The 144179-nt window shown below is 45.3% G+C and overlaps 7 protein-coding genes, 1 long non-coding RNA gene and 1 pseudogene across 11 annotated transcripts; 7 read left to right on the forward strand and 2 right to left on the reverse strand.

The window, feature by feature from the left end:
* Nucleotides 1-3336: 3336 nt before the first annotated feature.
* On the reverse strand, nucleotides 3337-5652 carry LOC120974715 (uncharacterized). Its single transcript, XM_045233818.2, has 2 exons — nucleotides 5536-5652; nucleotides 3337-5272 (listed from the first exon to the last, which is right to left on the reverse strand). The coding sequence occupies exon 2, from the start codon at nucleotides 5261-5263 to the stop codon at nucleotides 4058-4060; it is 1206 nt and encodes a 401-aa protein (XP_045089753.1). The 5' UTR covers nucleotides 5264-5272; nucleotides 5536-5652; the 3' UTR covers nucleotides 3337-4057.
* Nucleotides 5653-9149: 3497 nt separating this feature from the next.
* LOC109752206 (uncharacterized) lies at nucleotides 9150-13818 on the forward strand. Of its 3 annotated transcripts, none has more exons than XM_073509106.1 (3): nucleotides 9150-10748; nucleotides 11168-11252; nucleotides 13706-13818. In XM_073509106.1, the coding sequence occupies exons 1-2, from the start codon at nucleotides 9382-9384 to the stop codon at nucleotides 11235-11237; spliced, it is 1437 nt and encodes a 478-aa protein (XP_073365207.1). In that variant the 5' UTR covers nucleotides 9150-9381; the 3' UTR covers nucleotides 11238-11252; nucleotides 13706-13818. The 3 variants fall into 3 exon arrangements, with proteins under 3 accessions (XP_073365207.1, XP_040255874.1, XP_020166698.1); XM_040399940.3 differs by lacking the exon at nucleotides 13706-13818 and adding an exon at nucleotides 11341-13693; XM_020311109.4 differs by lacking the exon at nucleotides 13706-13818 and having other exon boundaries at nucleotides 9151-10748; nucleotides 11168-11253.
* Nucleotides 13819-14515: 697 nt separating this feature from the next.
* On the forward strand, nucleotides 14516-16339 carry LOC141041801 (uncharacterized). Its single transcript, XM_073509108.1, has 6 exons — nucleotides 14516-15102; nucleotides 15194-15367; nucleotides 15456-15566; nucleotides 15650-15716; nucleotides 15831-15932; nucleotides 16034-16339. The coding sequence occupies exons 1-6, from the start codon at nucleotides 14516-14518 to the stop codon at nucleotides 16172-16174; spliced, it is 1182 nt and encodes a 393-aa protein (XP_073365209.1). The 3' UTR covers nucleotides 16175-16339.
* Nucleotides 16340-24060: 7721 nt separating this feature from the next.
* LOC123497166 (uncharacterized) lies at nucleotides 24061-30086 on the forward strand. Its single transcript, XR_012203920.1, has 3 exons — nucleotides 24061-24270; nucleotides 25069-25125; nucleotides 28444-30086. It is a non-coding gene; the product is annotated as an uncharacterized lncRNA (long non-coding RNA).
* A 38957-nt stretch (nucleotides 30087-69043) lies between these two features.
* Nucleotides 69044-83513, reverse strand: LOC109752205 (uncharacterized; annotated as a pseudogene).
* Nucleotides 83514-86182: 2669 nt separating this feature from the next.
* Nucleotides 86183-90771, forward strand: LOC109752204 (pentatricopeptide repeat-containing protein At3g62890). 2 transcript variants are annotated; one of them, XM_040399942.3, is made up of 5 exons: nucleotides 86183-88439; nucleotides 88534-88852; nucleotides 88972-89051; nucleotides 89255-89732; nucleotides 90420-90771. In XM_040399942.3, exon 1 carries the CDS (start codon nucleotides 86255-86257, stop codon nucleotides 88166-88168), a length of 1914 nt encoding a protein of 637 aa, XP_040255876.2. In that variant the 5' UTR covers nucleotides 86183-86254; the 3' UTR covers nucleotides 88169-88439; nucleotides 88534-88852; nucleotides 88972-89051; nucleotides 89255-89732; nucleotides 90420-90771. The 2 variants fall into 2 exon arrangements, with proteins under 2 accessions (XP_040255876.2, XP_020166696.3); XM_020311107.4 differs by having other exon boundaries at nucleotides 86187-88852.
* An 818-nt stretch (nucleotides 90772-91589) lies between these two features.
* LOC109752216 (uncharacterized) lies at nucleotides 91590-94715 on the forward strand. The gene is made up of 6 exons (XM_020311122.4): nucleotides 91590-91802; nucleotides 92213-92429; nucleotides 92573-92674; nucleotides 93559-93666; nucleotides 94276-94330; nucleotides 94417-94715. Exons 2-6 carry the CDS (start codon nucleotides 92290-92292, stop codon nucleotides 94459-94461), a joined length of 450 nt encoding a protein of 149 aa, XP_020166711.1. The 5' UTR covers nucleotides 91590-91802; nucleotides 92213-92289; the 3' UTR covers nucleotides 94462-94715.
* Nucleotides 94716-95668: 953 nt separating this feature from the next.
* On the forward strand, nucleotides 95669-98003 carry LOC109752215 (transmembrane 9 superfamily member 11-like). Its single transcript, XM_020311121.4, has one exon. It carries the CDS (start codon nucleotides 95860-95862, stop codon nucleotides 97861-97863), a length of 2004 nt encoding a protein of 667 aa, XP_020166710.1. The 5' UTR covers nucleotides 95669-95859; the 3' UTR covers nucleotides 97864-98003.
* A 3096-nt stretch (nucleotides 98004-101099) lies between these two features.
* Nucleotides 101100-108481, forward strand: LOC109752218 (noroxomaritidine/norcraugsodine reductase). Its single transcript, XM_020311125.4, has 5 exons — nucleotides 101100-101252; nucleotides 101357-101564; nucleotides 104021-104246; nucleotides 106205-106311; nucleotides 108042-108481. The coding sequence occupies exons 1-5, from the start codon at nucleotides 101167-101169 to the stop codon at nucleotides 108204-108206; spliced, it is 792 nt and encodes a 263-aa protein (XP_020166714.1). The 5' UTR covers nucleotides 101100-101166; the 3' UTR covers nucleotides 108207-108481.
* Nucleotides 108482-144179: the final 35698 nt, after the last annotated feature.

Here is a 144179-nt window from a genome sequence, read left to right on the forward strand (position 1 = left end):
ATTAAACAATTATGTTAAATTCATGTATATAGGTTGTGGCGTAAAGTCTATGAATGTATTTGGTTTTTCTAAAAATATGTTCATTTACACCCCGTAAAAAAAAAGATCTTTGCAACTTGTGCAAATTAAAAATGAAGTAACATGTTCACTTTTGCTCCTCACATAGATCACAAACTATCATATTTTGTTAAAACTTTACAAGAAAACACTCGATGGCATAACCTATATGTTTGATTTGTTTTTGATTTTTGCAAATCTTCTACGCAAATTTGTTGCTCTAGAAAGGGGCTAAAGTGCTTTGAGATATGATAGTTGATGGGGGCAAAGTAAACCAAAATGAGAAAGAAAAAAACTGAGGAGGGAGATGATGGTTTTTCCTTCTTTATTTTGAAGTGATTTATAAACTTATCTCATTATCTATAGTTTGGCAAATCACGGTTTCTAGTTAGGCCGAGCAAAGGCGCCCCAAACGGATCTTTTTTCTTCCAGTACAGGTTGCTTTTCGTTGGTACCAGTGATGTTGATATGATTTATTCTATACGTTGCATGAATAAAGGTTCGTATGATTCAGGCATGCTTTGTTCTCTATAGAAAGAAAATCTGCAACATGTCACACTCTTTATGAAATAAGGGCAAGTGAGCATCAGAAGATCTTGTAAGCGAAAGACCGAGTGTCTTGGAGGACGTTGCCTCCAAATACTAGTTTCAAGGAAATGGCGGGACTGCCTCCAAGCTACAACATTGGATGCTCTAGACAATGTCCTTTCAAAACTATCAACATGTGCTCGGAAGCACGTGATCCCTTATCAAAAAATGATTCTGCACACATCCTTTAAATAAAAGAAAACTAATATTTCATGCTATTGAATCAACTAAAGAAATTTGAAGTTTATTGTAAATCTCAATTCATTTTCCGACAGATGACTCGCTCTAATATCCACACTTTTTTTTGACTTTTTGAAACTCGTCAACTTAGTATTGAAATTCGTAATGCACTGACCAGGAAATCCACACCCCAATCATTGGCTTCTTACAATATTATCCTACTATCATAGACTCCATAAAATACAAAGTCGATCTCTATAACTCAAGAACCGAGACGCCATCAACATTTGCAGCTCTGGCGGCCGCTTAGCCGCCCTCAGGACCGAGACGCCATCAACATCATCATTGCTGATCTTCGCGCGGTGGCTTTCCGCTTGGTGCCGCCGCTTCGTCCACCACCTCCCGAGCAGGATTAGCCTCTTTGAGGCCCATGCTACCGCCCTTGTTTTCATTTTTTTTCCTTACGGGCTTATTGAGTTGTGTCGTCAGCAGAACCCTCTCGTAATTTATTGTGTGCTACCTTTGCATGTGTGTGTGGCATAAACATTGTGGGTTCTTGTGGCTTTGGTGGTTTGATTTATATATAAGGAGGGGTGAAAGCCTTTTTCGGCATAACTCGGAAAAACAAAAACACAAGTGATCAGCACTATACCATGCATGCTATCCCGTACTCTCTTCAGCCCAGATTAAATAATCCAGTTAATAAAGAATACGAGAAACTGATAGATAAAAATCTTGGTATATTCAACGTGTCGCTTGTCAAATTTGTGCCACCACGAAAGAGCTCTCCAAAAGCACCAGCGGAAGCCTGCTGTTAGAAAATTGAATCCAACCGGACCTCTTAATGGCGGTGGTGCTTTCCAACCTATCCTCGAGCTTCTTCTGCACCATTTCCATGGATGATCCTTTTCGGCACTTCATGCTTCACATCCTCCTACTTTGCCCAGCCTCAATCTACGGCTCCTTAAGTCGTGGTGGCGACGGCAAGCCCTTCTCGATATTAGTCGCTCAACCAGAAGATTGATATGTGGGAGAATATCTAGTGCTCCCAACACTTAGGTGCACATGTCCCCGTGTCTAAAAAGTCAATTTCAAATGTTTTGGAAAAATGGTTTGTTTTGTGAATGTTCACGAGATATGTGTCCATAAGACCATAACCTCTAAAAACATTCAGATCCAAATTTAAAATACACAATGAGAAACAAAAAAGACAGATTGAACACGAATAGTGTCACACAAAAAAGCTAGAATGGTACTATTCACTTCTGGATTTATCTTTTAGTTCTTCAATGTATATTTTGAGTTTGGGTGTGAAACTGTAGCGGTTGTTGACAGATGTCTTATGAACATTCACAAAAAAAAATCAGATTTTTTTGAAACGTTTAAAATTGACCTTTTAGACATGGGAACACTTAAATGTCGGCACTGGATATTTCCCCATCAAAATGTACTCATCGATCTCTTGAGGATGATGGTGCTATCCCTTCATCCCGCAACTGCTCTCTCTTGAGCTCGCTGTCGCTCAATTATGTGCAATCACCCATCACTAATGGTCGAACCGCTTGCTCCATTCTTTCTCCCAAGAGCGAGGTGATTCAGGAAAGGGACTCCGCTAGCTCCTCCCAGTATCCACCGATGTGTTAGTTGGTTCCCTCCCCTTCCGCTTGTCGCTCTGGTGATAGAAGGGAGGGGACTCTAGTCCTCCACTTTGGCGTTGTAGTCATGGCCAGGATCAGTGTATGTAGAGGCAGCGCCGTAAAGAATAAGTCTTCCCTAACTCTAGCGGCAACCGTGGCTCGGTGGCTATGAAGAGCTTATGGGTGTGTTCTTCTGCCGTTCCTTTGTGCGATGGATCTAGAATTTCCTGGTGTTGTCGATGAGACAACGCCAACAACAACGATTTATGTTTCCTTTCGGCTTCGACTTTGTTGCTATGACAAACCCTCTATCATCGTGGTGGAGTTCATGAAGATCATTTTAGGAGCATGGACGCGGATGTCGTCATTGTTAACAATTCAATTCTACTACCTCCGTCCCATAATATAAGAGCGTTTTTAACACTACACTAGTGTCAAAAACGTTCTTATATTATGGGACAGAGGGAGTATCTCTTACTAGGTCGGATCTACTAGGCGAGTGGTTGTTGAAGGATAGATCAAAACAATCTCTTCATTTTTTTGGCATGAACTCCACAACAACGGTAGACTCTGTCTTTTTTAGCCAACTAGCTAATTGCCCGTGCGTTGTAACGGGAGAATAAACAGTCATGTATGCATGGGTGATATATTTAGGTCATGCTCCCAAAGATAAATCAACCAAGAGCTCTTTACCCCCTATCGTTACAATATAAAACATGTGCAATACATGTATTAGTTGAAATAGACATATATAGAATATTGTATATAGTTAAATGCACATGCATTGCTATGGAGAAAAAAATATATCATCACCAAAATGCAACCACGGTAATTATTGAACTCCTTGCGCATATCTGAGTCAAAAGATGAAACCACGGTAATTATTCAATTCAAGGTGAAGTAGATACATAATTTAGTACACCGCATAATTGCATGACAAGAATAGTCATGGTCAAACTGTACAAAACATTGCAATGCTGCTTCTGCAACTGTGCCCACTATGATATTTTCTCTAACAAAAGAAAAAATGAATAGCAACTTTTCAGGAAAGTCTATGAAGGAGCAACATGCACTTTCGAAGGTCACTGCTGAACACAGTATATTCCCTTGGCTTCCTTTCATGTTCACGTACACAGCTCATCAACTTCATGTTTTTCTCTGCATAGCTTACACAAAGAATTAGTTTAGCAATATTCTGACTTCGGTCAATAGCACCACTTTTCCCTCTTTGCTGAAAATTTGAGAACGGAAAAAGAACATTGAGAATAAGTTATTTTCAATTACCAAAGAAAACGAGATATGGTGTGTGACTTGATCTGTGACTAAGAGGCATTCAAAAGCATTTTTTGCATGCTCAATGCGGCCATTGGAATGTTCAGCAAACCTATGGTCATATATCAGTGAGCTTTGCCATGACAAGCTTTTTAGCCCTTTTGCACTTTGAGAGATTCACATCAGCCAGCAAATCCTCAAGTACTGCCTCTTGCATTTTCTCCACCCTCCAAGTAGGATTGTCCCTAATCTGCCTGAAATATTTTTTTGCAATAACTGTGCTAGTAACCAGCTTGTTGTCCCTCCTAGGAATGCATGTGTGCTCATTGTTGCAGCCAATCAGACTTGCTGCTAATTGAGCCATAGATGCTCCAAGGACATCCAGGCCAAGAGCACTGTGCACTGACCCTCTTCTTCTCATCTTTAGGGAATCTTAGGTGGTGGAAATTAACTAGCCCATATTTAACCAAAGCCTGCTTGAATTTCCTGCTGTCAGTGAATGCCATTCCAACAGCAAATTCAGGTTTCTCACTAGTGCCACCAAACACTCTATGTGTTGTCTTCCTCCTCCTCACTTCAGTGACCTCTCCATCACTGCCCTCATCATATGACAAATCATCATCACTATCAAAATGGGGTGTGCCTTCTCCATCTGAATCATCTAGCCTACCTGTTTCAGGCACAACAAAATCATCAGGCACTTTGCAAGATTTCCCCTCATCTTCTCTCAGCATCTTCTTTTTCACTTTCTGCTTCAACTCTTTTGCATATTTTCTCAACTCCAACACTTCATCATCAGATGCTGAACTATTACTCTCTGCTGGAGGGACAACATAGTCACTATCAGATGTTGAACTATCAATACCACTATCCTCATTTTGAACTGATTTTCCTCTGTCATGATTTTGTATGGGACCTCTGTTAACTGGTAACTTAAGATTACTGGCTGACTGATAGAAATTGTTTGACCACTGCCAATCTGGTTGGTGTTCTTGCTCCTCTAAATTATCTGCCATTTGATGCATCTCCTGTCTTTCCTGTTGTCCATTATCCTCTGAAACTTGTTGCTGCTCCTGTTCTGGCACTTGATGATGCATCTCCTCCTCCCCTGAATCAACATCACAATTACCTTCCCCTATATCTGCTGCATATTCTTCCTCCCAGTCACTAGCTTCTTGTGCTACAAAATCATCAGGAATGCTAGCATAAATGTCCATGACCCCTGCATCAGTGACATGTTTGGCCATCTCCAGAACAGATTTTTTATCATGCAACATCACCAGGGCACTATTCATTTGGCCATCTCTAATCATCCCAGGGAACTTCCAATGTAAATTTGTTTCCTGCAGTTGCTTATCTGAACAAGGCACATGCTCTACAAGTTTGTTCTTCAGCTCTTCAAGGCTAATTTTGTGGTGCTGGACTGTTGAAAGGCCTTGACTTCCATTCACATACTGCCACTCTGTTCCATCATGTTCAAACTGTCCTCTGAAATGAAACCGGATGCAGACATAGTCCAGCGGATCCATGGCTCAAACCTATTAAAAAAATAACTCTGAATCAAAATCCCCCCTTTCAGTTCAGTTCAAACGGAACCAGCCATAAATCAACGAACCCTAAACCATGGCTATCCACCACGACCGCACTAACCACATGGACCGCTGAATGCATGAAAACAACAAGAAGACGACCATCTGGGTTGATTTTGAAATCCCCAAAAAACCCCAAAACCCTAACTAGAACAGAGAAATCGAGCACATGGTGGTTCACTTCTCAGACAGAATCAGATGCAGTTACGAACCTGCACCTTTCGCCGGCTCGCGACGCTCAGTTCATGTCGCCGATCGTCGTCCCTCCTGCCGCCGTCGTCGTCGGGGAGAGAGAACTGAGGGGGCGGCGAAGACGAAGAGGCTGGGTGGGTCGAAGCAGAGGAAGGAGCTGGCTGGGTCGAACCGGTTCGGGGCGCAGGGGGGATTTAGACCGCACCCAGCCCTCCCAGATCCTACCTGGCATCCCGGTCCCGCGCGTCAGGCGCCACGTTGGCAAAAACGCCCTCTGAAACCACTAAAATGGGCCGCAGGGGGTGTTTTGACTTGTTTGTGAAAGTTCAGGGGATTAAGATCCCGGTTTTAGACGGCGGGGGGGGGGGGGGGGGGGGGTAATGTGGCCCAAAATTGATAGTTGTGGGGGTTATATGAACTTTTTTCATTATAAAAAGGAGCAGCATGTTCATGTTATTTCCAATATAACAAGAATTAGCATGATCAATGACGGATTGAATTAGCTAAACAGAGAGCCCCCATCTTTTCGAATCAAGAAAGGTTGCACGGCGGGGAACGAAGTGCTCATGGAACCAGCCGAAATTCGCACCATCAGACAAATCTCACCTTGGCCTATGGAAAATAACCTCTACCAACGGTGGCTGGGATGAGGCCGGGCGATTCGTCCCGACGAGATTCCGCCGCAACTGCGGCTGGATCGTAGGAGGTCGTCCTCGTTGGTGTCGGATCACGCGAGGGTAGGGGGGAGGGGGAGAAGATATGGGCATCTCCATCTCGGCGTATGTAGAATAGCTCTTCTAGCGGCGGCTGGGACGAGACCTATCGGAGTCCCCAAGCGAGATTTCGGGCGACCGTGGCTGGATCGTCGGACGGTCCTCCTACTTGGATCGCGTGGCGGTAGGGGAGGAGGTGGGTGATGTGGTGGTGGCGGCGGGCGAGGGTAGCGCTAGCTGCTAGGGAATTCTCACGTCGCATGGGGTGGGGGGAAGATTGGGCCAGGACGGGAGAGTAAAGTGGGCTGACATGCGCTCGTTGTTTCGGATTTTTTTAGCGAGAAAATTCGAGAAACCAGCGCTCGCGTCGGGAGGGGATCGATGAAAGGTGGGACGACGTAAGAGCAACTCTAGCAGACCCCGCAAAACGCGTTTGCAGTTCGCGCAAAACCGCTTTTGCGGGCCGGCGAGGGCTAGCACAGATGCAGACCCCCAAACGGACCCGTAAAAAAGTATATTCGCCGAATATGCTTTTTTTACGGGTCGGCTATGCGGGTTTTGCTCGGGCAACAGCGCAACGACCCGCAAAACAGAAAAACTGCAAATCTGAAATTTGTCATAGAGTTTCACATACAAGTTCAAATTCAAATGACATAAACAGTTTGCGCGCAAATAAAAGTGAAGTTCATTACGCAAAAGAGGGCATGCAAAGGTATGCGCCCATGTCCGGCATCATCTTGGGGGTCGATCTTCACTCCGCTCCATGGAGTCCATCTTGAAGTTCATCGGCGCCACCGTAGCCACCTCCGTTGCTTGTTCCAACTCCCGCACCGAAATCATCCACATTGCCACCATATGGAGCAGAGAAAACATCACCGGAACTGGCGGACAGACCAGCCGAGGCGACCATTCTCCTCTTCAAGATCTCTCTCCTTGCCATATCATGCCATGTTTTGGTGACGTCGTCCATGTCATTGCGGTTCATTGACATGATCTTGTTCTCTTCGGCGAGCAACAATGTCAGCGATTTGTTTTCAGAGGCGCGTGCTTTTCTCTCCTCAATGGCAGCTCTCCGCAGCCCCTCTTCCTTGAGCATTTGCCATTTTTCTTGCTTCTCTTTTGCCTTCTTTTCGGCCAACTCTTTCTTGATCTCCAACGACTTCAACAACATCAACTCGTTTGATTGCACCATGGCATCAATCTTCTCCCTCAAGCTCGATGCTTCTTGCTCTCTCTTTATCTTCTCTCTAGTCTTCTTGTCGCCATCAGGCTTGTTCAAATTTCTTGGGCCATCATCATCCTCATCTTCATCCATGTTTGTATGTGAGCCTCTCTTTGATGGGGACTCTTTGTCGATCAACTTCCACTTGTCGCACTTTTGGAGCAACTCCCAACAATGCTCTAATTTGAAGAATCTGCCTTCCGAAGCTTCCATGTCCTTGTATCTATGTTGAGCAATCTTGTTCTACACAATGTGAACAAAGTGATGCAATCATTTTTCATGATACATTATGATGATGCACAACTTGAACAAAGGCAAAGCAAACTCACATAGTCGGACTCCACGGTGCCACTTGCAGGTGCATTGCGTACTTGCTCCAAGCAAGCTGCCCAACGGCTGTACATAGGCTTGATGTTCTCCCAACGACCTTGAAGAGACCGAAATGTGCGTGGAGTCTTATTGGGGTAGTCTTTCATAATGCGGAAGTATTGATCTTCAATCCTTTGCCAATATCTCTTGGAGGTTTGATTAGTACCCGTGCATGCATCAAGAGACACCGCCCCTCCATGCTTTGATCAAAGCTTGATCTTCCAAGATAGTGTAGTTCTTCGATCTTTGGCTTTTCCCAGTTTTTGCTTGTGAATTCTCAAACGCTCCCGCTTCGATCTCCGCCAACTCGTCCGCACAACCATGATCGTCCACGCCGCCCTCCGTTTCATTGTAGTCAAAAGGTTCGAAAGGTGCTTGATCAATGTCAACCGCGTTCGTGTCCAACAAGTTCACGAACTCGGTTGTTGCATTGTTCGAACCACCGGTATAGCAAACGATAACAAGTCACGAGCTATCGAAAACAATGGCGAAAATGAAAGAGAACCACCGAAGTCCGAAGAGATATACCTTTCGGCCATTTCGTCGAACACCTCGCTCGCGGGGGGAGCGGCACCGTTGAACGGCATCGCCGGAGCACCTCCTTGCGGGGGGGATGGAGTGAGAGGTTGAAGAAGATGGCTTCCTTGAAGTCGGAACCTTCCTCCGCTTTTGCGCCCGTGGCCTTGCCGGCCTTCTCCGCCGCCGTCCGGGATCGCACAGCGGCATTGGCGCCCGGAGCGCGGGCCATCGCGGCGGGGGCAGCCGGATTCCCGCCCTGCACAACCACGTTGCCCTGCCGCTTGCGGGCAGGCGCGGCGTGTGCTTGGGCGACGCCGGCGGGGCCAACATGGCCGGCGACGAGATCCGCCCGAGGGGAAGGGGCGTGCGCGACCTCGACGGTGACGGGGGACAGCATGGGGTCGTCCATGGCGGCGAGGGACGGCCGGGGAGGAGCAGCCGGAGCTTTCGGAGGGGGGAGGGGGCAATGGTGGCGGAGGGTGCGGGGAGCAGGAAAGGGCGCGCGGAAATGTCCCTCCCATCAAATCTCGCGCCGGATTGGGGTTGAGCTCGGGTCGGCCTCCCAGCCCGTGAAGATAGAGGTTGGGGGAGAAGATTTGCCGCGCCCTGCAAAAATTTTTGCGGGCCGGTGCCGGATGCGGGGTCTGGTCGTGCAGATTTTTTGGCCCCGACCCGCAATTTGACGTTATTTTGCAGGCCGGGGCGTTTTGCGGGGTCCGCTAGAGTTGCTCTAAGAGGGGAAACGGAACCTTACAATTTTTTTAGGTGGGTTAGAGAAAATGTCTTTTCTTTTTCTTTTGAGAGAAATAGCCGCTCAGTTCTCTCAATCGTGATAAGTAGGCACCGAACAAGCATCTGGCCCAGTCGATTGAGCGGAACTGCACGGGCCCAACAAAGACAAGGGGAGCCCGAGAAACAGAGGCAGGAGAGGGTCGATCCTTCCCATCCCCAAAGGAACCCTAATCTCGATCTCAAATTTCGTCGGCGGCGGAACTCCGTCGCGACTAGCCGGAGCAGAGGGGGAGGAGGCTGAGTCCTTGGACATGGGTGTCAAGCTACCGGAGGAGGGGAAGAAGGCGCTATCCCTCGCCTATCGGAGCGGGCTAAATGCCGTCGAAAGGGGGAAGGCCGTATCCCTCGCCGTCCACGGCGGGCTCAAAGCCGAGGTCGCCGTCTACGTCGCCGTCCGGAGCGGGCTCGAGGCCGAGCAAGTGAGGAAGCTGGTCGACAACGCCGTCCAGCGCGGCGGACTGGAGGCCGATGAGGCGGAGAAGATCCTCCACCTCGCCGTCCGGAGCGGGCTCGACGCCGAGGAGACCCTCTCCGCCGCCATCCGCACGGGCCTGAAGACCGAGGAGGAGATACACGCCTGCCTGCTCCAGCAGCTGCTCGCGTCCTTCGACAAGCGAAACAGGAACGACCCCGAGCTGGACAAGTGGATACGCCCCGTCGACAGGAGCAGAAATGCCCCCAAGTTCCCCTTCTTCCTCTTCAAGATGAAGGCGTTCGCTGAGAAAGCGCAGGTATCATGGTGGATGAAGAAGTACGATATATTCCCTCCCGAGCGGCCGGGGTACACCTGCGCCTTGCGGGTCGCGCGCCTGGTGATCGGACCGGATGGATTCCGTCTGGAGCAGGCAGGGGAGGGTGGGCAGCCGGGTGCGATATCCTACCATACCGACACGAGTTACAAGAAGTGGCTACGTCCCAAAGAAGGCATCTTCAAGGAGGGCTCCTCTCCGCCTCTCAGGGAGGTCGCCGTGATCCAGAGGCTGCCCCGCGGCGAGGGGATTTCCATCATGTCTCATGTGAAAGGGCTTGGTGTCAAGCTTGGTGATGTCCTCTTTGTGTTGCACGGTTGGTCTTTAACCGTAGCCCTGACCTTCACCGAACGGGAGTTCTATGTCTCTTCCAAGTTCACAAAGGAGTCCTTGTATGCTAGCGCTGATCTTGATTTCATAGACATTACGGTCCCTGTTGAGAATCTCACCAAGAAGCTTTACCAGATGTATAAGCTGGAGGGACAAGATAAAAGGAAAGTGCAGCAGAAACAAGATAATCAGCAGACAGCGAAGCTGATGTGCCAGCAGGAGGAACGGATGCGCCAGCTCGAGGACCAGAAAAAGGAGAAACTGGAAGTCCGGCAGAGGAGAAGGGCTGAGAGGAAGAAATATGATGGCCTGCGTATGGAAATGAAGAATGTGGTTCGACAGATGAAGCAAGGAGCAAGTGCTGAAGGAATACAAGGGCAACTTGAAGAATTTGAGGACACTTGCTATTGCACCCCAATGCGTTTTCTTTTCGGAAAACCTGAACTTGATTTGGCGAAACCATCGGAAGAGGAGCTATGCCAAAGTGATGAGATGTGCAAGGAGTGTCTAGAGGAGTCTATGAAGCTTGCAGTACAGATGTAAGTGCACTATTTTTGCTATCTTCTGTCTTCATTTTAGCTCACTTGTTGGTAGGTAATTTGTCTGAAGTTATGTGGATTACACTAAAGTCCTAGTAGCCTAAAATGCATACTATTAGCACTTGGTTTCTTATGTATTTTGTGGCCTGCTTTGTTATTCACAAACTAAATTAGGAAAATATAATATGGTGATCTGCAGATGTAGGATTCTGGATTATACTAAAATCTTAGGTCTGAAATGTATGAGTGTTGTACAATTTTCAGTTTTGTATGCTGTAGCTGTAACATGCGACTGCGTCACTGTTTATCGGAAGAAAATTCCAGTTTGTAGCCTCTGCAGTTACATGTGGATTTTTCTTCTGAGAATCGCTACCTCTGGGGTTCACTATGTGATCCAAATGTATTTGATGCTGTTGCAGCGGTCAGCTTAATCTTGGTGGTGGTGGAGCTGGGGCAGGTAAGGGAATAGAGAAACCATCGCCAGCATGACGAACGACCATGAAGGTTCCATCCTATTTCTTTTGTTACTGTAGTTATGTTGTTAAATTTGATCCTTAATTCTCATAAAAGTATTGCCTAACTCCTAACCCAGGAAAAATAGTACGGGAGAGGATACAGGGTCGACCCATTCAGGGAGCTCCCTCCCTAAGAAAAGTTAACATTATAATTTGAGGAAACTTCAATGGTTATAATCAAAAAGAGCCTAGCTACTGTCAAGATTCAGATAATGCAACTGATGCATGAAATAAGTAGAATAAATATTTTGTAACCCTGGGTTTCAATTCATTTTTACCATCCATTTTCTGAAACCATTAGTAGAAAACAGGGCTTAGGTCACAAGATAGTTTTCACATTAGTCTCGGTTCAGTCAAGAACCGGGACTAATGTGAGCATTGGTCCCGGTTCGTGCGGCTAGGGGCCTGCCGGGCCTTGTGGGGGCATTGGTCCCGGTTCGTCCGGACCCTTTGGTCCCGGTTGGTGGGACAAACCGGGACCAATGGGCCACGCTCCTGGCCCACCACCCTTTAGTCCTGGTTCCTACCACAAACCGGGACTAAAGGCCTGGTCCTAGTTGTGGCTAGTGTTTAGTCCCACCTCGCCAACCGAAGGGCGCTCACATCAGTTTATAAGGCCGTCCCTCTCTGCCTTGTTGAGCTCTCTTAAAGTGAAAATAGATGCCCTTATACAGGGAATTTGACCTAAATTCACAGTAAATTTCATAAAAATTTATTATGAATTTATGTTTAATTTTCTCTATAAGCGCATCTATGTTCATTTTTATATATTTTTAAGTAAATAAACCTTAATAAAATAAATAAAACTAAATAAACCTTAATAAAATAAAATAAAATAAACTATAGTAACTACAATAAATAAACCTTAATAAATTAAGTAAAAATAGCAGCAGTAAAATAAATAAAAATAGCAGCAGTAAAATAAATAAAAATAAAATAATTAAAGTAAAATACATAAGTAATTAGAAATAAAATAAATAAGTTTTTTGTTGTAAGTAGAAACAAAACAAAACAAATAAAGCAAAAGAGAAAAAAACAGAGGAAAAAAATTATGCCACCTACTTGGCCACCACGGTCTGAATACGACTAGAAACCCATCCATGGGCCAGGATTCAGGCCTGCAGAAGGCCCAGTAGGCCCCACAGGCAAAGAGAACAGTTAGGCCCGAAAGCCTGCAGTTAAGAGGAGTTCGAGAGGGTGGGCGCAGCAGCGCTTATAAACCACTCTCGAGCTCTCTCAACTAGCGAGGTGGGACTAAACTTTTGACGCGGGGCAGCACAAGGCCTTTGGTCCCGGTTGGTGCCACCATTGGTCCCGGTTCGTGGCACCAACCGGGACTAAAGGGGGCATTGGTCCTGGTTCGTGGCACCAACCGGGACCAAAGGCCTTTAGTCCCGGTTGGTGCCACCAACCGGGACCAATGAGTTCCCTATATATACCCCATCGCCACAGCAGAGCACTCCAGAGTGCTCTGTTTTTTCTGGCCGGCGAGGGGAGGGCATTTGGGTGCTCTAGCTCACCTCCTATGCACATGAGGTGTTCGATGAAATGTCTGAGCCACACTAGTTAATCTTTGTCCTCTCGAAACTCGACCTCCGAGCTCCATTTTCCCCGAGATTTGTCTAGGTTTAGCGGTCCGTCACGTCCCGTCCCCGTCTTCACCGCCGTCGATCGCCCGCGCTGATCTCGTCGCCAGCACCACCGTGGTGAGCCTCTTGTTCTTATCTTCTTTCTGAAAGGAAAAAATTCTTCCTTTACATAGTTACTTGTCTAATTTTGTTACTTTTATTATTCCTTCTTACTACATAGTGCGATGGTTTTGGTATCCGCCCCCGTCGGCCCTCGTCCTGTCTATGATTCGGATGTGGTATATATTATCATTTTATAACTATTTGGTTCATTTATTGTTTATGACAAATATACCGACCAACGTGACATAGATTTTATTTATCTAGGAGGTGGTTGAACCGGAAATTCTAACCGACCCTATTGTCGAGAGGTTAAATTTAGTTGAAGAAGAAAACAATTACTTGAAGGAAAAAATAAAAAAAATTAAGGAGAAGATGATATTGGAGTTGCATGTTGCGGATGTCGTCGATGATCACAAGATCAAGATGGATGCAATGCGCTTGAATATTAGAAAGATTAGAAAATATGCCATTCATACCGAGGCTTGGTATCATTATGCCGTTGGATCAATTGTTACCTTGGTTGCGATTATGATCGTATTTGTTTTCGTATTGAAATGTTTTACATAGTTTCAATGTATGGTTTAATTAATTAGATGCTCTGAAGAGCTATATATATGTTGTTAGATGAGAACTATGTATGTACTTTGGTTCTAATGTGATGATGAACTTCTATTAATTTGGTCACTTAATTATCTATTCATGATGTTCTGTAATGGTTTTTGACACACTTAATTATATATAATGCACGCAGATGAACCGGCAATGGATGTACGGTGACAGACACACCTCCGAGTATATTAAGGGCGTGCATGATTTTCTCGAAGTGGCTGAGGCAAACAAGCAGAATGGTTTTATGTGTTGTCCATGCCCTAAATGTGGGAATACGAAGTCTTACTCTGACCGGAAAATCCTTCACACCCACCTGCTTTACAAGGGTTTCATGCCACACTATAATGTTTGGACGAGGCACGGAGAAATAGGGGTTATGATGGAAGACGGTGAAGAAGAAGAGGACGATGACAACTATGTGCCCCCTGAATACGGTGATGCTGCAACGGGGGAAGCTGCTGAAGATTAAGAGGAACCAGACGATGTGCCCAATGATGCTGCAAGGGGGGGAAGCTGCTGAAGATCAAGAGGAACCAGTGCCCGATGATGATGATCTCCGCCGGGTCATAGTCGATGCAAGGACGCAATGCGAAAGTCAGAAATAGAAGCTGAAGTTCGATCGCATGTTAGAGTATCACAAAAAAGGGTTGTACCCCAATTGCGAAGATGGCAACACAAAGGTCGGTACCGTACTGGAATTGCTGCAGTGGAAGGCAGAGAATGATGTGCCTGACAAAGGATTTGAGAAGTTATTGAAATATTGAAGAAAAGCTTCCAAAGGATAACGAATTGCCCGACAGTACATACGCAGCAAAGAAGGTCGTATGCCCTCTAGGATTGGAGGTGCAGAAGATACATGCATGCCCTAATGACTGCATCCTCTACCGCGGTGCGTACAAGGATCTGAACGCATGCCAGGTATGCAGTGCATTGCGGTATAAGATCAGACGAGATGACCCGGGAGGAGAAGGTAGATCCGGTGAAAGCAAAGCGCACTCTGGCTGCCCTGACAAAACCACCAAAGTCTCCGTCGAGAGGCAACTATGAGCGCATTCTTGCAAAGACATATGCCGAAGCGGAGCGATCGGGAAGTATTGTCAGTGATCGAAGGTTAAAAGAACGACGAGCTGGGAAAAAAATTGCCCAGCTCGGCGAACAAGCGAACCAATCGTGCCCCCCGCTCAAGGTGTCAAAAGACATCGTCGCTAATGATCCGAGTATGGTGCCCGGTTATAGCAATCTTGGAGATTACCTGCCCGACGATGTACATTATGAAATCATGGAGGTGGACGAACACAAATACCATTACGGGAAGCCTCTCGTCAAAGATGAAAGATCTCTAACAACGATGATGCGAAGACTACATGATTGGTACATGAAAACCTGCAGAGAGTCTGATGGGATGGATACTTTGACGCTGAGAGTTAAATCGGAGCATGACCTCGTTGGAATTGATCTGCTGAATGTTTCATTTGAGGATTTCTTCCAGTTTTACAATCAAAAGGCCCTTGATAAAACAACGATCACTTGCTACTGTCTGTAAGTAGTACTACTTATGTCATTAAGTCTCTCTATATAGGTCAGCTTTTTCATTATATGTATTTATAATTATCCTCACTATATTATGCAGATTAAAGATCGCCGAATTGAAGAAAAGACAAATCGGTGATATTGGGTTCATTAACACAAATCTCATAGATGCATATACGGTTGAAAAACATCCCAAAGAAGCCGAGGCCAACTTGCTACAATCGTTGGTATTAAATCAAAACAAAGATATAATACTCTTTCCTTACAACTTCAAGTGAGTGTTACTGTCTTGTGCATATTCGGTTTCCCTTATTAGTCCAGGTTATGGTAATATAATTGATGACTTATGCATGCATGCGCAGCTTCCACTATATTCTCCTAGAGATTAAGCTTGAGCAGGGAGTAGTAACCGTCTTAGACTCGAGACGAAATGATCCCCAGGACTATGCGAACATGACTCAAATGCTCGAGAAGTAAGTTAAATCGATCATTATCCACCATATCAGCAACTTTGTTCATTTCCTGATATCAAGTAATTGTTTTCTTTGTCTGGCAGGGTTTGGAGAAAATTCACCTCAAAAGCTCCGGGACTGCCGAAGAAGCTGCAATTTAATCACCCGAAAGTAAGTACTATAGTAGCATGTTCCGCGCATCTCCTAGTGATTCAAGCGCTAGTTTCATCAATACCATTTAGCATGCTTGCTTATCAGTTTGATTGAGCTCTATTTCTTGTAAAGTGGTTGTGGCAGGAACCCGGGAATAATTACTGTGGATACTACGTTTGCGAGTCCATCCGCTATACGACCTGTGAGCGGGGCTACACTGAAGAACAATATGAAGTGCGTAAGCAATAATATTCACAATTTTATTTTATTACCATCATTTGTGTTGAGTTTCATTTATTCATATATATATGTATTGACCCCCTTCTTCAAATTAGATGTTTTGGAAGCGGGATGAACTCCTAGCACCAGATCGTATGCGAGGAATTCAAGAGGAATTGGCGGCATTCTTCCTTGACCACGTGATCGCTGAAAACGGAGAATACTATGTGGACCCTATGTTCCTACAATTTAATTAGGAGATTGTATTGTAAGAGATAATTATTGTATATATGTAGCCGGTAGTGTCGGATAGATATACGAGAACTTGTTGTTCGACCAATATCTCGGAGAAGGAGAGGGGGTCGATATCACTTCTCTCTGTATGCATATGTTCATGACGATCTTCTGTTTCCTTCATTTGATTACTAGCTAGCGTGTCTACTCCTCTCCATACGTATATAGTACGTAGCGTCGACCAAGTACGGAGATAAGAGAGGACACTTCTCTCTATTAATTAGCTAGCTAACACAATATATGAAACACCTAAATTAACCCCTCAAAACCCCTAAACCACCCCCTTAAAAAAAACAAAACCTCAGCTCCTGCCAGCTGCTGACGCGTGGATGCCTATTGGTCCTGGTTGGTGGCACCAACCGGGACAAAAGGCCCTGCCTATTGGTCCCGGTTGGTGGCACCAACCGGGACCAAAGGCCCCCCTGCCTGGGCTGGCAGCAGCGGCCACGTGGAGGACCTTCTGTCCCGGCTCGTGTAAGAACCGAGACTAAAGGGTTAGGGCATTAGTAACGACCCTTTAGTCCCGATTCAAAAACCGGGACAAAAGGCCCTTACCAACCGGGGTAAAAGCCCCTTTTCTTACTAGTGAACTGTACTATTTTGCTGTAACACCTTTTGGTTATTACTGATGATCATGCTTACTTACTAGTAATCTTGTACATGCAATGCACGTGAATATCACACAATGTATTAATTGCATCCTAAATTAATATTTGGCAAGGTATTAATCACACGTTGATATTAGGTTGGCCATAGTTAATTGGTTAGCAGTGATATTAGGCTTGCTATTAATTAGGGAAGGGTGCTAAACACATTTAGCGTTAAACACCGGAGCGACATTGACCCTGGATAGATGTGGTTGAACGGGTAAGATGTGTTGGATCTCCGCAACTCGATCTTTTTATATTAGTATATACTAGCAAACATGCCCGCGCGTTGCAACTGGAAATAGAAATAGAAACCCCTTAGTCTAATAAGCATGCTCAAAGACCCTCCACAGGTCTGCGTCCTATATTTCAATATGTCAAACAATGTACTGATTGAGGGTAGAGTCTTTCAGGACACCGATTTGGGGCATGAGATGTGGTCCCGGGTCAATTGATCCGGATGAGCAACGCCAAGCTCAAATTATTAGTTCATTCTGAAATTTAAAGGTAAATTTGGAGAAAAAACATAATATCATTAAAAGATTTGGACACCCCCCCCTCTGCCTTTCAATCATCTCCTGATGCCGCAAGCTAAAATTTATAAGTAAAATTGAAATAAATAATACTACCAACAAATTTAAAGCAACAAATCATTAAACAGATTAACCTGGAGTAAAAACAGCAGCAAGCAGAACCTGCTTGTTTGTGTCCGGTGAGATCAGGATTGGTATCTTGCCAAGACCCCTTCCCTTCCAATTGTTGCCTGATGTCGCACAAACTCCAAACCCTATCTCCCTTGACCCTTGACTCGAACATTGCTCCTTCCAGCTTAAATCATTGCAGCCGGCCGTCAACTACTCGTGCACAATGTCACATTGGTGGGTGCGCATGAGTGGAATGGCAACGGCCGTCGCATTGTACACAACAACGTCTAAGCATCACCACGGTGTGGGCGACCGGTTGTGTTTGCATTATGCCACAATTGCACTTCGCCCCACTTTGATAGGGCGTAGTTTTCACCAGTTCCTTTTGGACAACAGATAAGTAGACATGCTTCACAGGGCGTGTCGGTCCTAGTCCATTCCCCACTTTGATCTCAAATTGATTCCACATGTATATATAGAGCACTCGGCTATGGACAACATTTGGTTTCCATGGATGGAAGAAATCTTTATTTTCCACGGAACTGGTTCTGAGTTTTTTTTTGTGAAACTAACTGGTGTTGTGGTACGTTTTAATTTTCTATCTTTTGATGTGAACACGTGACGCCAGTTGGTTTTATCTTGCTCAAAGTGTGCATGACATTTTCGTGTCCTTGCCTCAACTTTCGGCGGACGTTATTTTGCTTCTTTTTTTAGCAACGGCGGACGTTATTTTGCTGCTTCGCTGCGCTGTTGACGTCCTCTTTCCTGGCATACAACTAAGCTAGCTAGCCTAGTTAACCAATCCAATACAAAGATGGTCTATTAAAACAAAAAAACACATTTAATATGATGATAAACCTAGTTCAGTTGGCCAGAGCGTTACGACTGGACGGTAGGGTCCTGTGTTCAATCCTAACTCGGCCAACTATTTTTGCCATGTCTGCCGGGATAGTTGGGCCACTGTGCGGCTGTGGGCGATGGATGGGCTAAGGCCCAGGTGGGGGCGACCAGCCAATGCGAATCGGGATAGGCTGCTCGCGACGTATGAAGAATTTACTAAATGAATCTTTTTCTTACTCCGGATGGCATCGGGGGCATTGGTGGGTAATTTTTTCTTACTTACGGGGACAATTAAGATGACGAAGGATGGGCATTGGCAATCCTTACTTTATTAGTAGGTATATAGATATAGATGCTGATGAAACACTTTCGTTTTTGTGTGAACAATGTTGCAAGTTCCCAGCCCCGTAGGCCCTTGCACAAATTAGAATGTGCTTTGATATTCACTTTGTTTGCATATTGTGTATCCCTCTTATCAGTTTTTTGAGTGAATTAGATAATTTTATTGCACATATGTCGATAAAATGATATGCCTTGGTGCTTGATTTATCCATTTGTTGATCTATACTTGTGCATACACAGTGACTACTTCACCAATCTTTAGGCAGGCTATTTTCTTATGTACTTCTGCTATTATATAGTACACCAACCTATATTGTTGAGCATTTTAGTCCCCTGCTGTATATGAAGTCATGAATTGAGCTTACTAGTTTACAGTTGTTGCCTTCCTAATTGTTCGCATTACAGATTGTGTTTCCTGTTATTGGCAGGTCATTGCTCCCACTCACCTTAGTATGTTTTTCTGTCTCCCCATAAGGCCAGAAGTGTCATCAAAATGAAAAAGAGAAGTTCCGAAGTAATCGAAGTCTACAGATCTGTCATGTGCTGAGCTACGTTTTGTGAAGTCGTCACTTAGATTTTACTTCGTCTTCTGCTAAGATGGACCATGGTATGCAAAGCCTACGCTGGACAGGCTGGTTGCTGAAGTTGGTTGTTAACTCTTTTGGGGTTCATGAGGTGGAATTTATATGCTATGCTATGTTGCTGATATATGCTATCCTAGAAGCTGGAAGCAACTGTTGTCTGTGTGGAAGCAAAGTTAATGTATGTAGTCGCTAGATGGCTCATTGCATATTTACTGCAAACTATATGGCTCTTAATCGTAATAGTTCTATGCTGGTGATGTGATCCTGTTTTACTTTTTGAAGAGCAAATGGGCCACGGATGCAGCCCTAGATTTTCCATGAGTAGGAGCGAGCACGATCGTTAGAAGAGTTGCATCTTGAATTTTATAAAAAAGTGACGTACACATATGCAAGGCAGTTTTATCAAAATATATGACCATTTTTATCAAAATATATGGCATGGTGGAGTCATTAGAGTGAATCGTGTCAAGCTCGGTGAACAACTCTACCCTTGCCCTGTACCCTATGCTTAGTCGATGGAGGCCATGGTTGCAAGATGGATCAGCGTGGATGGCGGCAAGCGCAACATCGTTAGCTCTCTGCTGCCATGACAATTGTGCCGATATGGTCGACTTCCCCCATAGCATGGCGAGCTTGATTCGAGCGGTGACTAGAATTTAGGAGGAGTTGGGCGGAGGAGACCACCCCGTGCTTTTCATAGGGGGAGGGGATGCAACAGGAGGGCGACAGACGAGGCGAATTGGTCGGGTGCTCATAGTTGGGCCATGAATACTCTTTACTCTTTGTTTAGGGAACGCCATCATGGCTACTTTATTGAAACTTGACCAACACTTACATAATTCACTAGGAATTCAAGCAGGAAATCAAAGGGTTCATCAACCCAATTACAAGAAATTTTACCAAGGGAACTATGTTTAGCCAATTCATGTTTCATTTGCCTTTTCTAAAGCAATGTCTGAATTGGACATTTCCAATCTCAGTAATTAGATCCATGCAATCCGCATAAATTGCCGCTCCTTCATTCCACCATTTTATAGACCCTGAGCATGCACTAAGCACTTCTGTAGAATTGGACTCAGCAGTAACATATTTTTCGTTGTTTGAGAACTTTTAAGTTTTTGTGTCGTCAAAGTTGAAAATTTATTCGCAAATAGATATCTTATCATATAACCATGATATACCATAATATTTTGTAGTCATGTTAATTGAACATATTTATAGGTTTGCATGTCTTTTTTCTATGGTTCAAGATGTTATATGTTTCGGCATACACCCGCTTCCATGTCGTGTTCACCCAGTGTTCATTTCTGACCATATCTGTTTTCGTATTAGTCTTATGGGACTTTTGATTAAAAATATAAAAACAATTGTAATATCACCCACTTTAGAGCATCTACAACAATATGACACCCCCCCCTCCCCCACAAGTGTCCATGGATGTATACAATGCATCACACGACATGAGCCTGTCACCCATCACTTGTCCACCATTGTGAGCCTTTCATTTCATCATACATACTCTCATGAAACAAAAACAATCAACATCCGAAATGGGGGCGGCCAGGGTTTACCTTCGCCGTCTCGCTTAAATAGACGGATTTGGCTCCTTAGGCATGTCGAAGCGGCGATATGAATGCATCTCACCAAACCAATAACCTCCCTAACGGACCGATGGAGTTTTTTATGGGTCCCGCCCGTCTGTCTGACGTGGCGGGCGCGTCTGGACAACCCATACTGAAATCCACACATGAGATGGATATGAGGAGTATCGAAGAATCTGCATGTTTTGCTTGAGGTTAAAGGGTTCGGTTGAATGAGTTGGTTGTCCGGATGTTTCGGTGCAAAAGGGGTCCGTAGATACTCTTAAGAGCATCTTTAGCAGATCCGCTAAAATCCAGTATTGCAAAATCGGTTTAGAGTTCCCCCGAAAACGATTTTGCGGGAAGTGAAGGCTCCGCGGAACAAATCCCATAAATCTCGTACTGCAAATTTAAACATGAGTTCGCACTAGAAAATAGTTCATCACAACCATAGTTCATACATAGAAAATACAAAATCCGTGCTACAAATTAAACCTAAATCGACGGTATCACTCGTCGACGCCGAGGTAGAACTTAGCGGCGAACTTGTGGAGCGCGTTGGCAAGGACATGCTCCTCCTTGGTGACGGTAAAACAGTCAGCGATGCCCTCTTCTCCGGTAGCCACAGCGCGCGCCGCAGCGACGAGCTCCACATTGGCCCGCTGGCACCTCTGGAAGTGTGGAAAGAGGTTGGCGTCAAACTCGTGGAAGCTAGCTCAAGGGCTCCTCCCGCCGGTGTGGGAGAGCTAGCCGCAGTTGCACGCTTGCTTCAAGCGCCATGGCTCGACGACAGGCCAACTAGAGCTGTCGGCTTCCGCGTCTTGCCGTGCGAGCTTGCATGGCAGCGACCCGCCACGGCCGCGAGCACCACCGACCATCGAGAAGAGGAAAAAATGGAGTAGAAACGTCAAGATTTGTCACCAGAGTTGGGGAGGGCTAGAGGTGGGGCGAGCGGATTACGATGAAGGGGATAGAGTTTGCTAACCCTAAAACCCGGACGTATAGCGCCGGAGGGATGGATATGCGGTTGACCCTAAAAAAATTGGACACGTCTAGCCAACACTCGGCCGCTCGTGATGGTTAGCAAGCGGCCGACCATTTTATGATATTTCTTATCCCTCCTCTTAATTAGGAAAAATTACTCCTCTAATCTCTTTTTCCATGACGTATTAAATGCCAGTACAGCCATATCCTTCGTTGCATGCATTTTTCTATCTTGTGCATTTAACTTGTGGTTTCAAATTTTTAAAAAGGTATAACTTTCAATCCGCGAGTCGGAATTACGATTCATTTTTACCGTTGGAACCCTTGCGACGTGCTCTTCGAAACTAGATGTTGTATGGGTATGTTCGACGAATTTTTTGTGTGCAACTTAATCCCTGTTTGATGCAACTATCCAGAGTCAATGTGCAACTACATGACTGTCGATGTGCAACTTTTTCCTACTAGTGAACGTTCACTTTTCACTCATGCGAACAGATAACTTTTGAGTCTAACATCAGAACTAAGATCCGCTTTCACCGTTGGACCCCGCGCGGTGTGCTCTTCGACTAGATCCCGCATGAGTATATTGCGACAGATTTTATTGTGTGCAATTTAATCCCCGTTAGGTGCAACTGCCTAGTAGTCAATGTGCAACTTTCTCCCTAGCCATGGACGTGCAGTTTCACTGATGGCACGTCCACCCCAACCTACCCCCTAACAATGAGATGTGCAACTTCGTCAGTTGCCCAGGCCAACTGCTTAGTAGTTGATGTGCAACTTTTCCCTGCCCGTGGATGCGTGGATTTCACTATTTGCTGCCTCGGCCAACTGCCTAATAGTGGATGTGCAACTTCAGATGCTTCCTCGGCCAACTATCTAACAGTGATGTGCAATTTTCCCTCATACCCTATGGAAGTCTAGTTTTCCCAGCTAGTACCCTGTCTGAACCACCCCTACTAGTGAGATGGACCACTTTAGCACCCCGTCTCTATGCATCTTTTCAGTACCGCCTGGATGTTCAGTTTTCACCATCCAACTATTCCTGCCAGTGAGATGTGCGACTTCGTCTGTTGCCCCGGCCAACTACCTAGCAGACTATGTGCAAGTCCACATGTTACCCCTGCCAACTCAAAGTACACAAGAAGTTGCACATCGACAACTAGAAAGTTAGCTGGAACAATAGACTAAGTTGCACATATTGCTGGTAAGGTGGGTGGGGCGGGGTGTGCATGAAAAATTACACACAAGTAGTGAAGGGGTGCACATCGACTACAAGGTAGTTGGCAGGGCCAGTAGACTACTTGCATGTCAAAAAAGGTTGGTTGCCATGGTTGCTAGGTTACAACCTCAGTTGGATCATGTAGCTCAAAAAATTGGTTTTGAAAAAAAAATGCACCAAGCAGTACTAAAGTTGCACAATGTACTAATGGAGTTGCACCATATGGAATTACAGTTGGCATAAAAAAATTCGTCGAAATATACCATGTAGGATCTAGTTTCAAAGATATCGTCGTAAGGATTCCAAAGGTGAAAACAGATCTGAATTCGAACATACGGTGCAAAAGATATGACTTTTTGAAAAATTGAAAACCCGAATAAATCAAGCATATCTGTTTTTTTCAAAGCAATGTGACCCGTGTGAACATATTTAATGCCACCGACAAAAGTTTTTGCACATGTATGCTTGTAAGGCCAGCCGCTCGTTTCAGCGCGATCGAGCGCACGCACGATTAGGTAATTACGAAAAAAATACGGGTCAAGATCTCTTCAGTACTCCCTCCGTCCTTAAAAGAGTGTACTATCAATTTTGTTGGAAAGTCAAACTTTTTTATGTTTGACCGTATTTATACAATACTAGACCAACATTTATGCCATAAAATTAGTAGCATTAGATTCGTAATAAAATATATTTTCATCATATACCTATTTGGTTTCACAAGCATTGACATATTTTCGCATAAATTCGGTTAAACTTTGAGATAGTTTGACTCTTCAATAAAGTTAGAAATACACTTTTTTAAGAACGGAGGAAGTACGAAACAAAGCGGGATCCAGTAAAACGGCCAGAATTTTATGGGACTAGACTTTATTATTAATTCGTTTTCGCTCCTACAATTCGCCCGCCCGGTGCAGCGAGAGCAAAGACACCAGCCATCCCGATACAAAAGGCCACCATTCCATTGAGTGTCGACGAGCCCGGCTACAGGAGCAGGGACAGATTAGTCATTCCCCGAGTTGTTCCCGTGGCACCGTCTCATCCTTCTCCTATCTGGCGGCGAGTAAACCCTAGAGCGCCGCCACTACTCCGTCGCCGGCCATCCCGTCCTCCCGCAGGCCACCCCCTCCGCCCTCCGCTCCCTTCCCCTCGTCCACCTCTTCTCCATCTCCGACAGTGGCGCTAGGGTGAGCTTCTCACGCCGGCTTTATCCGTCACCGAGGTGAGCGCCCGGCTCTCCCTTTCCTTCTCCCAAATCCCCCCCTCTCTCTCTCAACCATCGGCAGCTGCCATGTTGTTGATTTTGAAATAGCTGGATGACTCTGGATCTGTCTGGTGATGTCCTTATTTCATCAATATTTTGCAATGCCGATGAGTAATATCGTGGATCTGCAGGTTGCCGAGTTTGCCCGTATTATGCTTTCTCATGCTTGTATTATCGATTTGGATCCTTTCCCAATAACAATAGGATATTCCGAGTTCCCGAAATATGAATCATCCATCCGGACATCTTATTTCAAAATTGAAAATGCTTGGTGTTAAGAGTTGGTCATCATTTCTCGCCATGCTTCATTGCATGATTATTGCTCGATACATCTTTTGTAAACATAGAATTTGGAAACCGGAAGAGACCATCTTATCTTTTTCCCCCCTTATCTGGTTGATTGATTTCTCACTTTCTCTGTTCTCATTCAAAAGGTGTTTGGACTCATACCTTCTTCAGTTAGTGACAACTTGAGTAAAGTTTATAAATCCAATCCTTTGGAATAGTTTTCCATTTGATTCATATATTGAGAATTTTTGGTTAATTATTTTGCTTTTCATCAGTGTGAAGGTTGAAATGTATTGTTTCACAAACTCAATACTGCTTAATACATCTGGTGTAAACATAGAATTTTGTAAACCAGAAGAGACCATTTTATCTTTCTTTTTTTCCTTTCTATTGTAGATATTATATTGTTGATTGATTTCTCACTTGCTCAGTTCTCACACAAAAGGTGCTTGTTTTTCATGCCTTCAGGTTCTCTGGTACCTTTGTACACTACCCCGGATTCAATCAGTGACAGCTTGAGCTAAGGTACATAAGTCCAACCCTTGAAATAAATTTTCCCTTCGATTCATATATTAAGATTTTAATTTGTTTGCTTTTTATTAATATGAAGGTTGGAATGTATTTGAGCCATAAACTCAATTTTTGCAAGACTTTGGAACAAAAGTTTGACAATGTATGAGAATGGAACTCTCATTGTTGGACTTTATTTCAAGAAAGATATTGAGAATTTTTGGGATAGCTTTGAGAATGGGGATGCAATTAATCAAGAATGATTGGGATAGGCTATGGTATGGAACACCAGAAATCGAGAATCGTTGGGAAGTGCTATGCCAATGGGACAGTTAATTTCGGGCAAGTAATCAAGAATCGTTGGTCTAGGCCATGAGAAACTTTAGTCGTCATTCTCATTCCAAGCAACCAAGAATTGTTGGATAGCATCTAATCCCAAGCATGCAACTAATCAAGAACTTTTGGTATCGGCTTTGAGAATGGAGAATGGAAGTTTCATTGCCAAACCTTTTATGACAAGCAAAAGCAAGTATGAAGAATGGTTGGGGGTTGTGTTATTTGAACAATGAATGGTAAACCACAAGAATGCAACTATGGTTTGAAGGCAATCTTTGGAAGCTAATACACAAGAGTTTTGGAGGAAATTTGGATGAGGAGCAAAAAATAAGGCTCCTCGCTACATTGGTTACCCGTTTTGTGCTGATATGAAGCAAAATCTCCAAACGAGTTTTAAGCTTTCAATTAGGTGGTAGTTTCAGTTTGGAAACTGAGAATTTTGCGCTGATTATGTTGGAAATATTTTAATTCCCATATGAACGCGGAAAATTCGTGTATTCCAAACAGGGCTAGGATGGAGTACTATGCTTGTAAATAATTTTTTATCTTTATCTTATTTTTAGCTTTTAATGTCAATTTATATCTTTATAAATTTGATCTATAATGAGATCTACTTCAACGAAGATATTTAGATTTTGTGGTGTTTCTCATCTGTTTCTTGTTCCATCACATCATGTTAGGCCCGTGCAATACAAATCAAATATAATGCCATTTCTGAGTTAGTTATGGGAAACATGCAAGTGAAGTGGATAGATGAAACCAAAAATGGGTGCATAAAGTCATGGTAAACAAAAATTACAATGGACCTGCACCTAAGAGCAGTTTGGCAATGTTAAAATGATTTTGCTGTTTTTTGTCGAATGCAAATTTTGAAGCTCTTAACAACTGCCCATTATTTGAATATATGCAATCTAGTCATATGGCAGAGCAATTTTTCATCATGTAGATTGTACGTAGAATGGTGACATGCACTGAAGAGCAGTTTGGGCTACCATAGAATGGCTCGGCTTTAGCCTGGTCCGTGGACCCCAAATAGCACTGAATATTCATTAAAAGTTAGTAGAAAATCAAGCAAGTTAATGAAAAATCTTATAAGCCGCACCTATGTGTGTTAAGGCGGCTCTATGCACCCCCAATGCGCATGTGCCTGACTCATTTAGCAACGGAGAGAACTGGTCGATCCGGTGTTAGAGATGACGCAATTGGTCTGCTGACGATGGTGGGGACGAAGTGAGGAGGCGTATTGACCTTGAGCTGACGCTGATGTGCACTGTAGGTGAGAGGAAGTGACTAAGTTGTTGCTCGGACAAGATCATGTAGGCTAGGGATGGGTTGTAGCGGGGCTAGACGGTGCCGGAGGAGGCTGCGGGTGCTGGCAGACAACGGTGGGGGGCCAAAGTCGGTGGGCGGGTCTTCATAACGTGGCGGTGACGGTGGCCGCAGGGGTGGACAACGGTGGTGGACTCGACCTACCTCCGCTCGCTGTAGGTAATGGTGCTCCTATTGCACGCTAAGAGTGGCAAATAGGAGACCCTAAGTTAGTACTCCTGTTGGGGTTTATTGGACCTCCTCATATTAGGTACTTTGACCATCAATTTAATCAATAAAATATGAACTATATGCTACAAAAGTTATATTGTGGGAACCTTATTTTGAATGCAAATTCATAATATACTGTTTGCCCCATATACATCTTATTTTGTTTGTCATATAGATGACAAAACTTTGACCTTAAATTGGAGAAAATTGCTTAAAGCGCATGGTAGCTTAAAATATGCACGTGCCAGCCCGATGCACCTAACTATTTCTATGTCCGTCATCAAGATTGGTTGAATGCTGATCTAATTAAAGTATAGAAATGTGGCGATATTTCAGATGATGTTTATCCAACTTCTGTGATACATGATAAAATGCAAGACTGTAAAAATGCAAGATTGTAGTATTTCCAAGTGATACATGATTCTCAAAATGCAAGACTGTAAAAACATACAAAGATGATCTAAAGGCAAGAGGGTTGAAAAACACTGATATTTTGTTTGTTTGATCCATAGCATTGTACAAAGAGATTTTGAGGTGTCCTTTTATCTTTTGACTACCGGTGGGCGTATATGATACTTAGATTGCTAGGTAGGATAATGCTCTAGTATTTCTTAGAAATTTGATCGAATGAGTACTACAAGCCAAATTACCTCTTTAGAGAAGGTTCTAAGGATTGCAATCCTCCCAGAAATTCTTTAAATCTAACTGAACGCAAGAAGATGGATTTACTTGCAGAGGTTTACCTCTTTTTTTTCTGTAGTATGAGTTGATTGCCAATTTGGAATTTCAAATCTTTGCAGGATATGGTACATTCAATTTTTATTTAGAGTTAATGTTAATTTTGAGAGTCAAATTAGATAGTCAGTTGAATAATTATTAGATTCCCCGAATAAAAGAAGAAACCTATTAGATTGTATGTATAGTTTGTGCCTCGCTTGTTACAAGGTTCGAAAGGAAAGCAAGCTTGCTTAATTTCTTTCCATCTCATTCTTCTGTACTACTTATTTAATGTTTTGCAAAATTAAATTCTTTCCATCCAATTATTTTATCTTGCTTGTTTAATTCTCTGCAAAATCAATTTCTATGCATCTTCTATGTGTTTATTTTTTATTTTTCTTCCTGTCTCAGCCCCCACAAATATAGTCTGTAAAACAACCTATAATCACAACTTGCACGCATAGATTCATTATTGTAAGTGTGGTAATCGTTGGCTCATAGATTCTCTTTTGCAAATTTGTTTTTTCGAGCGGACACTTACTGTTATCAAGTACAAAATCTATGTTTTGTTTTAAGTTTACACATTGTTATACTTTGTAGTACAAGTTTAATAGGTTGGCATTTTGTGTTCTTTTCTACATTTATCAAGGTTTTGACATATTTGTAGAAGGTTTTAACATTTTTTAATGCATAAAATAAGGTCACCCCTTATTTTAACTCTGTTATTCATAATGCTTACAGACAATGAATGCACAACAACCACAAAATCAACCTCCCCTGCTCACGCCGGAGGCATTTATGAACCAAGTTGGTGAACCCCTGGTCACAATCAACCTGTCCAAGCCGTTGCCAGCTTTCGTGCTCCAAAAGCATTACAAGAGGTTCACAAAGAGGGTTTCGGAAAGATGTGATTCATTCATCGGCAAAGCCTACGCGAGGCCCAAGCTCCCTTCCATACCAGTTTTTGCCTCCATTGCCTTTGTGATGGACCACGCCGTCGATCCAACACGAGTTTGCTTCCAGCTACGCGATATGTACTGCATGGGAGTTCTGAGCGATGATGATATCCTTTATCAGGTCGGGAGGGCGAACAATACCAGAAGGATTACCGACAATGCGATTTTTCTTGGCATAGGGGAGACTTACGGTCAGCTACTGGCCCTGGGAGCCGCACCGGCACCACCACCGGTTCAAGTGAACAAACAGGCCTTCATTGACGCATACTACCGGTTTCGTGAGCTTGGAACCCCTGCACAGGACAACGCCAGGGTAGCATTTGGCATCGGGATAACCGCCTTGGGCTTCATGGAGCCGTGCCGGCAGGCTGCGTTGGTGGGCATGCCAGGCAGGCATCACGGCTCAGAGGCGTACGCCGGTGTGGTCCGTGGAGGCCCCGTGTGGCAGGTCCTGCAGAGCTGGGAGGACAACTCGCTGTCAGCCGAGGGAATGAGAGAGGCGCAGAATGGGAACCTGGCCTGGACCGAAGACAAAAGTGAGCTTCTTCGCGCACAGAAGGAGGTTTTGATTATCAAATCAAATCCTCGTGTCCCTGCTGGCCCTCGGCCCAACCATATGCGAGATACGGACTACTCGGCAGACGATTAGTTGACTCAAATTTTGCACAGTAAGATTCTCAGTGTCGTAGTTGCGCTTGTAAATCACGAGGTGATCAGCTATCATGGTCAAACTGAAGGTTTGAAGAGCTTCGCGCACAGGGTGCCTAACATGCATGCCCTTTCTAGTTTCTATGGCTTTTATTTCGCTTTCATACCGGTTCCTGATTGTGGGATATCCTACAGTTATACCTTCTGATCATGGGTACCCGCTCTTGAGCTGATATCAGATTGTTATATGCCTAGTTCAGCATGCTTGATATCAGATTGTTATATGTGCACCTAGTTCAACATGCACAGTCAGGGTACTGTTTAAGATTCTTGCAGAAACAAATATGTCTACTGGAGCGTCATATCAAGCGAGAGGTCAAATGTGCTTACATGATTTTGATGTGTTATTAATTAATACTACTTTTAAGAACTTGCTTCTATGTACTGAAATTTCGTAGCTCCTGCATCTGCACGTATATTACAGTTCTCGCCTAATGAATCCCAAATGTATATTTTGGGATTTGGATAAAAATTGCAGTTCAATGGGCTATCTATTTGTCCAGAATATCCACGGACAGCTCAATTCTTCCCCCCACCCCAAAAGTTTGCAGGTCCATTTCTGCCTCTACCTTGACCTCATTCGCTCGACCTCCATGTCTACTCCTATGCCGTGGAATGACACAGTGAATCTGAGCAGTTCCGCGAACGAGGTTGGACTGTTGGTTTGATCTGACGGCTCAACAGGTCATTAGATCTGATAGCCTAACAGAAAAAAAAGAGATAAAAAATAACGTTAAGGGGCCCATGCATCAACGTGCATATGCCTCGATCTAACTAACACGTCCTGATCGGGGGCGTCCAAAACCAACTCAAGTTTGAGTCCCCTGTCGCCAGTGCTACATATAAGGGAAGGGGAGCTTCGGCCTCGTGCGACCTGACTAGTTCACGTACGATCTCTAGCTCCCCAAAATTCTATCACCCTAATCTGATCGGGATAGTGTTGCTGTGATGGGAAGGCTTAGCATAGTTGTGGCCATGCCAGGCCAGTGCCGGTGGCGAACTGAGGGGATCAAGACGTCAAGGAGATCGACTACGTCCTCTAAATCATCCATCAATCTCGCCTGCAACGAGCAGACATTATGACGACCTCTATGACCTGTTATGATCCCTAAACCTTCTCTGCTCATGTCAGTTGGGTGCTCTAGATGCAATCAAATTATGTGTATGGTATCCTAGTGATGCATTAGTTCCAACAACGGTATCAGTCGCCTACATGATTGTACTAGAACCCTAATTTGATCAGTAGATCAATCTCATGATTAGGGATTCATGTCTAAGAATAGTTCATTATGCTCTGGCCACCGTGCGAGATCATGCTGCTTGCCCTCTATTAATGATCATGTTTTATTCTAATTGACTCAATAAGCACTGCTTACTCATGTAAATCAATTTTTAAATAACCCCTGTTAATGTTTAATGCTCACAATCATGTTCTGGTTAATTGTATTTGATCCATAACCCTGATGTTAACAATTGGAACAAAGGGGGCATCTAAATGCATGATCAGAAACCCTAGATCGAAGAAATCCCCAATTTGGTAGAACCCTAATTTTTTGCAATTACGCCCCCCTTAAATCAAGCACTGATGCACACGAATTAGGGGAAGATTGAGCAGAAATGCTCACCTTGATGCGCCGCGTAGTCGCCTTTTCCCCTCAGGGCCCGTGCAACGCCCACCGTTGAGTGAGGGCGAAGACGTCGTGACGCCGCCGTCCCCAGGAAGACGCATATAACGTAGTTGAGCCGCCGCCGCGATCGCTCTAATGGACCCACCCTTGTTTTGGCCGACGCCGAGCAGGTCGACGTAGTTCATCATACCGCGGTGGCCGGCGCCCTCCTCCCTGAAACGCCATGTGCGCGGACGCCGGAGCCACGCTTGACGGGGAAGCGTGCGCAATTCAATCCGCTGCACGCTCCTCCAGCGAGCGTAGCTGGCGCGCCGCCATGGGCGGCGCGCCTCGGGCCGCTGTCGAATTTTGTCGCCGCTCTCTGTACGAGCGTGAAATGCAGAGGTGTCGGAGGAGAAATGGCCTAGGGTTTTCAGCCGGTGGTTGTTTTGTTCCGACCGCGATTGACGCGGACCGTCCAATGGGCAGCGACGCTCTCTGCGCGGGCCTGGGCACTTAAGGGCCGTTTTCTCGACCGTGCTTCAGCCCATGTTGTTTTTAGTCAAGCGAGAAGTTTTCTTAATGCTACTAGACTAGGCGCATTTCAGGTAACCGTGGGTATTTTGGGCCAAAATTAGTTTCACGAGTTTCTGTGTTTTTCAGTGCATTGTAAGTTAATACTTATTGTGTTTTTGCACTATTTCAGCCAGAAATTGCATGATATAATGATGAATCAATATATGCTATTATTCTGAGTAATTTTTGAAAGTGCTAGTTATCGACTAGAAGGCGGGGGGGGGGGGGGGGGGTGAATAGGCGATTTTTATGAAAGTATTCAAAACACGAGGTCTTTAAGACAAACAGTAGAAATGAACCTATTGATATGCAGCGGAAGATAGACTACATTAGACAAGCCATAGTCAAGTAAGCAATGTAGTGAAAGCACGAAGACTATCAGCAGCTAGGTAGTATGGATCAGGATGGAAGACAGTATGATGTCAAACAGTAAATAGTTTTCACTCAGTGAAGTCAATCAGATCAGACAAGTAGGCAATGATTTCATGAAGACAAACTGTAAAGTAAAGGGAAGTGAAGGATAGAACCAGTTGCTTGGTGAAGACAAGGATTTGCTACACCAGTTCCAGTTGTTGTGACAACTGTACGTCTGGTTAGGGAGGTTGAGATTTAACTCAGAAGACCGCATGCATCTTCACCTTATTTCCCTTGAGCTAAGAACACCCAGTCCTCGCCCAATCACTCTGGTAAGTCTTTAAGGTAGACTTCCAAATCTTCACAGACTTCGTTCACCGGCGATCCACAATGACTCTTGGATGCTCAGAACGTGCTGCCTAACCGGCTGGAGGATTCACAGTCCTCAAGTGTAACATGTCTTCAGGCCACGTGGACAGAAAGACTTCAGTGATGCCTAACACTCTTTGGCTCTGAGTGTTTTGGGCTTTGTCGACCGTCGCAAGGATCTCTCTCTCAAATGCTTCGAAGGTGGGTTGCTCTCAAACGACAAAAGTCGGGCACTAACTCTGAGCAGCCACCAATTTATGGTGTAGGGGATGGGCTATTTATAGCCAGGAGGCAACCCGACCGGATTTGTCCGAAATGACCCTGGGTCACTAAGGAACCGATACGTGTCCAACTGTCGGATTTGAAACACACGCGACAGCTTTACTTGGGCTACAAGCCAAGCTGACTCATCCAGCTCTGGATAAGATTTGCTCTCATTGTCTTCGTTAGAAGACATAGGATTTTGGTTGAGCATCACATTAGTCACTCTGACTTTGTTCACTTGGACCCCACTTAACAGTACGGTGGTTCCTATGACTCAACAAAGAAGAAAAGGAAACTACAAAACAACTATGTCTTCGCACTCCATAGTCTTCGAGTGAATGTCTTCACATGTCATAATCTTCATCGTGAATGTCTTCACATACCACCATTGTCTTCAATGTCTTTACACATTTTTAGGGTTCATCTTTGATAGGTAAACCGAATCAATAAGGGACTACTATATGTGTTATCCTGCAATTCTCACAAACACATTAGTCCTCAACCAAATTTGTCGTCAATACTCCAAAACCAACTAGGGGTGGCACTATATGCACTTACAGTTTTGAACCAACGAGATCTTTTATTTGGAATTTATGATTGAATATCATTTTAAACGTCATATAATGACAAATCCTTAATGATTAAATTTGATGTTTAAATTGAGGAAATATGACTCTAATTTTAATTCAGACCAACGTTGTTTTAATATTATGAGTCACCCCTTATGATGTTTTACTTCCATGTTTTTTCTACCCAAAGGTGATTTAACATGTAGTTGAAATTAAATCCTTGGCATGTTTGTTTATTTACCAACATAAATTTATAATCATGCAAGTCTATTTATGATAATTGCAGCTTCCGCTCCATTCCGGTCCGACACGATCGAACCACTTACGGGGAGTAACTTCCCGCATTGGAAGTCCCAATTCGAATTATGTTTGGGTTGTAATGAGTTTAGTTATGCCTTGACGGAAGAAAAGCCTATAGCACCCGTGCAAAGTGCTACAGGGTATGCAAACCTCAAAAAGGACTATGATGTTAAGATGGAAAAATAGAATAAGTCCAACCATATTGCGCTTCTTATCATGAATGCGACAATATCACCCGAAATTGCCAAGGCACTCCCTAAAAAAGACACTGCTAAAACATTCCTCACTGAAATGGGGGAGCAATTTAAAGGCTCCGACAAACCGTACACTCATGAGCTTTGGACCCCTGAGAGCTTCATCTTGTAGCTCCCGAGCACTGTCTCCACAAGCAATCCCACCAAGCAGGAGTAGGGTTTTACACCGCACGGTGACCCAAACCTAGGTAGCCCTTTGTGCCCCTATCATGCCTTGTGTGTGTGTGCTCGCCGTAGTTCGCCAGAGTCCTCGTCTAGTTGCTAGGTAGCAAGCAAAGTCCTCGGTGTTCGGATTAGGGTTTTTGGAGAGTGTCTCATAGACGCAAATCACTTCTCCGATAACATAACTGCGCATAAGCATGCACTTTGGTCAGAAAAGCGCAAGGTGGTGGCAAAACGCACAATTAACGCCTAGCGCTTTTTTAAACCATGTTTTTTATTATGATTTCGATGGAACAAGTGGGGCGTGAGCGGTCCTGAACAAGCCCGTGTGAACTAAAAGTTACAAAGTGGCAACTACCCTTTGCTCGAACCAGGCTTGTGGATTAACACCTCTAGTGTGAGCCATTATGCTCATTCGTGTAAAAAACTTGCGAAAGTATAGGAGCAGACCTCTAGTATAAACAACAAAGGGATAAATCGAGCACTATGGCATACACACACGTGCAATAAAATTGCCTAATTCATTAAGAAAAACTGATAACAGGGATACACAATATGTGCACGAAGTGAACATCCAATGCACATTCTAATTTGTGCAAGGAACTATGGGGTTGGGACCTTGGAACAATGTTAACACAACCAAGAAAAAGTGTCATCACTGAAGCACATAGTAAATGTGATTATCAGTAATAACCAAAAGGTGTTACAGCAAAACAGTAGTGTTTCAAGAAATGGACGGCATAAATGAATTGAAAACCCAAGGTTGCAAAATATTTGTTCTTCTAATTTCATGCATCACTTGCCTATTATTTGAATCTAGACAGTAGCTAGCTAGGCTTATTCTTTTGTTTTGGACCAAAAAAGGCTCTTTTTAATTAATCCTCTTAAGTTTCTTCAAAGTATGATGTTAACTTTTCTTAGGGAGGGAGCTCCCTGAATTGGTCGACCCTGTATCCTCTACTGTTTTTTCCTGGGTTAGGAGTTCAATACAGGCAATCCTTTTATGAGAATTGGACGTTAAACTTAAATCCAACAACATAACTACAGGAACAAAAGAAACATGATCGTACCTTCATGGTCATTCGTCACGTTGGTGATGGTTCCTCTGTTCCTTTACCTGCCCTGGCTCCGCGACCACCAAGATTAAGCCGGCCACTGCAACAACATCAAATGCAATAGCATCACATGGTGAGCCCTCGAGGTCGAAAATTCCACAATAATGTAACTGCAGAGGCTATAAAGTATAAACTGGAATTTTTCTTCCGATAAACAGTGACCCTATAGGTCACATGTTACAGCTACAGGATACAAAACTGAAAAATGAATACACTTCGGACCTATGATTTTAGTACAATCCACAACCCTATATCTGTAGATCACTCTATGATATTTTTCTAATTTAGTTTGTGATATCATGTAACGTTACAAAGCCTAATGTACACAAGTAAACCAGGTGCTAATAGTGTTGAATTGTAACGTTACATGTACTTGTATTGTGTGTGATAGTTGTTGTAACTAGGTCCTAGTCTCACGCCCGTAACTCCCCCTCACGCCATCCACTCCCTGCATGTAGGGATCGGCTTTCGTCTAAAAAAATGTAGGGATCGGCTACGTGCCTCCGTGTATATGTAACAGTTCTGTTGTATGGAATAGATGAGCTGAGTCATTCCACTAATCTTCTTGGTAATGAGAGCTTTGGCTTCTCTCTCTCCCATGTCGACCAGTCCACCTCCCTCTCCCATCGACGGCGGCCATGGCGGCACCCCCTCCGCCGACGAACTCGCCGCCGCTGCAGCTGCCGCAGAGCGTCCTCGCGCAGCGCCCACCCCCGATCCCACCCTCTCCGGCGGCTTGCCCCTCACTACAGCACCACCCAACCCCATTCCCCCGATCCCTCTTTCTGTGCGCCACTGCCCCTCCCGGCGGCCTTCCTCCGAGCATCACGGGGTCGTCGACTTCAAGTCGGCCCTGGACGGGACCAACTTTACCCGCTGACGCAACTACCTGAACCTCCTCTTCGCGTGGTACCACGCGGAGACGCACGTCCAGCCCGGGGCAGTAGCGCGCCTCTCCGGTCCCCAGTGGCGCGACGATGACAATATCATTCGCCTCTGGTTCTTCTCCACCATCAAAGGCGATCTTCTCGATCTCGTCAATCCGCCCGACTCCACCGCCTACACAATCTGGCAGCGACTCCATGAGTACTTCCTCGCCAACGAGGCAGAGCACGCGATGCATCTTGGCCAGGAGTTCAGGGCGTGTGTGCGCGGCGACCTCACCAACAATGAGTACTGCCGCCGACTCCAAGGTATCACCGCCGCCCTCGCCGACGTTCGGGAACCGGTCACCAACCGAACCCTAACTTTGCAGATGCTCGATGGCGTTGGCAAGAACTTCGAGCTGCCGGCCGCCATCATTCAATCTACCGTGCCGCTCCCTTCGTTCGCCCAGGAGCGGTCGCGTTTGGTCCTCGCCGAGCTCGCCATCGACAAACACACGAGCACCGAGGGTATGCAGGTGTTGGATGTCCGCAACGATGGGCGTGGCGGCGGCGGTGCAGATCGCGGCGACCGCGCTTCCCCTGGCGGCAGCGATCGCGCTCCCAATGGCGGGCGTGGCGGCCATCTTAGCTGTGGCAACCACAACGCCGGCCGTGGCGGGCGTGTCCGAGGGCGCGGTGATCCCGCCGGAGGTAGCCGAGGGCCTCAGCCGTGGGTGGGCTACTTTGCCCCGATGGGCATGCCCTTCCCGCTGCCGCGCTCTCCCTAGGTTCCACCCAACTCCGTGGGCGTCCTCGGCCCGCGTCCAGGGGCGCCTCATCATACCTACTCCACGGTCTACGCTCCTGCTCCAACCCTGCCTCCACCACCTGCGTACTCTGCACCGCCCTACTCGTGGGATGCGGCCTCGATGTACCACGCCGCTCCGAGTCAGGGACACACCTACCCACCTCACGCCGATTGGATCATGGACACCGCGTCCTCGCACGTCACCGGGGACCCATGTACCTTGCTTGAGTTTCATTCCGTTTTAGCGCATAATACTCGTCATATCATAGTCGGTAATGGGGCTCATCTTCCTATCATCGCCATCGGTAATACTCGCCTTTCCCCTCGCCCTTTCTACCTCACTCATATCTTGTTATCCCCAAATATTGTGCAAAATCTCATTTCTGTGCGGAAGTTTACACACGATAACCTTGTTTCCGTGGAATTTGATCCCGTTGGCTTTTCCGTGAAGGACACCAAGGAGGTGCTTCTGAGGTCCAATGTGGCGATGACCTCTACCACTTCTCCGGCGATCATGGCGGCACCCCACCGACGGCTTACACGCTTTCCACTTCATACCTTTGGCATAAACGGCTCGGATATCCGGGCACCTCTTCATCAGCTCATTTTCCCTTTGATATTTCATCCAAATGTAATAAAGCTCCCAAGTCTCCACTATGTACTGCTTGCCAATTGGGCAAGCACACCCGTCTTCCTTTCTCCACCTTGACAAACTACACCACTGCACCATTTCAACTTTTACATTGTGACTTGTGGACCTCTCCAATTGTTAGTTTTCTGGCTACAAATATTATCTTGTTATTTTGGATGATTATACTCACTACTCTTGGACCTCTCCTCTCCGTGCCAAATCCGACACATGTGCCACCTTGCAATGTTTCTTTGCTTTTATTCTTACCCAATTTCGTTTACTTGTGCAATGTTTGCAGTGTGACAACAGCGGTGAATTTCTTACCACTAGCCTTTGTGAGTTCTTCTCCACTAACAGCATCGCTTTCCGTCTAACGTGCCCGCACACGTCGCCGCAAAACGGCAAGGAGGAACGGTCATCCGTACCACCAATGATGTCATCCGCACGCTCTTATTTCAAGCGCACCTCCCACTGCCCTTTTGGGTGGAAGCTCTCCATACCGCCACCACCCTACTCAACATTCGCCCCTCTCACGCCGTCCATTACTTTACACCACATTTCCTTCTATACGGCATCCACCCCACCTATGGTCACCTCTGGACATCCGGCTGCTTATGTTTCCCGAGCATCTCCGCCACCGTCGCGCACATGCTCTCACCCTGTTCCACTAGATGTGTTCTCATCGGCTACCCACACGAGCAGAAAGGTTATCGATGCTTTGATTTGTCATCCCGCAAGGTTATTACATCTTGCCACATTGTTTTTGATGAAAATTGTTTCCCTTATGTCTCTGCTGCAGAAACAACCGTGGCCGTAGAAGGTCCCAATCCTCCTGCCGCACCTGCCACAATTCCCCTCGAGCCGCTCACCTCGGACCGGGCCACACGCGCACACCAGCCACCAGCCGCTCCGAAGTCGCCATGTCCCCCATCCGCTCACGTCGCGCCGCACCAACCACACCAACCCTCGTCCCCACGCCCAATGGCGTTGCCTCCGCCCAGCCCTGCAGGCCCCGCCACCCATGCAACCCCATGCACCCCATGTTCCCTTCCCGCATGCACGCCTCGGCATGTGGGATCCTTCCTGGGATCGTCGCCTGCCCGCTCACACTCGAGATCGCCCGGGAGCAGCTCTCCCTCGGGATTGCCACCCGCTTCCTCGGTTCCACCCCCTCTTCCTCACAGCGAAAGATTCCCCTACATGCCATTCCAGTCACCCTGCAAGCCAATCCACACCAAATGATCACACAGACCGCTAAAGGGGCTTTGCCATGCCTAAGCAACACTTGGACTTATCCATCACCACCACACCTTTCCCCCTTCCCTCTTCTTACCGTACAACCCTCAAAGACCCCCATTGGCGTGACGCTATGCTAGACGAGTTTAATGCACTAATTCAAAATGACACTTGGTCTTTGGTGCCATGTCCTGGGGGTGTTAACATGGTGACGGGCAAGTGGATTTTTCGGCACAAACTACATCCCGGTGGCTCCCTGGCACGATACAAGGCACGGTAGGTGGTCCGTGGCTTCACGCAGCAGCCGGGTGTTGATTATGGGGAGACCTTCAACCCCGTTGTCAAACCCGCCACGATACATGTGGTCCTCAGTATCGCCACGGCAAGTGATTGGCCCATTCGGCAAATGGACGTCAAGAATGCCTTTCTCCATGGTGATCTCGCTGAGACTGTCTACTGCCAGCAGCCCTCTGGTTTTGTCGATTCCACTCACCCCACACACGTCTGTCGCCTCAACAAATCTTTGTATGGTCTTAAGTAGGCTCCGCAGACATGGTTCCTCTGCTTCACACGCCACCTCCACTCGCTAGGCTTTGTCTCCTCCAAGTGTGACACTTCTCTTTTTATTATTCGTCGTGGGGGAACCATGGCATACTTGCTCTTCTACGTTGATGATATCATCCTGACAGCTAGCTCCACCTCTCTACTCACATCCCTTGTCGAGTCTCTCGCCAAGGAGTTTTCTATGAGTGACCTTGGAGACCTTCACCACTTTCTTGGCATCACTGTGCACCGCACCACTGCTGGACTCTTTCTGTCTCAGGAACAGTATGCTCTCAAAATCTTAGACCGTGCCAACATGTTGAACTGTCACTCCATCTCTACACCCATTGACACTAGTTCCAAACTCTCCATGTCCGGTGGTACACCCTATTCCGATCCCTCCAAATACCGTAGTCTTGCCGGAGCTCTTCAGTACCTTACACTCACTCGTCCATATATCACCTATATGCTGCCCAGTAGATTTGCCTCTTCATGCACGCCCCTCTAGACACACATGTCCAGTTGATCAAACATGTGTTATGTTATCTTCGTGGTACTGTTCACTTCGGCCTACAACTCCGTCACGCCTCTCAGCACGAGCTTATCTCTTATAGTGATCTTGACTGGGCCGGGTGTCCTGACCCTCGGAAATCTATGTCCGGTTTTTGTGTTTTCTTGGGATCCAACTAGATCTCCTGGTCGTTCAAATGACAACATATGGTGTCTCGATCTAGCGCGGAGGCCGAGTATCGCGCCGTCCAACTGTGTTGCCGAGTCTTGTTGGTTACGACAGCTTCTCACTGAGCTCCGGCGACCCCTCACACGCGCCACTGTCGTCTACTATGACAACGTCAGTGCGGTGTATGTATCTCTCGTCTAACCCCGTGCAGCACCAACGGACGAAACATGTGGAGATTGATCTGCACTTTGTTCGAGATCGTGTGGCTCTCGGTGAGGCCAAGGTGCTTCACGTCCTGACCACGCCGCAGTTCGCGGATATCTTCACCAAGGGACTGCCCTCGCCGACCGTAACTCCCACTCACGCCATCCAGTCCCTGCATGTAGGGATCGGCTACGTGCCTCCGTGTATATGTAACAGTTCTGTTGTATGGAATAGATGAGCTGAGTCATTCCACTGATCTTCTAATAGCCTGCATCTTCAGGCTACCAAGACTATTGCAAACTTCAATGAAATTACCTATTAACAAGTAAGCAAAAATGACGACAAAGTGTAGTAAAAATAGCACACTTACGTCTGTACTATTAAGCTTCATAGCCTCCTCTAGAGATTCCTTGCACATCTCCTCACTTTGGCATAGCTCGTCTTCAGATGGTTTGGCCAAATCAGGTTCAGGTTCTCGGAAAAGCGAACGCATTGGGGTAGAAAAGCAAATGTCTTCAAATTCTTCATGTTGCCCCGGTATTCCTTCAACGCTTGCTCCTTGCTTCATCTGTTGAACCATACTCTTCATCTCCTTACGCAGGCCATCATATTTCTTCCTCTCAGCCCTTCTCCTCTGTCGGACTTCCAGTTTCTTCCTTTTCTGAACCTCATGATCACCTTGATTCTCCTGCATTTTCTGTTTATCTCGCTCCTCCAGCTCATACATCTGGTAAAGTTTCTTGATCAGATTCTCAACAGGGACCGCAATGTCAATGAAATCAAGATCGGCGCTGGCGTACAATGACTCCTCCGTGAACTTGGAAGAGACATAGAACTCCCGCTCGGTGAAGCTCAGGGCGACGGTCACGGACGAGCAGTGCAGCACAAAGAGAATGTCACCAAGCTTGACACCGAGCCCCACCACGTGAGACATGATGGAGATCCCCTCGCCGCCGGGCAGCCTCTGGATCACGGCGACCTCCCGGAGGCCCTCTTTGAAGACGCCTTCTATGGGACGTGAAAACTCCTTGTAACTCGTGTCGGTGTGGTAGGACAGAGCACCCGGCTGCCCGCCCTCCCCCGCCTGCTCCAGCCGGAACCCGCCGTCCGGTGCGATCACCAGGCGCGCGACCCGCGACGCGTAGGTGTACCCCGGCCGCTCCGGAGGGAACATGTCGTACTTCTTCATCCACCATGACACACGCGCTTTCTTGGCGGACGCCTTCATCTTGAAGAGGAAGAAGGGTTGCTTGAGCTTGAGGGCCTTCCTGCTCCGGTCGCGAGGGCGTATCCACTGGTCCAGCTCGGGGTCGTTCCTGTTCCGCTTGTCGAAGGACGCGAGCAGCTGCTGGAGCAGGCAGGCGTGTATCGCCAACTCGGTCTTCAGCCCCCTGCGGATCGCGGCCGAGAGGGTCTCCTCGGCGTCGAGGCCGCTCCGGACGGCGAGGTGGAGGATCTTCTCCGCCTCATCGGCCTCCAGCCCGCCGCGCTGGACGGCGTTGTCGACAAGCTTCTTCACTTGATCAGCGTCGATCCCGCTCCGGACGGCGACTTAGACGGCCACCTCCTCTTTGAGCCCGCCCCGGACGGCGAGGGATACGGCCATCTCCGTTTCCACGGCGTTTAGCCCGCTCTGACAGGCAAGGGAGAGGGCCTTCCTCCCCTCCTCGGTCTTGACATCTGATCCCTCTCCCTCGGCCGGTAGCCTGCCACCAATAGTGTATGCACTCATGTCCAGGGAATCGCCCCTTCTCCGGCTCTAGTCGCGCCGGAGTTTCGCCACCGCCGCCGCCGCCAAATTGATACATCCATTTCTACGATAACTAATTCCGAACGGAGGGAGTATGTCGCACAGAGCGACGACCAATTGGACCGGCCCATGTAGCTAACCCTACTGTAGCGAGCGCTCCTCATGATTTTTTATATTCTTATTTCTGTTTTCTTCTGTGTTTTTTACTTTTAATTTTGGGTTTCTAGAACAAGAGAAAAAGTAATTTACTTGTTTAAAAAAAACTTTAAAAATTTACCGACTATTTTTTAAACAATGAACAATATTTAAACATGAATATTTTTTAGGCGCAATTTTTTTGAACCTTTTTAGAAATTCCAAAAAAGATTCCCTATTTGAAAAAATATCCATTTTAAAAATCAAATATTTTAAAAAATTGAAATACAATAAATAAGAAAAAATCAAAGCAAAACCTTTTAGAGGTCCCAAAACTGGGATGCAATAGTACATGCCCCAACTAAATGGGTCGACCAAGTTCAGTCACTAGCTTCCTCCCACTGTGATTTGGGCAACATTTGGTCAGAGTGAGCGACAAATAGGATTCACCCATGATTACCCAGGGGCGGGCCCAGAAATAGGCTTGAGCCCTAGGCTATGCCTTATGTGTGGCCTTTGGGTTCTTACTTTCTATAGTTTTCTTTCTATATTTTAAAGAGCATTTAGGGAAGTTTTGGGGGCTAAGAACCGGGCTAAAGCCCGGGTTACCTTGGGTGTAGGTCCCCCCTAAGATTATGGTTCATTTGCGGATGGACCCTCCTACCTTTGTCTCTAAGGCTTCCCTTATATTATTATTAAGTAAACAGTTTGAGTTTACTGATTAACTAAGTAGAATACCTCGGATCGAGAAAACTTTAGACACACATAACATCAAAGTTTCTTGATAAACTTATATTGAAGATATTCAAAGTCTATCACGCTTTCTAACTGCACCTTTTGCATCTTGATGGTCGTTGGAAACTCGGACATCCTTTCAAACCTCAAAGGTTTGAAGAGGTGCATGAGGCGGCCACCCCAACAGGTGAGAACTTATGATCGTTGACTGGGTTGCCAATGGGACATGCGCTTTTCAAGACATGTTGCCAAAAGGCTGATTCATCCTCGTTTTGTCGAGGAAGAACTCATGAGCATAAAAGAACGAAGCACAAGGATTACTCAGAATACCAACTAGCCACCACAAGATCGAGTGTTGGCATTCTGTTGAGGCAAAACACTATGGGCACTAGTGTCAACCGCATCGTCCAAGGCAGCCACACCAGGACGGGGATAGAGTTGTGGGACTTTTATATGTGTGTGCGACATCATCTCCACCGTGAAACATGTGGTGACCATTGACACATAAGGGTAGCATCAAAGAAAAAATTGCACGGTGGATGTTGTACGATCGAGAGTATATCGACCAAAGGAGGGTCTATGGCAGATCTAAAATTTCTTTTGAAACTTGAAATATCTCGGTATAACACAACGAAAAGTAAGCCTAGCAAGAACACAAAAACAAACTAGAAACCGTCAAGTGAAGATAAATTGGATGAACCTGATAGATTAAGCAAAGCTTTCAATGAAAGCGATGATAATCTCGCTGGTATAGTGGTACAATACGTTCAGGATAACTATGGTGACACATAATGGAATCGGCACAACTAACATGGATATAATATGGTGGACAAAACAATACACGAAACACACGGATTACTGGGATATGTTCATCAGAGTAGGACTCAGCTGAACAACTAGATAGCACAAGATAAACAACATACGAGCATAAAGGCAAACAACTTTAAGAACAAGGAACATGAATATGCTACCCAACATAGTCACAGTACTGAAATAGAGCTTGAATTGACCTGGGAGATATCTATCAGCGCCGAAAATAAATTACTGATGGAATTGCAATAGTAAAGGAATGACCACTGATGCTCGATGGTGACAGATGATTTGGTAGACCAGTCCACTCTTCTGCGAAAGAGTTGCATCTGATTGGAGGGACTTGTGATTGAACACGGGAGCAAACATCTCACTGTCCTATTCTCCTCAACGTGAAGTTGATCAGACTTCAGTTGGATTTGAATTGTTGTAGAAATCCTCGACGGACTAGAAGTTAACACACAAATCCTTGTAGGTTAGCGATGAATAGAATAGAAGTACCCACAGCTATTCCATACTTATGTTATTTTTTCATTGTGTGGTAGAAGGTGTTAGCATCTTTCTTGAGGTTATGGCTTCCACCGATGACGCAACTTCTTCTACGGTCAACTCCATGGTCGAGGAGTTGGGTGCCAGTGAGGACCCCTTGACGGCTCTCATTAAGGCGAACCTACAGCTCATCCTAATAAAGTTTTTTTCTTGGATCTGTCCAAGAAGCAAGCACCACCTAAGGAGAGAGTCGACCCTGTGCCACTGAGTCCGCTGACCGCCATTCCTGACGATGCTTGCTCCTCCACTGTGGGGGAGATCCCCACCTCCTCCGATTCCACGATCACCGGCTTCACAAACTACCAGTCTAAGTAGATCTTCATTCTAAGAGTAGCCTTAGTTAGATAGTTTGATGCTGATGTACTGAATGTAGCTGGTGATGTCGACTCGGAGTATAACTTGAGTAGAACTTGTGATAGTGCTTTTGGGTATATGTGTCATTAATGCTTATGTTCGTTATGTTACTTGTGTTCTTCTAAACTTCTGTTGCTTCTCTTGTTTTGCTTGTTCAAATCTTGTTCTTCTCTTGGTAGATGAGGTGGTATGCAGTGTGTAGAGGGAGGTCTCTAGGAGTGTACGATTCATGGGAGGCATGTAGTGAACAAGTGAACAGTTACAACAATAGCTCCTAAAAGGGTTTCCAGCTAGGTAGCAGGCAGAGGATCATTACTCCAAGTTTGTGCTCAGAGCGAAGCGCGATGATGGAGTAGGCAAGGGTGTAGGTCATATCGGGTTTGGTGGGCCGAACAACTTAATAATCTTCGTCCAGTTCGTCGTCATTTTGGTGTTAATGATATCTTGACCATAGTTAGTACACATTGGGGCAAATGTTACTTCTTTTCTATGATTGTTATATTTCTTATTCTTTTTCTATAAGTGACGAAATATCTTTTGTGATTATTTTTCAGATGCTGTAACAAAATATGAACGCTAAGGCGAAGCAAGCTTAGTTGTGAACTTGCGCTTTGTATATGTGAACTAAGATCTCAAGCTTCTTTGTGAACTTTGTATGGCTGTTTATTTACCAACTTGAAACCCAAGCTTGAAACTATGTATCATGCTGAAGATTTGCATCTAAATTTGCTTCCACAAGTTTGATGCAATAAATATGTAAGCTGTTGTTCTTGTTGGATATGTATGTATGGTGCACTTGTTAATTTGTTGGATATATATGCTTTTTTTTTGCGAGATGAATTTGTTGGATATATATGTATGATGAACTTGTTGCAGTATGTATATATATATGTGTGTGTTCCAAATGCAGGGTTGATCCGAATAGCTAAACCAAAAAAAAAGCAGTTTGGCACATACGTCGAGTGTAACACACGGCTTACATCATATAAGCCGTGTCGCCCAGGCGGAAACACTCGGCTTATCTAGTGTAAGCCGGATCACCCAGCAGAAATTATTGTTCGACTTAGTGGGTATAAGCCAAGTGTATGCCCGCATACACACGGCAGCGTAGCCACATGGCAGGCCACAAGCATAAGAAAAACACATGGCTTACACGACACTACATACGTGTAAACCGTGACCCTGGGTTGCCACTCGGCTTACAGGTGGGTCACGTGGCGCCGCTGTTAGATGTTGTTGGTCGTGATCCCATTTTGTTTGCCGTGTGCCGCCCTTTTATACTCAGCTTATCTGTAAGACGTGTCTCCGATATCCAACACTCGGCTTATAGCCCCTAAGCCGAAATATTCTAAGCCGTGTACACTGCGCAAGTGTAACACTCGCCTTACAGTTCACCGTGATTAAAATAGTCTTTGCCGTGTATTTTTATACACGACTTCATTTGTTTTTCCTGTAGTGAAACAAGTCTTCTTTCATAACAGGAGCAATTTTTTTGCCTCATCCATTAAACAAGTAGAAGAGATAAGCAAAAGAGGGTTTCCCACTTAATTTGCGGAAAACCAAAGAAAAACCATTACAAACTTGGTCAAGACATGTGAAGAAGCAGAACCCTACAATCATACGCACTACTCATGAACCATGGAGCCACACAGCCAGCCGACGAATCGCAAAGGAACCCCTTGACTCGCTGCAGCTTGAAAAAAAAACATTGATGAAGACAACATACACAACTGAGCCGAACAAGTCGTCATCAATAAGAGCATGAGCATACACCATCTCGTTATCTTCATGTATATATGCTACGTACCACCACTATATGTATACCAAAGTAGCATAAGATTTCAGAAAGATATATACGTTAACAGCAACCTTTTTTTTTAGATAAAAGGAGCATAGCTTCCGGCTTCATTCAGTCTACAGCAAAACAGATTCGAGAAGTTCAGCACAACAGGAGCAGCCCAGCCAGCCAGGTAGCTCCTAAATAACCTTAAATTCCTTGCAAGTTATTGCTAACACACATCAAACATCAGACCTAGAACCAAACTTCAATTCTTCTACAACCATAAAATTCCTCAAAGGTTCAGAATGCGCTTTGTTACGGCATGTTGAAGGCCTCATAAGACACTCGAGACAGCTGTTGAGCTCCAAACAAAAAAAAAAACCTCGACCAGCGACCTTCTGAAGTCCTGTCCACGTTTCAAGAAGTCCAAGGTCTTTTTGTTCTATTCCAAGTTTGATCACCATGAAAGAGTAATATGTATGTCTTATAACACATTGGCTAGCCCCACGCATTCCGGTGATCCCCAGTGCCCCCCTGCCCCATGTTGCTTTGTAAACTGGACCTGCTTCTGGCACAGCGTACAATACCTGGCTTGGCAATGCCAGCAGTAAATATATTCATCATCATCCTGGAAACATACATATGATAATCTCATCGGTATTAGATAGATGCATACGAGAGGCAGGTCAGTGCTTAGTAAATTGCTCACTGCTTGCAGATTTATGCCATGTTGCAAAGTTGCGAGGTGTTTTACGGTACCCTTGTACTCCCGATTGGAGGTGGGGAGTACGGATCGATATCCACCATTGATTCGAAAGGGCAATATTGACTTTCTCCCCGGAACATAATTCTCGGTGCAATCTGTGCCTAAATTCCGTTTACATGCAAGATCGCTGATGCGTACATCTTGGTGCTGCGGAAGCGCCAATTGATCTGGATCACCTCGCTCGACTATCGTCTCAGCCGCTGCCGCTACGCCGGCGCACCGCCCGAATTTTACAGAATCGATTTTGCTCCTTCCGTAATTGGTGTTCATTGGTTGAAATTAAATTGATGTTTGCACTTTGCAGTCGCTTGCTGCTAGTACGATTCCACCCTAAGTGCATATATTTGTCACCTGTTCCATTGGTTTTGATTCTCCGGTGCTCAAGGTCTGCAACTCTGCATCTCATTCTCTTGCCATGGATCGCTTATCAAGAAGAAAGTAATTACAGGTCTCTGGCAGCCGTCTCGCCAGCGGGGCCTTGTCCCCATGGTCCAGCTGATAAACTTAGGGTTTAAGTATTGTGATGATTTCGCAAAAAAAAAAGTATTGTGATGATCTTTTGATAAAAACGAGTCAGAAAATGATGCGATCCACGTTGTGTTCATAACTAAAATCGCAGCAGTTACCCTACGTAATTGTCCATGGTACCATTTTACCCTTAAGATAACGGTACTCCAGAACTTTTGCTGTCGGTACTCCTTTGATACTAGGTTGGAGTACCAGTGAAGATTATCCGTTGGATTTGACTAAATGGACGGCTTATACATAATTGGGGGTACTGTAAAAGAACTCGTTGCAAATTGAACGAGACAGATTTCCTTACCTTGTAAATTTTCCGATGGCATTTTGGGCATTCTACGGTGCTACCTACCGAGTGCTTTCGAGCCCTTCGTTCCATCGTTTGTAGTTCTTTGAGTCGCTTCTGCAAATCATTTGTGTCATCTTCTCGTTGCGCATACATCCCGCATTTGCTGCAAACCATACATGCATAAACATAAGCCTGATTTCTTGGATGGCTCCTCCCCTTTTTTGAAACAGAAAAGTACTCATGATTGCTTAGGATACTTACCTCAAATGATCAAAAGTGCCACCACCCAAGGCCTTGCCACAACGGAAGCAGAATGACTTACCACAGTTCACACAATACATGTGGTTGCACCCTTCGGTTTTGATAATGGCCACTCGGCAGTATGGGCATGCTCTAGCATCCTTGTACAGCTTTCTGATCATTAGCATTTCCTGCACCATCTCCCTCGCAGTTAACTTGCCTGATGCCTGCGAAATTGAATTGAAGACTGAATTATTATGTTACAACAATCAATATGTACGTAACTCAACTCCATATATAGTTAGGAGGTACATAACAGTTTTTGCTTTGTTTTGTGGAAAGCACGTAACAGGTTATTACTAGCATGACTATTAAATTTCTTTGTATAACAAATTAACAATATGCAAGGTTAAGGGTATCAGCCTCCGTCCAATCCTAAGCTAATACAGAACAGGTTTTAGTCGCATTTCTACCTGCCGCTGCTGGAGCTTTTGTTCTGGAATTAAACACGGTTTCCCCGGATGGCGCGGGTCCTTGCAAACTGAGCAGAATGTAAAGGAACATTTTGGACATTGCACACTATTATCCTCGTCGGCCAAGCAAGCAATCCCACGCCTTGGACAGTAAACAACGTCTGACATCGAGGCCAATGCTTTCTCAAGAACAAGCCTATCCCAGCGTTCAAATTCTTCTTCCCTAAGAAGATTCTTTAGTAGATGTGATGGAATAGAAGAGTTGCAGTTGGTGTCGGGGCACACCAATCGAAACACACTACCTTCCTTCACATGCATCCTGCATAAGGTCTCCATGCACTTGACACAAAACAAGTGCTCACATGGCAGCTGGATGAAGTTTGAACCTAATTGTTTGAAAGCTCAAGTTAGTTCACCGGGGAATGAAATTCTATTCGCACGATTCATTTACCTAAGAAGCTTTAATTGAAAGGAGAAACAGGCCCACCGGTTCATATTGTTTATCATGAACCATGGAAAAATCAGCCAGTCATTTGCTACCACTATGGTGCAGTTCAACAGTAGTAAAACATGGAATGGGCAGCATAAAATAAGTGACGCTCTTCCAAAAAAGGACAACGATAGTTCACTGTATCAAGGAATGTAATAATTGTTGGTATGAATGCACAATAGAGAAGAATTGAAAAGGGCAAAGACTTACCATTGCTCTCGTTAAGGCATATCATGCACATATGAAGATCTTCAAGAAAAGCTTTACGACGCTTCTTACTACTGTATCTGAGCATCGAAGGGATTAGATAATCCAGTGGGAGGCCTCTTGAGATAGCACGGTTATCTGGTTTCTTCGCTCGACTCTCTAGACCTAATATTATTTTGCCATCAATCCAGAGGTGTGACAGTGACGAATTGCGGATCCACTCAACCCACTGATATACCACTTCCTGCCCTGGGAGTTGTGCCCAGATATCGTCGAGCATCGCACATATCTGAGAAACTTGAGATCCATCCATCCATTTGGCAGTGATTGTAAAATATGGGGGGTCTTTGCTAGGATACGACTGTGGAAGTAAGCATGTCAATACTAATGGAGGCAAGTAGTCAAGGTTGCATGTGCAAGAGTATTCCTCTGGTTCATCACCATCATCTTCTGTACCATCATGGGGGCATTCTCCGTCGGCAGAAGAAAACTTAGCGCACACTTGAGCGCCATGATGCAAGTCATAGTGTATGTAGATCTGGAATTAAAGAAGAAGAGCAATTAAAGAAAGAAAACCCACAAGATTAATTTTCAACATCCAAGAAGGCAAGAACAGATGAAACAAGACAACACTGAAACTTATGGCCAACACAAGAATTAAACCTGGAAGCAGTCGAGCCCTCCTTTTTTGCCAAATTCAACCAGATCATCCCCATATATTGCTTCCAATGCCATCAGCTGCGGTGAACAATGAGATCAAAGTCAGCAAACAGATGATTCATCCTGCAATTGTACAATGCTAATGTTGTGTTGTTGTAAATTATTAAGCTACCAGACTTGCTAAAAAAACTCAATACGGCACAAGTAGTATGTGGCCATAAACATCTCCAAAAACTGACTAAAGTTGCAACCCTCCAATCCAAAGCCATGGAAACGTTAGCATCACTACCCGACGAGCACGGAAGCTCAGTTGCAAGCTATGAATCATAAGTTCATAGCACATGGCCACAGACCAAGATCGATCATATAAGATTATTAAAAAAAAGTTTGATCAGAAATTAGTAGTGTATGTTAGAGTAGTCATTATGGTATACGACTTCTAGTCCAAGTCAGTTTTGTACCCCTACCCCAAGTCGGTTTGTACCCTCTTATATACTCTTGTATGCCGCACCAAATCATCAATAAGAAACAGTTTTATTCAGCTTTCATGGTATCAGATACCGGTCCCAGGGTTTAGGGTATGGCTCCGCCAACGCCACCGCCGCCGCCGCCGCCCGGCTACTTCGAGCGCCGGGCCGCACTCATCGCCAAGGCTGCCAACGCCGCGGCCGCTTCTCTCTCGGCCCTTACCATAGCTCCACAAAACTACCCTGCACCCATCCTCGCCGCACCAATATCTCTTGCTGACACAATCTCCGACGTCAGCCCCTACATCCCCATAGTTCTTGATCTCGCCGCCCACAACTACTACCATTGGAGACATCTCTTCGATCTCCACCTCGGCCGCTGCAACCTGCGCTCGCATGTCGCCGCCAACTGTCTTCCCCGCCCCGACGATCCGCAATGGTTGAAAGACGATCTCGCGATCGTCCAGTGGTTCTACACCCGCATCACCACCGAAATCTTCAACATGCTCGATCACGACGGCGCCACCGCTGCCAACATCTGGCACTCCCTCCGTCAGCTCTTCCAAAGCAACACCGACGCTCGGAAAAACGCTCTCCACACCGAGCTTCGCAATATGGTGCAAGGAGACGCCCCGGTGAACCTGTTCTGCCAGCGCGTTAAGACCATTGGTGATGAGCTCCGCGAACTCGGCGATACAGTTAGCGACTCACAGCTAATCAATATCGTCGTCGTCGGCCTCAGCGAAGACTTTGACAAGCAAGCCTCGTTCATACCAATGATACGGCCCCCTCCTACCTTCGCTGAAGTTCGTTCCTTGCTACAACTCGCGGCGGAAACACAAGCTCGCAAGGACTCTCGCCCCAAGGTCTTTCATGCTGCGGCTCATCCTCCTCTGCCGTCTACACCAGCGCCGCCTTCCAGGCCGGCTCCTGCCGCCGGGCCGTCCGCATCGTCATCTGTTCAACCGCCCCCAGGCTGGCGTCCTAGTCTGAACTACCGCGGCAAAAACCCTATCTACAGGCCGCCGTCGACTCGTTCGGTTCCACCTACGACATCACCAGCACCGAGTCCTGCACCACCCACCAGTGCTCCATCCGCGGTTGCATGGCGGCCTCCTCATGATCCTTGGACGGGGCTTGTTCAAGCATGGCCCATGCCCTGGTCCGCTCCGTCCACCCTCGGTGCTCCGCCGGCATACTCAGGTGCCTGGCAACCCGGCCTTCGGCCGCCTACTGGTGCTCCCGGGGTTCTCAACCCCCGACAACCGGCCAATGCCTATCACGCCGCCCCGACGTATGCTCCTTATGGTCATTACAGCACCGACGGCGGCGCCTACTACACACCTCAGCCGGCCGTGCTCCCGACGCCACCCCCACCACAGCCGGCCAATGCCTACTACACTCCCCAGCCGGCCCTACTGCCTTCACCATCATATCCGCCGGCACTGCTTCCGACGCCACCCTCACCTGCGACGCCGAGCTGGGATCAAGCTGCCTTTCTCCAGGCCATGAATAACTTTGCTGCACAAGGAAACTCAGGTACGGATTGGATCTTTGATTCAGGGGCCTCTAGTCATATGTCTGCATCTAGTAATTGGTTATCTTCTTGCACTAAATCTCCTTTCCCTTCCATTATCCTTGGAGATGGATCATCTATTCCTATATACTGTGTTGGTCAGGCTCAACTTCCCTCTTCCACCAAACCTCTTTTACTTCGCGATGTTCTAGTTGCACCCGCCCTCATTAAAAATCTTATCTCTGTTCGCCAATTTACTTGCGACAATCTAGTTTCGGCTGAATTTGACCCTTTTGGTTTATCTGTGAAGGATTACCTGACCAAGGCCGAGATCGCTCGCTTCAATAGCTCCGGTGATCTTTATTCTCTTAATGGAGTTCCTGCCGCCACCCCTCCAACATCCATGCTGGCCTCCGTCGATCTCTGGCATCGTCGCTTGGGCCATCCCAACCCCGCCGTCTTAGCTTCTATGCTTAGTGAATTTACCATACCATGTAATAGGAACTCTCATAATTCTGTGTTTTGCGAGTCTTGTCAATTAGGCAAACATGTGCGTCTTTCCTTTAGTTCCTCTAGTTCTTGTAGCACTTATCCCTTTGAATTAATACATTGTGATTTATGGACCTCTCCCATTGCAAGTGTTTCGGGTTTTAAATACTACCTTGTTATCTTAGATGATTTTACCCACTTTGTCTGGACTTTTCCTCTACGCAACAAATCCGAGGTCCATTCTCTTTTCCTTAATTTTCAACGCTATGTGTCTGTTCACTTCTTCCTCCCAATTCGCTTTATCCAATGTGACAATGGTCGCGAGTTTGATAACATTAAAAATCGTACTTTCTTCTTACAACATGGCATCCTGCTTAGGTTCTCATGTCCCTACACCTCCCCTCAAAATGGTAAAGCAGAACGCTCTCTTTGCACCCTCAATGATATAGTTCGCACTCTCCTCATTCAATCATCTATGCCTCCCAAGTTTTGGGCTGAAGCCCTACACATGGCCACCTTCCTTCTAAATATTCGACCTTCCAAAACTAAACCCAACACTACTCCCTATTATTCCCTCTTTCTTTCCCACCCCGACTACTCCGCGGTTCGTGTTTTCGGCTGTCTCTGTTTTCCCAATGCCTATGCCACTTCTGCAAATAAATTGTCACCACGCTCTATCCCATGTGCTTTTCTCGGCTTCTCTGACGAGCACAAAGGCTATCGCTGTCTCGACCTTCACACCAGACACGTTCATGTCTCTCGTCATGTCACGTTTGCTGAGCACATTTTTCCTTTCTCACAACGCACTACTACACCATCCAACACCCCTAGCTCCGCAAACACCCCCTCTCCCCGTCCTTTCCAACTATATACTCCCCTACCTGCCGAACACAACTTATCACCACCACCATTAACACCCACCATAGCCAATCCCAACCATACACTCACCCCACCCGAGACGTCCCCAACACCCCCGACCCCTGCTCCCTCCCCAACACCCCCGGCCCCTACTCCCACTCCACCACCCAGCCCTGCTCCCACTCCACTACCCAGCCCTACTCCTTCGTCCGACTCTTCCGCTGCGCCGGACTCACCAGTACCCACCTTACCCCCTCGTGCTATTCCTACAGCAGCCCCGATTAATAATCATCGCATGCGTACTAGGGCCAAATCAGGATTTCATCAACCCCAAGACCGCCTAAACCTTCATACCTCCGTATCTCTCACTTCTCTTCCAAAGAATTACAAAACTGCTCTACTTGATCCCAATTGGGCCGCTGCCATGCAAGAAGAATATAATGCTTTACTTCAAAACAACACCTGGCAACTTGTTCCTCGTCCTCCCAATATAAATATTGTTTCTGGCAAATGAATTTTTCGCCAAAAGTTCCACTCCGATGGGAGCCTCTCATGATATAAAGCCAGGTGGGTTTGTCGTGGCTTTTCTCAGCAGCAAGGAATTGATTACGAAGAAACCTTCACTCCTGTTGTTAAACCTAGCACCATTCGCACCGTTCTTCGTGTTGCTGTCTCCTCTTCATGGCCCATCAATAAGAAACAGTTTTATTCAGCTTTCAGTGTATACTGGACCTCGTCCTGCTGTCGCTCTTGGTTGACTCTTATCCCCTCTTCTTCCTCCTGCTCGGCGCGAAGGTGAATTCTCTCCGTAGTGGCGGCCTCCTGCAGCCTAGATTCCGCCTCGGCCGCCGCCACCCACGGCGAGTCCAGGTTAAGCACGTCACTAGTAGAAAAAGGGGCTTTCGTTCGGGCCTGGCTAGCCCATTAGTCCCGGTTCTGCCACGAACCGGGACCAATGGAGGCATTTGTCCCGGTTCGTGAGCCCAGGGGGCCGGCCGGGGCCTCGTGGGCATTGGTCCCGGTTCGTCTGGGCCCATTTGTCCCGGTTCTTGGCACGAACCGCGACCAATGGGCCTCGCTCCTGGCCCACAACCATTGGTCCCGGTTCGTGGCAGGAACTGGGACAGAAGGATGGCCTTTAGTCCCGGTTCCAGCCACGAACCGGGACAAATGAGTTGCCTATATATACCCCATCGCCGGCGAGCAGAGCACCCCACAGTGCTCTGTTTTTTGCTGGCCGGCGAGGGGGAGGGCATTGGGTGCTCTAGCTCACCTCCTATGCACATGAGGTGTTCGATGAAATGCCCGAGCCACACTAGTTAAGCTTTCTCCTCTCGAAGCTCGACCTCTGAGCTCCATTTTTCCGAGATTTGTCTAGGTTTAGCGGTCCGTCACGCCCCGTCCTCGTCTTCACCGCCGTCGATCGCCCGCGCCGATCTCGTCGCCGGCACCACCGTGGTGAGCCTCTTGTTCTTATCTTCTTTCTGAAAGAAAAAAATCTTACTTTAGATAGATACTTGTCTAATTTTCTTACTTTTGACACACATAATTATATATAATGCACGCAGATGAACCGGCAATGGATGTACGGTGACAGACACACCTCTGAGTACATTAAGGGCGTGCATAATTTTCTCGAAGTGGCTGAGGCAAACAAGCAGAATGGTTTTATGTGTTGTCCATGCCCTAATTGTGGGAATACGAGGTCTTACACTGACAAGAAAATCCCTCACACCCACCTGCTTTATAAGGGTTTCATGCCACACTATAATGTTTGGACGAAGCACGGAGAAATAGGGGTTATGATGGAAGACAGCAAAGAAGAGGAGGACGATGACAACTATGTGCCCCCTGAATACGGTGATGCTGCAACGGGGGAAGCTGAAGATCAAGAGGAAGCTGAAGATCCAGAGGAACCAGACGATGTGCCCGATGATGATCTCCGCCGGGTCATTGTTGATGCAAGGGAAAAGTGCGAAAGTGAAAAGGAGAAGCTGAAGTTCGATCGCATGTTAGAGGATCACAAAAAACGGTTGTACCCCAATTGCGAAGATGGCAACACAAAGCTCGGTACCGTACTGGAATTGCTGCAGTGAAAGGCAGAGAATGCTGTGCCTGACAAAGGATTTGAGAAGGTACTGAAAATATTGAAGAAGAAGCTTCCAAAGGATAACGATTTGCCCGACAGTACGTACGCAGCAAAGAAGGTCGTATGCCCTCTAGGATTGGAGGTGGAGAAGATACATGCATGCCCTAATGACTGCATCCTCTACCGCGGTGCGTACAAGGATTTGAACGCATGCCCGGTATGCGGTGCATTGCGGTATAAGATCAGACGAGATGACCCTGGTGATGTTGAGGGCGAGCCCCGCAGGAAGAGGGTTCCTGCGAAGGTGATGTGCTATGCTCCTATAATACCGCGGTTGAAACGACTGTTCAGAAACAAAGAGCATGCCAAGTTGATGCGATGACACAGTGAGGACCGTAAGAAAGACAGGAAGTTGGGAGCACCCGCTGACGGGTCGCAGTGGAGAAAAATCGAGAGAACGTTCTAGGCTGAGTTTGCAAGTGACCCAAGGAACGTATGGTTTGCTTTAAGCGCAGATGTCATTAATCCTTTCGGGGAGCAGAGCAGCAATCACAGCACCTGGCCCGTGACTCTATGTATGTATAACCTTCCTCCTTGGATGTGCATGAAGCGGAAGTTTATTATGATGCCAATTCTCATCCAAGGCCCTAAGCAACCCGGCAACGACATTGATGTGTACCTAAGGCCATTAGTTGAAGAACTCTTACAGCTATGGAATGGAACAGGTGTACGTGCGTGGGATGAGCACATGGGGGAAGAATTTGACCTAAAGGCGTTGCTGTTCGTGACCATCAATGATTGGCCCGCTCTCAGTAACCTTTCAGGGCAGACAAACAAGGGATACCACGCATGCACGCACTGTTTAGCTGACACCGAAAGTATATACATGGACAGATGCAGGAAGAATGTGTACCTGGGCCATCGTCGATTTCTCCCGACCAACCATCAATGTCGAAAGAAAGGCAAGCATTTCAAAGGCGAGGCAGATCACCGGAAGAAGCCCGCCATGCGTACCGGTGATCACGTACTTGCTATGGTCTCTCATTTCACGTAATATTTGGAAAGGGTCCCGGCGGACTAGCTGTTCCGAATGACTCTGAGGGACGCGCACCCATGTGGAAGAAGAAATCTATATTTTGGGACCTACCCTACTGGAAAGAGCTAGAGGTACGCTCTTCAATCGACGTGATGCATGTGACGAAGAACCTTTGCGTGAACCTGTTAGGCTTCTTGGGCGTGTATGGGAAGACAAAAGATACACCTGAGGCACGGGAGGACCTGCAACGTTTGCACGAAAAAGACGGCATGCCTCCAAAGCAGTATAAAGGTCCTGCCAGCTACGCTCTTACCAAAGAAGAGAAGGAAATTTTTTTTGAATGCCTGCTCAGTATGAAGGTCCCGACTGGCTTCTCGTCGAATATAAAGGGAATAATAAATATTCCAGAGAAAAAGTTCCAGAACCTAAAGTCTCATGCCTGCCACGTGATTATGACGCAACTGCTTCCGGTTGCATTGAGGGGGCTTCTACCGGAAAACGTCCGATTAGCCATTGTGAAGCTATGTGCATTCCTCAATGCAATCTCTCAGAAGGTGATCGATCCAGAAATCATACCAAGGCTAAGGAGTGATGTGGCGCAATGTCTTGTCAGTTTCGAGCTGGTGTTCCCACCATCCTTCTTCAATATCATAACGCACGTCCTAGTTCATCTAGTCGATGAGATTGTCATTCTGGGCCCCGTATTTCTACACAATATGTTCCCCTTTGAGAGGTTCATGGGAGTCCTAAAGAAATATGTTCGTAACCGTGCTAGGCTAGAAGGAAGCATCTCCATGGGCCATCAACAGAGGATGTCATTGGGTTTTGTGTTGACTTCATTCCTGGCCTTAAGAAGATAGGTCTCCCTAAATCGCGGTACGATGGGAGACTGACTGGAAAAGGCACACTAGGAGCGGACTCAATAATATGCAGGGAAGGGCATTCTTGGTCTCAAGCACACTACACAGTTCTACAGAACTCTACCTTGGTGACCCCGTATGTCGATGAACACAAGAACAGTCTGTGCTCCAAACACCCGGAGCAATGTGACGACTGGATTACATGTGAACACATCAGGACTTTCAGCAGTTGGTTGGAAACACGTCTCAGAGGTGACACCACTGTTTGTGATGAGTTGTACTCGTTGTCCAGGGGACCATCTTCGACTGTATTGACTTACAAAGGATACGATATAAATGGGAATACATTTTACACGATCGCCCAAGATCAAAAGAGCACCAACCAAAACAGCGGTGTCCGCTTTGATGCAGCAACCGAGAGGGGAAAGGACACATATTATGGTTACATAATGGACATATGGGAACTTGACTACGGACATGATTTTAAGGTCCCTTTGTTTAAGTGCAAATGGGTCAATCTGTCAGGAGGCGGGGTACAGGTAGACCCACAGTACGGAATGACAACAGTGGATCTGAACAATCTTGGGTACACTGACGAACCGTTCGTCCTAGCCAATGATGTGGCACAGGTTATCTATGTGAAGGACATGTCTACCAGACCGAGAAAAAAAAAAGATAAGGAAGCGAATACATCATACGATGAGCCAAAGCGCCACATAGTTCTTTCAGGAAAAAGGGACATTGTGGGAGTGGAGGGCAAGACAGACATGTCTGAAGATTATGAAAAGTTTCATGAAATTCCTCCCTTCAAAGTCAAGGCTGACCCAAGCATCCTGATAAACGATGAAGATTATCCATGGTTACGGCGCAATAAGCAAAGCACACAAGCGAAAAAAGTGAAGACTTTCTCTCCACAACTATTATGATGATACCATGCCAACTTTCAACCTTTTCGTAGTTCATTTGAAATGTTGTTGTAACAGATGAGTTTCCGTATGAAATCCTGATACTTCGAAACAGATTGTCCGTTTTGTACACGAAGTGCATCCAGTTTTTGCCGTAACCCTCTCTACTTTCTTGCACATGATATGTGGGTGAAATGATGATACCATGCCAACTTTCAACCTTTTTGGAGTTCATTTGTAGTGCTTTTCAATTTCAGGGTCTTATAACTCAAAATAATCAGTAAATGCATGGAAAATAACAAATGAAGTTAGAAATGGTTAAAAATTGATGATGTGGCTTTGAATGATGCATTTTGAACACAGAAAAACTATGGAGTTCAAATAAGTTCTAAAAAATGAAATCCCTTTGTAACAGACGAGTTTCCGTATGAAACCCTGATACTTCGAAACAGATTGTCCGTTTTGTACACGAAGTGCATCCAGTTTTTGCCATAACCCTCTCTCTTTCTTGCACATACTATGTGGGTGAAATGATGATACCCTGCCTTCAACCTTTTCAGAGTTCATTTCTAGTGCTTTTCAATTTCAGGGTCTTATAGCTCAAAATAATCAGTAAATGCATGGAAAATAACAAATATCATAAAAAATAAATAAGTAATTAGAAATAGAATAAAATAAACTTTAATAAAATATATAAGTAGAAACAAAATAAAATAAACTTTAATAACATAAATAAAATTTATGAAACTAAAATTATCAACGTATTTTCTGTTCAAAACATTATAAGCAACCTCTAGTATTACTGAAACTAAAATTATATAAAATTGATGCAACTAAAATTATCAAAGTTTTTTCTATCCAAAATCATTAAAAGCAAAAAGAATTTTCATAAAAAACTTTTTTTGTTAGAAACTTTAATAGCAAAAAGAATTATCATAAATAAAATAAATAAGTAATTAGAAATGAAATAAAATAAAATAAATACGTATTTTGTTGTAAGTAGAAACAAAATAAAATAAAGAAAGAAAAAAAGAAAAGAAATAAACTGGGGAAAAAACGCCACCTACTGGGCCACCACGGCCTGAATACGACTAGAAACCCACCCATGGGCCAGGATTCAGGCCCGTAGAAGGCCCAATAGGCCCACAGGCAGATACAGTGTGTTTAGGACCGAAAGCCTGCATTTGAGAGGAGCTCGAGAGGGCAGCGGGAGTGGGGCTTATAAACCACTCTCGAGCTCCCTCAGCTAGCGAGGTGGGACTAAACTTTCGTGCCGTGATGCGGGCAGCACAAGGCCTTTAGTCCCGGTTGGTGCCACCAACCGGTACTAAAGGCATACATTGGTACCAGTTCATGCCAACAACCGGTACCAATGCGCACCCTTTAGTCCCGGTTTGTGCCACCAACCAGGACCAAAGGCCTCTGCTGAAAAGCGACCTTTGGTCCCGGTTGGTGGCATCAACCGGGACTAAAGGTGTGCTTTGGTCCCGGTTGGTGCCACGAACCGGGACCAAAGGTCTGTCTATATAAGCCACACTTGTGAAATTTTCGGTTCAGTTCTTCTTCCCACTGCCCCGACGCCGTCGCCGCGTGCTCCCCTGCCCCGACGCCGTCGCCGCGCCGCCGCCCCCTGCCCCAACGCCGTCGCCGCGCGGCCCCTGCCCCGATGTCGTCGCCGCTCCGCCCCGCGTCGTCACCGCCCCGGTCCGCGTCGCCCCTGCCCCGACGCCGTCGCCCCCTGCCCCAACGCCGTCGCCGCGCGCCGCCCCTGCCCCGACGCCGTCGCCGCCCCGCCCCGACGCCGTCGCCGCCCCGCCCCGCGTCGTCACCGCCCCGGTCCGCGCCGCCCCGCGTCGTCACCGCCCCGGTCCGCGCCGCCCCTGCCCCGACGCCGTCGCCGACGCCGCCCCCAGTGAGCCCCGGCCCCCGCGCCCCTGCCCTGCCCCCCCCCCCCCCGCCGCCGTAAAAAATATATGATTAGATGATTTTTTTGTTCATAGATGTGATTTTTTTGTTCATATATCATATGATGTTTTTATATTGTTCATAGATGATCGATCATATTTGTTCATATGTATGCAAGCGAAGTCGTTGTAGTTAGTTGTACTGTTTAGGGTTAGGGTCGTCGAGGAAAGAAATTAAGGAAAGAAGAAAAGAGGAAGAATGAAGAACGAAGAAGAAGAAAAATAAGAAGAGGACGAAGAAGAAGAAGAAGAAAAGAGGAGAAGGAGAAGGAATAGAGGAGAAGAAGAAAAAATAGATTTTATTTCTTCTCCAAATCTATTTTTTCTTCTTCTCCTTTTTTTTCTTCTTCTCCTCTTTTTTTTCTTCTTCTTCCTCTTCTTATTTTTTATCGGGTATGTCGTTGTCGATATACCCCCTCCCCGATAACTTCGACATGAGGGGGGGTCGATAAATAATAGAACTAGTTAAACAAGTTTATTTTTAGTAAGTAATACTTTATTTTATTTATAGTAAGTGCTTAGTAGTTGAACTAGTTGATTTAATAAAACTACTTTATTTTACTATAGAAGTAGTTTATTTTTAGTAAGTACTAATTTATTTTATTTATAGTAAGTGCTTAGTAGTTGAACTAGTTGATTTAATAAAACTACTTTATTTTACTATATATAGAAGTAGTTTATTTTTAGTAAGTACTACTTTATTTTATTTATAGTAAGTGCTTAGTAGTTGAACTAGTTGATTTAATAAAACTACTTTATTTTACTATATATAGAAGTAGTTTATTTTTAGTAAGTACTACTTTATTTTATTTATAGTAAGTGCTTAATTAGTAGTTGAACTAGTTGATTTAACAAAACTAGTTTATTTTACTATAGAAGTAGTTTATTTTTAGCAAGGAAATTAATAGAACTAGTTTGTTTTTTTATTTAAAGCAATTATTCCCGCATCAACGTCGACGATGCCAATCCCGCATCCTCGTCGTCGACTCGGCGGAGGAGGCCGGCTTGATCAGAGGGGCCATGTCCGGGACTGGGCTCCGCCGGGCTGGTTTTGAGAGGTGCTACCTTCCGAGGGGTAGGTTGGTGAGGAGCCAGCCCGTTGTTGACCCGATCCTTGTTTGGTGGCGGTCGCGTGGGCCAGTGACGGTGCCGAGGCTTCCGGACACCGCGGAGGTGGTACGTCACCGTGTCAGCGAGGAGGACCAGCACGTCCGTCGCTACATAGTTGCGTTGGAGGGCAGGTTCGACAATACCTGGCAGGTTCTTCAGGGATCTCACTGGAGCTATGATCCTGTGATGGTTCCTTCCCTTTGGGTGTCCACCGCCCGCGCCGATACCCGTCGGGCGCTACGGTTCTAGCTGTACTGGTGATGCTATATGTATGATAGTATTCGAGGTGTATTAGTGATAATATTCGACGATGTACGGACGCATGGAGATGATGTAGTTTTGCTTATAATTGAATGCATCCTAATTTGAATACTACTTTATTTTGCGATTTGATTTTGCTTATTGAATGTTCAAATTGGAAAACTACTCCTACTTTGAATGCTAAAATTGGAGAGCACTATGCAAGGCATATGCATATGATTAGTTGATAGCTTATAGGGTTTTTGTTTTCGCAGAAATCTAGGAGCCCCCGGCCCCTCCATCATCCCCGCCGTCGTCCCCGTCACCGACCCCCTCCGACATCGAGGTGAGACCAGCCAAATCCTCTTTTAGAAATATAATTAAACGATATTTCGGGTTGACTTTAAGTCTGTCGAGTCTCCACCATATATGAGAGGACGAAGAATCCCGACTGTTGTCGTGGGGGTAGCTTCTCCTTTGTTCCCGTGTGCTAGACAATTTGGTGTAATGCACTCGGGAACGAAAGGAGGAGCTACCATCACCGACGGTCGCAAATGTCAAAGAGGAATCAGTGAGGGAGAGTTCCACCATATATATATGAGAGGACGAAGAATCTCGACTGTTGTCGTGGGGGTCGCTTCTCCTTCGTTCCCGTGTGCTAGACATTTTGGTGTAATGCACTCGGGGACAAATGGAGGAGCGACCATCACCAACGGTCGAATGTATACACCACGTGAGCTGAGAGTTTTCAAGAAAAGACTCGACAAACCGATAGTCAACCCGTGATGAATAATAATGATCTAATTTAGTTTTTGTAGTACATATATTTAATTGTATAAGTTTAATCTTTGAATTATTAACGTAGGAAATGTCATCATCGGACGACGAAAGTCTCCCGGGGGAGTGCGAGTGGTGCCACGACGATCGAGGTTTGTGCGACAGGCCTCACCTGGACGATGATCGGCGCTTCAGCATTAAGCTCGAGGAGACCTTCGATGTTGAAATGGTACGCAACGGCGACAAGTGTTTTTTTCGTAATTAAGCATGACTTCAACTATTTCAACGTGTAATTTTCATCTTTTACAATTCGAGTATAGCTTATCCCATGCCATGCAAGACGCTATGTCTTGGAGAGGATGGATTTTGAAGACCATGAAAATTTTGAAACGAAGAAAATTCATCTAAGGACCCATCATGATGTGGATTTTGAAGTAAATATGTATAATGCTGAGAGCGTAACCCATTTTGGTTGCAAAAATTGGGAAGCATTTTGCAAGATGTATGGTTTTTATGAGGGTATGCTTGTCACCATGGATCTTGGTGATCCTGAAATCGAGCAAGACAATATGGACGGTCCTTGTTGATACGCCTCCAGTTCTACCGCTATGTGAGTTTCTCAAACATAGTTATTAGCTAATTTATATTGTTTATTTCAAAATAGTTGACAGCTTATTTCCATTGACAGCTTATTTTGATTGTTCAAACAATGTGCGGAACATGGTAGACAAAACCCACTACACTGATGGCTCCGGATTAACTTATCAGGAGAAAAATCATCTGGTCGGATTTTGTACTGATATTGAGAATTACAATATCTACAATCAAACTCCTCAACATTATGGTCAATACGTGCCACTAGTGCACGTGTTGAACTACGGTAACTACCATGGAGATACCCTGGTAAGATATTTTACTATTACGACATCCGTGCATCTTTTGCATACTTCTAGAACTAGTACATCATTGCTAACTATGAAGTTATTACTATGTTTTTCAACAAAGAATCCCAGAGGATTGTGTGACTCATTTGATGTATCAGAATGGCAGCCTTCGTGTTTTGAACATATATCCAGGTCATCCTACGAATCTCAACTGTCCATACCGGATTTCTCAAAGAAGTGGAGACATGCTAATCAATAAATGGAAAAAATGTATGGACAGTCGTAAGGAGGTTCTTGGAAGCAAAAGGAAGCGAAGCGCAAGAATTGGAGACAGGATGATCTCCATTCTCCATAATGGAGAGTTAGGGTCTATATTGTTTTATGCTATTTTACCTTAAGAGGGTATTTAGGTCGTACCTAATACTGATGATCATGTGCTAAGAACAAAGTAGGGTTGGTTCGGTGACTATCAGGATGATGATCGTATGACTTGTTATTAATAACGAGTAGAAGTTGTATGATGATGATTAGTAGGACTTGTTATTATGATGATGCATGATGCGAGCATGAAGAGTTATTATATATCTGTGGGTGAAATGAACATGGATTGGATTGAAGTGAAGGCAACATGCATGTGGTGCATGTCGAAAGTAGTACAATCCAAACTTGATCAAGTTAGGGTTAGTATTACTTTCGACATGCACCACATGTTTCCTCACTTCAATCTAAGTCATGTTTAGGCATAGCAGTAGCAGTAGCACGGAGATAAGAGAGGACACATCTCTCTATTATCTATCTATACCAACCTAAATTAACCCCCTAAACCCCTAAACCACCTCCTTTCAAAAAAAAAACCAGCCGCTTAAATGCTGAAGCGTGGAAGCTTATTGGTCCCGGTTGGTGCTACCAACCGGGACCAAAGGCCCTCCTGCCTGGGCTCGCCGGAGCGGCCACGTGGAGGCCCATCTGTCCCGGTTTGTGTAAGAACCGGGACTAAAGGCCTAGGGCATTAGTAACGACCCTTTAGTCCCGGTTCCCCAACCGGGACAGATGGGCCTTATGAACTGGGACAAATGGGCCTTTTTCTACTAGTGCGTCCTCGTTGGACACATCACACGACGAGGGCGAGGAGGAAGACGCTTCAGTGGAGAAGCCCTGGCGGGGTACCACCATTGCCTGCGACGACGAGGAGGCGCCGGTGGACAATGCTGCCATGGCGGGATCTCTGAGCTGCCGTGGAGTCGGCCGGAGGTATCGTACCTCACGATCGAACCGGCCCGTCGCACCGCATAAGCCATATTCTACGGTATTTTGCTTCCGTTTCCGTGTCACGGACGACGGTCTGGAAATTACTTTGGGAGTTTGGGGCTCAACGTTGCCGAACGCGTCAAATAGAAGGACTCCTCTTTGATGGGCCTTTTCCTTTCGGAAATACTAACGCCCACACGTGTGGGCGTTTGCATGTCGCCCACATGCGTGGATCCACGTTCGTTTGTGGTTGCACAAATCTTGGCATGTTTGTGGTGCCATGTAGGACTGGGCTAGTGTGTGGGCATTCATCCGGTCACTCACACGTTCATTTTCACCACACGGAGGGACCGGTGTGTGGGCGTTTAGCAGTTCGCCCACACGTCAGTTTTCACTCACGCACAGGAGCTGGTGTGTGGGCATTTATCAGTTCGCCCACACGCCCGTCTCCTCTCCCACACCCAAAGCTGCCAGTTGCCATGTGTTTTGAAGGGTAGATGGCAACTGCTCTAGTGTGCTTGTAAGCAGATGGCAACTCTCTCTTTTACCCAAACATGTCAGTTGCCATGTGTTTTGCAGGGTACATGGCAACTGCCCTAGTGTGCTTGTAAGCAGATGCAACTCTCTCTTTATCCGAACATGTTATTTTGCCATGTCTCTTTTGTAGGGCTACACGGCAACTGCCTAGTGTTAGTAGATGGCAACTCCTAAAGTTTTCAAATCATGGCAACTGTAGTAAACCAAATCATACATGGCAACTGCCTACTGTTAGTAGGTGGCAACCCCTAAAGTTTTCAAATCATGGCAACTGTAGTAAACCAGACCATACATGGCAACAGCTGCAGTTGTCCAAAAATGGCATCTGGCACTTGACCTGAGATGGCAACTGCAGCTGAGCAACCATGGCAACTGTAGTTGTCCGACATGGCAACTGTAGTTCAGCAACATGGCAACTGCAGTTAAACGAACATGGAAGAGGGTCCGAACCATGGCAACTGCAGGGCGCGTGGTGACTGTCACGCGGGGCGTGCGGGACCATGAGGTAGGAGGCCTGAAGTACGGGCGTGTAGGCGTTATCTATTTTGCCCACACGTAGGCGTGTGAGAGGGACCGCGAGGAAAAAAAGACGTGTGGGCATTACTTGTTTTGCCCACACGCACACAAAACGTGTGGGTAGATGTGGGCGTTATCGGCGTCCTTTCCATTTTAAGACAGTACAATTGAGTGACATGTGTGTCAAAAAATCCAAATAATCAAGAAAAAACACAGTACAATCAAAATCGCTCCCATCATATACTCACCCCGATGAACGCACGGACGCACACCCTACCCCTATAAGCTTCTCCGAGATACTAAACCGGCATAGCATCTTGAGATTGACGACTCATTACAGACGCCTCGTAGTTGAAGGAAACATCTCTTCCCACTAAAAGAATATCATCAGAAAACCTAAAAAAAATCCAGGAATTCGAGCAGCAATGTCAAGTATAGAACGTGAACCTGGTGGGTAAGATACCACTATCCTCCTTCATGGGCTAGTTTGGCTCAACTGGAGCATAGTCTACGTGTAAAAAAAAGCCTAGTGTGGATTACTTTTTCGCGCTTCTTTGCCCATGGGCCCATTCTCGACGACCTTCCGGCATCGAACCGGCGGCCCAAAGCAACTCCTCCAGCACCTCTAGCTTGAACATGCCACCCAAGCCTCCAGCTCCGATGACTCCGAACAACTCCTCCTCCTTGTCGCTACCATCAATGTGCGACGAGGGAGAGGAGGTGGACGCTTTGGTGGAGAAGCCCAGGTCGAGGCCCATTATCCGTGAGACATGGAGGCACCGACGAACACTGCGGCCATGGCGAGAGCTTGGAGTTGCCAAGGAGTCGGTCGGAGTGGGTCGTACCTCTCTATCAAACCCAAGTCTATCAAATCAGCATGTACGTTGCACCGTGTACTACAGTGCAACTATTATATTTTTTCTTGGTTGATGAGAAATTGCATGCTACATTGCCTGGGAGAGTATCAGGTGCTACCGGAGCACCTAAAGTTGGGTGCTCCAGTGTGATCTCAGCCATGGATCTGAGATTCGGTGGTTAAAAACACACAAGTGAATAGTGGTATTTTGGTTCTTGTCTTTTTGTGACACTATTCATGCTAAATTTTTCTTTTTTGTTTCTTCTTGTGTGTTTCGAATTTTGATTTGAATTTATACAGTTGAAGATTCATATCTCGCGAACACTCACAATTTTTTCAGAATTTTTTAAAACATTTAAATCTGTGTTTTTGAAACATGGTAGCATGATAGCACCTAATACGTGGTAGCACTTGATATTCTCCCTACATTGCCTCTGCTTCCGAGTCATCATACGGTCCTATGACTGCCAGGGCTAAATCTCGCTTATTGCTAGACCCAATAGCAGTCATACCTGAATGATTTTTGGAACCTTTAATGTACAATGGGACTGGTTTTAGGAACTTTTCATCCGTTACGGGAAGATCATTGTCTTTTTTTTCTGTGTTTTTCGTTACCAGCTTTTGGGTCTTCTTTTTGTTTTCTCTTACTTCTTACTCCCTTCGTCCCATAATGTAAGACGATTTTTGGTACTACACTAGTGCCAGACAGAGGGAGTACTTTTCTATTTTGCTTCTCTTTTTTTCCTTTTTCAAGTTCATGAACCGTTTTCATTTATTGAAAATACAATTAACATTTCTTTTATATATTGAATAAATTTTAAATACACATTGAACATTTATTTGAATGCGTGTCGAATTTTTCAAAATGTATATCAAATATTTTTTAAATGCACAGTAAACATTTTTAAATACATTTTTTAATATGTTTTTACAATTTTCATGAATTTATTTTTAAAATGTGCAAACATGTTCTAAGTGTTAGATCAGTTTTTCTAACATGGCACAAACAACTTTTATATGTTATGAACATTTTTCTAAAATTGTAAGAACAATTCTTTTGATTTCATGAATTTTTTTAACTGTCCTGAAACATATTTTTAAATGCGCAAATATTTTTTGAATGAACGAATAATTTTTAAAGGGCACAAAACTTTTTACAGGTTACAAAAATAATTGTCTACATCTTCGTTAACATTTTTAGAAATCATAATAAACAAAGTTTCAAACATGTGGTCATTTTTAAAATGTTATGAGCATTTTTAAAAAATTGTGCAAACAATTGTTTTTCGTTTTATGAACATTTTTAACGCGTGGTGAACTTTTTAAAAATTGAATTATAATTTTTGATATATATATATATATATATATATATAATATAAACGATGGTAAAAATACAAAAGGCAAAAACTAACAAAGCGAACGAACAAAGAGCAAAGTGAACAAACAAAAGAAGCGCCCACTACTAGACCGGAGCGATGGGACCACTAGCACACCACTTGAGGCTAGGCGATGGTTTGTCTTACTAGAAGCGAGATATAGACGCGCCCCTTCAATACTCAAGTATAGCTCAACAAGAACCTATGAGTTGGGTCACTTCTTTTGGGCTTCCCTTCTAGCTTCAAGACCATGGCCCATTCTCGGCGATATTTCGCCCCCTACATGACGATCCGAGCAACTTCACATGCACGTCTAGCTCGTGCCTCCCTAGCACGGCCTCCTCACCATTCCCAGACGCCTCTGTCCTAGACATTCCCCGTTGCCTCTCTCATGCTTCATCGACATCTCGACACCTCATCTCGACCGACCCAGGTGGGGTGTAGGGACATTTAATCAGTAACCTTCCTGGTGTAGTAGTAAGGTACATGTGCATTGCGCCTAGGGGCTTATAGAGATAATTAAAGTATGAATAAATATGAACATATACCGCATTATAACATGTAACACACGTAAATTTGGAGTAGGTCATAGGATGCATAACGTAGATGTAGATTTAATTATCAGAGTTCACGCCATTTAAAATAAAACTACAGCTGCAAAGTATTCGAAGACTGCATGGTATACTACTAACCGAAACTCATGTGAAACATAACCGACCCATTTGTCTTTAGGTATTTGAGTAGCTAGTATTTGATCTTCAAAAAAACAAATGTAATTTATGAAAGTGTTACCATAGTCTTGAACAAGTAAATCATAAAGTACAAGTGAATGACAATCCTCTTAGAAGAAAAATAACTTGGGGAATTAAAGTATAGAAAAGTCTAAAACAAAACAAAAGTTCATTGATGTAAGGTTTGTGCATATTGTGTATTGTAAAAAAAGGAATGATAATTCATTTACAAGAAAAAAGTTTGGATAATTATAGTATAGATGTGATAATATGTATGTAAGAATTGATAATATGCTCACCGTATAAATCATATATTTCTGAAAGCCCGTTATATGAATTTGTAGATAGCACTGAGTAGACAGTTTACAGTTTTTTTACATTTTATTATAGAGAGGCAGTTTGCACATTTTTACATTTTGATGCATCAGTAGGCAGTGTTTAACTCCTGATGATGATGGTACTAATGTGGGCTCGGCACGTGAGTTGGTAGCTCAAGGGGAAATTGCTAGTACAAAACATGACATCCCCTTTTATTGGTACTCTTTTTAATGGAAAAAATCGCTAAGACATCTCTTTGTTTAACTCATACTCAATTATACAAGCAATTATATTGGCTGTGTGCATCCCCTTTTCAAAAAAAAACAAGCAATTGTATGGCATCTCGTTTGTGGAGCAACCTTAGTTTGTACACAAAGTGATTCATAGCAGTAGTACTCATCCAAATAATGGTTGCAGGTTATCTCAAATATTTCTTTAAATATATGTATACCTCTCTGACACTATCATAGATGTATGTCTTATACTCTGGTTTTTACCTAGTTATACCACCGATCTTCAATTTACAACACATAACACAACATCTTGACTGTTCCGCAAAAAAGTTACAAATCTCAAAGCTGCGGCAACGGGGGCACAGATCCGGCACTAGAAAGTTATCCCCATGCACTCCGGTGACCCCCAGTGCCCCCTGCCCCATGTTGCCTTGTAAACTCCACCCGCTTTTTGCACAGGGTACAATAGCTGGCTTGGCACGCCCCGCAGAAGATATATTCAGCATTATCCTGCACACATAGGAGAGGCAAGCTAGTGCTCGTTAAATTGGCCACAATCCTCGTGGTAACGAACCATCATGCTACTACATTCATGCCATGTTGCAGATTCAATGATAACATAGCTTCTTGTACCTCGAAAATTTTCTGGCGGCATTTCGGGCATTTTACGGTACTACCTACCGGTTGCCTCTGAACCCTATGATTCCCGGTTTCTAACTTCTCCAGTTGCTTCTGCAAATCCTTTGTATCCGATTCTTGTCTAGGCGCATACAACCCACATTTCCTGCATAAACCGATTTGTGCGCTAGTCTGTCAAATTCTACATGCATAAACATACCGAGCCTGAGATCTTGGATGTCTCCCCCTTTCTCCAGGTGAAAGGGACTCTTGATTGTTTAGGATGGCCTACCTGAAATGATCAGAAAAGCCTTCACCCATGGCCTTGCCACAACGGTAGCAAAATGACTTGCCACAGTTCACGCAATACATTAAGTTGCACCCTTCAGTTTTGCTAATGGTCATCCGACAATGTGGACATGCCCTAGCATCATTGTACAACGTCTTTATCATCAACATTTCCTGCACCATCTCCCTCACAGCTAACTTACCTGATGCCTGCAAACATTGAATTGAAGACTGAATTATTATGCTGCAACAGTCAATTATGTAACTCTGTAACAGCACATCAAATGTACTCCCTCTATAAACTAATATATCTAAACAGTCTTATATTAGTTTACAGAGGGGGTATATTTTATCTTTGAAGGTTTTACCAACTAACCACAATGTGGTTTTCTGCTGGTAACAGGTTATATACTAGGATGATTGTGTATTAATTGCTTAGTATAACAATAAATGCATGTTTAAGACGCTAGAGTCTCAGCATCCCCAACCAATGCAAAAATAGAAGAGATTTTAGTTGCATTTTTACCTGACGGCGCTGGAGCTTTTGTTCTAGAGTTAAACATTGTTTCCCTGGATGGCGTGGATCCTTGCAAAGTGAACAGAAGCTAAAGGAACATTTTGGACATTGTGCGTTTTTGTCCTCGTCTGCCAAGCAAGCAATCGAACACCTTAAGCCACGTCTGACATTGAACCCAATGCTTTCTCAAGAACAAGCCTATCCCAACGTTCAAATTCTTCTTCACTATGAATATTCTTTAGCAGATGGTGGAATAGAAGCGTTGCACTTGGTGTCGGGGCACACCAATCGGAACATAGTACCTTCCTTCACATGCAACCTGCATACACTAGTGCAGAACCGGGCTTTAGCGCCGGTTCGTAAGGGCCTTTAGTGCCGGTTCTGCAACCGGCACTAAAGAGTGGAGACTAAAGCCCCCCCCCTTTAGTACCGGTTCATCACGAACCGGCGCTAAAGTGCCACCACGTGGCACGAGTCAGGCCCGGTTGCGTGCAGGACATTAGTACCAGTTGGTGTGTTTGGATGTGTTTTGGTATTATTTTTTATTTTTCCTTTAATTTTGTGTTTTCAATTTAATTTAGTGATTATTTTAGTTGTTAAATCATTAGGTGAAAGTACCACAGATTAGTTTTGACTGGATGCATGTGGATCCTAGCTAAGTGATCAAGTATATGCCATATCCATATTATACTTGATCACCTAAGTGATCAAGTATAATATGGATATGGCATATACTTGATCACTTAGCTAGGATCCATCCAACTGAAACTAATCTGCGGTTTCTTTTATAAATGATATAATAACTCATCATCATCATCATATTAATATAAAAACTCTTGCATCATATCATCAACAACAGTAAATTAGCTAGCTAAAAATCATCATAGTCGTCATTATCACTGTTTAATCATCATAGTCATTACCGCTATCTAATCAGCACCAACACTAGCTTAAAGAAAAAACATTCACTTGTACCAGAAGCAAAGATATCATCGAGTTCAACATGGTCATCATATTATAAGCGTTCATAACACCACAAAAGCAAATCACCCTTTGAGATTAAGTTCAGGATGAAGAACACAGACATGAGAGGGCAAAAGTACTAAGAGCATGAAGTAGCTAAATCACTCCTGCTGCTCTCCATCTCTCAGGTAAAATAGCATAGAACATGTATAGCTCTCCTGATTCATCATACTGGAGCATGCAGATGAACCTGTCTCCTAATCGTGGGCTGCGCTTCTCATTGCTGCCCCCTAGTACTTCTCTGCTGGGATCGTTAACAATTTTGCTCCAATCTTTCACTATTAAGCATGCACCGCTTTTAGAAATCCTGAATGCACTCATGTGCAATGTAGGATATCTTGGCCGTAAGCTAACCATTGACATGTGACCTTTAGTCTCGATCCACTGAGGCACAACTGTCATCGGGAGTCCATGTTGAAGAACATCGTATAGTAATTAATATACTTAGCAATGAAAGTTTAGCAAAAAAATAATGTATGCAAAAGATGCACTGAGGACAAATAGTAAAAATCTTACCATCTTTCGTAAATAGATGTGACCGTAGTTCAATACGATCACTATTGGTCGCACGTTTTGAGTACTAACATTTCTAAGTGCAGGAAGAAAATTTGTCTTAACAGTATGAAGATCCTCAAGCCATGAAACATAATGACTTATCTCCTCGCAGTTTAGTTCAGCTCCGGGATAGTAGTAGGTCCTGTCTACCAAGCGTCGGACATGTTTGCTTGAATGGAAATAAGCTGTCAATAGAAATTAGTTGTCAACTATTTTTGAATAAACAATATCAAAGACATAAATATGGTTGAGAAACTCACATAATGGTAGAACTGGAGGCGTTTGCACATCGACCCAGATGTCTCTATTACCTTCAATATCATCTTCCGGACGAATATCAAAGGTGATAACCATATCAGGCTCAAATGCATAAGCCTTGCATAGTGCTTGCCAAGTTTTGCATTCAAAATAGGTGTACGTGTCTGCATTGTATAATTTGACGTTGAAAGTATAACCATGCTCGGTCTTCAGGTAAACTCCCTTTACCTCCATAGTTTCCATAGCACTGAAACCTATCTTATCCAAGACAAAAATTCTTGCATGGCAGGGGATGCGCTAGTAGAATAGTGAAAATTTAAAATTATAAGTTGAAGTAAATGAAGCATATATAAGTCATGCTTAATTACGAAAAAAGACTTGTCGTTGTGACTTACTGTATCCACTTCGAAGGTCTCATCCAGCTTGATGTTGAAGCGCCTATCATCAACAAGGAAATTTCTGTCGCACAGGCCGCGCTGGTCTTCACAGTATTGGCACTTAATGAAATATTTTTCGTCGTCAGACGACATTTCCTATGTTCATATAGGTGAAACATTAAACACTTACTAGTTCTATTAATTCAACTAATTCAACTACTTCTATTGGTTCAACTAGTTCTATTAATTCAACTAAGCATTTAATAAAAATAAACTTGTTCTATTAATTTTCTTACTAAAATAAAATAGCTAGTTCTATATAGTAATATTTTAATTAGATCATCAAATCTCAGATATCTAAATTTTCTTACTAAAAATAAACTAGTTCTATTAATTTTCTTACTAAAATATATAAAGTAGCTATATATAGTAATATTTTAATTAGATCATCAAATCTCATATACCTAAATTTTCTTACTAAAAATAAACTAGTTCTACTAATTCAACTAGTTCAACTAAGCATTTACTAAAAATAAACTAGTTATATTAATTCAACTAGTTCAAATAATCTCATATACCTAAATTTTCTTACTAAAAATAAACTTGTTCTATTAATTTTCATACTAAAAATAAACTAGTTATATTAATTCAACTAGTTCAAATCTCATATATATACCTAATTAATATCTAGCTAATTCATCTAAAATTGACATTAATATTTAACTTCTTTTCCATATAATTCATCTAACATTAACATTCTAACATTCTTATCTACGTAATTTATCTAACATTAATCTAAACAACAGAAAACAGAAAATAAGTAAAAACAATATGTGTGTGTTTGTCTGTGTCTGTGTGTGTGTGTGTGTGTATATGTGTGTGTGTGTGTGTACGAGCGGCGGGCGGCGCCGCGAGACGGCGATGCGACGGGGACGGCGCGACGACGAGCGGCGGGCCGGGGGCGACGGCGCGATCGAGACGGCGACGTAGTACGGGGCGGCGGCGGCGGGGGCGACGGCGGTGACGGCGACGACGGGCGGCGGGGGCGACGGCGGTGACGGCGACGACGGGCGGCGGGGGCGACGGCGGTGACGGCGACGACGGGCGGCGAGGGCGGCGGGGCCTGCGAGGGCGGCGCGCGATGGGCGACGGGCGCGGCGGCGGCGATGTCGCGCGAAGTAGTTGGAGAAGAAGTGGTGGTCGATGAAACTGAATTTTTCGTAAGTGCCATATATATAGGAGGGGCCTTTAGTACCGGTTGGAGCCACCAACCGGTACTAAAGGCCAATTTTCGCCAGGCCAAGGGGCGGGAAGCTGCCCCTTTAGTACCGGTTCGTGGCTCCAACCGGTACTAAAGGCCCACTCATTAGTACCGGTTGGAGCCACCAACCGGTACTAATGGTTGTGCGCTGCCACCGGCGGTGCACAATGTTTAGTCCCACCTCGCCGAGCGAAGGGCAGCCGCACTGGTTTATAAACCCAGCCGCGGCTGATTCTTCGAACTTCTCTATATAGCAGGCTTTTGTGCCTAACTTCGGCGCGCTGCCATGTGAGCCTGCTGGCCCTTCTGGGCCTGTATTTGCAAACCCTAGGTCTGCCAGGCCCACTGGGCAGCGCCCCAACAATTTTTTATATAATTTTCTTCTATTTATTTCTGAGTAGTTTTTTTTTGCTGTATTTAGTTTCTTTGTGAATATAAAAAAAATTATATAGTTTTTTTCTTTTCTGCATTAATTATTTTCTGCTATTTATTTTTGAGTAATTTTTTATATAGTTTTTGTCTTTTTTTGTTTTATTTATTTTCTGTTTTATTATGATGCATACTGAACGCAAAAATAGGCTGGAGTTCAAATAAGTTTAAAAAACATTGAAGTACCCGTGTAACAGATGAGTTCTCGTCCGAAACCCTAATGATTCCATGCCAAGTTCCAACATTTTCAGAGTTCATTTTGTAGTGATTTTCAATTTCACCGTCATTTAGCTCTCTAAACAAATCGGTAAATGACTGAAAAACAGCAAATGATGTCAGAACGTGTTGGAAATTGATGACGTCATTTTGAATGATGCATACTGAAGGCAAAAATAGGCTGGAGTTCAAATAAGTTTAAAAACATTGAAGTGCCCGTGTAACAAATGAGTTCTCGTCCGAAACCCTGATACTCCGATAGAGATTGTCCAGTTTGTACACGAGGTGCGTCCAGTTTTCGCCGTGACCCTCTCTACTCTTTTACACATGCTATGCGGGTGAAATGATGATACCATGCCAAGTTCCAACATTTTCAGAATTCATTTTGTAGTGATTTTCAATTTCACCGTCATTTAGCTCTCTAAACAAATCGGTAAATGACTGAAAAACAACAAATATGTCAAAACGTGTTGGAAATTGATGACGTCGCTTTGAATGATGCATACTGAACGCAAAAATAGGTTGGAGTTCAAATAAGTTTAAAAAACATTGAAGTGCCCGTGTAACAGATGAGTTCTCGTCCGAAACCCTGATACTCCGATAGAAATTGTCCAGTTTGTACACGAGGTGCGTCCAGTTTTCGCCGTGACCCTCTCTACTCTTTTGCACATGCTATGCGGGTGAAATGATGATACCATGCCAAGTTCCAACATTTTCAGAGTTCATTTTGTAGTGATTTTCAATTTCACCGTCATTTAGCTCCTTAAACAAATCGGTAAATGACTGAAAAACAGCAAATGATGTCAGAACGTGTTGGAAATTGATGACGTCGCTTTGAATGATGCATACTGAACGCAAAAATAGGCTGGAGTTCAAATAAGTTTAAAAAACAGTGAAGTGCCCGTGTAACAGACGAGTTCTCGTCCGAAACCCTGATACTCCGAAAGAGATTGTCTAGTTTGTACACGAGGTGCGTCCAGCTTTCGCCGTGACCCTCTCTACTCTTTTGCACATGCTATGCGGGTGAAATGATGATACCATGCCAAGTTCCAACATTTTCAGAGTTTATTTTGTAGTGATTTTCAATTTCACCGTCATTTGGCTCTCTAAACAAATCGGTAAATGACTGAAAAACAGCAAATGATGTCAAAACGTGTTGGAAATTGATGACGTCGCGTTGAATGATGCATACTGAACGCAAAAATAGGCTGGAGTTCAAATAAGTTTAAAAACATTGAAGTGCCCGTGTAACAGATGAGTTCTCGTCCGAAACCCTGATACTCCGATAGAGATTGTCCAGTTTGTACACGAGGTGCGTCCAGTTTTCGCCGTGACCCTCTCTAATCTTTTGCACATGCTATGCGGGTGAAATGATGATACCATGCCAAGTTCCAACATTTTCAGAGTTCATTCTGTACAGATTTTCAATTTCACCGTCATTTAGCTCTCTAAACAAATCGGTAAATGACTGAAAAACATCAAATGATGTCAGAACGTGTTGGAAATTGCTGACGTCGCTTTGAATGATGCATACTGAACGCAAAAATAGGCTGGAGTTCAAATAAGTTTAAAAAACATTGAAGTGCCCGTGTAATAGATGAGTTCTCGTCCGAAACCCTGATACTACGAAAGAGATTGTCCAGTTTGTACACGAGGTGCGTCCAGTTTTCGCCGTGACACTCTCTACTCTTTTGCACATGCTATGCGGGTGAAATGATGATACCATGCCAAGTTCCAACATTTTCAGAGTTCATTTTGTAGTGATTTTCAATTTCACCATCATTTAGCTCTCTAAACAAATCGGTAAATGACTGAAAAACAGCAAATGAAGTCAGAACGTGTTGGAAATTGATGACGTCGCTTTGAATGATGCATACTGAACGCAAAAATAGGCTGCAATTCAAATAAGTTTAAAAAATATTGAAGTGCCCGTGTAACAGATGAGTTCTCGTCCGAATCCCTGATACTCCGAAAGAGATTGTCCAGTTTGTACACGAGGTGCGTCCACTTTTCGTCGTGACCCTCTCTAATCTTTTGCACATGCTATGCGGGTGAAACGATGATACCATGCCAAGTTCCAACATTTTCAGAGTTCATTTTGTAGTGATTTTCAATTTCACCATCATTTAGCTCTATAAACAAATCGGTAAATGACTGAAAAACAGCAAGTGATGTCAGAACGTGTTGGAAATTGATGACGTTGCGTTGAATAATGCATACTGAACGCAAAAATAGGCTGGAGTTCAAATAAGTTTAAAAACATTGAAGTGCCCGTGTAACAGATGAGTTCTCGTCCGAAACCCTGATACTCCGATAGAGATTGTCCAGTTTGTACACGAGGTGCGTCCAGTTTTCGCCGTGACCCTCTCTAATCTTTTTCACATGCTATGCGGGTGAAATGATGATACCATGCCAAGTTCCAACATTTTCAGAGTTCATTTTGTAGTGATTTTCAATTTCACCGTCATTTAGCTCTTTAAACAAATCGGTAAATGACTGAAAAACATCAAATGATGTCAGAACGTGTTGGAAATTGCTGACGTCGCTTTTAATGATGCATACTGAACGCAAAAATAGGCTGGAGTTCAAATAAGTTTAAAAAACATTGAAGTGCCCGTGTAACAGATGAGTTCTCGTCCGAAACCCTGATACTCCGAAAGAGATTGTCCAGTTTGTACACGAGGTGCGTCCAGTTTTCGCCGTGACCCTCTCTACTCTTTTGCACATGCTATGCGGGTGAAATGATGATACCATGCCAAGTTCCAACATTTTCAGAGTTCATTTTGTAGTGATTTTCAATTTCACCGTCATTTAGCTCTCTAAACAAATCGGTAAATGACTGAAAAACAGCAAATGATGTCAGAACGTGTTGGAAATTGATGATGTCGCTTTGAATGATGCATACTGAACGCAAAAATAGGCTAGAGTTCAAATAAGTTTAAAAAACATTGAAGTGCCCGCAACAGATGAGTTCTCGTCCGAAACCCTGATACTCCGATAGAGATTGTCCAGTTTGTACACGAGGTGCGTCCAGTTTTCGCCGTGACCCTCTCTACTCTTTTGCATATGCTATGCGGGTGAAATGATGATTCCATGCCAAGTTCCAACATTTTCAGAGTTCATTTTGTAGTGATTTTCAATTTCACCATCATTTAGCTTTCTAAACGAATCGGTAAATGACTGTAAAACAGCAAATGATGTCAGAACGTGTTGGAAATTGATGACGTCGCTTTGAATGATGCCTACTGAACGCAAAAATAGGCTGGAGTTCAAATAAGTTTAAAAAACATTGAAGTGCCCGTGTAACAGATGAGTTCTCGTCTGAAACCCTGATACTCCGAAAGAGATTGTCCAGTTTGTACACGAGGTGCGTCCAGTTTTCACCGTGACCCTCTCTACTCTTTTGCACATGCTATGCGGGTGAAATGATGATACCATGCCAAGTTCCAACATTTTCAGAGTTCATTTTGTAGTGATTTTCAATTTCACCGTCATTTAGCTCTCTAAACAAATCGGTAAATGACTGAAAAACAGCAAATGAAGTCAGAACATGTTGGAAATTGATGACGTCGCTTTGAATGATGCATACTGAACGCAAAAATAGGCTGCAATTCAAATAAGTTTAAAAAATATTGAAGTGCCCGTGTAACAGATGAGTTCTCGTCCGAAACCCTGATACTCCGAAAGAGATTGTCCAGTTTTCGCCGTGACCCTCTCTACTCTTTTGCACATGCTATGCGGGTGAAATGATGATACCATGCCAAGTTCCAACATTTTCAGAGTTCATTTTGTAGTGATTTTCAATTTCACCGTCATTTGGCTCTCTAAACAAATCGGTAAATGACTGAAAAACAGCAAATGATGTCAGAACGTGTTGGAAATTGATGGCGTCGCGTTGAATGATGCATACTGGACGCAAAAATAGGCTGGAGTTCAAATAAGTTTAAAAACATTGAAGTGCCCGTGTAACAGATGAGTTCTCGTCCGAAACCCTGATACTCCGATAGAGATTGTCCAGTTTGTACACGAGGTGCGTCCAGTTTTCGCCGTGACCCTCTCTACTCTTTTGCACATGCTATGCGGGTGAAATGATGATACCATGCCAAGTTCCAACATTTTCAGAGTTCAGTCTGCTGATTTTCAATTTCACCGTCATTTAGCTCTCTAAACAAATCGGTAAATGACTGAAAAACATCAAATGATGTCAGAACGTGTTGGAAATTGCTGACGTCGCTTTGAATGATGCATACTGAACGCAAAAATAGGCTGGAGTTCAAATAAGTTTAAAAAACATTGAAGTGCCCGTGTAACAGATGAGTTCTCGTCCGAAACCCTGATACTCCGAAAGAGATTGTCCAGTTTGTACACGAGGTGCGTCCAGTTTTCGTCGTGACCCTCTCTACTCTTTTGCACATGCTATGCGGGTGAAATGATGATACCATGCCAAGTTCCAACATTTTCAGAGTTCATTTTGTAGTGATTTTCAATTTCACCGTCATTTAGCTCTCTAAACAAATCGGTAAATGACTGAAAAACAGCAAATGAAGTCAGAACGTGTTGGAAATTGATGACGTTGCTTTGAATGATGCATACTGAACGCAAAAATAGGCTGCAATTCAAATAAGTTTAAAAAATATTGAAGTGCCCGTGTAACAGATGAGTTCTCGTCCGAATCCCTGATACTCCGAAAGAGATTGTCCAGTTTGTACACGAGGTGCGTCCACTTTTCGTCGTGACCCTCTCTACTCTTTTGCACATGCTATGCGGGTGAAATGATGATACCATGCCAAGTTCCAACATTTTCAGAGTTCATTTTGTAGTGATTTTCAATTTCACCATCATTTAGCTCTATAAACAAATCGGTAAATGACTGAAAAACAGCAAGTGATGTCAGAACGTGTTGGAAATTGATGACGTCGCGTTGAATGATGCATACTGAACGCAAAAATAGGCTGGAGTTCAAATAAGTTTAAAAAACATTGAAGCGCCCGTGTAACAGATGAGTTCTCGTCCGAATCCCTGATACTCCGAAAGAGATTGTCCAATTTGTACACGAGGTGCGTCCACTTTTCGTCGTGACCCTCTCTAATCTTTTGCACATGCTATGCGGGTGAAATGATGATACCATGCCAAGTTCCAACATTTTCAGAGTTCATTTTGTAGTGATTTTCAATTTCACCATCATTTAGCTCTATAAACAAATCGGTAAATGACTGAAAAACAGCAAGTGATGTCAGAACGTGTTGGAAATTGATGACGTTGCGTTGAATAATGCATACTGAACGCAAAAATAGGCTGGAGTTCAAATAAGTTTAAAAACATTGAAGTGCCCGTGTAACAGATGAGTTCTCGTCCGAAACCCTGATACTCCGATAGAAATTGTCCAGTTTGTACACGAGGTGCGTCCAGTTTTCGCCGTGACCCTCTCTAATCTTTTGCACATGCTATGCGGGTGAAATGATGATACCATGCCAAGTTCCAACATTTTCAGAGTTCATTTTGTAGTGATTTTCAATTTCACCGTCATTTAGCTCTTTAAACAAATCGGTAAATGACTGAAAAACATCAAATGATGTCAGAACGTGTTGGAAATTGCTGACGTCGCTTTTAATGATGCATACTGAACGCAAAAATAGGCTGGAGTTCAAATAAGTTTAAAAAACATTGAAGTGCCCGTGTAACAGATGAGTTCTCGTCCGAAACCCTGATACTCCGAAAGAGATTGTCCAGTTTGTACACGAGGTGCGTCCAGTTTTCGCCGTGACCCTCTCTACTCTTTTGCACATGCTATGCGGGTGAAATGATGATACCATGCCAAGTTCCAACATTTTCAGAGTTCATTTTGTAGTGATTTTCAATTTCACCGTCATTTAGCTCTCTAAACAAATCGGTAAATGACTGAAAAACAGCAAATGATGTCAGAACGTGTTGGAAATTGATGATGTCGCTTTGGATGATGCATACTGAACGCAAAAATAGGCTGGAGTTCAAATAAGTTTAAAAAACATTGAAGTGCCCGCAACAGATGAGTTCTCGTCCGAAACCCTGATACTCCGATAGAGATTGTGCAGTTTGTACACGAGGTGCGTCCAGTTTTCGCCGTGACCCTCTCTACTCTTTTGCATATGCTATGCGGGTGAAATGATGATACCATGCCAAGTTCCAACATTTTCAGAGTTCATTTTGTAGTGATTTTCAATTTCACCATCATTTAGCTTTCTAAACGAATCGGTAAATGACTGTAAAACAGCAAATGATGTCAGAACGTGTTGAAAATTGATGACGTCGCTTTGAATGATGCCTACTGAACGCAAAAATAGGCTGGAGTTCAAATAAGTTTAAAAAACATTGAAGTGCCCGTGTAACAGATGAGTTCTCGTCTGAAACCCTGATACTCCGAAAGAGATTGTCCAGTTTGTACACGAGGTGCGTCCAGTTTTCACCGTGACCCTCTCTACTCTTTTGCACATGCTATGCGGGTGAAATGATGATACCATGCCAAGTTCCAACATTTTCAGAGTTCATTTTGTAGTGATTTTCAATTTCACCGTCATTTAGCTCTCTAAACAAATCGGTAAATGACTGAAAAACAGCAAATGAAGTCAGAACATGTTGGAAATTGATGACGTCGCTTTGAATGATGCATACTGAACGCAAAAATAGGCTGCAATTCAAATAAGTTTAAAAAACATTGAAGTGCCCGTGTAACAGATGAGTTCTCGTCCGAAACTCTGATACTCCGAAAGAGATTGTCCAGTTTGTACACGAGGTGCGTCCAGTTTGTACACGAGATGATTATCATAAAAAATACATTGATTATCAATGATCTTTTTATGTACAATTTGAATTGTCAATATGAGTACTCAACGGTTTAGAAACCGGTGAAGACTCATATTGCGACCACAAATTCTACACATAGAGTTCAATGAAGACCAAGTGCTTGTGATAGTTTGAGAAGTAACATATTTAAGGTGGTAAAAATCTTGCTAGGGGAGCGAGGTGGGACTAAAAACAACCTGCCACAACCTCTTTACTACCGGTTCGTGCCACGAACTGGTACTAAAGGTGCTGGCCGGGCCCCATTCTTTTTAGTACCGGTTCGTGGCATGAACCGGTACTAAATGAAGTGCCGGTGTAACAGATGAGTTTTCGTCCGAAACCGGCCCTGATGTTTCGAAAGAGATTGTCTAGTTTGTACACGAAGTGCATCCAGTTTTTGCCGTATTGTCCAGTTTGTACACGAAGTGCATCCAGTTTTTGCCGTAACACAAGAAGTGCGGACTTGTAATAAGTTATTAAAAATAAAAAAGAGGCGCAATGCTCATTAATTAGCTTCAAGCCTTTCGGAATAGTGTAGACTGCACTGCACATAGCTCCATGCAGTCTACCCTATTCCTCAAGGCTTGAAGCTAAGCAATGTGAAGGTGAGCATTGCGCCTCTTCTTCATCGTCTCTGCACTCAGGGCTTTTAAACCGCTCCTAGTGCCTCTCTCTTCGCGAGGTGGGACTAAAAAACAGCTTAGTAAGAAACTCTAGTACCGGTTCATGCCACGAACCGGTACTAAAGGTGCTCGTGGGGCAACAGCCTCATTAGTACCGGTTCGTGGCACGAACCGGTACTAAAGATCTCCTCCCGCCTAGCCGTTTGAACCGGCACTAATGGACACATTAGTGCCGGCTCAAATGCAAACCGGCACTAATGTATCTCATATTTGACCCTTTTTCTACTAGTGATAAGGTCTCCATGCACTTGACACAGAACAAGTGTTGGCATGGCAGCTGTGAAGTTTGAACCTAATTGTTTGAAAGCTCAAGTTAGTTCATCGGGGAACGAACTTCTATTGACACAAATCAGTTACCTATAAAAGAAGCTTTAATTGAAAGGAAAAACAGGCCCACCGATTCTTATTGTTTATCATGAACCATGGAAAAATCAGCCAGTCATCTGTTGGTATGAATGCTCAATAGAGATGAATTCAAAAGGGTAAAGGCTTACCATTGCTCTCATTAAGGCATATCATGCACATATGAAGATCTTCAACAAAAGCTTTACGACGCTTATAACTACTGTAACCGAGCATCGAAGGGATTACATAATCCAGTGGGAGACTTCTTGAGATAGCACGATTGTCTGATTTGGGTGTTGGACTGTCTGGACCTAATATTATTTTGGCATCAATCCAGAGGTGTGACAAAGACGAATTGCCGATCCACTCAACCCACTGATATACCACTTCCTGCCCCGGGAGCTCTGCCCATATGGCATCGAGCATCTCACAGATCTGAGAAACTTGAGACCCATCCATCCATTTGGCAGTGATTGTAAAATATGGGGGCTCTTTGCTAGGATACCACTGAGGAAGTAAGCATGTCAATACCAAAGGAGGCAAGTAGTCAAGGTTGAAAGTGCAAGAGAATTCCTCTGGTTCATCACCATCTTCTTCTGTACCATCATGAGGGCATCCTCCATCGGCAGAAAAAAACTTAGCGCATACTTGAGAGCCGTGATGCAAGTCGTAGCGTATGTACACCTAGAATTAAAATAAAATAAAACCATCAAAATCACATTTTTCAACATCCCAGAACAGATGAAACAAGACTACACTGAAACTTATGGCCAACACAAGAATTAAACCTGGAAGCAGTCGAGCCCTCCTTTTTTGCCAAATTCAACCAGGTCATCCCCATATATTGCTTCCAATGCCATTGGCTGCAATGGACAATGAGATCAAGTCAGCAAACATATGATTCATCCTGAAATAGTACAATGTTAATCTTTACCTCAAGAAAAAAAGTACAATGTCAATGTTGTAAATACTTAAGTTACCAGACTTGCAAAAAAAAAGGACTCAATATGGCACCAGTATGAGGCCATAAGCTTAAGAAACTGACTAAAATTGCAACCATCGCCCAAAGGGGAAAGCCATGTACGTAAACCTTAGCATCACTAGGGTCAAGATCGATCACAAAATTGTTAGAAAAAAAACCAGTTTGATCAGAAATTAGAAGCGTACGGGACCTCGTCCTGCTGTCGCTCCTGGTTGACTCTTATCCCCTCTTCATCCTCCTCCACGGCGCGAAGGTGAATTCTCTCCGTAGCAGCGGCGTCCTCCAGTATGGATTCCGCCTCGGCCGCCGCCACCCACGGGGAGTCCAGGTTGAGCACGTCCCCGTCGCTCCCATCAGCGCGCGCCGAGGGCGAGGAGGAGGACGCTTCGGTGGAGAAGCCTGGGTTGGGGATGCGGTGGGATAGGATTGCCCGCGACGACGACGAGGAGGCACCGCCGGACGATGCTGCCATGGCGGGAGCTCGGAGTTGCCGTGGAGTCGGTCGGAGTGGGTAGTACCTCAAGAATCAAAGATCGTACCCCGAGTCTATCAGATCGGCCCGTACGTTCGCCGCGTACTGCAGTACAACTCTTGTATTTTTGCATGGTTTCCAAGTGATGGAAAAAAACTCAATGTGGCACCACGATCCGGATAAAACTCAATATGGCACCACCGCATGGTTTCCAAGTCCATCAACCTACTAGCCATTTGATCTGATCAGGTAGAGTTGAATTGGTGTTCAGAAAAGGTAGAGTTGAATTGAATTACCCCTCTTCATCTCCTTTTTCTACTATATATAAGTGATCTGGTGGTGGATAATTAGTATTGTGCTGCTATATCAACAAGAAACAAGAAAAAATATATTTTGCGGGTAACTCAAATAAATATACAAAACAAGAAACAAGTGTATGATGATTCACCGGAATAGAATCAAAGGCCATGATAAGCTCATAAGCAACTACTATCTGCTGGGTTGTACCTTCCCTACCTATGTGTTCCGGTGACACTTCCGCATGATTGAACTGTTGTTCTGTGGACTTATCAACGACATGGAAGCCAATGAGTTGTTCTTCTGGCCACGGAGAAATGCCGCCGGTTTGCTGGGTTTTCCCTCTTTCCATAAGAGGGTTGTGAGTTGTGACACTTAATATGATTGCATATGGCACTCTTTCAAATGAATTGGATGAGTATCTTTGAATGGCTGAAGAGTTATAAAGTGCACGAAAGTGTTAGCTGAAACTGTGGTGAGGTTTTGCAACTGTGGAATGTTCATGACATGTGTGATCCTACACATCGAAGGTGAGAAGGATATGTCAATTCCCATTGACTACGAAAATATTGGCACAATTATCATGTCTCGTAGATACACAAACCGCATTCAAGCATTCCATGAGGCGTACCAGAAGATTGAAGATCGGGCCTCCCATGATTAGCCGAAGGAGGATCTCATTGAGCACCATCGGCGGCTAACTGGGAGATAATGTGTTTACTTTTTTAGAACTCATTTATTTTTACTTCAACAATTTTTTCTCGGATTATTTGTTGCATCCGGAATGTTTGTTAATTTGGATCATTTTGTTGTATTCACATTAGTGGGTTGTCATAATATTTGTTGAATTATTTGATCTAAATTGTTGTAATTGGGTAGAAATAAGAAAACAATACGAAGGTCGCATTATGGCGACTCTTTGTCTGTATGAGCCTCCACAACCTCCAAAACATCATGAAGCACACTTTATAAGTTTATATACATTATGAAGATTGCGAATACGCGACTCTGCCAGAGTTACTCTAAGTTAGCACCCTAGTCGACGTCTTCTTGCCTCACTCGTCAAATAGGCACGAGACCAACATCATCATTGCAGGCAATAGGCAGCTAAAAACTCAAACTGACTGGTCACTTCCCCAAACAGGTGTGCATCGTCGTCACATGTGTGGAAGTCATTATCTCTTCCTCCCCTAGAAGATCCAAACGCAAAGAAAGAGTGTCGTCATCAAGGCAGAATCGACAGTGATCTTTTTTAGTGATCTTGGTTACATGAGGATGCTAGTTTATAGGGCATCTCCAATGGGTAACCCCATATCATCCCTGTAATTTTGAATCAAACTGTCCGAACTGAAAACACCGTCCAATGGAATTCCTCATTTCGGCATGGACAATCTTGACTGTCAGATATCCCCCAGTGTTATCCCAAATGAATGGGAGGAGTAGGGGAGTCTGGACTGTCCGCCACGTCGGCCAGATAAGCTGACCCTATCCAATATCCTACCATGACTACTCCTCGTCCCACACTGCACTCCCTCTCCCCGCATCGGGATCCTGAAAGTCGCCATCACACCTACCTTGTCGCCCCCAACCCTTGTTGGATACCCTGTCGGATCAGGTCCATCATGCAGTCGCTCATCGACGAGGGCATCTATGTCAAGCTCTATCTCGATCGACCCATCTTTGTTATTGAGTTTGTTGTGTTGCGTTTTAGCAATGTAATGGCATCAGTCCGTGACTTTGAGAGGTCGTTAGAATATACAAGTATGACATTTAGTTTTGATTCCCCCGTCGGAACAAAAACAATTGTGAAGACTTCACATAGATGCAAAAATATAACGCGACGGTCGCTTATAGTACGGTTCTTACCAAACTGTTCAAAGAAGTAAGAATAAAGGATACAAAAGGCAAGAATTTCACGTGCAAAACAAAATGGTTGAAAAGAAATGTCATCAAAGGGTTTGCGTGATTTTGCAGTTGTTGTGTGTTTTTTTGTAAGCGGGACAAAATGGAAAAAAAAATCATCTTTCCTTTGCTTCACTTCTAAATTAGTTGGACAAACAATGTCATCAAATGTTTGATTTGCTTTTTTTTTAGTGAAGGACATGTTTTTCGTAAGATTTGATTGAGTTGACGTAGGACATGATTTCCAATAGCACAAGGAAAGAAAAGTGATTTTGTTTAAATTATTCCGAATCAAGGGGGGCATGGCGAGGGGGAAATAGGGTATGGTATGAGCATTGTCTTATTCCAAGGGAAGTTGTGTGAAATTATTGATTTTCATAAATCAGACCTTGAGAAAAATAATAATAATTGCAAATTTGCAATACTCCCGTTCCTTCAAGAGAAAACTGTTGGATCAATGAGCTCTCGCTGTCTGTCTCCCGTCTTTCTGAAGTCAAAATCTTGGAGGCACCCGCCGCCCTGGGGTTGGCGCCGCCGTCTCCATGCCGTTGGAGCAGCCCGCGTCCGCCCGGCGCGCCCCCACCTTCCACGCGCATCCTGAGGCCGACGCGAGGCAGCTCCTCGGCGCGCTCCTGCCGCGGCGCGCGGCCACCGCCCGCCACGTCCAGCAGGCGCACGCCCGCCTCGCCGTCCTCGGCCTCGCCACCGCGCGCGTCCTCCCGCACCTCCTCGCCGCCCTCCCCCGCCTCCCGCCGCTCCACGACGGCGCCTCCTCCTCCTCCTCCTCCTACCCGCTCTCCCTGTTCCGCGTCTCCAACTCCTCCTCCGCCTTCGCGTCCAACCACCTCCTCCGCGTGCTCCCCCACCCGCTCCCGCTCCGCCTCTTCCCCGGCCTCCGGCGACGCAACCCCCACTCCTTCACCTTCCTCCTCTCCTCCCTCTCCACCCACCTCGACGCCGACCGCGCCGGCGGCCCGGCCTCCTCCTCTCTTGGCTCCCACGTGCACGCGCTGGCCGTGAAGGCGGGCGCGGCGGGTGATCTCTACGTGCGGAACGCGCTCACGCACTTCTACGGCGTCTGCGGCGACGTGGGAGCGATGCGGAGGGTGTTCGACGAGCTGCCGCGCATGCGGGACGTCGTGACCTGGAACGCGGTCCTTGCAGGGTACGTGCGAGCGGGCATGGCGAGGGTTGCACGAGCGTTGTTTGATGAAATGCCGGTGAGAGATGAGGTGTCTTGGAGCACCGTGGTGGGCGGGTATGTGAAGGAAGGGGAGCTGGACGTGGCCCTGGCGGTGTTTAGGGATATGGTGGAGAAAGGGGTCAGGGTGAATGAGGCTGCGGTTGTGACGGCGTTGTCGGCGGCCGCACAGCTGGGTTTGCTTGAGCATGGCAGGTTTGTGCACCAGGTTGTCCATCAAGAAGGGATGCCGATCAGTGTGAATGTAGGGGCTGCCATGGTGGATATGTATGCCAAGTGCGGGTGTGTGGCACTGGCCAGGGAAGTTTTCGATGGGATGCCGAGGAGGGACGTTTTTGCATGGAACGCCATGATCTGTGGACTTGCTGCTCATGGGTTGGGACAGGATGCAGTGGAACTCTTTGAACTGTTTCTCGGCGAGGGTTTGAGTCCAACGAACATTACGTTTGTTGGCGTGCTAAATGCCTGCAGCCGCTTTGGCCTTGTTGCTGAGGGGCGGCGCTATTTTGAATTGATGGCTGAGAAATATTGTGTTGAGCCAGAAATGGAGCATTACGGCTGCATGGTTGATCTTCTAGGTCGGGCTGGTCTTGTTCAAGAAGCCATTGAATTGATCGAAGGGATGCCTATTGCACCTGATCCGGTTCTCTGGGGCACTGTACTCTCGGCTTGCAAGAAACATGGCCTGGTGGACTTGGGGGTCAAGGTTGGTAACAAGCTAATTGAACTGGAGCCAGCTCATGATGGCAACTATGTCCTCCTTGCAAGTATATATGCGAAGGCAAAGAAATGGGATGAAGTCAGGGAAGTCAGGAAACTGATGTCTAGTCGGGGTACCAGCAAGTCAGCTGGCTGGAGCTTGATGGAAGCACAAGGAAACGTGCATAAGTTTCTAGTAGGAGACATGGATCACAAGGATTCCGTTCAGATATATAACATGCTCGACATGATTAACAGAAGGTTGGCAGATGCAGGGTACGTACCAGACGTGTCATCTGTATTGCATGACATTGGAGATGAAGAGAAGGTGCATGCAATCAAGGTGCACAGCGAGCGTCTGGCAATTGCTTATGGGTTCATAGTTACGGAAGTTGGCAACCCAATCCGTATTGTTAAGAACCTTCAGGTGTGTGGGGATTGTCATGAATTCAGTAAGATGGTGACAAAGGTTTTCAATAGGGAGATTATTGTGAGAGATGGCAGTAGATTCCATCATATGAAAGAAGGGAAATGTTCTTGCCTTGACTATTGGTAGTTAATCAGCTTATAGTTTTTTGTTGTTGTTGAATTCAGTCATTTTGCTGGAGTCAAAGAGTTGGTGGCTGACATCAATGTTCTAGTTTGCAGCATATCCCAATTCATTTGACATTGGCAGCCTCCTGCTGCTTAAGTTTTCAGCTGTTTTTCTTAACCCAATACTGTAGGGGAGGCACCAACAGTAAATTCTATACAGTAGTTTGAGCAGTTGAGTCAAGCCAGACGCAAACGGGATCAGCAATATCAGACTTCCTTCTAAAGTAGATGAGGTAAAGCTCCCTCTTAGAAATAAAGGACCAAGATCCTAAGCTAGAGGAGATTTTGTCGAAGATTTTCACATTCCTTTGTTTCTGAATGGACTAGGCAACAATGATGTAAGCTTCCACGAAGAAGGGATTGTGGAAGTTTAATTTGGCAGAGGCAATCATGATGTAGAAGTTCCGAGATGAATTCTGGGGCAACCTTATATGATCCAGCATTCCATGTTATGAGGATAGCGCCAGAAGAGATGATCACTTTCTCCCAAGCAACAAGAGCCTTGGCTCAGTTAGAGAGATCAGATTTGCCCCACAAGCAAATATGCCGGGCTCTGTCAATGTTGTTTCAGAACAATGATCTCTTGATGGAAGAACTCAAAGCTGTGAGCATTAGCAATGCAGTCATGGACAGTTGTCTTCAGCGGGTAAGAGATATGTTTTCATTTTTCTAGACACTACAATTAAGTTTATCCTGATAGCGGAACCATAATTCTTGAAGAACTATTCACAAATCACAATTACTCCTCTTTTGTCATTTTCTCAGGTGGCTTCCGTCCTACTGATGGATATCCCGCATGCTGATACCTTAACGATCTCTTGAGCAGCAAGTACCTTCAGCTCAAGGTATCACACAAGGCTGCATTCTCTTCATGATGTGATTCTAATAACAAATGCATTGTCTTGATCTCTTCACATCATGCATGCATCAGCTTGCAATACCCTTTTTCAGTTGTAGGTTATAACTGTGTAGACATGTTCCATTATGGGCAGAGAACTGTACTACGAGTGTACATGCTCTGACTGGAATTTCATTGGTGTGTCTGCAGGATTGGACATGGAAGTACACTTTTACTTGTGATGTTAGGATGTTTTACACATGCGAAATTCATGGAGTGGGTGATAGATCTCCCGGATGATCCACACAAGTCTTGAGAAAGCTAGAGCAACAAAGGGTGGGTAAATCAAATTTGCAGTAGGCTAATGTTGATGCACACACAAAAAAAATTGTAGGCAGACGGTGCTGTAGAAAGCAATCTTCAAAGTACCGGAAGCCAAAGATGCTAATCTGGAAGTACATTGGAGTCTTAATAAAATGCCTGAAGGAGGATATTTCTTCTGTGTCAGAACAACATAGTTTGGGAAAGCAATCAAGTGATTCTTCTCATACATGCCCTTGCTGTTTAAGATGGTGAGGCAGTCACAGCGATCGAATTCTGGGGAAAAGCCAAGATCATAGACAAAAGTCAAGTGATTGCATTATCGTAACCTGAAGGCCAGGATAATTGGCGGTCACAGTGCCATATGGTATGTCAATTTCTGTCTGATCTTATTGTTAGTACTGGAATACACCGACAAACAGCAGCTAGTTCTGATCCCCTCCCCTTTTTGTATGGAAAGCTGTAGAAAGGTTATTGGCTTACTACATAGGAACTGTATTTGTTGACCAGATGTTTTTGTCGGGGGACATATCTAGTACTCCCATCTTTTGGGTGCTCCCCATGCTCCAACTTCAAATAAATCAATTTTAGATGTTTCAAAAAATTCTGGAAAAATATGCATGTTTACAAGGAATGTGACTACAACTCCTAAAAATTTCAGGTCCAAACTCTAAATGCACATTGAGAAACAAAAATGTGAAATCTAGGATGAATAGTGTCATAAAAAGACAAAAGCAACATTTGATACTATTCATATCTGAATTTGTCTTTTTTGTTTCTTAATGTACATTTCGAGTTTGGACCTGAAATTTTTAGGGCGTGTAGTCACTTTTCTTTTGAACATTCACAATTTTTTTTCAGAATTTTTGAGACATTTAAAATTGACGTTTTAGACTTGGAGCATAGGGAGCACCCCAAGGATGGGAGCACCTGATATTTTCCCGTTTTTATCGGTAGGGTTCACTCAGCTCCTGCCTCGCATCCTTTTCCTTTCAGTTCTTAGGATTTTTTTTGCTAGTGCTTTGACCATAACAGAATCATGATGCACTCACAGCATAACAGTGTCACCGGAACAAGATCTGGCGTCGACGTGTAAGACTTTGCCAATGTGGAACTGTGGAGAATTGGCCGGGTCTTTCTGTTTGTCGAGGAGTAAGTTTATGCTGGTTTGGAAGACACATTCAACACAACCTGGTAGACAGCGCAGGGTCTACAGTCTCCATAATTGACGTGGAAAACGATGTCTGCAGTAATAATCTGAGTTCTAGTCATCCATGTTTCTTGGGTGTAACCTAGGCCATATATAATCAGAAACCTGCTATTTTTCACCTGTATGGTCAATGTATGGAAATCACACAACCAATTACTGTCACCAGCATGTCGGCGAAAGCCCAGACTTCTTCCAAGGACTTGCACTGTTTAACTACTTAGGCAGACGGTGATAATGTTTTTTTTTTCTTAAAACAGATAAGTGCACTGTTGTTTTTTTCTTAAAACATATAAGTGCACTGTTGTTTTTTTTTCTTGTGAAATAACACTCAGACTTATTTGCATAGCTATAGATTATTTTTTGTGAAACGTAGCTACAGATTGACATGCCATCTTATGTTATTTTGTGTTATTACAGAGAAGGCACACTCTTCCTGATCGCATGCTAAACTGCACCAAATAATATCACATGCTAAAATTGATATATACATGTGATAAATTGGTAAATACATAATCTCTCTAAATTTGCACTTAATGTAATAAGAGTCTTATTTAGCACACTGGGCACCAGTCACCTGAATTTGAAACCTGTGGGAGAAATATTGCCCCCGCGACCTATTGTTCTACATCTCGATTTACTTTGATTTGCTCTTCCTTTTTTTTAGTTTTGTGTGATTTTGAATGCAAAACTAAGCTTAGATTTTACGTTGTGGCATTCTAGTGCCAAACTGCCAGAGGGCGGATCAGGGAATCGTGAAATTGCCCTAAAACAGATGGATTATCCTCTACTGAGTTTTTTTACCCGCAAAGAAAAAAAAGAAAAAGTAAAAGAGGTGAAGCAATTTCTTTTTGAATTTAATTGGGATTGTGAAGCAAACAAGTCAGTCAACTTGTCTGTCTGGTCCATCTCGCACGCACACGCCACGCACCGCGAAAATAAAAATCTCGGCCGTCCATTCCTCCCCGATTCTCTATTATCCGCCGTCCAATCTCCCCACCGTCAGTTGCTTCGCAAGCCTAAGCACAAAACCCCAAATCCTGAACTCTTTACGACCCCCAAAGCCTCCCCCTGTCCATGGCCGCCGCCGCCCGCCGCCTGCTCCGGTGACTGGATTCGGTCCTCTCCCCCGGAAGCCACCGCCGGCAAGCCTTTAGCCTCCTCCCGCCGCCGACCCCACGGACGCCTCCCCGCACCGGAAGCTGCCCCCGAGCCCCGACCGACGGCAAGGTAACGCTCTCCGGCCCTCTCCCTATCGGCTGCCTCCCCCTCTGCCCGCATGCGCGGCAGCGTGACTGGTCCGCGTGCTGCGCGGGTGGTCTGTGTGTGTGCTCGGCGTGCTGGGTGCGTCCTCTGACAATTGCTACCCCCGCCTGCTACTGCTCTGTATATATTATGTCATGTTTAAGAGTACTTAATAAACTGTGATATATGTTGGGTATGCCTATGTAGAGATAAATGGTGGTCTATATATGATATTTGTAACAGTTGGTTAAGCTTATTATGAGCACCATGTCTGGAGTTGCCGATTATTTTAGCATGGTTGCATACACACCGTATCAGTTTGAAGATTATGTTACATCAAAAAATGACAAACCTTAACCTGTTAATTTAAAAACTCCATTCCCTTGCAATGACAGAGCTGTCGCCGCAGCCGCTGTCCAGTACGGCATTATATATCTCGCGGTCACGAATCTCAAAGGAAACCGCGGGGGGCATGGCCATGGCCGCGGCGGAGGCGCGCCTCCGGCAGGAGAAGGTGAAGAAGTTTGAGGATTTCGTTGACCGGCGGCTCAAGCCTGACCTCGTGAACGCCATAGCCCAACGTGATAACTTGTTCCAGCAGCAGAAGACTTTGTAAGCTACTCGGTTCTCTCCTTGTCTTCCCTTGTGTTGTAGCTGTACTGAAACATTTAGGCCCCTTGATACCAGCTATTCAAATATATGGCCTTAATACCGCTCATTCTTCTGATCAATGAACCTTTATTTGGTGTTGGCAGCTTGGATTTGAAGAAGAACATCGAAAATTTGGAAAAGAATGGTGTAACAAGCATGCGCTCCATGGTCAATCTTGGCTCAGAGGTGTACATGCAGGCAGAAGTGTAAACATCCTTTTCCCTCTCCCCTGCCTAAACGGTCTGAAGTTCTTACGCCTTTTCCTTTGACTCTGGGTAGACATCTGGAACATATTCTAGTGGATTTTCTTTGTAACTTTTTAGTTAGACATAATTCATATAGTAACAAAACTGTCTCGCTTTCTCTGTATATCTAGAGAAGGAATTTCTCTTATCCTCACCCTAATTTAAGAGAAGTCAGAGACCATAAAATAAAAGTGATATTATTAGAGTAGGGGGTTTGCACTGTTTAGGGGCGAGACTACATATCAATCAAATAATGTGGGTATGCTTGTCATTGTCGACATGAGTAGCTCTATGTTTGATGTACCTTTTGCAGTAGGATAGACATGAGAAAGGTGCTTCTATATGCATCTGAAAAATACAAAAAGGCTGGCTGCCTTTGTAAGAAAATGGTGGTGTTTGCATATGGAGATAGCATGCGAGTGAATTTGTTTGGTGTTCACTTCATAAATTGGAAGAATGCAGTTGGCCATTAGGCACTATAACAAGCAAACATGGAACTTGCTTTGATATGTCCTTATGCTGCTTCTTATTTTAACTTCATTTTTTAACTACAATTGTTTAACAGCTGTTAGCTTAACATGAAAAGGTTGGAATAGCTTCAGATAATTACAGTATAGCAAGTAAACAAGGAACTTGCTTTGATATGTCCTTATGCTGCTTTTTATTTTAACTCTATTTTAACTACATGTGTTTAACCAGCTGTCAGCTTAACATTAAAAGGTTGGAGTAGCTTCAGATCATTTTGTGAAGCGCTAATGAGAATTGACTGTTTCGAACATAAGCCTACCTTCAGATTTCTTGAACTTTTGAGGTCTTATTGCATTATTCTGCTGTGATTTCTGCAGGCCGGACACGAGGCACATTTTTGTGGATATCGGTCTAGGTTTTCATGTGGAATTTACTTGGCAAGAGGCTCTACAGTTTATATCTGTACGAGAAGCAAGGTTGGCCAGGTAACTCAACTCAAATTGAATATCAGATCTTGCTTCTGCGCAGCAGTTTTTATCACACATGCAGCATGTGTTTGTGAGAAGGGAGTTATGCTAAAGAGATGTTGATGATTTGAGGGAGGTTCAGGTGCTTCATCCTCTGTTCAACACAATTTGTGTGGATAGTATATAGGTGTACTTGTTTTAGCATGGTAGAAAATGTTGGTTTAGGTGAAGTACTTGGATTCTCTTTTTCTTGTGAAGCGAGGACAGGAGAAAGAGATGGTATCCGCGAGCCTTGTGATGGCTCTTAAGATTTGTAGATAATATTTGTATTTACCTATTCATGGCATCCATTTCCTGGTTGGAGCTTGATGCTCGCTTCAGCCATCAGATGCTGGATGGAGGTGTCTTATTTATCATAAGTAGTACACAGTGTACAGAGGGAAAGCTGATTCTGTTCATCTGGTGTGTTGTCTTACTGACAGTCATTGTCAATGTTGGGCCCTTGTACGACATCCATATGCTGGCTGTTGTAATTTCCCCTTTTATGCTTGAACGTGCTCCTTATTCTCTGTAGTTGACATTCATTCATTCACATGTTAATGTTGTAAACTCTTGAAATGTTTGCAGACAAATAGACGAGTACACACACCTCATAGCGAGCATAAAAGCACAGATCAAGATGGTATGTACGATGAACTCGGTGCTTCATTTATGCAGTAGATGATGTGAATCTCAGATGTTATCCCCTCTTATATTGTTTAAATGCAGGTATGTGAAGGTATCCGCGAACTCCTTCAGTTACCAGCGGAGTGAGCTGCCAGGAGAAACGCACCAAACTTGCGGCGGAGAGGTATATGCTTGGTAGGGGGACGCATGTATGTTGCCATGGGTTTCTTAATTCTTGCAAGAAAGCTGTATGCCAAGAATGCAGCTCCCAAATCCCAATGTTGACTAGGAGGGGTAAACGAAGTGGCAAATGAGAATGCTGTGTCTTGACTTGACGTGAGTTTGTATGTGCAGACTGAATTTTCAGATGATTGGCAGGAAATGCAATGCCTTGATGATAACGTTTCTTGCTGCCTTCCTGCTGTTGCGCCTGAAGGCTCTACAGTTTTGCTAGGAAAAAAACATCCACAGTATCTGTAAACTCACTCAGTCACTCGGGCCGCGCGAGACAAGGAACTACTACTATTTACTCCCTCCATTCCTAAATATAAGTCTTTTTAGACATTTCAAATAGACTACAACATACGGATCCAAAGGAGGAGGCTTGAGCTCGATACGGAGAAGCAAGCCAAGATTCTTGAGATGGAGGTGGAGAAGCAAGCCAAGATGTTTGAGATCAAGGTCGCCAATGCCAAGACCAAGGCAAAAGAAGTGGCGCTCGCTAGCATGATGACGGGGGTGGAGATCATGAAGGTGGACCTGAACACCGTGTTGACGAGGAAGAGGCCATGGTTCGAGAATATCCAGGCCGACATGCTTAAGTTCGACGACGAGTGATCTATGGCGGAGAGCGCCATCCCTTTTTTTATGCCGGCAAGTGTGCTGGCATGACCACGGCTGAGATGGCGTGGTCGAATTCCTTTTTGTGTGCTGGATGTATGCTGGCCGCTGGCAAATGCGCCAGGGTGTTTTTTTTTTAGGCTAACATTGTATGCCAGTTGCTGGCATGATACCGGTATGAACTTTGGGCGATGACATGGCCGCTAGTATGATCTATGATCGTGGACCTTTTAAATTTATGCGCGGACATGACATAGGTCGTGCGCGCCAACCCAAAACAAAACAAAAACAGGACGGATGCTGAGCGGACGACTGAGCGAAACAAACGAAAAGCGGACAAAGTATGTGCCTGTTCGGGTCGACGCGTTGGAATTGCTCCTACAAGCAGTAAGTCGTCTCAACGTACTTTGCTTGATCTAGCATGCATCCAGCCCGGACGTGCCTTTTCGTAAGTTTGGGAGGTATAAATCGTGGCGTGGCGTGACTTGGTATGGCGTGCATGAGTTATGTCAACTTTCAGCTTTTGGACTGATGAGTGGTTCAGTGGAGTGGAGTGGAGCTTGCTCGTTCCTTTCCTTTCCTTGCTTAGTACGGTAATCAACAAAACAGACATGCATCATCAATAAGAGTTCCACATCATCTGATTGCCCGGCAAACAGCAGCGATAGAGCAGCACACCGGCGGCCTCTTTGCAAGGCCAAGGCAATGGCGTCCCCTTCCACGTCCACCATCTTCTCCACCCTTCTTCTCTTCCTGATGCATTTCAACACCTCTCCGGCGACGGCCTTCTACCTCCCGGGGAGCTACCCGCACCGCTACCTCCCGGGCGAGGCCCTCGCCGCCAAGGTGAATTCGCTCACCTCGCCGTCCTCCAAGCTGCCGTTCCCCTACTACTCCCTCCCCTTCTGCGCGCCGCAGGGCGGTGTCAACCGCGCCGCCGAGAGCCTCGGCGAGCTCCTCCTCGGGGACCGCATCGAGACGTCGCCCTACCGCTTCTCCATGCTCACCAACAGCACCGCCGCCTTGTTCCTCTGCCGCACCGACCCGGTCTCCCCCGCCGCCGCCGACCTCATCAGGTCCCGCATCGACGACGCCTACCACGTCAACCTCCTCCTCGACACGCTCCCCGTCGTCCGGTACGTGAATAATCCCATCGCGCCGGACGTGCTGCTCCGGTCCACGGGTTTCCCCGTCGGCGTGCGCGCCGACGACGGGGAGTACTACGTCTACAACCACCTCAGGCTCACGGTTCTGGTCAACAAGCAGAGGAACGGCACCACAAGGGTGGAGGCCTTGATGGCCACCGCCGACGCGTCTGAGCTCATCGGCTTATCCGGCGGCGGCGGCGGTGGGTACAGCGTCGTCGGGTTCGAGGTGGTGCCGTGCAGCGTGGAGCACGACGAGGCGGCCGTCGGCGACAAGAAGATGTACGACGGCTTCTCGTCCAAGGCGGCCGCCGGGTGCGACCCTTCTGTGGTGGGCATGCGCGTGCAGGCCAACAGGCCGCTGGCCTTCTCGTACGAGGTGGCCTTCGTGGAGAGCGCCGTGGAGTGGCCGTCGCGCTGGGACGCGTACCTGGAGATGGGCGGCGCCCAGGTGCACTGGTTCTCCATCCTCAACTCCATCGTGGTGGTGGCGTTCCTGGCGGCCATCGTGCTGGTCATCCTGCTGCGCACCGTGCGGCGCGACCTGGCGCAGTACGAGGAGCTCGGCAGCGAGGCGGCGCCGCACGCGGACGACATGGCCGGGTGGAAGCTCGTGGCCGGGGACGCGTTCCGGGAGCCCAGCCACCCGGTGCTCCTGTGCGTGATGGTGGGCGACGGCGTGCGCATCCTGGGCATGGGCGTGGTCACCATCCTGTTCGCGGCGCTCGGGTTCATGTCGCCGGCGTCCCGGGGCGCGCTCGTGACCGGCATGCTCTGCTTGTACCTCGTCCTGGGCCTCGCGGCCGGGTACACGTCCGTGCGGCTGTGGAAGACGGTGCGGCACGGCGACAGCTCCGGGTGGAAGGCCGTGGCGTGGCGGGCCTCGTTCGTGTTCCCGGGCATCGGGTTCTCCGTCTTCACCGCGCTCAACTGCGTGCTCTGGTACAACGGCAGCACGGGCGCTGTGCCGTTCGCGCTGTTCGTGGTGCTGATCCTGCTCTGGTTCTTCGTGTCGGTGCCGCTGACCCTGGCCGGCGGCCTGCTGGCGTCGCGCGTGCGCGGCCACGTGGAGTACCCCGTGAAGACGAACAAGATCGCGCGGCAGGTGCCGGCGGCGCAGTGCTCGCCGTGGGTTTTCGTGGCGGTGGCGGGGACGCTGCCGTTCGGGACGCTCTTCATCGAGCTCTTCTTCATCATGTCGAGCCTGTGGCTGGGGCGGGTGTACTACGTGTTCGGGTTCCTGCTGGTGGTGCTGGGGCTGCTGGTGGCGGTGTGTGCGGAGGTGTCGGTGGTGCTCACGTACATGGGGCTGTGCGTGGAGGACTGGCGGTGGTGGTGGCGCTCCTTCTTCGCCTCCGGCTCCGTGGCCGCCTACATCCTCGGGTACGCCGTGTACTACCTGGTGTTCGACCTGCACAGCCTCAGCGGCCCGGTGTCCGCCGCGCTCTACGTCGGGTACTCGCTGCTCATGGCGCTCGCCGTCATGCTGGCCACCGGCGCCGTCGGGCTTGGCGCCTCCTTCTGCTTCGTCTACTACCTCTTCTCCACCGTCAAGCTCGACTGATGACCCCCGTGTTGTTTCCTGTCATTTTAGATTATCTTTTTTCTTGCCTGACGGTAACATTTCAGATTTTAATCTCTGTTGTAAAAAAAATACTCATCGAAGCAAAGATAATAAACAGGGGTAAATTCCTATTCGAAAAACACCACAGCAGTAGCAACTACAGTTGCTTCTCCTAATGACTCTGACGAAGAATTCACAACAGATACGGCTCTTGGGCCACTATCGATGGGATGATAAGAGAGAAGAACTAACAATGACACAAGTCACTTTTCACGGAAGCATGATTCACATCATGGAGAATTATAAACAGAAGACTAGCAAAAGTGTTCGTGCGTTGCAACAGGAGAAAAGAATATGACACACTCTTAATTTACAAAAAATTGTCTATAATCTGAGTATTTGTAGCTACGGCCCAAACAAAGATAGTTTTTGCCTACAAAAGCGCAAGTTCAAGATTTCACATGTCTTCTATTTAAACAAGGCTTGCATGTAGATTTAATACGTATATGAAAGAAAGACGGATAATGCACTGTTGATTAAGATTGCACTCTAGATAGTATTTTTTAAATGGTTAACAGGTGAAATAACATCATATTCAGATTCTATATATTTTTCTAATCAAATTCCATATGTAACATGTTAAATTTGGAGTTACGGTTTAGAAAATATGAGTATTTTAAAAAACATTTGATATGCGCTGCGGGTTTAATGTCAAAAACATCAGGGGGTTTTCTATAAAAGGTATGACGGACTAAGCATACCTATTTCCTTTATTAGTAGGTATAGATATGATTAATCCGCAATTTTGATGCCAAGAAAGGATAATAACTTTGAAATGTGGAGTCGTTAGGACAAATCTAGCATGATCACTATATCAACCTGATCGACATAATAATCGTTCGTATATGTACAATCTGCATTTTTACAGACTTTTCTGTTTTTACACATTGTTGTTATAGTTTTTTTTTATCTGCTTGTGTTTGCAATTTTGCCAAGCCCCATTGATGTGGGAGTATTATATTTGGGTTAGCATACAATAGGTAATGTTGAATTATAACTATACAATATTGTTACATCAAGACATGATAGGATTTGATGTTATATGTACTTACCTCTCTAATAAAAGTTCGATTAAGTTTTCTGTGGATGAAATGTTCTAAGGCCGAGGAGATTGATATGAGAAGAATAAGGAGAGGCGACAGTTTAAGCTTGGGGATTCCCAAGGCACCCAAAGTAAATATTCAAGGACACTCAAGCATCTAAGCTTGGGGATGTCCCAGATGACATCACATCTTTCTCCCTCGATAATTATCGGTATGTATCAATTTTTGTTTTGTTCACATGATATGCGTAAATTCTTGGAGCGCCTTGTGTTTTTTATTTTTATTTTAGTGATGCACCATCCTTGTATGAAATAGTCCTTTGTTGATTTATAGAATGCTCTTTGCACTTTATTTATATCTTTTGAGTATGACTTTATAGAATGATTCGTGTGCTTCACTTATATCTTTTCAAGTTTGGATGCTCGCTTCTCTACATTTCGGACACCGTTATTTGTAGAATGCTCTTTTGCTTCACTTATATTTGTTAAAGCTTGGCCGAGTCTTTTATAAACTCTCATGCTTCACTTATATCTATTAGAGAGTTATAACAGGAATTAATCATTCACATGGCTAGTCATAAAATCCTGAATAAAACTTGTAGGTCACTGAATATGATAAGTTTGATTCCCTGCAATAGTTTTGTGATATTAAGATGGTAATATATGGGTGTATTAAGATGGTAATTTGTAGATCACTGAATATACTAAGTTTGATTCCATGTCGTCGGAACGAATATCCGCCGGCGCCGGTCGTAGACTAATTTTATCTTAGTCCGGTATCTTTTTAGTTAAAAATATGTCCAAAATGTAAATGTTTTCATCAAGTGTGTATAAAATCCGCCGTGTTTGCACGAATTTCGCCCGTTTGGTTTAAAAAGTTGTTGAAATGTATGTGGATAACGTTGGATGGCGGTCTCCCGCATCCATGTCTACGAACTGACCCCCCCTGTCCGTGGACGGATGCGGAAGAAAATTTGTGAGTCGCCGTTGGAGATGGCCTTAACAGCCTCATATTTCCGTTCCTCTTTTTTTCTCTCATTTTTATCCTTACTGCTTATGCGGTGCATCTAAGTATTGCTACCATCTAATATGTGGAAAAAGCCAGCGAGTGCTGGATCCTAAAAAAATGTTCAAGAGTAGAAAAACCATACTAATATGCTACGCTAAGGACATTAATATGTTTGGCTGGTTGCCCTTTAAAATGCAGTCATGCATTTATCGTATTTCAAATTGACCAAGCCACTAGGATAATGCTCTCCATGAAAATGAAAAGAAAGGCACTTGGAGTTAAGCTCCTCTGCTTTGGAACGAGCTGATGTAACGACTAGCAGGGTTAGATGTGCCCTGAAACTGAAGTCTCGCTGTTGCTTCGCCATTCGCCGTCATACACAAATGATGTTATAGCCTTCGAAGTTGGCGTAGTGGCCGCCATATAAAATGTTATCACCTGCAAAGTTGGCGTAGTTTAGTTGAGTGCCAGTGTGCCACACACAGAAATGCACGAAATCCACGATTCCAATCTGACGTACGAACGCCAGCAGCCATGTCACGTCTGCTAGTGGAGGTGTCAAACATACTCCCCGACCCCGTCGTCACATCAAATTGCCCGGCCCCAAGATTGGGGGACTGAGTTTTGCTTCTGAGTTGTCCAAGAAACGTCGTGTTTTTTTTTTTCTTTCGGTGAAAGCCATCATGGCGGTGTATATTAATTGAAAATAACTGTTGCATCATCCGTCTCGGGCAATGTTCTGGCTCCCCTCCGCATGTTTGGCTAAATCATACGCGGCTCTATTAGCCTCTCTTAGACAATGATGATTAAAAACAACTTAAGTAAATTCCGACAAAGGAAGGTGCATTCCGCATACTAGATGGTTGCCGCAGGTCCAATAGAATTGCCACCATTTTGCATGACCTCGATACCATCATAGTCAAATCCGACTCCCCGACCAAAAAAAGAAAAAACAGACAAGTATACAATTGCACTCCATGTAAAAACGTCATGTTTGCCTCACTCATGAAGTCATGTTCATTTTCTCCGGTTAGTAGAGGCGGCTAAGCCTCCAACGTTGACAGCTTATTATTTTGTTGCACTTTTGTGCGTGCCTTCGAGTCCTATCCGGCTATAAATTCATTACCCAACAACCAACAACAGACAATCCTCTCACCCAAGCCAGCCACAGAGGAGAAGCGAGAGGGGTAAGATGGCGGTTGACTATGGGAGCAGGGAGGAGAGGTGGAGCCTGGCCGGCACCACCGCGCTCGTCACCGGCGGTAGCAAAGGGATAGGGTAAGTATGTCCACACATGCATGCATTCACGCACGCATGCCTCTCTTAATTCTACAAGTGCAGCTAGTACTCGTAAATTACTTCCTAATCGTAATTTGTCCTAGGCATGCCATCGTGGAGGAGCTTGCCGGGTTTGGGGCGAGGGTGCACACCTGCTCCCGGAATGGGGCGGAGCTAGAGGAGTGCCGTCGACGGTGGGAGGAGAAGAACCTGCAGGTCACCGTCTCCGTCTGTGATGTTTCCATACGTGCCGACAGGGAGAAGCTTATGGAAACAGTCCGAGAAACTTTCAATAGCAAGCTTGACATACTGGTAAGTCTATTCATAATTTAATTGGTCTGTCTAAGGCATATCTAAATATGCTCTGGTTATTGCACATCTAAGTGACTCAATTAAATAAAAAAAAACTAATGAAAATATTTGCACGAATCTTCACGTAAAACTCTAACTTAATCTATTATGATAGTAAGAGGAAATACACGGGAGTGCCTGGGTGCTCCACCCCCTATACGAAAATTAAATTTGGAAAATACCAGGAAAATTAAAAAAAAACTAAAATCTTTGGATCTCAAACTTGGGTGCCCAATCTACTCCCGTATGAACTTTTGTAGAAAAATACCAGGAAATGTATATGTGGCGAAGAAAATACAGTCCAAACTAAAATCATTCAACCAGTTTTTTTCTATAGATATGATTTTTTTTGTCTTTTTGGTATTTTTTCACGAAATTTCACACGGAAGTAGATTGGGCTCTTAGGTTTCATATCCCAAAACCCCCCCAAAAAAAATCAAATTTACTGGTACTTTTTTGAACTTAATGTTCATATGGGGGTGTGGAGCACCCAAGTGCCGCCCACCCTTTTCGGATAGTAAGCTCCTTCAATTTTGGTCCTCCTGGTGCAGTGGCGGCTGTGGGGACGCTATAGGCCTTACCTGTAAGGGTGTGTTGATGGTTGAGGTTCCTATTTTTTTTTCTATTCTATTTTTAAAATTTATTTTTCCATATTTTAATTCATGAATATCTATTAAAAAGTGTGAAAAAAATTTAATCCCTAAATAAATTTTTAATTTGATGAACATTTTAAAAATAATAATATTATTAAAGTTTGTGAATAATATTTGAAATCCATGAATATTTTTAAAATTTTGAATTATTTTCAAAAAAATTAAGTATTTTTAGTACAAAATTAAAAAAAATATGTTTGAAAAATCCATGAACATCTTTTGATTTAACAAACTTTTTCAAATAAAGAAAGACAACTGGCTTTTTATAAAATTGCAGGGGAGCGAGCTAGTGGAGCAGGGAGGCGAACGGAGTGAGCGAGAGGTTTGTGGGCTGGCTCATGTGAATGTTACAACAACAATTCCATGGTTTCAACGTAGAATATGAGCTCCCAAGGGAATCACACGCCGACCACCAGCCGACACCGAGGTCAAAATGTTTAAAGACACCACATGACCCCAACAAACAACTCCACTCTCCTCTCAGAATAAATACCGTCTCTAGCAGCACCGCAGCACAATATAGAAATGAAAAACACCACCAGAACATAATTAAAACCCAGCAACATTGATAAACTAAAATGAAACAACCGACCATAATAACCTGCTAGAAAAAAAGACTTAACCCCATGAGTGAATAACGGTGCTGCGTAGCGTGCATTAGCCTTTAGTAATAATAAGATACTAAGCTCCATTAATTTGGAGCCTCCTAGTGCATCGGGGTAGTAGGGGATGCTATAGGTCCCACCTGAAAGGGTGCGTGCCATTGGGCCAGCCGGGTTTTCGGGTTTTGAGAAAGTATTACATGGTTTTTTTTTTCTTCTTTTTGTGTTTTCAACCAAAAAATTGTTTTTATTTTGGTTTTCCCTGCTTTATCCTTTCCTCTTTGTGTTTTCATTTTTCCTTCTCTTTTTATTCTTTCACATGCTATTTCATGAATATTTATTAAAAGTTGCGAAAATTTAAAAAACACTATGATTTTTTTATAGAATTCGTGAACTTTTTTGGATTCAAAAAATATTTTTAATTCAAGAATGGTTTTAAGGTTCAACAGCATTTTTATATTCATGAAACTTTTTCAAATTCATGAACATTGTTTGAAATCCATGAATATTTTTTAAAATGGGTGTATTTTAATTCACAACATTTTAAAAAATCTAATGTTTTTTTTACAAAATACGTGAACTTATTTTGCTTTAATGAACTTCTTCAAATAAAAAAATATGGTAGCCATTTTTTTCTAAACCAGTGGAGCGGCAGAAAAAAGCTAAGGGAGCGAGCTGACTTAGCGAGAGCTTCATGGGCTGGCCCATATGAGCGTTATAACAACAATTGCACGGTCACAACGTCGAATAAGACCTCCAGGGGCTCACAACCACCACCGTGTCACGCCAAGGCCGAAATATGTAAGGACTCCACCACACACCTTACAACTCCACTCTTCTTTCAGAACAAATACCATCTCCAACAGCAACCTAACATGGTAGACGAATGAAGTAAAAATATAATTAAAACCTAAGGCAGTGTAGACAAAACCATGACATAAAAACCGACCACAATAACTTTTCCTTGAGAAAAAAGAGTTGATCCTATGAGTGAAGAACGACACGGCGAAGCATGCATTAGCCTCTAGTAAATTCTATCCATAAAAATTAACCATGTGACATGCTCGTCCTACCTATAACTAAGAGACGCCCAGCTCGCTCTAAGTAGGGTACCTGTAAAAGATCGTTTTTATTGAATTAATTGCTGTCACTATATATGTAGGTGAACAATGCAGGGCAATTGCTCTTCAAGCCCACTACTGAATGTACAGTGGAGGAATACTCAAATCTGCTGACCACCAACTTGGAGTCGAGCTTCCATCTCAGCCAGCTCGCACACCCTCTTCTCATACACGCTTCTATTGCCGGAGGAGGCAGCATCATCAACATGTCCTCCATTGGAGGCTCAATCGGCTATGCAGGCTCCGCAATTTATGCTACCACAAAAGGTACACATGTACTTGCCAAGATATACAATAGACAATATTATTAATACAGTATAATGGATATTTGTAGATGTTGCTAGTTATAGTGTGATTTTTTTTAGCAATAACACTATATATAACGGTATTGAATGCCCTACTGTGTCTCTTTTAGTTACAGTTCCATTGAATGTATTGTCACGAAAAAATGTAGAGCAGAACCTCGTCTCGTCTCGCCCGCTCCCGCGAGCGGGGAGGCCAACACCTTGTGCCGCCCACCTCCAACATCCCCCGCCCCATCCCCCTCCCTCGCCACCGTTGGAACACGCCGTCGGGCAAAGCCTGGCCGGCGTCGATGGTGGCGGGGCCTCTTCCCCTTCCTCGCGGTGGGCTGGCGTGGGACAGCGACACAATGCGGATGCAGCCGGGGCGACACGGCGGTGGCGTCCTGGAGTGGTGGTGCGGGCGGCTGCTCGTTGGGGGCGTGGTGGGGCATGCCTGCGTGGGTGGCAGTTGTGGGCGTCCCGGCCTAGATCTGGATCGGGTGGTGCTCTATCCGGCTACCAGCAGGCGGCGCGGGCTAAGGCAGCATGGGCCGGCTGTCGCTGGTGACTTTGGCTGCTGGAGGGGACCGGCGTGGCGGCGTGCTCCTTGCTAGGGCGGTCTGGCGGCTCTATGGTTGTGGTGACCACGTCCGGGGAGCGGATGGTGCGGATCGATGGGTAGGCGGCGCTTGTGTTCGGTGTCGTGTCTCTGCCATTCGCGCTGGCTGGCGGTGCAGCATGCCTCCTCCCCTGGTTCTAAGCCGAAGCAGGGCTGCGAGCTGGGGCTCGTGCTCGGGCGGATCTGGACGGTGCCCGGGGCGAGTCGGAGTTCGCGCTACGGGAAGGTATGCTTGGGATCGATCCAGGAGGTGCTCGTGGGTCGTGAGGTCCCTCTCCTTGCAGGTACGGTGGACGTTGGTGGTGGTCGGGGCTCCGCTAAACTGTTGGGCAGATCGGTGTCAACGACCACGGTCAAGGCGTCGTGCGAGCGGGCTCGGCGACGGCCGTCGGACATCACAAAGTAGGGTCACCCCCGTCCATCGGGTACGGCTGGAGATCCAGGCGTGGATGCCTCCTACTGTGGAGGCGTCCACCCATACTTTGTGGCTGATGCCGGGCTAGGAGCGAAAGGTGTCGCCTTTTCTCCACCTTCCGTGGCAGATGCACTGTGATGTGGACGGTTGGTGGAGTCCTGGACATGGATGCCGGGGTGGCGGCCCTGGATGGCGGTCCGCATGGTTGGCTCTCCGGCGGGCATCATGGTGGCGGGGATGCATTACCTCTTGGTCGTGTGGGCGGCGAGAGGTGGTGCAGCGGGTGGTTCGGGCGTGCTCTTTGTCTCTGACGGTGGCCATGACCCAATCCGGATCTGGAAGATCTATGCTCCACGCGCTTGCCCTGGAGACCTCGTGGTGACGCGGGGGAGCTGTCGAGCGAAAGCTCCGCGCTCTGTCGCTGACGATGGCGACGCTCGCGGGCGTCGTTATCTTCTTGGAGACGTCGTCATGGCGCTCCTCTCCTTGTCCGGGTTCTGGCTGAAAACCTCTGTCTGTTGTAGACTCGGCAACGATGACGCCTAGCGTCGTTATCCCTCCTGGGGCGTTGTTGTGGAGCTTAGGTGTTATAGGGCTTAGCGTGGTATTGCTTTAGCTTATCCTGTACTTTATTTCGATAGCGTAGTCGTGTGTGTTCTGCGTGATCCGATCATCTTGGGATCGACAGTGTTTGGGGGCCACCCCATCTCCTTCTATCTTTTGGTCGTGTACTCTGATTGATTGTTGGTTTACATATAAAGCGGGGAAGAAGCCAGTTTTGAAAAAAAAATGTATTGTCCCAACAAAAATGGTCCATTGTTTCTATGAATTCTGAAGGAAAAAAATGGATCGATGCCCTTGTTTTTTTTTTCTCTCATCGTTGTGCTTCTCGTCCTTTATCATGTAGGTGCAATGAACCAACTTACAAGGAGTTTGGCCACCGAGTGGGCCTCTGACAAGATTCGTGTGAATGGCATCGCCCCAGGATTTGTCACAACCGACATGCTTAAAGATGTAAGCAATGACCTAGCATATATTTTTCTTGATTAAAGAACAACACACGAATTTAATTTGATTTGGTAGCTCTGAGATCGTAAGTTCACTTTTCATTATTTTTTGAAAAGGAGGATGACCTCCGGCCTCTGCATCTGGGCGATGCATGCAGCCGTTTTATTAATTATTTATAACAAAAATTACAAAGTAATACATCAGGTAGTCTGAAACCATCATATCGGCAACATCTGTCGCTAGTCTTGTCTATTTATGAAGAGGTGCCGATTGTCTGAGCCAAATACCAAACAGACATCGCACCAAAGCCGGAGGGCCCAACCAAGCCGCATTGCTGGGTCTAGGGCACACACCGATCTGACACACTCTCAGAGGTCACCGCCGCCGCCTTCCACCGATCCATCTCCAGAGTAGGTACTGACGCATCGACCATGCTAGGCCTGCTGTCGACGCCACCATGGCGCCAGACAACACCACCATCCTACACGTATCCATCAACACGCGCTTGTCGCTGAAACTTCGCAGCGCCATGCCACCGAGATCCGGCGTCGGCCTTGTGGTAGATGTAACACCGCTCCTCCTCTTGTCCCCTCCAACCTGCACTTGCTCCAAAACGATGCCCCCAGGAGGAAGAACGACACCGAAGGCGCCGTCATCGTCCGGTCCGGTAGACCCAGATCTAGGGTTTCCACGTGAACATCCTGATCGAGTTGACGTGACTTGCAACGACAACGCCTAAAGAAGGAAACGACGTCAGAGATGCCGCCATCGTCCACCAAGACCGCAGTCAGACGCGATTTTCACCGGAAACCGCGTCGTCCCGATCTCGCGGCTAGCTGGAACCGAACGAAGCCTCGCCATGAAGACGTATGCCGCCACCAGTACTCCGGCGGATATCCTCCATCTCCTCACCGGAGTCCTCATTGCGCCGCCGACCATCCATGTGAAGAATGGACGACGGATTTGGGTGGCATGCAGATCCGCGGCCGCCGCCATGCCCACCATCGCTAGAGAACCCGCCGGTTCCCATCGACCATGGGAGCTAGCACCGCAACCGCACGACCAAGGGCGCCGCCCTGGCCGCTGTGCGCGTGCTCCTCGTTGGACTCGCCCCAGTCGATCCATGAGGGTCGTCGCCGCATCCAGCACCCCGGCCCCTTCCGCGTCGGGCCCGCCACCACCACGGCCTATGCCGGTGATAGCGGGAGAGGGGAAGCGCGTCTTGGTTGGCTGTTGGCGGCGCTGAGATCGCCCCCTAGCGGCGCCCTGGTGAGGCGTCGCAAGGGGGTCGCTAGGGGGCTCTCTGGATGTTGTACTTAGGACGCTTAGACGCTCCAAGTTCACTTTACCTGAGTAGAAAAAGATTTCAACATCCAAAATGATGTGTTAGTTGCACCAAAATAGCTACTCCCTCCGTGTTATAATACAAGACGTTATTATATCTAATATGTGAGTATATCGAATATAATAACGTTTTATATTATGGCACGGAGGGAGTTGCTCTTAATTAATTGAAGAGAGCGCTAGTGATTTTTTTTTTACTATGACACTACAAGATTCAGAGACTGTTGGTTTAAATTGATCCAATATATTATTACGGCCCAAAATTCGGGAGAGCATAACTTGATGTATTTATTCGTCTTTCCATCTAAGATTATTTTGCAAACTGATAGCAAGTTTTCTTATCTTTTCTAACTAAATGCGGATAACAAGTGTTTCTTGTGTGGATTGCACAGATAGATACAGAGTACGTGAAGCAAGAGCACTCGAAGACCCCATTGGGACGGAGCGGCACGCCGGTGGAGATAGCCTCGGCAGTGTCATTTTTGTGTATGCCGGCAGCTTCTTTCATCACCGGCCAGATCATTTGCATCGATGGTGGTCGAACCATTAGTGCTTAGCCATCACCACCGCTCCATAAGTTATTGAATATTTGGCGAATACCACCGTGGGAGAGTGAAATAATAATAAATATAAATCAATAAATAAATAATGCCAACAAATAACTCGCACCATGGTGAACGCCTTCCAAGAAATGTCACGAGATAGCATATGTGTACGTGCGCAAATTTCTGCCTAGTCTTTGTGCTGGACATATGTAATGGTGATTCTGGTTAGCAACTTAATTAAGATGGATTGTAATGTCTTTTATGCTGAATGAACAAGACTCTCTAGTTACCCGCGAACAAAAAATGGAGATAGATGGAGGACTACTGTTCTTAACTATAAGCTTTTCCACGACGAAAGCTTCCCCCGCTTGAAAACTTGAAAGGGTCATAGTATATTCTAGCACACCTACACACCGGTAAGCTTGGTTACTCTAGGTCATTAAGTCAGCACCGGTGAGTCAGCCAGCAGGGCATGCCAATGTTCCTCGTCTAAGCCTGATCCGAGCACCTGAGAAGCCGCAGCATCGCCCGGGACGTCGACCCAGTAAGCGAGTACCCAGCCTACTCGGCTAAGGCCCAAACTATGCAAGTCGAGTGTTACACTCAGTCTACACCCGGCCGATAACTACGTGCGCTTACACTCACGCAATACACCCGGCCGATAACTACGTGCGCTTACACTCACGCAATACACCCGGCCGATAACTAGGTATAAGAGCATGGTTAATAATATAGCCAATAATCGGCTAAGGAGTTGCCATGTCATCTATAGCCAACCTTGTAGCCGGCATGTATAATGTATAATAGTAAGTTTTATATGTGTACTATTTTATTAGTAGTTGGCCCACCTTACAACCTCACAAAGCGTCCTGGGGCTCGTGCTAGAGCCGGCTACTAACCAAGAGCCTGCTTCTCTTCTCTTTCCTCCAACTAAGTAAAGATATAATATTCTAATCCTTATAGCATGCTCATGTCATCTTATTATACTTGCTCTAAGGCGAGTGTTTTCTATCGGGTTCTGGGCTTACCGTAATTAAGCTGGGTGTAAAGCACCAAGCACGGGCATTTAGCAAACTAAAGGCAATTGACGTAACAGCCTTGGCACGCTCTCACCGTCTTAAATACAAGCCCTTTTAAGATTTCAATACAAATTACATACAGACGTATGTAGATATGTTTTAGAGTGTAGATTGTTCCGTATATAGTTCATAACATATTCTCTAAAAAAGGCTTATATCTAGGAACGGGGGAGTAATAGGTAAGCAGTGAACCCAAAATACTTGGCATCACCACCTGACAGTGGGTCCCAGCTGCGGCCACGTTCCACGAGGTGAACCGAAGGTACTCTGGAAATTCTGGGTTTGCCGCTTTGCCGACAGGATTGTATAAGAGCATCTCTAGCAGACCTCTTACAAGGTTAGCCCTTATAAGGGGTTGACGGTTCGCGTCGGAGGTGATATAAGGGGCGAATTTGTCTGCGGCCGACCAGAAACCGTATATGAAACTGCAAAATTTTGAAAAAATGTTTCGCACGAGAAATGAACGAGAACACTAGAGATGATCATTCATACATACATATAATAGAGATGATCATTCATACATACATATAGTTCATCGGCGGCGGAAAGCGCGGCGGCCTACGCTAACCCTAAACTGGCCAAAATGAGGCTCACCGGTGAGCCCTGCAGGTGCGGCGGCGGCGCCGATCACTCGTCGGCGGTGTCGGAGGTGAGGTCGACGTACTTGGCGTCCTGCCTTCGGCTTCACGGCGCCACTACTCCTCCTTCTCCTCGAACTTGCGCGCCCTGGCGAGGCCCTACTCGATCAGGACGTCGTTGACCTCCTCCTCCTCATGCGCACTTCACACGAGGATGGCGGCCTCCATGGCATCCGCCTCCGCCGGGGGAGGAAATCCTCCGGCCCGACGACGCCCATCTTCACCGTGCGGAGCAGCGGGAGCTCCTCCGGCTCCCTTTTCACTGGGGTGAGCAGCGTACGGGAGCTCGAGGCACCGGCGGAATGATGACCCACAAGTATAGGGGATCAATTGTAGCTCTTTTCGATAAGTAAGAGTGTCGAACCCAACGAGGAGCAGAAGAAAATGACAAGTAGCTTTCAGTAAGGTAATGTCTGCAAGTGCTGAAATTGTAAGTAGCAGAGTAGTTTGATAGTAAGATAATTTGTAACGAGCAAGTAACAATAGTAGTAACAAAAGTGCAGCAAGGTAGCCCAATCCTTTTGAGGCAAAGGACATGCCAAAATGGTCTTTTATGATAAGCAAAGCGTTCTTAAGGGTACATGGGAATTTCATCTAGTCACTTTCATCATGTTGGTTTGATTTATGTTCGCTACTTTGATAATTTCATATGTGGGTGGACGGGTGCTTAGGTGCTGTTCTTAATTGAACAAACCTCCTACTTATGATTAACCCTCCCGCAAGCATCCGCAACTACGAGAAAATTATTAAGAATAAATTCTAACTATAGCATTAAACTTTTGGATCCAATCGGTCCTTTACGGAATAGCGCATAAACTGGGGTTTAAACTTCTGTCACTCTCGCAACCCATCATCTAATTGCTATTCCACAATGCATTCCCTTAGGCCCAAATATGGTGAAGTATCATGTAGTCGACGTTCACATGACACCACTAAGGGAATCACAACATACATACTATCAAAATATCGAACACATATCAAATTCACATGATTACTTGCAACATGATTTCTCCCGTGACCTCAAGAACAAAAGTAACTACTCACAAATAATAATCATGCTCAAGATCAGAGGGGTGTTAAATAGCATATTAGATCTGAACATATAATCTTCCACCAAATAAACCATATAGTAATCAACTACAATATGTAATCAACACTACTAGTCACCCACAAGCACCAATCTATAGTTCCGGTAACAAGATTGAACACAAGAGATGAACTAGGGTTTGAGATGAGATGGTGCTGTTGAAGATGTTGATGGAGATAGCCCTCCCCAATATGGGAGAGTTGTTGGTGATGATGGTGATGATGATTTCCCCCTCCGGGAGGGAAGTTCCCCCGGCGGAATCGCTCCGCCGGAGGGCAAAAGTGCTCCTACCCAAGTTCCGCCTCGAGACGGCGGCGCTCTGTCCCGAAAGTCCTCTCCTTATTTTTTTTCTAGGTCAAAATGACCTATATACCAGAAGATGGGCATCGGAGGTGGGCCTGGGTGAGCACAACCCACCAGGGCGCACCTGGGCTCCCTGACGCGCCCAGGTAGGTTGTGCCCACCTGGTGGCCCCCTCTAGTAGTTATTTGCTCCAATATTCCTCAAATATTTCATAAGATTCCTCGTGAAGTTTCAGCTTGTTTGGAGTTGTGCAGAATAGGTGGCCTAACGTAGTTTTTCCAGGTCCAGATTTCCAGCTGCCGGAATTCTCCCTCTTTGTGTATACCTTGCATATTATGAGAGAAAAGACATTATAATTACTCAAAAAAGCATTATTATGGATAAAAACATTATAAATAACAGTAAGAAAACATAATGCAAAGTGGACGTATCAACTCCCCCAAGCTTAGACCTTGCTTGTCCTCAAGCGAAAACCGAAATCGAAAAATATGTCCACCTGCTTTGAGAGAGAGGTGTCGATAAAAACAAAATACAGACATAGAAGCATCATGTTTATTATTATAACAGCAACAAATTTAAACATAAGGCTTTTATCATAGACTTCTCATGAATAAGTGACAATTCATCACACTATTGAAGTATAAAGAAAAAACTTTATTAAAAATCGACAAAATATGTTCTCAGTCAACTTTGCAATTACAATTCATCATCTTTTCAGGAAGGGTCACATATCGGAGCCTTTAGGCAAGTCCGCATACTCAACCATCATATAGTCTTCTATGATTGCTAACACTGACCGCGTACACATGAGCAAAACGTTTCAACCGGACACATAGAAAGATAGAGGCTTCTAGTTTCGCCTCCCAATGTATTCACCACAAGGATGATGTCAACAATAATAATTCATGCTATCTATATTCAACTGGACATATGTGCCTAGATCTTTCCTCACCACATGATGCTTGCCAAAGGAGAAAAATAAAAAGGAATAGAAGGAAAACTTTGGCTCTTTGCATAAAAGTAAAAGATAGGCCCTTCGCAGAGGGAAGCAGAGGTTGCTATGCGCTTATTTGTTTGTATGCTCAACCCCTTAGTGCAAAAGAATGTCATGTTGCATTGCCCCTTGTGATAGCGACCTTTATTATGAAGTCTGTCGCTTTTATTCTTCACCATCACAAGTTCGTGCAACGCTCAATTTTCTCTTACACTAAATGATCTCACACATTTAGAAGCAATTTTTATTGCCTTTTTGCACCGATGACAACTTACTTGAGGGATCTTGCTCAATCCCTAGGTAGGTATGGTGGACACTTGAAAATAAGATTTGGGTTTAAGGGTTTTTGGATGCACAAGTAGTATCTCTACTTAGTGCGGAATTTTTGGCTAGCAAAGATAGGGGGCAAGCACCACATGTCGAAGGATCTACGACAATATGACTTCTATGTGAATATAAACAAACATAAACCATTAAGTTGTCTTCCTTGTCCAACATCAATAATTTTGGCATATAATATTTTGATGAGGGCTCACAATCACAAAAGATTTCTAGGATAGTATATTTATATGTGAATCTTCTCTTCCCTTATTAATTCTTTCATGAGTTGCATCATTGACTAATGCTATGTTTGTCAAATTCTAGTAAAATTTTCTACTTATACTTTTCCTTATGTGGTGTCATCACCTACCATAAGATTAGTATATGATCTTTTTCATTATTTCTTTCCTTTTATTTATTTCCTTTTTTATTTGCAACATGAAAGTAAAGAAGGCAAAAACTCAAACTAAACTTTATTATATATCTTGCACACTATTACAAGGATAGATCACTAAGCAAGCTCTCAAAGAAGAAATGATCGAACTAAACTTTTATTCATCTAAAGCAAAAGATCGAACTAAAATAAGTAAAGGCAAAAATATAGTGGGATGATACGATACCGGGGCACCTCCGCCAAGCTTGGCGGAAGCCAAGGGGAGTGCCCAAACCCGATACTCAATTCTCCTTTGGTGGTGAAGAAGAAGATGGTGGTGATGAAGCAATCATGTCCTTAAGGATCAAGAGATTCTCCAATCGACGGATGACGCTCCGGAGATGGATGATATGCTCTTGATGCAGAATATTTTCGCGAGTAAGATACTTATTTTGTATGCGAACTATTTCAATGATGCGAAAGGCTTCAATCTCAGCAGGAGTAAGGTGAGTAAGGTAAGGCTTAAGGATATCTTTTTCTTCCTCCTCTATCGGCAGTGCTTGTTCTACCACCGAGGATGGATCTACGGTAGCCTTCTTGCCCTTGTCTCCCTTGACGGCGTCCGTGGGCTCCTCCCTCTTCAGCTCGATCTTCATCAACCAAGCATCTTCTTCCATGTTGTTGGAGGAGGAGGAGGAAGACATGATGCCTGGCTTGATAAATCTGACCGCAAACAGCAAGAAAAGAGAACAGAGGATTTCTTCGTGATACGGTGGTTAACAGGTTTGGGGAGTATATATAGATTTTTTATCTTGGGGTACAAGCATACGGTAGAAAAATGGAGTCCGGAAGGTGTCCCAGGTGGGCACAACCCACCGGGGCGCGCCAGGCAAGCCTGGCGCACCCTGGTGTCTTGTGCCCACCAGGGTACGCTTCCTGGAAGTTTCTTATTTTCCTAATTTTCTAAATATTCCAAAACTGACAAAAAATATTTTTGCGGATTTTTCAGAGTCCGTTTACTTACCGTATCATGTACCTCCTTATTTTCACGATTCTGGAGTGTTCCGGAAGGACTCTTTTATGTGTTCTTCCGGTGTCAAAGTTTGGATAATATTACTTTCAACATTAATGGGCGTACCTGAGATATAATGTTTTATTCGTTGCCCATTGACAACCTTCGGGTTAGTACCTTCGGCATTATTTATTTTGATGGCTCCAAACCGATAAACCTCCTCGATAACTTAGGGGCCTTCCCATTTTAAGAGGAGTTTTCCTGCAAAGAATTTGAAACGAGAGTTGTACAAAAGAACATATTCTCTGACTTTAAACTCACGCTTTTGGATTCTTTTGTCATGCCATTTTTTAACTTTTTCTTTGAATAATTTTGCATTTTCATAAGCTTGGGTTCTCCATTCGTCTAATGAACTAATATCAAATAACCTCTTTTCACCAGCAAGTTTGAAATTATAGTTGAGATCTTTGATGGCCCAATATGCTTTATGTTCTAACTTAAGAGGCAAATGACAAGCTTTTCCATAAACCATTTTATAAGGAGACGTACCCATAGGATTTTTATATGTTGTTCTATAAGCCCAAACTGCATCATCTAATTTCTTAGACCAATTCTTCCTGGACCTATTGATAGTCTTTTGCAAAATTAGTTTTCTTTCTCTATTGCTAAGCTCAACTTGACCACTAGACTCAGGATGATAAGGTGACGCAATTCTATGGTTAACATCATACTTGGCAAGCATTTTACGGAAAGCACCATGAATAAAATGTGAACCACCATCAGTCATTAAATATCCAGGACTCCAAACCTTGGGAAAATAACTTCCTTAAGCATTTTAATAGAGGTGTTGTGATCAGCACTACTGGTTGGAATAGCTTCTACCCATTTAGTAACATAATCAACAGCAACCAAAATATGTGTATACCCATTAGAGGAAGGAAAAGGTCTCATGTAATAAAATCCCCAAACATCAAATGGTCTAACAACAAGTGAATAATTCATAGACATTTCTTGGCGCTTACCGGTATTACCTATTCTTTGACATTCATCACAAGATAAGACGAACTTACGGGCATCCTTGAAGAGAGTAGGCCAATAAAATCCAGATTGCAATACCTTGTGAGCAGTTCTATCTCCAGCATGATTCCCTCCATAAGCTTCGGAGTGACATTTCCGTAGGATTTGTCCCTGTTCATGCTCAGGTACACAACGTCTAATAATACCATCTACTCCTTCTTTATAAAGATGTGGGTCATCCCAAACGTAATGTCTTACATCATAGAAGATTTTTTTTTCTTTTGTTGGTAAGTAAAGCTAGGTGGTAAATATTTAGCAACAATGTAATTAGCATAGTCAACATACCAAGGAGTACTGGGAGCAACATTTATTGCAGCTAACTGCTCATCAGGAAAACTATCATCAATAGGTAGTGGGTCATCAGGCACATTTCCAAGCCTAGATAAATTATCAGCTACGGGGTTCTCAGCTCCTTTTCTATCAATGATATGTAAATCAAAATCTTGTAGCAAGAGAATCCATCGAATAAGTCTAGGTTTAGCATCCTTCTTTTCCATAAGATATTTAATAGCAGCATGATCGGTGTGAACAATTACTTTTGAATCAACAATATAAGGTCTAAATTTATCACAAGCAAACACCACTGCTAAGAATTCTTTTTCAGTAGTAGCATAATTTCATTGAGCACTGTCTAGAGTTTTACTAGCATAATGAATAACATTCAATTTCTTATCAACTCTTTGTCCTAGAACAGCACCAACAACATAATCACTAGCATCACACATAATTTCAAAAGGCAAGTTCCAATCAGGTGGTTGAACAATAGGTGCAAAAATTAAGGCTTTCTTGAGTGTTTCAAAGGCTTCTAAACAATCATCATAAAAAAAAGGAATATCATTTTGCAAAAGATTCGTGAGAGGCCTAGAAATTTTAGATAAGTCTTTGATAAATCTCCTATAGAAACCAGCATGACCTAGGAAACTACGAATACCTTTTATATCTTTAGGACATGGCATTTTCTCAATTGCATCAACCTTAGCTTTGTCCACTTCAATACCTCTTTCAGAAATTTTATGACCCAAGACAATGCCTTCATTAACCATAAAGTGGCACTTCTCCCAATTCAAGACAAGATTTGTTTGTTCACATCTCTGCAAAACTCGATCAAGATTGCTTAAACAATCATCAAAAGACTTCCCATAAACAGAGAAATCGTCCATGAAAACCTCAACAATCTTTTCAAAAAAGTCAGAGAATATAGCAGTCATACATCTTTGAAAGGTAGCAGGTGCATTGCATAAACTAAAAGGCATACGTCTATAAGCATAAGTTCCAAAAGGACAAGTAAAAGTGGTCTTTTCTTGATCAGGTTGAGAAATAGGTATTTGTGAAAAACCAGAATATCCATCAAGGAAGCAAAAATGTGAGTGCTTAGATAATCTTTCAAGCATTTGATAAATAAAAGGCAGAGGGTAATGATCTTTTCTAGTTGCTTAGTTTAATTTTCTAAAATCAATTACCATTCTATAGCCTGTAACAATTCTTTGTGGAATAATTAAGTTCATTCTTATCATTAGGAACAACAGTTATACCTCCTTTCTTAGGGACACAATGAACATGACTTACCCATCTACTATTAGCTATAGAATAGATTATACCTGCTTCCAGAAGTTTTGATATTTCCGTTCTTACCACTTCTTTCATCTTCGGATTTAACCGACGTTGGTGATCAACAACGCGTTTAGCATCAGGTTCCATATTAATTTTGTGCTAACATAGAGTGTGACTAATGCCCTTTAAATCATCAAGAGTATATCCAATAGCAGCTCGGTGCTTCCTTAGAACTTTCAATAATCTTTCTTCTTCATGTTCTGAAAGGTTAGCACTAATAATAATAGGATATATCTTCTTTTCATCAAGATAAGCATATTTCGAAGTGTCTGGCAATTGTTTTAATTCAAACACAGGATCACCTTTAGGTGGAGGAGAACCTCCTAGAGTTTCAATAGGCAAATTGTGTTTAAGTAGAGGACGTTGTTCAAAGAAAATTTTATCTATTTCATTTCTTTCATGCATATGTAAATCATTTTCATGGTTTAGCAAATATTGTTCTAGAGGATCAGTAGGAGGCACAGCAATAGAAGCAAGACCAATTATTTCATCCTTTTTAGGCAATTCTTTTTCATGAAGTTTTCTACTAAACTTGGAAAAATTAAAATCATGAGACTCATCACCAAAGTTAACACCGACAGTTTGTTTCTCACAATCTATTTTAGCATTAACGGTGTTCAAGAAAGGTCTGCCAAAGATAATGGGACATAAGTCATCTTGTGGGGAACAAAGAACAAGAAAATCAGTAGGGTATTTTATTTTCCCACACAAGACTTCAACATCTCTAATAATCCCAATTGGTGATATAGTGTCTCTATTAGCAAGTTTAATAGTAACATCTATGTCTTCTATCTCTGCGGGTGCTATGTCATTCATAATTTCTTGATATAAGGTGTAAGGAATAGCACTCACACTAGAACCTATGTCACAAAAACCATGATAATGGTGATCTCCTATTTTAACTGAGATGACAGGCATGCCAACAATAGGTCTATGTTTATCTTTTTTTTATCAGGTTTGACAATTCTAGCAGCTTCTTCACAGAAGTAAATAACATGCCCATCCATATCTTCTTCCAAGAGATCTTTAACCATAGCAATACTAGGTTCTACTTTGATTTGTTCATCAGGTTTAGGTGTTCTAATATAGCTTCTGTTAACCATAGTTGAAACTTTAGCATGTTCCTTTATCCTAACAGGGAAAGGTGGTTTCTCAATATAAGCAGAAGGAACAACTGGATCAACATTATAAAGTATAGTTTCTTCTTTAACTGGTACTGTCGTGGAATTGTCACGGGAGATGTCCTTAAGCTAGGACTTAGTCGTGGAGCCATCACAACTAGGAAGCTTGAAGGGGTTATGCGGGACAAGGAACACGAGGGTTTATACTGGTTCGGCCCCTTACGGTGAAGGTAAAAGCCTACGTCCAGTTCGAGGTGTTATTGATTAGGGTTACAATCGCCAGGGAGCTAAACAGCTATGCCCGGTTCTTGATGAGATTGTTGTCGCCCTTGAACCGCTGCCGGGTCCTCCCTTTGTATAGGGAGGCTGACGCCCAGCAGCCCTTAGAGTCCCGGCCGGCTCATAAGAGCGTCCGGCTCGGACTCTAAACAATACTTGCCTTACACTACAAGTCTACTATAACAATGATGGTAACTACGGGCTTTAAGCCATATCCGGGTCTCAGCCCATCTCTGGCCCATTATCTTGAAACTTGGCTCCGGGCTTCTGGCAACGACCCTACGAGTAACCCGGCCCCTCCTGGCGGGTGACTCTAAGGTCTATATCCTCAACATTAGGCCCCAGATTGATTTGAGCCGGCTCATGTCAATCTTCAACTCTGCCGACAGAAAACATCTCCGGCTTACCATTCGTGTGAAGGCCATAACCCAGAGTGACGTCATCCTCTGGACTCCGGATAATCCGCCGTGACGTCATCCTCCATTAAGCCCGTTTTTTACTCCGCCAGATCCGCAACGGATCTTTGCTTTTACTGTCGTTCCGAAAATCGAGGCGCCGTGAGGGGGAGATAACCACGCCGTGGCCTCCTTGAATCTCGCGCCCACTTATGACCCTGCCTTATAAATAGGCCGGCCCAACGCTCACTTCTCACACTCTCCTTCTTCCTCCTTGCGCTGTCGCTTCTCTGCCCGAGCTCCGCCACTGCCGCCGCCGTCGCGCCCCTGATCTTCATCAACCCGGCCGCTGCATCACCCTGACTCGGACCAGATAACGGCGGCGACCTCCTCTCGTCCTCAACTCCGGTGAGTCTTCTCTGCCTTGCTAGAACAGATCTGCGGTAGGGTTCCTTCAGTTCTTCGTGTTCGTCACCATTGCCCACAAACTCGGTAGTTCTTGTTGCCACTGTAGTTGGTTGATCCTTAACCTCGCATAGAACCACTGCGGTAAATATTTGAGACCCATTTCATCTGCAAAAAAACCCTCTTTTTACTGCATAAGAACTGTGTTCAACCTCAAGAACTTCTCCTGCCTCTGTTTTTTAGGTCTAGAAAATTTTCATCTCGCCCGACCATTTTGATCCGAAAAAGTTACTGCCATATGTGAAATCTGTTTTACCACACTTAGTAAAAACTGCAGCCCTTGAATCTTGGCGGCTTATACTTCCGACTTAAGAAAACACGCGCCGTAGAACTTTCCGGTTTAAAGAGAACCATGCTCTGTAGAATCCTCCGACTTAACTGCAGTAAGCCGTAGATGACCAACTTATCCTGAAAGCCCCGACGGCTTAGATAACTCACCGTATCAATATATATCATTAGTCCCCTTCATAAGCCGTCACTGTAGTTTGAATGATAATCCCCGGCTTATAATTAACCCGGACACTTTTCTCTTCCTCATAGACCACCAACCGTCACCATGCCTCCCAAGGCTCCCATCACTTGCAACTGGATGAGATCCAACGTCACTGATGAGACCCTGGCCAACTTTGTTAAGTCCGGATATCTGCCCAAGAAGGAAGTGATGTCCTACCGTGCCCCTGACCCGTCAGAAGAAAGACCACAGCCGAGGGACGGGGAGGTAGTGATCTTTGCGGACCATATGAGCCGAGGCTTCGCACCGCCCGGCTCAAAATTCTTCCGGGACGTGCTCAACTTCTTTGACCTTCGGCCTCAGGATATAGGACCCAATTCCATATCCAACATCTGCAACTTCCAAGTTTTTTGTGAAGTGTATCTTGGAGAAGAGCCGAGTCTGCTGCTCTTCAGAGAGCTGTTTTATTTGAACCGCCAAAATGAGTGCGCAAACGGTCCAAGTCTAGAGTTAGGCGGCATCTCCATCCAACGGCGCAGGGACTGTCTATTCCCTTACGCAGAGCCGCCAAGTCACCCCAAGGACTGGAACATGACTTGGTTCTACTGCCAAGACACGTCCCCGGCTGATGAGAGCCCGCTGCCCGGTTTTCGCCCAACGCGCCTGGAGCCGACTCATCCATTATCCGACAAACTGACTGCCGCGGAACGCCAGCCCTTGCTTCCAACGATCAACAAGATCAAGGCCCTGCTAGGCAACGGTCTGAACGGAATTGATCTAGTCCGGGTCTGGATCTCATGGCGGGTGATCCCATTGAGCCGCCGCCCCGGCTTAATGTGTGAGTACACCGGGCGAAAGGATGACCCGCAGAGGCACAGTCGCAATGATCTTCCAGAAGACGTTGCTGAAGAAGAGACCAAGGCTCTGTTAAACGAGAGCCTGGCAGACTGTGGAAGAACCGGGCTAGCCCCGTTCTACAAGACCAATCCAGCCCCAGCGGTAAGCCGCTGATTTAACCTTTCCACTTTTTTTTTACATGTCACCTTGCTCTGAACCTTTTTAAGAGTTTATTACTGTATTTCTCAGGCTGATGACAAATTCTGGCGGGTCAAGTATGACCATGAGGCGGTGAAGAAGGCGAGGAAGGCGAAGAAAGCCGCCAAGAAAGCCGCCCCTCGCAAAAAGGGAAGCAGACCCACTGCTTCGGAGCTGCTGCAATTAAGCGACAGCTCCGAGTCAGAGGTAACTCTTAAACCTTTAAACTCCTGCCATATTTGTTGTTTGCTACTGTCCGCCTTATCAACATTTTGCTTATTGACAGGATGACACCGGCGCCAGTAACCCGGTGATTGAAGAGGTAACATCACTTTCCTCCGACTCGGAGCCTTTGCCGCAGCTGAAAATCCGAAGAGTAACCCGGAAAGTAAGCTTTTCTCATCCATTAGCTCATCAAGACCCTCAATTTCTTTTGAAGCAACAGGTCCATGAAAGCCGGCGTCACACCCGGGCCCGCAAGGACGCCGACCTCTCCGCCGGGTTACCCGACGCAACAAGGAAGCGTCGTACTGAGGTTTTTTCTCACCTGTACCCTTTTCATCCGTTGGCGGGTGTCATCCGTCAGCCACTCAACTCTTCTGACTCCAATTACAAGGAGACCTCCCCCTCTTCGGGTGACTCCATGCAGTCAAGTCTGCCGGCCTTCAAAACTGCACCCGGGTAATAACAAGCTCCTTACATTATCTGTCTGCACTTACTCTTTGTATACCTAACACTTCTGTCTTTTCAGTGCCCAGGCAAAGCTCACCAAAAGAGCAAAGAAGACCAGGTCAGCCGGAGTGCCAGACTTGCCTGAGCCGGAGACGACGGCTCAAGAGCCGCCAGCCGCCTCCGCCCCTGAAGCCACCATTCCCATGGACACGGCGCCTGAAGCCCCTGCCCCGACCACCAAGACAACGACCGAAGCATCGGCTAACCCGGAGGCCTCCGGCTCAGGCCCACCAGCTAACGACCCGGACGTGGTAATTACCCGGACGGAGTATGTTGAGCCGGGGAGGCCGACCGCGCTGGCCAAATGCTCCGCGAAGGGGGAGTTGCTGCAACCCCACCGGGTGAATCTGGATCTCTCCAGCTACACCGATTTAAGCATTGGAGAGCTCGTCTCAGGCTACATCAGCCAAGTTCACAAGAGCCGGGACGCCGAGATCGCCATGGTCAACCAGATCCAACAAAAATCTGAGGTAACCTTCTGCTGTCTTCTTACTTTCTGCATAGTGATCCTTGTCATGCTAGCCCCCAAGTCTATAACTTATACTTGAATATGTTGTAGACTTAGATTCCGGCTTACTTAACTGAACCGGCAGTACATAGATAGAGACGTTCAATATGCATTAGCCCCCAAGTGCCAAGTGTCTTTGCTTGGAAAGTGCTTGGGACTTATATAATGACTGTTAATAACCCGGAAATATATGCAGGCTGCTGGCAAGAAATTTGAGTCGGACCTGGCGGACCTCAAGAGCCGGCTAAAGACACAAGAGATGGAGACCCGGAAGGCGAACGCCAAGTTTGTCTCCAGCATCGCCGCTCAGGAGAAACTGAAGACTGAATTCGACACTGAGCGGAAAGCCTGGGCTGAGGAGAAAGCCGCACTGGTGACCCGGGCAGAACATGCGGAGAAGGCCCTCACTGAGAAGACCGCTGAGCTCTCCGGCCTAAAGCGCCAGGTTTCCCAAATGGTGGCCGCTATCTTCGGTAAGTCGCCTCACCGGCTTTCATCAAGTCTGTACATGTTATGATCCATCCTTGTCACCGACTTGTCTGACCTTTATTAAACAGGTCCCAGGAGTGCCAACCTCAACCAGAGCGTGGTCACCAAGCTAAAGGCCGTGTACACCCTGGTGGAACAACTCTACACCGGGTCACAGCGCGCCTTAGCTGTGGTGGCCCTCTCCAACGAGGTGCCAACCCATCTGGCTGAAGTTCTGCGTCGGCTCGCAGTTCTGCCACAGCGGATCCAGGAGCTACGCCGGGCCTCCGCAAGATCCGGAGCAATTGCCGCACTGAGCCGGGCGAAAGCATTCCTGCCGGAGCTAGACCCGGCAAACATCGCCCTGGGTTACCCCAGCCTGAAGGAAGACGGCTCCGCCTTCGACCAGAAGGACTTCGCGGCATGTGTGAAGGCTGTACGCCCGGTGGCCACCATCATCGGGAACGACACCGACTTAACCAAGTATCAGCCGGGGTACAACGTGGAGAATCAGAGGATTCCAACCCCTCGCTATGAAGCTCTTAGTCTGATTCCTCCGGCTCGCCAACACACCTTCGCCCCCGAGATTGACCCGGCAGGGTTAATTGACGAAGAAGCCCAGTTCGAAGCTCTCAGCGGCATCAACTGGAAGTCGTCAACCTTCAAGGTCTTGGGATCAGCCGGAGCAGAAGACGAGCCGGGGACTTCGACTCAGCAGGCGTCATAAAGCGGCTGGCGGTTCACCGAACAACGCTCCACCCTTGAAACTTTGAAGAATTTTTGTAATAGAATAAGTGCAACAATTTATCTCTGCCGTGCCATCGTGCACGTAATGAATGCTGAAACCCCTTGAAGTTATTCTTTTAATGCTCCTCCGGGTCATGATTATCCCTTTGTCCTTCTCAACCTTAAAAAGTACCTTCAAGTATCTGCATAGAAAGGCAAATCACAAGTCTCAAGGCGGCTTACCGCCCTGAAAAGCAGGTGTTTGAAATGGATAACCCGGAATACGAACCAAAAAGACTGGTCGTTAACTATACTCTGAACATAGCTGCGATAACACACTTAACAGCCTGTAAGCATACTCCCGGTTTAAATAACCCGGGTAGCTTGGTCGATACCTTAGCTCAAATTCACCTGTCTTGATAACCTCCATAATGTTCAACTTAACAAGACAAACCAAAAGTAAGCTGGCACGTGAGACCCGGCAGTACATACTTTGACATGATCAGAGCAGACTTGTGATAAAAAAACTTGGGGCTTCCGGTTCGAATACGACCAGAAACCCGGTCCAAAGGGGTTAAGCTAAGATTCGGATGCGATCATATAGCCCCCAGTGGGTGTGGCGATGCCAATCAAAAGGGTATCGACAGCTATGCTCTCTTTCGTTCGAATACGACCCATGTTTGAACAGGAAGCCCCCAAGTGACTCTGAAAATTTTTTAACGACGCTGATTCGAATACGATCCACGTCGGTTCTCAGAGGGGTTACACTATGATTCAAACATGACCAAAGGCAACCTCCCAATGAGCTCGGCACTTGCCAATCAGCTATGTTCTCTTTGGTTCGAATACGACCCATGTTTGAACAGGAAGCCCCCAAGTGACTTTACTGCTTACGGCTAGACTCGAATACGATCATAAGCCGGATCCTCCTTTCAAATTAGTATGTAAAAAATGACACACACATAATTGGAGGAGAAAAAAGGACAGAGGTCCCGCTTTATTGCTTATCATAATATATACATGTCTGAGATAAATATGTACACCACGAGAGCCGGTAGCTCAAGTGTAATAAGGCCGAAGCTGAGCTATGTTCCACGGCCGACGGGTCTCCTCCTCAGACTTACGCGAATCTTTATGTTCCCAAATATCAATGAGGTAATATGACCCGTTGTGCAAGTTCTTACTGACCACAAAGGGCCCTTCCCAGGGTGGGGATAACTTGTGTGCATCTGTTTGATCCTGGATGAGCCGGAGCACAAGGTCGCCTTCCTGGAAGACCCGGGACTTGACCCGGCGGCTGTGATAACGGCGCAGGTCTTGTTGGTAAATCGCTGAACGGGCTGCCGCCACATCACGCTGTTCGTCCAACAAGTCCAGAGCATCTTGGCGCGCCTGTTCATTATCCGTCTCAACATAAGCCACCACACGAGGCGAATCGTGACGGATGTCGCTGGGGAGGACTGCTTCTGCTCCATAAACCATGAAGAAAGGCGTGAAGCCAGTAGACCTGTTAGGAGTAGTGTTGATGCTCCATAAGACGGAGGGCAGCTCCTCCACCCAACAACCCGGCGTCCGTTGCAAAGGGACCAAAAGCCGGGGTTTGATGCCCTTCAGAATCTCCTGGTTAGCTCTCTCAGCTTGACCATTGGATTGGGGGTGAGCCACTGAGGAAACATCAAGTCGGATATGCTCCCGTTGACAAAATTCTTCCATAGCGCCCTTGGATAAATTGGTGCCATTGTCAGTTATGATGTTGTGCGGAAAGCCGAAGCGGAAAATCACCTTTTTCATAAATTGAACCGCCGTGGCTGCATCGCACTTGCTAACTGGCTCAGCCTCCACCCACTTTGTGAATTTGTCAACTGCCACCAAGAGGTGGGTCTTCTTATCCTTGGACCGTTTAAAAGGCCCAACCATATCAAGCCCCCAGACCGCAAAGGTCCAAGTGATTGGGATCATCCTCAACTCCTGAGCCGGCACATGAGCCCGTCGTGAGAACCTTTGGCAACCATCACATTTACTGACCAAGTCCTCTGCATCAGCGTGAGCCGTCAGCCAATAAAAACCATGACGGAAAGCCTTGGCTACAAGAGATTTTGAACCGGCATGATGGCCACAATCCCCTTCATGGATCTCGCGCAAGATCCCTTGACCTTCCTCAGGGGAGATACAACGCTGAAACGCCCCTGAAACACTGCGACGATGCAACTCGCCATCAATGACAACCATTGACTTAGCCCGCCGGGTTACTTGCCTGGCCAGAGTTTCATCCTCAGGCAACTCTCCCCGGGTTATATAAGCCAGATATGGCATTGTCCAGTCTGGTATGACATGAAGAGCCGCCACCAGTCGTGCCTCCGGGTCAGGGATAGCCAAGTCCTCCTCTGTAGGCAACTTGACCGAAGGGTTATACAGGACATCCAGGAAAGTGTTAGGCGGCACCGGCTTTCGCTGAGAGCCTAGCCGGCTTAACGCATCAGCCGCCTCGTTCCTCCTGCGATCAATATGCTCCACTTGGTATCCCTGGAAGTGCCCAGCAATGGCATCAACCTCGCGGCGATAAGCCGCCATTAGAGGATCCTTAGAATCCCAGGTGCCCGACACTTGTTGAGCCACCAAATCTGAGTCCCCAAAGCATCTTACCCGGCTTAAGCTCATCTCCTTAGCCACCCGAAGACCATGGAGCAAAGCTTCGTATTCAGCCGCATTATTAGTGCAAGGAAACATCAACTGTAGCACATAATGGAACTTGTCACCTTTTGGGGAAGCCAATACAACACCAGCCCCCGAGCCCTCCAACTGTCTGGACCCGTCGAAGTGGATAGTCCAATAAGTGTTATCCGGCTTTTGTTCAGGCACTTGAGACTCCGTCCAATCATTGATGAAATCCACCAAAGCCTGAGATTTAACAGCAGTGCGTGGCACATATTTGAGGCCATGAGGTCCAAGTTCTATAGCCCACTTAGCAATTCTCCCTGTAGCCTCTCTGTTCTGGAGAATATCACCAAGGGGGGCAGAACTGACCACAGTGATGGGATGACCCTGAAAATAATGTTTGAGTTTCCGGCTCGCCATGAACACACCGTATACGAGCTTCTGCCAATGCGGGTACCGCTGCTTGGACTCAATGAGCACCTCGCTGACATAATAAACCGGCCGCTGAACCGGATGCTCCTTACCCGCCTCCTTGCGCTCCACAACAATAGCCACGCTGACAGCTCGTGCATTTGCCGCTACATATAGTAGCAAGGGCTCCTTATCAATCGGAGCAGCAAGGACGGGGGGCTCTGCCAGTTGCTTTTTCAAATCCTCAAAAGCAGTATTAGCTGCATCATTCCAGACAAAGTTGTCAGTTTTCTTCATCAACTGATATAAGGGCATAGCCTTCTCACCCAAACAGCTTATAAACCGGCTTAAAGCAGCGATGCGACCCGCCAAACGCTGAACGTCATTTACACACGCCGGCTTAGCCAGGGAAGTGATGGCCTTGATCTTCTCCGGGTTAGCCTCAATGCCTCTGTCAGAAACCAAGAAGCCCAATAGTTTGCCTGCAGGAACACCAAAAACACACTTGGCCGGATTAAGCATTATCTTATAGACCCGGAGATTATCGAAGGTTTCCCTTAAATCATCTATCAGGGTTTCCTCCTTGATGGATTTAACCACAATATCATCCACGTAGGCGTGAACATTGCGCCCGATCTGTTTGTGAAGACAATTCTGCACACAACGCTGGTAAGTCGCCTGTGCACACTTGAGTCCAAAAGGCATAGACACATAGCAGAAGGCTCCAAAGGGAGTGATGAACGCCGTCTTCTCCTGGTCCTTAACTGCCATCTTAATCTGATGATACCCGGAATAGGCATCCAAGAAATTTAAGCATGCACAACCTGCCGTAGCATCAATGATTTGATCAATACGGGGGAGAGCAAAAGGATCAGCCGGACACGCCTTGTTCAAATCCGTGTAGTCCACACACATCCGCCAGGTGCCGTTCTTCTTGAGTACGAGCACCGGGTTAGCCAACCACTCTGGGTGAAAAACCTCAACAATGAACCCAGCCGCCAAGAGCCGGGCCACTTCTTCACCGATAGCTTTCCGCCTCTGTTCGTTAAACCGTCGAAGGAACTGTCTGACCGGCTTAAATTTTGGATCAATATTGAGAGTGTGCTCAGCGAGTTCTCTAGGTACACCTGGCATGTCAGAAGGTTTCCACGCGAAGATGTCCCTATTCTCACGGATGAACTCGATGAGCGCGCTTTCCTATTTCGGGTCCAGATTTGTACTGATGCTAAACTGCTGAGACGAGTCACCTGAAACAAAATCAACAAGCTTAGTCTCATCAGCTGATTTAAATTTCATTGCTGGTTCATTCTCTGTGGTTGGCTTTTTCAGAGAGGTCATATCTGTTGGGTCAACATTGTCTTTATAAAATTTCAACTCTTCTGTGGCACAAACAGACTCTGCATAAGCTGCGTCACCTTCCTCACACTCCAGAGCCACTTTCCGGCTATCGTGAACCGTAATGGTCCCGTTGTGACCCGGCATCTTGAGCTGTAAGTACACATAACACGGCCGTGCCATGAACTTGGCATAAGCCGGCCGTCCAAATATAGCGTGGTATGGACTTCTTATCTTGACCACCTCAAAGGTCAACTTCTCCACCCTGTAGTTGTTCTCATCGCCAAAAGCCACCTCCAGCTCGATCTTGCCGACTGGATAAGCCGACTTACCGGGTACCACACCATGGAAGATAGTGTTTGACTGGCTGAGGTTTTTATCGACTAGCCCCATACGACGGAAAGTCTCATAATAGAGGATGTTGATGCTGCTGCCTCCATCCATGAGTACCTTTGTGAACTTATAGCCTCCCACCTGAGGAGCCACCACTAAGGCCAGGTGGCCCGGGTTATCCACCCCGGGGGGGGGGGGGGTGATCCTCCCTGCTCCACACTATGGGCTGCTCAGACCACCGTAAGTAGCGTGGAACCGCCGGCTCCACAGCATTAACAGCCCTCTTGTGAAGCTTCTCGTCTCGTTTGCACAAACTAGTTGTGAACACGTGATACTGTCCACCGCTAAGCTGCTTCGGGTTGGTCTGATAACCCCCCTGCTGCTGTTGATGACCCTGACCAGATTGTTGATTAAAGCCCCCTTGACCGTTCTGAGGACCGGAATTTGAACCGCCGCCCGGGCCATGAAAGCCGCCGGCGCCTGAGCCGCCACCCGGACCATTGTAGTTTTTGAAGGCCTTCATGATAGCACAATCCTTCCACAGATGAGTCGCTGGCTTCTCTCTAGAGCCGTGTCTCGGACAAGGTTCGTTCAACAGCTGCTCCAGAGAAGGTCCTGACCCGCCGCCTCGGGGAGGGGGCCTCCCCTTGCGTCGCTGGTTATTACCTTGAGAGCTGGTGTTGGCTACAAACTCTAGGCTGCCATCGGCCTTACGCTTGCCTCCTCCTTGGTTCCCCGGGTTAAACTGGGGACCCTTGCCGTTGCCATTCTTCTTTCCCTTCCCTGCCCTTTCATCGTCTGAAGGGGTATCCTTGGTACCATCGGAATCGGCGTACTTGACAAGAGCCGCCATTAGGGTACCCATATCGGTGCAGTCGCGCTTGAGCCGCCCAAGCTTCATCTTAAGGGGCACAAAGCGGCAGTTCTGTTCCAACATTAAGACTGCAGAGCCGGCATCCATCTTATCTGATGAATGTATGATCTCCTTGACCCGGCGAACCCAATGGGTCGTGGACTCACCCTCCTGCTGCTTACAGTTAGTCAAATCCACAATTGACATAGACTGCCTGCAGGTATCTTTGAAGTTTTGAATGAACCGGGCTTTCAGCTCAGCCCAAGACCCAATGGAGTTCGGTGGTAACCCTTTCAACCACGTGCGGGCAGTTCCATCTAACATCATGGTAAAATATTTGGCCATGGCCGCCTCACTGACCTCCAGCAATTCCATGGCCATCTCATAACTCTCAATCCAAGCTGCAGGTTGTAAGTCCGCTGTATAGTTAGGCACCTTCCTAGGGTCCTTGAAGTCCTTAGGCAGACGTTCATTACGGATGGCCGGTACCAAACAAGGGACACCCCCGGTCCTAGTAGAAATTCCCACATCAACGGACGTCGTTGGATACGCCGGGGGGGTCTGGTAGGCCGTCAATTGAGGTGCCTGCTCTGCCTCTTGCCACGCTTGGTCTGTTGCGTAGAAGGCTCCATTATGAGCCGGGCCATGGCCAGGGGGCGGGTCATGGCGTCGGACGTTACTTGAGCCGGTCGCTGAGACCATGTGCCGGCTGTAACTCGGGCTCTGGCCTGGTCGAGGGGTTGAGTGGATCCTGTCCCGGCTGTAGGAGTATGCCTCTTGCTGCGCTAGTGCTGTCTGAAGCAGCTCCCTGACCCGGCGGGTTTCAATAGCCGTCGGGGAGTCGCCGTCAACTGGGAGAGCCGCCAGCCGTGCTGCCGCAGCGACCATGTTCTCCAGCGGGTTATTATAATGACCTGGCGGTATTGGCACATACTGAGGCGGGGCAGGGGGCACCTGGGGAGGCCCCATCACCCGTGGCTGAATAAGGGGTCCAGGCCGGGTGCTATGACCCCTGGCGGGTTACTGGATCCTGCACCCGGCGTGTTGAAGAGATTGCGTGGATCGTAGACCGGCGGGAGTCGAGACTGGGCCTTCTGATGTCTCCTTCTCATGACCTCTTTGGCCGCGTTCTGGTCCATCGTGAGTTGGAAGGACTGCGCCTGAATTAGCCGAGTCTGGGCATCGAGAGCCGCCCGCTCCGCAGCCAGCCTGATTCCCTCCGCTGCAAGATCCTCTTTAGCCTTTATCAGATCTAATTTTAATTGCGCCACCTCCGCATCATGCTGAGCTTGATCCGCCGGGTCGACCGTGGCAGTTAACAGGGCCGTCATCTTGTCCGTGAGATCCATCAGCACCTGAGCCGGAGAAGGCACCGGGTTTCCCGCTCCAGCAGCGGGGTTCTGAATAGGCTGCGTACCGGCCATAAAAACTCCAACCTGACTTGGCGGCTCAAAAAGGTCCGGAATGCTGTCGCCATCGGAACAACCCATGAGCCTACCGTCTTGAAGTTGGTACAACGAGTTTGACTCATCGGTGGCCGACTCACCGTCAGAGCCGGCGGCCGCCTCATCACGAGACCCGGAAGGATCAGAGGGCCCTCCATGGATACATCCCACAAAAGCGCACCTTAAGGCAGGCCGGGCCCGAGCGGGTCGTGCGCGCTGAGCCGTTTCGATGAGATCGGCGCAGAGATCCGGCTCGGGGCCCGGCTCACCAACCTTGCCAATGAAGACATGAATTCCGCCAAAGGGGACCCGGTACCCGTACTCAATTGAGCCGGCGTCGGGGCCCCAGTCCTCGTCGTCGATGTAGAGCTTGCCGCGACGACTCTTGGTCATCCGGCCTACGGCGTATCCCTTGAGCCCTTCGAAGCTGCCCTTCAAGAACTCAAATCCACCGTGCGCTGGCCCCACGGTGGGTGCCAACTGTCGTGGAATTGTCACGGCAGATGTCCTTAAGCTAGGACTTAGTCGTGGAGCCATCGCAACTAGGAAGCTTGAAGGGGTTATGCGGGACAAGGAACACGAGGGTTTATACTGGTTCGGCCCCTTACGGTGAAGGTAAAAGCCTACGTCCAGTTCGAGGTGTTATTGATTAGGGTTACAATCTCCAGGGAGCTAAACAGCTATGCCCGGTTCTTGATGAGATTGTTGTCGCCCTTGAACCGCTGCCGGGTCCTCCCTTTGTATAGGGAGGCTGACGCCCAGCAGCCCTTAGAGTCCCGGCCGGCTCATAAGAGCGTCCGGCTCGGACTCTAAACAATACTTGCCTTACACTACAAGTCTACTATAACAATGATGGTAACTACGGGCTTTAAGCCATATCCGGGTCTCAGCCCATCTCTGGCCCATTATCTTGAAACTTGGCTCCGGGCTTCTGGCAACGACCCTACGAGTAACCCGGCCCCTCCTGGCGGGTGACTCTAAGGTCTATATCCTCAACAGGTACCGATTCTTTGATTTCTTATTTAATAGGTGGGTGATATTTAAACCACTTTTCTTTAGGGAGATCAACATGAGTAGCAAATGATTCACAGAAGGAAGCTACTATCTCAGATTCAAGTCCATATTTAGTGCTAAACTTTTGAAAAGCATCGGTATCCATAAAAGATTTAACACAATCATACTTAAGCTTAATACCTGACTCTTTACCTTCGTCGAGTTCACAATCTTCAGAGTTGCATTTAATTCTTTCCAAAAGATCCCATCGGAATTCAATAGTCTTCTTCATAAAAGAACCAACACAAGAAGTATCAAGCATGGTTTGATCATTACAAGAAAGCCGAGCATAAAAGTTCTGGATAATAATTTCTCTTGAGAGCTCATGATTGGGGCATGAATATAACATTGACTTAAGCCTCCCCAAGCTAGAGCGATACTTTCTCCTTCACGAGGCCAAAAATTATATAAATATAATTCTGATCATGATGAACTAGATTCATAGGATAAAAAATTTGGTGGAACTCCAATTTCAATCGATTCCAATTCCAAGACCCAATATCATCACATAGCCTATACCATGCCAATGCTTTTCCCTTCAAAGATAAAGGGAAAACCTTTTTCATAACTTCATCCTCGGGTAAACCTGCAAGCTTGAACAATCCACAAATTTGTTCTACATATATCAAGTGCATATCAGGATGTTCGGTTCCATCTCCTGCATAAGGATTAGCTAGCAGTTGTTCTATCATACCCGAAGGAATTTCATATTCAATATTTTCAGTAGGTGCAGTAGGTTGAGGGGTAGCTAATTGTGGTTCCGGTCGAGGTGAAGATACCCCTAACAAATCCCTCAGAGGATTGTTTTCCATAGTAACAAGTGACAATAAATTTCAGCACACTATACAAATGTTTTCTTACCAAATTCCACTTACCAAAAGCGCTTCACTCCCTGGAAACGGCGCCAGAAAATAGCCTTGATGACCCACAAGTATAGGGGATCAATTGTAGCTCTTTTCGATAAGTAAGAGTGTCGAACCCAACGAGGAGCCGAAGGAAATGACAAGTAGTTTTTAGTAAGGTAATGTGTGCAAGTGATGAAATTGTAAGTAGCGGAGTAGTTTGATAGCAAGATAATTTGCGACGAGCAAGTAACGATAGTAGTAAAAAAAGTGCAGTAAGGTAGCCCAATCCTTTTGAGGCAAAGGACAGGCCAAAACGGTCTCTTATGATAAGCAAAGCGTTCTTGAGGGTACACGGGATTTTCATCTAGTCACTTTCATCATGTTGGTTCGATTTGTGTTTGCTACATTGATAATTTGATATGTGGGTGGACCGGTGCTTAGGTGCTGTTGTTACTTGAACAAACCTCCTACTTATGATTAACCCTCCCGCAAGCATCCGCAACTACGAGAAAAGTATTAAGAATAAATTCTAACCATAGCATTAAACTTTTGGATCCAATCGGCCCCTTACGGAATAGCACATAAACAGGGGGTTTAAGCTTCTATCACTCTCGCAACCCATCATCTAATTGCTACTCCATAATGCATTCCCTTAGGCCAAAATATGGTGAAGTGTCATGTAGTCGACGTTCACATGACACCACTAAGGGAATCACAACATACATACTATCAAAATATCAAACACATATCAAATTCACATGATTACTTGCTGAAGGAAATATGCCCTAGAGGCAATAATAAATTTGTTATTTATATTTCCTTACATCATGATAAATGTTTATTATTCATGCTAGAATTGTATTAATCGGAAACTTAGTACATGTGTGAATACATAGACAAACAAAGTGTCCCTAGTATGCCTCTACTAGACTAGTTCGTTAATCAAAGATGGTTAAGTTTCCTAACCATAAACATGTGTTGTCATTTGATGAACGGGATCACATCATTAGAGAATGATGTGATGGACAAGACCCATCCGTTAGCTTAGCACTATGATCGTTTAGTTTATTGCTATTGCTTTCTTCATGACTTATACATGTTCCTATGACTATGAGATTATGCAACTCCCGAATACCGGAGGAACACTTACTGTGCTATCAAACGTCACAACTAACTGGGTGATTATAAATATGCTCTACAGGTGTCTCCGATGGTGTTTGTTGAGTTGACATAGATCAAGATTAGGATTTGTCACTCCGATTGTCGGAGAGGTATCTCTGGGCCCTCTCGGTAATGCACATTACTATAAGCCTTGCAAGCAATGTGACTAATGAGTGAGTTGTGGGATGACGCATTACGGAACGAGTAAAGAGACTTGCCGGTAACGAGATTGAACTAGGTATGATGATACCGACGATCGAATCTCGGGCAAGTAACATATCGATGACAAAGGGAACAACGTATGTTGTTGTGCGGTTTGACCGATAAAGATCTTCGTAGAATATGTAGGAGCCAATATGAGCATCCAGGTTCCGCTATTGGTTATTTACCGGAGATGTGTCTCGGTCATGTCTACATAGTTCTCGAACCCGTAGGGTCCGCACGCTTAACGTTCGATGACGATTTGTATTATGAGTTTATGTGATTTGATGACTGAAGGTTGTTCAGAGTCCCGGATGAGATCACGGACATGACGAGGAGTCTCAAAATGGTCGAGACATAAAGATTCATATATTGGAATGTTATATTCGGACACCGGAATGGTTCGGGTCGTATTGGCTAAGTTTCGGAGTACCGGGGGTTACCGGAACCCCACCCCCCCAGGGAAGCTATTGGGCCTCATGGGCCTTAGTGGAGAAGAGAGAGGGCTGGCCAGAAGGTGGCGCGCGCCCCCTTGCCCCAATCCAAATTGGACAAGGGGAGGGGGCGGTGCCCCCCTCCTTCCTTCTCTCCTCCTTCCCCCCTTCTCCTACTTGGACTAGGAAAGGGGGAAACCTACTCCTGATAGGAGTAGGAATCCCCCCTTGGGCGCCCCATGTGGTCGGCCCTCCTCCTCCTCCCCTCCTTTATATACGGGGGAGGGGGGCCCCCATAGACACACAAGTTAATCTTTAACCGTGTGCGGTGCCCCCCTCCACAGTTTTCCACCTTGGTCATATTGTCGTAGTGCTTAGGCGAAGCCCTGCATCGGTAACTTCATCATCACCGTCACCACGCCGTCATGCTGGCAAAACTCTCCCTCGGCCTCAGATGGATCTAGAGTTCGAGGGACGTCACCGAGCTGAACGTGTGCAGACCGTGGAGGTGCCGTGCGTTTGGTACTTGATCGTTTGGATCGCGAAGATGTTCGACTACATCAATCGCGTTACTAAACGCTTCCGCTTTCGGTCTACGAGGGTACGTGGACACACTCTCCCCGCTCGTTGCTATGCTTCTACTACATAGATCTTGCGTGATCGTAGGAAATATTTTGAAATACTACGTTCCCCTACAGTGGCATCCGAGCCAGGTCTATGCGTAGATTTTATATGCACGAGTAGAACACAAAGAGTTGTGGGGGATAATAGTCATACTTCTTACCAGCATGTCATACTTTGATTCGGCAGTATTGTTGGATGAAGCGGCCCATACCGACATTACATGACCGCGTTCATGAGACTGGTTCTACCGTCGTGCTTCGCACACAGGTGGCTAGTGGGTGTCTGTTTCTCCAACTTTAGTTGAATCGAGTGTGACTACGCCCGATCCTTGTTGAAGGTTAAAACAGCACACTTGACGAAAAAACATTGTGGTTTTCATGCGTAGGTAAGAACGGTTCTTGCTAAGCCCGTAGCAGCCACGTAAAATTTGCAACAACAAAGTAGAGGACGTCTAACTTCTTTTTGCAGGGCTTGCTGAAGACGTGATGATATATAAATTATTGTATGAGATGATCATGTTTTGTAACAGTTATCGGCAACTGGCAGGAGCCATATGGTTGTCGCTTTATTGTCTGAAATGCAATTGCCATGTAATTGCTTTACTTTATCACTAAGCGGTAGCGATAGTTGTAGTAGCAATAGTTGGCGAGACGACAACGATGCTTCGATGGAGAACAAGGTGTCAAGCCGGTGACGAAGGTGATCATGACGGTGCTTTGGAGATGGAGATCAAAGGCACAAGATGATGATGGCCATATCATATCACTTATATTGATTGCATGTGATGTTTATCCTTTATGCATCTTATTTTTCTTAGTACGGCGGTAGCATTATAAGATGATCTCTCACTAAATTTCAACGTACAAGTGTTCTCGCTGAGTATGCAACGTTGCTACAGTTCGTCGTGCCAAGACACCACGTGATGATCGGGTGTGATAAGCTCTACGTTCACATACAACGGGTGCAAGCCAGTTTTGCACACGCAGAATACTCGGGTTAAACTTGACGAGCCTAGCATATGCAGATATGGCCTCGGAACACAGAGACCGAAAGGTCGAGCATGAATGATATAGTAGATATGATCAACATAGTGATGTTCACCATTGAAAACTACTCCATCTCACGTGATGATCGGACATGGTTTAGTTCATATGGATCACGTGATCACTTAGATGATTAGAGGGATGTCTATCTAAGTGGGAGTACTTAAGTAATATGATTAATTGAACTTTAATTTATCATGAACTTAGTACCTGATAGTATTTTGCATGTCTATGTTGTTGTAAATAAATGTCCCGTGCTACTGTTCCATTGAATTTTAATGTGTTCCTAGAGAAAGCTAAGTTGAAAGATGATGGTAGCAACTACACGGACTGGGTCTGTAACTTGAGGATTATCCTCATTGCTGCACAGAAGAATTACGTCCTTGAAGCACCGCTAGGTGCCAAACCTGCTGCAGGAGCAACACCAGATGTTATGAACGTCTGGCAGAGCAAAGCTGATGACTACTCGATAGTTCAGTGTGCCATGCTTTACGGCTTAGAACCGGGACTTCAACGACGTTTTGAACGTCATGGAGCATATGAGATGTTCCAGGAGTTGAAGTTAATATTTCAAGAAAATGCCCGGATTGAGAGATATGAAGTCTCCAATAAGTTCTACAGCTGCAAAATGGAGGAGAATAGTTCTGTCAGTGAGCATATACTCAGAATGTCTGGGTACCACAATCACTTGACGCGGCTGGGAGTTAATCTTCCGGTTGACAGTGTCATTGACAGAGTTCTTCAATCACTGCCACCAAGCTACAAAAGCTTCGTGATGAACTATAATATGCAAGGGATGGATAAGACAATTCCTGAGCTCTTCGCGATCCTAAAGGTTGCGCAGGTAGAAATCAAGAAGGAGCATCAAGTGTTGATGGTCAACAAGACCACTAGTTTCAAGAAAAAGGGCAAAGGGAAGAAGGGGAACTTCAAGAAGAACGGCAAGCAAGTTGCTGCTCAAGTGAAGAAGCCCAAGTCTGGACCTAAGCCTGAGACTGAGTGCTTCTACTGCAAAGGGACTGGTCACTGGAAGCGAAACTGCCCCAAGTATTTGGCGGATAAGAAGGATGGCAAAGTGAAAGGTATATTTGAAATACATGTTATTGATGTGTACCTTACTAATGCTCGTAGTAGCGCCTGGGTATTTGATACTGGTTCTGTTGCTCATATTTGCAACTCGAAACAGGGGCTACAGATTAAGCGAAGATTGGCTAAGTACGAGGTGACGATGCGCGTGGGAAATGGTTCCAAAGTCGATTTGATCGCCGTCGGCACGCTACCTCTACATCTACCTTCGGGATTAGTTTTAGACCTGAATAATTGTTATTTGGTGCCAGCGTTAATCATGGACATTATATCTGGATCTTGTTTGACGCGAGACGGTTATTCATTTAAATCATAGAATAATAGTTGTTCTATTTATATGAGTAATATCTTTTATGGTCATGCACCCTTGATGAGTGGTCTATTTTTATTAAATCTCGATAGTAGTGATACACATATTCATAGTATTGAAGCCAAAAGATATAAGTTTAATAATGATAGTGCAACTTATTTGTGGCACTGCCGTTTGGGTCATATTGGTGTAAAGCACATGAAGAAACTCCATGCTGATGGGCTTTTGGAATCACTTGATTATGAATCACTTGATGCTTGCGAACCATGCCTCATAGGCAAGATGACTAAGACTCTGTTCTCTGGAACAATGGAGCGAGCAACAGACTTGTTGGAAATCATACATACTGATGTATGCGGTCCGATGAGTGTTGATGCTCGCGGCAGGTATCGTTATTTTCTGACCTTCACAGATGATTTGAGCAGATATAGGTATATCTACTTGATGAAACATAAGTCTGAAACATTTGAAAAGTTCAAGGAATTTCAGAGTGAAGTACAAAATCATCGTAACAAGAAAATAAAGTTTCTATGATCTGATCGTGGAGGTGAATATTTGAGTTACGAGTGTGGTCTTCATTTGAAACAATGCGGAATAGTTTCGCAACTCACGCCACCCGGAACACCACAGCGTAATGGTGTGTCCGAACGTCGTAACCGCACTTTATTAGATATGGTGCGATCTATGATGTCTCTTACTGATTTACCACTATCGTTTTGGGGTTATGCTTTAGAGACGGCTGCATTCACGTTAAATAGGGCACCATCTAAATCTGTTGAGACGACACCATATGAACTGTGGTTTGGCAAGAAACCCAAGTTGTCGTTTCTTAAAGTTTGGGGCTGCGATGCTGATGTGAAAAAACTTCAACCTGATAAGCTCGAACCCAAAACGGAGAAATGTGTCTTCATAGGATACCTAAAGGAGACTGTTGGGTACACCTTCTATCACAGATCCGAAGGCAAGATATTTTTTGCTAAGAATGGATCCTTTCTAGAGAAGGAGTTTCTCTCGAAAGAAGTGAGTGGGAGGAAAGTAGAACTTGATGAGGTAATTGTACCTGCTCCCTTATTGGAAAGTAGTTCATCACAGAAATCAATTCCAGTGATTCCTACACCAATTAGTGAGGAAGCTAATGATGATGATCATGAAATTTCAGATCAAGTTACTACCGAACCTCGTAGGTCAACCAGAGTAAGATCCGCAGCAGAGTGGTACGGTAATCCTGTTCTGGAAGTCATGTTACTTGACCATGATGAACCTACGAACTATGAGGAAGCGATGATGAGCCCAAATTCCGCAAAATGGCTTGAGGCCATGGAATCTGATATGGGATCCATGTATGAGAACAAAGTGTGGACTTTGGTTGACTTGCCCGATGATCGGCAAGCCAGAGAATAAATGGATCTTCAAGAAGAAGACTGACGTTGACGGTAATGTTACTGTCTACAAAGCTCGACTTGTTGTGAAAGGTTTTTGACAAGTTCAAGGAGTTGACTGCGATGAGACCTTCTCACCCGTAGCAATCACTACAAAAAAAATACACTTCCGTGATGATACGTGTTTGTCACAGTAGGTCGCATTTTCTGTCATGCATGTACATCCATGACGATTTTATGACAGAATCAAGATAGTCATACCTGTGCTATCATAGAAGTGTTCCATGACATTACCAAAATTATCATCACGGAAGTGTCCACTTCCATGACGATAAATCCTGCGTCACAGAAGTGCTTTCGTCAAGGGTGACCGACACGTGGCATCCACTGTAACGGAACACCGTTAAGCTATCGGGTCGGGTTTTGGATCCGATAACCCGTTAACAGCCCCGGCCAATGGGGATTTTCCACGTGTAAAATCATCATTGGCTGGAGGAAACACGTGTCGGCTCATCGTTGGGACAGATGTCATCCACTCATTGGACAGAAGGCGCCTATGATACGTCGACACGTGGCACGGCCCAACAGAGGCCCATTCCTGTGAAAAGGCCGGCCCGTTTGACTTGGTCAAAAGGTGGCGGGCCGGCCCATGTAAAGCCTGTTAACGGCCTGTTCGCATATAGCCCATTTACAGCCCGCTAACCCAAGGCCCGTTATGCCCTATCCGAATTAGGCCCTGTGGCGTCATCTGGGCCACCCAATATGATTCCAGCCCGTTTTCACTTCTGGCCCATGTATGGCCCATGACGTCTTTCAGCCCATATGAGGCCCTATGTAACTCTTAGCCTATTAACGGCCCGTGGTGAAACTGGCCCGTAATGAACAGTGTATCACTTTACACCCATTAACGGCCCGTGGTGAAACTGGCCCGTAATGAACAGTGTATCACTTTATACCCATTAACGGCCCGTTATTCCGTTGGGCCGTTTCCAGCCCATGTTATCTTTCGGCCTTCTCAGAGCCCATTTATTCTTGGGCTCATTTCCAGCATTCGTTTACTTACGGCCCGTTACTGTCATTTTTTGCTTGTGGGCCAAATTCAGCCCGTGGTTACAGTCGGCCCGTTTGTGGTCCGTTAATACGTTGGGCCATTTTCATAGCGTCATCAAATACGGCCTATTAACGATGGCCCGTTATGGTCGGCCCATGAACGGACGATTCCAACTCTAGCCCGTTTATGGCCATAATGCGGCCTGTTATTGGCCCATGTTTGGCCAATCGATCATACTGCCCGTATAAGGCCCATTGATGATACGGCCCGTAGAAGGCCCATTGTTTCTACGGCCCGTAGAAGGCCCATTGTTTCTACGGCCCGTAGAAGGCCCACTGTTTCTACGGCCCGTAGGAGGCCCAGTGTCACTACAGTAAATATTAGCCCATGGTTATTGTGGCCTAGTTCTAAAAAATAGGTTATTGCAGCCACTAGCAAACCGCGGAAAAAGAACTGCAATGACTACAAGCAAACAAATAAACAAGACAACAAGGAAATAAATAAGCAAGCAACTTACGCTAGGCTATCACGGCTATCACACATATTACATCCACTGGGCATCAAAGTTCGCCACTAGTGCAAATAAACGCGCCGACAAAAGAATATACAAAACTGAGAGCACTTCAGAAGGCACTAGGCCTGGCCACGTCGCCCCCCCCCCAACAGCTGAAGAAGCTGAGTAGACCTCAGTTGTGTCAATGATAGATGCATCAACACTAGATTTAAGGCATGATGGTGCGCACGGCAGTCCTCTGACATCTTCATTGCATCTTTGACTTCAAGTCGGAGCTGAGCTGAAGCAAGCCTTTCCGCTTTAAGTTGAGACTGAAGAAGTCGAACTGATTGAGGCAGCGACTGCACAGAGGTTGTCTCACACCTGCTGGTGAGTAGCTTCAACTCACTGTCTTCATCAAGACAGGACCTTGGGGTCATCTCGCTGTCCTCAAGATGGTTTGGCTCACTATCTTCCCTAAAGTTCTGCCTGGCGTAAGAGATACGAGTCTGAAAGAGAAACAAGGAGACATGTAACAGGTTTCACAATTATATAAGCAAATAAATGGATCTGTTATGCATAAGGAACATGTTTTTACAACTACAATTTGAAACTGGTAGTTGTTGCAAACACCCAATCAGATGTAAACAGCAAAGCAAACAGCAGTGGAGGAAATGATGCCTATCCAAATCTATACTAGAACAAAGTTTGAAGGCTTGAGAAGGATGAACGTACATTACATGTTAACACGGGCTGGACAAAGCCCTTCTCCATGTTGATGGAAGGATAATTCAATAAATTCCCCAAAGAAAATTCTTTATAAGCGTTGCCATTATTCTACATTTTGCAAAGAGTAAGTATATATCAAATAATATTGGAAGAAACAGAGGATAATGAAGCTCAGGTGCAGACTGATGATACATAATCAAATAGCAATTAATTAAGTACAACGTTACAAGGCAAAAGGGAGAGAGGTACTGACAAGAGCAATGCAGAGCCCATTATTGTTTTGAGATCGTATGATCCTTTGAGCAAGGAGATTCATCTGAAATTAGTTTTCATACAAGAGAGAAGGTAAGGCACAAGCAGAAATTTAGGAGTTCATATTTTGAATTGATATCATAGACAGTACCTGACGCTGGGCTCCCAGCAGTTCTAATAGGGGTTTGGCCACTGGAGTAGGGGTAAAGTGTGGTACAGTTGGGCCTGTGTTTTCTGTGGCTGCTGATCTATCTGATTTAACAGGTATCACTACCTTTTCCAAATACCTAGTTTGTACTCCTTGAGGATCTGCACTCACCCTCTTCCTTTTGGACATCTATTATGAAAGAACAACATTTGACTGGAAAAACATAGTGTGACGACACATGGAATAGGTACAGAAAATGGATAGGTATGGCATATACTCATATATGATGCTTAAACTAAGCAGATGGTGTAACAAAGTAGAAGTAATGCAAGAGGTCAGATGCAAAATATGTGCGACCAATACAACTTTGCAAAGTTAGAGCAAGCACCTTGATGGGTGAATAAGATAGGCCATCCTCCACCATGCCAAGTTTGTTAGCCGTGGATCGTTCCACAATATTCCTCTCGTGCGCCCATTCTCATATTCATTTTGATAATGTTCAATATCTGACATGCATGAAAACATAAAAACAAGTGAGATTTTCTTTGTAATGCAGAAGTGATTCTAATCCAATACTGCCTCCCTGTAAACCACTTTGTGCTATCTCTGCAATTCTTTTAAAAGATGCCATGCATGCTGTAATTTGTTGTGTGCATTAATATAATGTGGCCTACTACTCAAAATATGAGAGCTCCAGAAGTGATGACACTTCGCAGATGATAGCTTCAACATATAGTAAAGAAGAACAAGTCGACCTGACCTGACAGATTCAAAATATACTAAGGGAGAACAACTCGACCTGATCATTCGACCGCAAGAGAAGAGTATCATCTTAAAGAAGAGCAGAAGAGCAAGCAGATTGAAGATAGTACAAGTCTTTCAATACAATGTCGGTTGGCTACCCATGATGAACCAGAGCGCACAGAGAAATACTATTCTTTCCGGTCTCTCCATATGTGGCTCACATGCATTTCAAAACTAAAGTAGGAACATTTAGCTAACCAATTAAACATCTCTCAGTTTTACTAATATCAGCAATAATATCATATATGAATTTGTACAACTAAGCTTGTTTAGCTCGATGGGTGGAGCAGTGCTATTACGACACGAAGCACGTAGGCTGATTGTGGTCATCATAAAATGGGGAAAACATAAGCATGATGAGTACAGTGTTGACCGTGGCAGTGGGATGGCAGATCTGAAGCTGCAAACCGCGCAAAGGGTAGTTAGCAACCGATGTTTACTTTGAAATAACAACTAATATTTGGTATGGACAAGAAAGTACGGTCAACAAGTGACAAAGAAATGCAATTATGCTGTCTCTCTATATGTCGCGACATGCATTTGGAAACTCAAGTGGGACCTTTAGCTAACCAATTAAATGTGTCGGTTAACTAATATTAGTATCATATCACAATCATATTGAACAACTAAGCTTTTGAATTCTGAGTGTTGTGTTGTTTATCTTGAAGGGTGGAGTAATGCTAGTACGACTGAAACACCTACGCAGATCATAGTAGAGTAGATAAAAGGGGAAAACCCTAAGCATCAAGAGAAAAATCAGGAAAGTGGAACTAGCTGGACCAGTGGGTGGCGCACATGCTTTTCGAAACGAATATAGGAACATTAGGTGACCAATTAAACGTTCTCTGTTTTAGTGATATGAGCATCATATCAGATTCGTATTTCAACACGTAAGCTTTGGGTTGAGGTCTTGAGGAGCAGTGCTAGCACGACACGAAGCACCTACGATGATGGTAGTGAATATAAAGGGGGGAAACCATAAGCTTTACGAGTATAGTGCCCGTGCCATGGCGGATCTGAAGGTGCAAACCGGACAAAGCTACTTCGCAACCAATGTTTGCTTTCAACTAGCCACTACGATTTGGTACGGACAAGAAAAGTATAGTAAACAAATTATGATCTATTTTCGGGGTGAGATCAATAACTTAAGCACATATGGAAGAGTACCACCTCTCTTGCGACGCCGTGTAGGCCTATGCTGATACGTTGAGGGTGCTGCAGGTGCGATGGCTGTCGGTGGCGGGGAAGAAGACTTTAGACGGTAGACGGCCGGGTCGGGGGATATATCCTGTTGCCGTGGACGAGGCGGTTGTAGGAGCGGCAATGGCAAGGTGGACAACGGCGCCAATGAAGCGAGAGGAGGCGATGAAAGGATCCTGGTCCAGCGCCGTGGATGAGAGACGTCCATCTCTTGCAGTGGACGACGGGGTAGGGGTAGCGGCTCCGGCAAGGTGGAGAATGGGGTGGCGGATGGAGGAGGCTGGCCGCAGTGCGGAGGTTGTCGTGCCGCCGACGGTGTATGAATGGGGAAATGGAGGGGAGGGGGGATCTCAAACTTTGGGACGCGCTTCTCTGAAATGGGGGAAAGTTACGAACTTATCCCCCGTTTAAAATTTTGGACATCGCGTCGGTTGGGGATAGGACGGTAATGTCGCATCTCCCAAATATTTGCCGGTAACTATTTCGGGCGAGGAGAGGGTGTTTTGCCGCCCACGGTTGGCGCCCACGGTGTATGAACGGGGCTGACAGGTAGGGCGGTTGTGTCACGTCTGATGGAAGTTACACATCTGCCCCTATTTAAAATATTAGCCTACATTGATTTTGGACGAGGAGAGTTTGTTTTGCCGCCCACCGTGTATGAATGGGGAAATGGAGGAAGAGACACATGTCTTTCGGACGAGCTTGAATCAAATGTGTTTTGCCGCCCACGTTTGGCGCCCGCCGTGTCGGAATGGGCTCAGAGGCCGTCGTGTCACGTCTAATTGAAGTTACTAGTCTACCCCTATCGAGAGCAGTGTAAATCCGGTCGATAAGGATGTCAAGTGTCAGGGGTAGATAGTAATTTCCATCTCGCAAACACTTGCTTCAGGCAGCCCACAAATTATAGTGGGTGTTTAGCCGCTTCGTTCAAAACTTGGGAGAATTAGCATTCACGTTTGGCCTGGGACCTGGCAAACTAAATTCAAATCCAATTTGTATTCGATTACGAATATCCACAGATAATTATACGTTTTGTTATTTATTTCTTCAAAACCACAACAAAGATTTATTCCACCTTTATATATGATTATGATTTAGAAATGCCGTGATCTTCGAATTCAGTAGGTTGGATACACTCTGAGTCAAACAGTTATTTCATCCAACACAATATGCTCACACGAAAAACAGTTCACCTTATGTCAATCATACAAGTACTGAGGATTACCTTGCCTAAAAAATTCGGATCATTACAACACATGGACAACATAGGGGGTCTTGCAACATAATCCATTCAGAGACATGACACAACATGCAAGTACAATAATCTAATGAAAATTTCAACTGGTATCTAAAGAAGAACCGGGATTACCTTGGGCTTCAGATAGCAGAAACAGCAGGACCTCCTCCGTCTTCAAATGCAACATTCTTACTTCCTCCAATTCTTGGGTTGCTTGCATAATGCATG

Source organism: Aegilops tauschii, chromosome 2 (assembly GCF_002575655.3).
Source record: "Aegilops tauschii subsp. strangulata cultivar AL8/78 chromosome 2, Aet v6.0, whole genome shotgun sequence".
Classification (NCBI taxonomy): domain Eukaryota; kingdom Viridiplantae; phylum Streptophyta; class Magnoliopsida; order Poales; family Poaceae; genus Aegilops; species Aegilops tauschii.

Excerpts from the sequence above, each read along its gene's own strand:
- LOC141041801 (XM_073509108.1), top strand. The coding sequence starts at position 14,516 with ATGACCCGGGAGGAGAAGGTAGATCCGGTGAAAGCAAAGCGCACTCTG. Across the intron at positions 15,103-15,193 it reads ACGATCACTTGCTACTGTCT|ATTAAAGATCGCCGAATTGA; the intron begins GTAAGTAGTACT and ends TATATTATGCAG. Across the intron at positions 15,567-15,649 it reads ATGACTCAAATGCTCGAGAA|GGTTTGGAGAAAATTCACCT; the intron begins GTAAGTTAAATC and ends TTTGTCTGGCAG.
- LOC109752216 (XM_020311122.4), top strand. The coding sequence starts at position 92,290 with ATGGCCATGGCCGCGGCGGAGGCGCGCCTCCGGCAGGAGAAGGTGAAG. Across the intron at positions 92,675-93,558 it reads GTGTACATGCAGGCAGAAGT|GCCGGACACGAGGCACATTT; the intron begins GTAAACATCCTT and ends TGATTTCTGCAG. Across the intron at positions 94,331-94,416 it reads TAAAAGCACAGATCAAGATG|GTATGTGAAGGTATCCGCGA; the intron begins GTATGTACGATG and ends GTTTAAATGCAG.
- LOC109752218 (XM_020311125.4), top strand. The coding sequence starts at position 101,167 with ATGGCGGTTGACTATGGGAGCAGGGAGGAGAGGTGGAGCCTGGCCGGC. Across the intron at positions 101,253-101,356 it reads GGCGGTAGCAAAGGGATAGG|GCATGCCATCGTGGAGGAGC; the intron begins GTAAGTATGTCC and ends AATTTGTCCTAG. Across the intron at positions 104,247-106,204 it reads AATTTATGCTACCACAAAAG|GTGCAATGAACCAACTTACA; the intron begins GTACACATGTAC and ends TTTATCATGTAG.
- LOC109752206 (XM_073509106.1), top strand. The coding sequence starts at position 9,382 with ATGGGTGTCAAGCTACCGGAGGAGGGGAAGAAGGCGCTATCCCTCGCC. Across the intron at positions 10,749-11,167 it reads ATGAAGCTTGCAGTACAGAT|CGGTCAGCTTAATCTTGGTG; the intron begins GTAAGTGCACTA and ends ATGCTGTTGCAG.
- LOC109752204 (XM_040399942.3), top strand. The coding sequence starts at position 86,255 with ATGCCGTTGGAGCAGCCCGCGTCCGCCCGGCGCGCCCCCACCTTCCAC.
- LOC109752215 (XM_020311121.4), top strand. The coding sequence starts at position 95,860 with ATGGCGTCCCCTTCCACGTCCACCATCTTCTCCACCCTTCTTCTCTTC.
- LOC120974715 (XM_045233818.2), bottom strand. The coding sequence starts at position 5,263 with ATGGATCCGCTGGACTATGTCTGCATCCGGTTTCATTTCAGAGGACAG.